Source organism: Pituophis catenifer, unplaced genomic scaffold (genome assembly GCF_029215685.1).
Source record: "Pituophis catenifer annectens isolate HBS135680 unplaced genomic scaffold, rPitCat1.0.hap2 SCAF_2, whole genome shotgun sequence".
Taxonomy (NCBI): Eukaryota; Metazoa; Chordata; class Lepidosauria; order Squamata; family Colubridae; genus Pituophis; species Pituophis catenifer.
In genome coordinates, this window is record NW_027256882.1 from 90760569 (window position 1) to 90904040 (window position 143472).

A 143472-nucleotide genomic window follows, 5' to 3' on the forward strand; every position below is an offset into this window, starting at 1 on the left:
TATAAGAAAAAATACTAAGCCAAGTCTGAACTGCTTGGGTTTCTGCACTGAAAAGGCATGATATATGGTATTAATCAGACACCAGCCGTCTATTGTAAGGGAAGGAAGATGAATCATGGCACTGAAGTTTTGATTATGAGCTGGGTAAATTCACACCTGGGTAGGATCTTTTCATTTCCAAATGAAAGAAAGATAAGTTACTTGTCATGTATCCTTCCCCTTCCTCTTATCTTTAATAAGTAAATGTGACACTTTGTTCCTCTTTTACATACAATATTTGCAGGGGTGCTTATTTCCATTTTAGAAACACCATAAATTGAATGTCCAATGATTTGGTTTGGCTTATTTCAAACAGACTTGCTGAATAGCAACGATGAAGAAGAATTCAGCACAGGAAGTCTGTGTCTGAAGGCAAACCGGAGAGAGGTCCAATATCTTACAAAAACCAATCTTTTTGTTCTTCCTTTGCTGAGAATAGATCTTCAATATATGTCTGACTGGTAGCTACTGTACACAGTGCATTGGTTGAATTCAGCCAATATGATTTGGTTCAGTGCCTTATGTAAACATAAAACACCTGGCTGAATAAACTAAATGTTTACTGCGTCACTTAAGCATCTTCACCTAAGCTGCTTTATCCTGTTATGGAAGAAGAGAACTGGGAAAGGGAATTTTGGAGGCATGACTCAGAAGGCAGTGCATGAGTGTTCCTTCCCGTGCTCTGCCTTCAAGGGAGCAGTGTGATTTCTAGGCAAGATAGGTGGGAATTGTATATCATTAGGGGACTTGGGATGGCACTCTGCCCCTTTTAATAGTAGCTGTGGAAAGAGAGAGGGAGAGGGAGAGGGAGAGAAAGAGAGTCTCTTTTCAAATTATACAGTAAATTTTCACAGCAAAACATGTGCAAACAAGTGTTTGAAGGATATAGAATTTTCCTAAGTTTATGTTTATGTTTGAACCAGAGACTGCACTAGTGCTGGAGGCAAAAACAGTCATAAAGAAGGGAGGGATTAGTGTATGATCCGTCTTTATGTATTTATTCAAATTACAGTATTTTGGTAGCACAATAAGTATTTGATTGCATACAGCATATAATATACCTAGTGAGTTCAGTGAAGCTTTAAGTATAATGAGGCAGGACTACAAAGACTGAAGTTTTGAAAGAACAAAGAAACAATAGTTTCTTTCTAGGGAGTCACTTTGCTTTTGCTTCTCAGTATCTTTTCCAAGCTTATCAGCATTCCATGACCTTGTAAATGTTTTGTGGCTGGGTTGACAGTTTTACTTTCCCTGAGAAAGGGGCTTTTGGCTCAATCCCATACTTCACCTTCAGGAACAAATGAATTAAGGAGGCTATTGGCAATATGGCTTAGCACCATGATGGCGAACCTATGACACGCATGCCACAGGTGGCACACAGAGCCCTCTCTGCTGGCACATGCACCATCGCCCCAGGTCAGATCTCTGTGGTGTTTCTTTCATGAGCTTCTGTATCCCTGCAAATGACGAAACAGAATCTCACGAAAGAAAAAGATCTTACCTCTTGTGGCGCTGCCAGTGTTGGGATGCCCCACCTCCCACTGGCCAGCTGGACTTCAGGTCTCTGCCGCGCATGCGTGCATGTCCGTGCATGCGCATGTGCATGTTTGTGCACATTTGCATGCACTCACCTTTCAGTTTGGGCATGCATGCATGCACAGTTTGGGCACTCGGTGTCTAAAAGGTTCACCATCACTGGCCTAGCACATGACTGGAGAAAAAAAGTATCACTCAAATTGAAACTCTGCTAAATTTAGTGTAGTGTGACTTTTTTTTAAAAAAAGTAATCATTAAATATATAGAATCTCCATGACCTACTGAGGTGTTTTAAAGGTGCAATCTGATGCCCACTTACTTCAGTTTCACAGAATTTCTATTAGATTAAGCATATACAAAATTACAAAGGTTATAACTACTACAGGAGTTTTTAACTAGAGATAATTAATCTGTGTTCCACATTTCCCTGATTATGGACTCTAAGTTAAGGTTAAGGTCCAACTTGCTGAATTGCAGCTTAGTTTGGACAACAGTTTTCATAACTAAAAAATATATTGAGGCATAAGTTTTCATGAACAAAACTCCACTATATCAGGTATGCAAGATAATTCTCTATAGGATCATAGGTACAGTATATTTCACCAGTGAGGTTCATGATACATTACAGAGAACGGACTCATTAAATAGTGTATTCATTGGGACCATATTCAATCATAAGAAGACTTGTTTGTAGTTTAATGCAATGCAGAAACCAAGGCATTTATGATTAATAGTTTGCACACACTATTCTAGGATAATGTAGTGTATGAACCCAGTTAGCATGGTTATAAAGCATGGTTTAATAGCGTGAAAGTTTGCAAAGCATGATTTGGTATACTGTGTGCACATACCATACATACTTGAAGAAAAGCCCATCATTGAATAAGCTGACCCTTGAATTTTTAACCAAAATACCATGAAAAATGCACCACCTTTGGACCTGCAATTTTTGGTTAAAATTTTGATTTTTGGGGGTTAAAAAATCCCTGTTTATCTATGGATGGGCTTATATCTGAGCATATATGCGAAATATGAGTATTTTTAAAAAGTATTACTGAATATACTCGCCCAACCCAATTTTGAAGGAGTATTTTGGGCACCTAAATTGTTTTGGTTTATATGAGAGAATGTACGGTACTGTTATAAACTTGCATATTCATTTTCATTCTTAGCCTTTCCTCTCTGTTGAGGTAAAATAAAAGCCAACCATCCTTCAGCAAGCAGGAGACTATACTACCATGAAATATCTTGCTTGCATTGGTGATCCCCATCATGTCTCGACTCCAGAGTCAACAACACTGACTCACTGAATGGTCTGTCCTGATTTTTCATGTGTACTCCTGATAAAGTTGATTCTGCCAGTTCTACTGTCCCCTACCTCTTTTGCACATGTCTGCTTGGTGGGAAAAACATCCATCCATCAGTCATGGCACTGTAGCAGGATTGGGGTATCTTTGACTGCAGCATCTTGTCATTTCCCTATGCCATAGCTGTGACATCCAATTCTAACCTAAACTGAATATTATTTTTTGTTTTTAAAAATAATAAATTGGAATCATAGAGTTCCATCATAAGCAGTCCCTTTATTTTTATTTTCTCTATCTTTCCTTTACTTTCTAAAGACCACAAATGCCAACTTTTGGATTCCTGTGGGTGCTGATCCAGAGGTGATGAGATGGGATGAAATACTGTTTCACTATTTCAGCCTTGCGCTAAATTGACAAGGACCATAGTGTTAAAACATCCATTGGAATCCAACACTGTTGTACAATTCTGATGGATGATTGGCCAACAGAACTATATTCAGCTCTCTAGAACAGGGCTGTCAAACTCCCGGCCCATGGACCGGATGTCCCACACACTGGCTATGCCCACACCCGGTTTAGCGAAGGAGGGGAAAGTCCCGATACGTCACGTGACACCGCCATGATGATATGAGTTTGACATCCCTGCTCTAGAGAGACAATGATGGTCAGGTCCAAGTGAGACAGTGCTTAACTACTAAATACTGTTTTGATCCCCCTCCCATTGTTTACCTGATTTGGTCAGATGTGTGGATTATTTTAACATACAGTACAGGTAGTCCTCAATTTACAACAGTTCATTTAGTGACCAAAGTTACAATGGCGATGAAAAAAGTAACTTATGACCATTTTTCACAGTTGCAACCATTTTAGCATCCCCATGATCATGTGATCAAAATTCAGACGATTGGCAACTGGTTCATATTTATGACCATTGCTGTGCCCCAAGGTCATGTGATCATCTTTTGCAACCTTCTGACAAGCAAAAAGTCAATGGGAAAGCCAGATTCACTTAACAACTGGATTACTAACTTAACTACTGCAGTGATTCACTTAACAACTGAGGCAAGAAAGGTCGTAAAATGGGGCAACACTCACTTAACAAATGTCTCATTTAACAATAGAAATTTTGGGCTCAATTGTAGTTATAAGTTGAGGACTGCCTGTAGTATTAAGCTGGTTTATTTGTAGGTTAAGGGCTGAATGAAAGCAGCATTATGGGAACATTTTTTGAAAAGGAGGGCATCGCTATATGTGTTGCAAGGAGAGAAGATGCAAGGGGAGAAGTGACAAGGCAAACAAGCAGGTAAGTACAGGTAGTCCTCAATTTACAACCACAACTGAATCCAATGAAAAAGTTATTAAGTGAATTTGTCCCCCCTTTCCTTGCCACGTTTGCTAAGAGAATCACTGCAGTTGTTAAATTAGTAACATCATTGTTAAGTGAATCCAGTTTCCCCGTTGACACTGCTTGTCAGGTCGCAAAACGACTCCTGAACGCTGCAACCCATCATAAATGCGAGTCAGTTGTCAATGGGCATCTGAATGTCCACCGGGATGCTGCCATGGTCATGAGTGTGAAACAACGGTCATAAATCATGATTTTTCAGTGCCCTTGTAACTTCGAACGGTCACTAAATGAACTGTTGTGAGTCGAGGACTACCTGTATAACTTTTCCAGGGGAGGACTTTAAAAAGATTGTGCATTGCTACTTCCTTTTGCTGGCTTGACATCACCAAAGCAGCGACGGGGATTCCGTGCTTTGCAAAGAGCATCTCTCGTGAGGGCCCTTGAATTTTGGGATGCGACATTATTCCCAACAATAGGTTTGGACGCCGTTCTTTCTCCCACGCCACAGCTCCCGGGAGCGGAACTACTCTGCCTTCGGAGCTGATGCTGCCGCTGAGAGAAATCCAGGGCGGCCGCTGCTTCCCTCTAATGGCTCCCGAACGCGCTAGCAGCTCGGCGGGTGAGGTCACCTCCTTTCGCCGCGTCAGTCTCCTCCCGCAGGCGCCGCAGTGACAGCTGAGCCGGCGGTTCCTGGTCGCCCACTGCTTGGCTTGGCCGGCTCCCGGAACTTCTCCCTCGGCCGCCCGACGTTGCGGGCGCTGCTCGTCGTGCCCATCCCGGAGGAAGGCGGGCTTGAGAGCTCTGCGGGAAAAAGGCCGTCATGGCGGATGACTTCGGCTTCTTCTCCTCCTCGGAAAGCGGAGCAGCCGAGGCCGCCGAAGAGGACCCGGCCGCTGCTTTCCTGGCTCAGCAGGAGAACGAGATTGCGGGGATCGAGAACGACGAAGGCATCAGCTGCGCCGAAGGAGCCGCCAGGGGAAGCCAGGAGGCCCTCGGGGAGCCTCGGGGTGAGCGTCCCAGGGGCGAAAGGCGGGGGGTGGTGGGGGAAAGGCGGGCGGCTCCTCCACCGAGGGGACCCGCACGTGGCCTGCCCAGGCACGGCGCTGCGGGACCGAGGGGGGCAGAAGAAAGATTCTTCGGATCGTTCCCCAAGAAGCTGCGGCCATCAGCCATCTCGGTGGCTGCCTAGCCTCAGCCTGCCAGAGAAAGCCAGCAAAAACGGAGGAGCCCTGTGTCGAGAAGCCTCATCCAAGCCACCAAGTCCAGTGATGCTGGTGCTATAGTCTTAAATATATCTTTCCAAACGGGGTGGGGGCACGCTGGTGCATTCTTGCCAGTTCTTTCTAGAAGGCCACTTTTGCTCTTAAATTGCGAAAATAATGCTGTGGCTGGACTTGGGGCCAATCACACTCCCCCTCGGCTCAGTCAACCTCAGAGGGTTGTTGTGAGAAGAAACAAGAGGGAAGGGACACTGTATGCGCTACCCCTGGTTTAAAGGCAGGAGTTCTGAGACTCCACAATAGTTACTCTTCTATGGCTGCATAATAAACCTGTGACTGGGCTTATGCCTTGTGTTAAACCACCTAGTTGCCTGATTTTGTGTTGGCTTCATGTAAAAGCAACTAGGGCTCTTCTGTGAGCTGTTTGAATTAACTATGGCTTAGCACAAAGAGCATACTAGGCGCATATATGAGATTACTCTGAATCTCTGCTCTGTGGAACTAGCTGATTTTTCACCCTTCCCTCTTTGGAGCCAGCTCTGCGTCAGGGACCAGCTATGGGGTTGAGTTTCTCCTTAGAGGCAAACACCTTTGATTCTTCAGTGCAGCCTTAGATAACCACAGAAGGAAAGTGAAACAAGCCTTGTCTGGAATGTAGGCCTTGCAAGAGCCACCAAGGATACTGCAAGATCCATCAGGAGCCCTGTTTTTGTGAGTAATGCTTTTTTTGGCTAGAACAAGAACAGACGGCATTTGGCCCAAGCACTGGGCTGGGGAAGAGAGGCTGCAGAAGGAAGAGATGACAATTAGAAGCTGATGTATCATAGGCCTATTGACTTTCTTGTTTAGCTTTGGGAGGAGGTCTAGTAAAGGTTGCCAAACCAGATCTGGGTGCAGCCCAATATTCAAAATGTGGGTGATATCAGGGAAAAGAAAAAGAATCTGGAATGACAGAAAGATATTACACACACCCCAAATACTGTTTTTCATTTATAGCTGAATTCATCTAAAGCTCTCTTGTTTTTAAACTGTCATACTTTCCTACTAGCTGGGACCCCTGGAAATTTAGCAGGCAGTCTTTTCTGTGTATTGCCAAAACAAAGCTGTACTGGTTAATTTCTGTATGCCCTACTGCTGCTGAAGTGCAGATTCAGAGCAAATAAACAGGTCTGTTCTTGCTTCTCCTATGGCAGCAGTCATGAAATTTATTTGGTTTTCTAGCAAGACGTTTAAGCTGTATTGGTGCAAAGACACCTTTGTTTTTTTCTTGTTCATTTACATTTTCAGAGTGGAGAGCATATAGTTTTGTCTGGGTCTCATGTTAGAGACTTTGGACCTCCCCAATAAATGAGCTGTGGTATATAGCTTTTTCTTGTAAAATTGTTATATTTGCTACTTACTGCTAGGATGTAACTTATTTCATCCTATACAACAAAAAAAAAACCTCTTTAGCCCCAACTCCCATTTTCATATTTCATATTTCTAGTCCTTTCGAACAGATACAGGAGAGGAGCCCAAAATCCCATGAACTGTTTAAACTGTTGATCAAGATTTCTTACCACCATACAGTACAGACCCATGGCTACTATATTAGACTTAATCTGCCAAAATCCAGACAGCTGCTGAATGTAACAGTTAGATTTCTTTATCTCTTTGCTGTCTAGTGGTCAGCCAGATTTTTTTGCAGCCCATATCTGATGGCCACATCCAGGCCATATTCAGTGACTCATGTTAATCAATCTTCTCCTCTGGATTGCTTGTTATTATTTAATCCAATATTACTGCCACATATACATTTATCTTAAAATCTATATTTTTATCTGTGACAGTTTTTATTTGCTAGCGTTTTTCCTGGAAGTGCACAGACCGTTTTTTTTTCAGATTAGTCAAGTGTTGATCCATTAATTGTGACAGAAATTGTCCAACTGGCATGCTGCCCAAGCCCAGTATCACGGGCTGAGAGAGAATGACTGGCTCAAAGTCACCCAGCCAGCTTTCATGCCTAGGGCTGGGTCAAAACTCAGTTTCCTGGTTTCTACCCTAATGACTTAATTACTAGACCAAACTGGATTTTTTAAATCAATAAGATAAGGTGAGAAAAGATTAAAAAAGTTGCTAGGATGCTAGGAATCCATTTGAGCTGAGTAGCTATTAAATTCACATAAACAAGCTTTTTTTTTTTTAAATAAAAAGAGTCAGGATACATGACTGATTTCTGTTTCAGTTGCGCATAGTAAAAAATAAAGCTAAGCAATGGTGTGGTTTTATGGCTTTTTCAGCATGTGAATTAAATCCCTGTGCTTTATGATTTATGGGTTAAATTCTATCCAAACCCAACAACTATTATACTGTATATCCAATAAAGTGTCATTTAAAATGTAGTTTAGTATGATATATAGTCCTAGTCTGGTAAAATGGAGGTTTTGAAATAAAGTTATTTTATAGGTACCAAATGTTACATATTAGAAAAAAATCACTTGAATTTTGGAAATCCAAGGTAAGCTCAAGAACCCTTATAGCATGTGGCAATAGTTCTTATAATTTGCCAACATTAGGACAGGATGAATTTGTGTGCTCTTAAAACTAAAGAAAGGGGGGTGGGGTTTGAGATAAATATTTGCTTTCTCTACAATCCAGGAGTACAATAATTATATCTAGAGCTTGATCACTTTCAGATTTTTAATATTTGTTCCGATATATCAGACTACACAGCTATTTCTTAGGTATGGATTATGGAAATTTTTATCCAAAATAACTAGAGGACACTAAATTATTCTAATGAGCTATATAGTATAGTATATGTCACTGTCTACCCTTTTATCATTTTATGATCCCAACAGAAAAATGTCTCTGTTAGAAAATGGATGAGTGCAAAATAGAATATCCAGTGCATGAATCCAGCTATTAGGGTATATAAATTATGATTTATGGCAGGATTATATTGAATCAAATCAGTACTGCTTATTTAACACAATTGTAAAATAAAGTATGGACTATTAAATGCACAGACAACAATTTTATATACAGAGATATATTTGGTGAATTTTACAAACCGATAACCCCAGATTACTAAACTGCAGATGAACCATTTTTAGTTTGTCAAGCATGATGTCTATAAAATGAAATTATAGCTAAAGTGCTTTAATTGCAATTTGTATTAATTATTTCTGATACATTTATTCATCTCTTATATGGCTAGCTTTCCCTTCTGGATTTTAGACATAGAGGTGGATGGCTATAATATTTATTAATTTATTCCAAATGTTTCTATAACACTTCAGATGTACAATTTTAAGTGGCTTATTGCAAGAAAAACTACAAATCAGAAGTGTTGAATAACCAGTTGAATAATGTAAAGATAACTATAATTGCAACCAAAATGGTAAATAACTTTGGCTTAGTGTTCATAAAAATATATTCATTCTTTTCCTTGACTTGAAAGTCTGAAAATATCTCAGAAAAAGACAATGGGAAAGTACAGCTATATTACCACCAAAAAATATTACATGGATACAACTATGAAGATACCAAAAGTCTCACCTTGCAGGATATTTTTTTCCGTTAACAAGTTATTTCCCTTCTTTTAAAACTCTCCCAGATTTTTGCTCTATTGGAGGCCGATGTCACCTTTTACAGGTCTTATGAATTTCTATTCTTTAGTTCAATATACTTCTTCCCTACCTAGCCAAACAGGAAGGTGCTTTTCAAAATAATGTCTGGTGCTGACCTGTCTTGCAGGTTAAACTTTGCAGGTAACTGATGACTGAATGTTTTATCTTACACTCAGATACTGTAGCATTGAATAATACTTTAATATTTTCCCTTTGTTGCAGTTAATTTTGAAAACACAGGAGGAACTACTGTGAACGGTGATGTGTTTCAGGTGAGAGTCTGAACTGAATGGGGCTCTGAATCATCAACTTTCATAAGTTGATGTAATTTACAGAAGAATAGCTGAACTCAAAACTAAGAGACAAGTCTTTAAGGATTTTATCTGGGGCATTTGGCTTTTCTTACTGGTCACTCAAAGAAAAGGGGAAAGGGAAAGTAGTGCTTACTGTAGTGCTAGTAAGTTTTCTTCAGTTTTTGACTGAAGTTGTTCATAATAGAATTCTTTTACATGTTACTGCTTAAAACAGGAAATCAGCTCCACACTTACTCTACTGATTATGTTACCTAGTCTGGTAATGAAACATCTGCAAACAAACAACTAAGATCAGAGAACACCAAGAACTCTACAGTTCACCTCTGAGCTACAGATATTCTCTTCCATCAGTATCCTCTTACCCTAGATATTGTGGACTACCATTTCCATAGTTCCTTTTCATTGGTTGTGCTGATGTGGGTTGATAAAAATGGTTCTTATCCATGTTCCAATCCATCATCTACAGTAACAGCTTGTAAATATTTCTTCTAAAACCAACCGGAAGCCATTTGAAGGCACTGACATTATTGAGGGAGATAATTATGACTGTAAAGAGAGAATGACTTAGACACCGATTGCTGTGAGGTTGAACATCCAATTAAACATAGACATCATACGGAAGTATAGAAAGGACAGCATTGACATGGATAGCTTTTTTATACTTTCTAGGTGAGTCAGACCTCTGCTTCCTTAATTTTCAACAGATATGGCCAAAGATATAAAGTCTAACTGGTCTGGAAGATGCTAGATTGGAAAAGACAGTAACATTCTACCAGATCCAAAAGCCAAGAAAGGCATTGTTCCTTTTTACTTCTGTTTGTACTGAGGGATCCATGAATCAGTCCAATTATGTGTATGTTTATTTAGCGCTAAATCTGTTTTAATTTTGTGGGACTCCCAGTAAATTGAATTGCTACATTACTCTCCATCCAATACAAAATGTAGCTTTGAAAATTTCAATGCAATAGTTCTGTCTTTCAGCTATATCAAGCCCTTCACAAATATAAACAAGCTAACATTGTTTCTTTATTTTGGATGAAAGACTGTTGACCTGAGAATTGCTGGCATATTCTTATATTATTAATTCCCACATTCACCCGGAAAACATTTTTCTGTGAGGTTTTTATCTACTTTTCCCCTCTATCTTTCAATAATGTAGATATTCGAAAAAGACAATGATTTCTTTGAGGCAATGATCTGACTGTACTAAATAATCTGCATACCAAGATAATAATTATTGAATAGCAACTTTGTGCCTTTTTACATTATAGAGGAACCCTGTTATGCTAGTAGGATTGTACAGTATAGTTTTCATTTTTTTTCAAGCAAAATCCTTTCTCTTCCTCACTTTTCTGTATTATCCTGTACTTGTAGCGCAATGTGTATGGGAACTCATTTAAAAGAGCTACTAAGGAGGATCAGAGGCATAACTGTTCATGGGATACCATTCCACAGCATATAACAGCCTCTTGTCTGCTGAGATCAGTGGGAAAGGCAGTGACTATTACTGGAATTTTTGGCTTCTTCTTGGTGTGATTTAGAGTCACATAATTATAGTTTGATTTATGTGATTATATTGGCAACAGTAGATCACTCCTGAAAAACCTGAAAAACCTTGCCGAGAAAACTGCAGGGGTATGTCCAGGAAGTTTCCAAGAAATGGACATGATTCAACAGAAGAAAAAATTATAGACAATTTAGCTTGCGGAGGGTTGAATTGGGATGTGTTCAACACCATAAGCAGCAGTATTATAGAAACAGAGTTTTCTAAGTGCACACGCCCCCTATTCTCTTCTTCCCATCTCTTAAAACAACCACCTTCCCCATACCTCAGAAATTCCTTTTTTGGACTGAGCAATCTGCCTCCCACTTATTTGCTTCTATTCACCTCCAGAGAAGGCAATTCCAGATGACAATTTATTATTGTAAATGAGCTAGTCCAACTTGAAGCTGTAGGTGAACCTGATCTAACCCAACCTGAAGTAGTAGGTCCAGAATCAGCATTCCTGCCTGCAGTATATAAGTCTCAGTTACTCAGTTATATTGGAGGGTGCAATAAGAGGTACAGAAGAAAACTAGGTAGCCTTTTGGATGCTTATAGGTAAGTTGGAAAAGTTTGTTCATAGGGTCATTTTGTTTATGTAGAAACAAGCTACAGCACAGGTTTCTGAAAATAACTATAGGAACCTGATGCTGGATCCAACATTTTAAAAATTATTATCTATAAACAGAATCCATATTGAGAGTTCCTCTAATTTTGCAGATGGTTTATTTAATTGTTACCATTACTGTCCTTTACATGAAGATGACCACCTTTAGCATTTCCTTTGTGATTTCAGCCCGAGACTGTGAAAATGGTTCTTGCCATGACAACAGTTGACACAAATGGCAGTTTTAAAACTCAACTGAAATCAACACCTAGTTCTGGTCAGAGAAGATTGCAGCAAGACATTGGCCCTTTAAAGATTGTGACATCATAAGAATTGTATCACAACGGCTGACTTACAGCTATTACCCCTTAGAATTTCAGGAATTCACCTGAAGCACAGATATGAAAACCATGTTGGCCGTAAATGACAAGGCAAGTTGATTAAGAGAGGACAGGTACATGGCTGATGAAGATGCTCATTCGTCAGCTTGAATATGTAACTCTGAAAAGCATCTGCTTTCATAAGAATGCATCTAGTTGTGTTATTTCTGCATGAGGGAGCCCTCAGACTGTCCTCATAATTTCAGTTTTCTATATCTTATTCTTTGAATTAATTTTTTGGGGGAGGGGAATACTAGATTATGCTTAAATAAGGCCCCAATCAACTAGGATTAGGATTTGCCTACAATCTTATATACAGTAAGAGTTTTTGGCAAGATTGGAGACTCCTATGTTCTGTTTTTTAACCATTCCTTGTTGGGGGAGATCAATAATTCATCCACAGTTTCTTTTGTCCCAAGGAATCCAATGGACCTACAGATGCCTATGCAGCCATTGCCAGAGCTGACCGATTGACACAGGAGCCTGAGAGCATTCGCAAATGGCGAGAGGAACAGAAAAAGAGACTGCAGGAGCTGGGTAGGGATAAAAAACATTTGCTCAGGAGTTGAAATATAACTATACAGTACTCATGTATATTATATTTTTAAAATTGTATTGTCTATGGGGATTGCCATGTATAAGGATAATTTTTGTATAGCAGCAGAGAAGATGGTGGAAAAGAGATTGAACCAGCAGAAAAACTTTTAAACAATGGAAAAAATGCTACTGGGATTTGTTTAGAAAATAAAATATAAACTGGGCAGCAGAATTGAAAAGGGCTCCCAAATTAGCAGAGTAGAGAATGAATATAAGTATATCAGGAAGGGGAAAGAGAAATAAAAACAATATTGTAGAATAAGAAATAATGAGATATATTATTTTAAGTTTTATTTCTAGCATCAGCTAAATAAATACATCAGTGTGATGATGTAGCTAATAAGCATTTTTCCCTCCTTACGAACAACTGTAGGGTTTGTGGTTTCTGTTCTATAAATTCTGTATAGATGTCAAGCTATACCTTTATCCTTGCCATTCATAGCTTCTAGTGACCTCTCTTCCAATAAATGAAGACTAATATCTTCCTCTTAACCTGAGATATGACTTATGGTTCTTCATGACAACATCTATCCAGGGTACCTCACTTTTTTGCTGGGGATGACGGAGATGTCATTCTATACATCTGGATCGTGCCAGGCTAGATTTAGGCTAGTTAACTTGCTAAGACACTTAAGAATTTCCTTTCATGATATGTTTTTCTTGGTTTTAGATGCAGCTTCGAAGGTATTAGAACAGGAATGGCGCGAAAAGGCTAAGAAAGACTTGGAGGAATGGAACATAAGGCAGAATGAACAAATGGAGAGGAACCAGGCCAATAACAGGTACAGCTAGGAAAAAAGTTTCTTAACTACTTGTTTATATCTGGATCTGCAACAAATGAAAGGGCATCCTACTGGATGTCAATTTTAACTCAGTCGTAACTGAGTTAAACATTCGTTGGTTACTTTAGCTGCATGTAAATAAGGTAACCTTGGGAGGGTTAATTCTAGTTCTTAGAAACTAGCTGTCTCTGCACCAGGTCTGTCACTGTGGGAGCATTATGACAAGCAGTTTACTTCTACAAAAATATTCTCATTTTCTTTCCTATACATTTGATTAATGAACCTCTTAACTCACTGAGCTGCTAATGCTTTCATGTAGCATTTAGTTCTGCCTCTTCTCTTTTTAAGGGTATTACTAATCTGTGTTTCTCTCTTTAACTCTTTGCTTCCATTCTGCTCTGCCCTTTCTCCTGTTACTGGACCTTGCCACAGGATTGCTGACAAAGCCTTTTACCAGCAGCCAGATGCAGATGTGATTGGCTATGTGTATGTCTCTCTTGCTCATTTTTCAGGGGGTGGGGGTAACTTTTCTGAATGGGACCATGCATGGGGAGCTCCAGTGTGTGCTTTTTGCCTAGATGTTTCGTCAAAAGGCCAAAAACAGCCCCAGAATTACCTCATAATTAACTGTGAGAATTATAATTCCCATAATTCACTGTGGTGTGAGAATAATCATTGTAATTATGTAGTTTCCTGACTCCTGATTTTGCTTTAATATTGTTTACTCTCCATTGGTTAGGATAAATTTATATATACTATTTTTGGTTAAGCAGATAAAGGAGAAAGGTCTCTTCTATTTCTATTTCTAAATTAACAGTTTTCTTGCTGGCATAGCAAAAAGGTAAGGCATAAATTGATGAAGCAGTTGGAAATATAGAAGCTTATATATACAGTAGAGGAGTAACAGAGGAGTCTATGAAGTGAAGCCGCAAAATGGCCAAGGTATATTCTATTATGCCACAGATTTCTTATTAAGGAATACCTACTAGTATTTTGAAGAGCCTTAAAGATTTGACTTTTTGCCCAGGTCTTTGGAGAAGACAACTGCTATTCCTTTTCCTTTCTGTTCCCCTCTTGAGTTTACTTTCTTCCATCATTGTTCCTTCATTTTCTACTGTTCTTTGGGGGGGGGGGAGTTGTATTGTTTTTTTTAATGTTTTAACATTGTATACTACTCAGAGTGACTGGGAGTTTGGGAGAGCATTTAACTTTAATAAATTACTATTAGTACTAGATAATTATAAGACTTATGATGATTTATAAGTGCTTCAAAGCATGTCATATAAGTATCCTTTACATAGGCCTACACTGTAATTATTTTTCTATTTGTTTTCATGCAGTGCCAGATACTAGTCTGGTAATGTTCCTCATACTGCAGAATCTAAGAGACGCTGCTTAAATACTGTATATCAAAACAGTTCTTGAATCCTATATTGTATGCTCCTACTGTCCTTCCAATAAGTTGCAGTGCTTCTTTTAAATAATCATTCTAGTCTCAAATAATCATTCTAGTCTTTAGCAATTCGCTTCAGGATTTACCATATTTTTGCTCCTAACCTTGGATTCACGTATAAGGTATATATCTTGGTCATCTTTGTTGTTACTCATACATACATTTATTGTTTTCCCTCTTATTTTTTTTCTTGTTGAAATAGCAGAAAACCTAGAGTACTTTTCAAGCCCGTGATCATGATTATCCATGATTTGAACTATAGCTAATAATAAACTGCATTTAGCTGGTAGTGTATTTTATATCTGTACACCCAGATGATGTGACTCTTAGAATCTATGCCTTTACATGGTGGTCAGTGTGGCAAAGTTTGTTAGTCAGAATGTTCCTTAAAAGAAGGAAAATAAGTTCTGGGAAATTCTTTTTTTTTTTTCCCAGATCTCAATGGCTGTATTCACATAACAGACCAAATCACAAACCAACCAAATTTAATCTTTTGCGTGATACAAGTCAGGCCTATCTAATTAATTTATATTTAGCACACCATGTGAATGCAGAAAGCGTGGTTCGTTAGTTAACCAGTAGTGAATGTTTTGTGCCAATCCAGACCTTGTCTGGAGGCAAACATTCTTGCACTTCTTTTCTGGCCTGACAGTGTCTTACTTGCCTTCTCCAGAGCCTCAGAGGAAGCCTTCCTAAAGGAGTCCAAGGAAGAGACGACTGGCACTGAATGGGAGAAAGTGGCCCAACTCTGCGACTTCAATCCCAAGAGCAGCAAGCAGTCCAAGGATGTCTCACGCATGCGCTCAGTGTTGATCTCCCTCAAACAGATCCCTCTGGCCCGCTAGCCTATCGGAATAGAGGCTGGGGCTGGAGTGAGGGTGCTGGTGGCTCTTTGTGCCAGCCAGTTTAGCAGCAACACCACCACAGGCTTAGAAGGCCACCAAAATGGGGGAACAAACAAAAAGCATCCCACCCCTGCCTCTTTCTCTCTTCTCAGTATGTTCCTGTCACTTAGATTGGGTGGCTGCCTGTATCCCTCAACCCCCCTTGAATTTACTTTGCTTAAAGGGTGCACTGATATCTTTTTACACATATTTATTAATGGTGTGGTCCTTGGGCAACTGCTCTCTTCCCTGCTGCCTTCAGGCAAGGTCACTTTCAGTATTGGGTCGTTCAGTTTCCCACTCCCCCAGTGTTGCCGATAACTACTCCCCTCAAACCTGGCTGGTTTAATTGGTTAAACATCATTCCCCTCTCTAGTCATTTGTATTCGACCGGGTGGGGGTGGGGAGTGCTAAAACTGAGCTTAGAGCTGGGAACAAAATTCTGGTCCCAGTTCTGTTGTTTTTTTTTTTAACCCGAGTGATGAGCATGATTCTCCGGAATGGCCAACAGTTAGAGAGTTGGGATTCAGTTGTGTTTCCCACTTATGCTGGACATCGCAGGCACAGTCCGATTGAAGAGGTCTCTTAAAAAACGAGTCCTTCAAGAGCAAATGTACAGAAGAGAGAGAGAGAGAGAGAACGGACAACTGAAGTAATAATAGATGTGTGTGGTACATTTTTAATGGCAAACCTGAAAATGAGATCTGTATGAACCTGAAAGCTACAATCCAAGCTAAAACCACTGCACAGAGAATTGCTTGCACTAAAGAGAATGTTGTTTCTTTTTGAGATAATCCTTTAGGTTTAGTTGATGTCTAGGAAGAATATATGAGCAGATTTCTTCACTTTCAGTCCTCTCTTCCAAAGTTATTCCATATTTGCTTAAGAATACACTAAATGTATAGCTACAATGTAGAGTTAAACTGGATGTTATTAAAAGGTACCTTCTTTGGATCTTCTCCACTGAGATAGCTGTAGATTTAAACAAACTGAAGCCAATTCTGGTTTCGCTCATATAACTTAATACACACATAGCTAAATACTATGTTTTATGTTCACATTTGTTTGGCATTTAGTGCCGTAACATACAGTGAGACTTACTCCCATGTAAATATGTTTAAGGTTTCAGACATAGATATGTCACTTTTATTCCAGAAGATACTTGCCCGTTCAGTTTTCAGGTCTTTGCATTGGCAACCATGTCCTTGCTACTAAGATGGTTTTCCAATCCAGTTACCTAGAGGAAATTTTGTATCATCAGCAGTGTCAGATGATGAAAGTTTTTCTTAGTCTTTCTTCTTTTCCATACTACTCGTTCAGATCTGCAATCTCTCTTGCTGTAATTAAAGAAGACTCTTCCAATTCTTCCAATTTCCCTTTGGGTGTACATTTTACTAGAAAGGGAAGCTTGGCTCCCTTAGTGAAGATTTTTCATGTGGGCAAATGCACAGATTATAAAATAATTCAGCAGTGTAAAGCTGTAAAATCAGTTTTTGAAAATGTGGCTTTAGAAAAAAAAGACTGGGTATGTTACTTCATTTTAGCTGTTGTGTAGCTGGGCTGAAATACATTCATGAAAACATAGCTGTACATACAGCATTTAACAGGTTGTGTTCACTACATAAGTTAGCATAGGTTTGCGTAAATACTTTACTTGTAAAATGTCCTAATGGGGTAAATTCAATATGTGATTTTTGCATAGTAACACATTTTCAAGAGCCGCAACACATTGAAGCGAAGGCATCTTTTTCTAATATTTTTTCTTAAGCTGATAACTTTCAGTATTTTTCATAGGTGGGTTATATTATACCAGAAAGTGCTATGCTAGAAATCATCCTTTGAAGATCTGAGAATGTTCCCCAAAGGGATTTTTTTTTGGGGGGGAGGTATCATTTGGTGGTAGTACCATCAGAGGTTGCTCCTTTAAATAAGGCTTTGGGAAGTCTTTCTCTTGCATGTCCTTGGCTTGCATCCTGTGGGTCCAAGATATTGACATTTGAAATGAAAAGTTCATAAGAATCCTACAACATACATCCCTTTTGGAACACAAGAGCAAAGAGAAGAAAAATGGAGAAAATGGAATATTCTCATAAGCTTTCTTTTGAGAGGTGTTTACTGAATATCATTTTATCAGAAGCCAAAGACGACTCGTTCAGGTGTATGTGGCAAAGATGGCAAGGCTACCAAGGGGAATGAAGGGACAATTACAGTTCTAAGGATAATGTCTTGCCCCATCATTGACTACTGAGAAATTTATAGCCCAAGAAAATGGCCAAGTGCTCCTAGTAGCAATCACAGTCTTGCTGGCCATTTCGGCTTAACAAAAATTAAAACTCATCTCCCAATGTTCTGTGAGATTTCTAAACCAACTGCTTCTAGAATCAGAGTAAAATCACAGAATGCTTGCTTTTACATTTTTTAAACTGAAAAAGTAATTAAAGTAATAGACATCAAAATGCATTTTTCAAAATTTGTTACATAAGACCATCGTCAGGATTCATGTATGAAGAAGTAATATTGTTTCCTGCAAAGTATTTTGAAGCAAAGATTAAAAAGTTGTGCAATTCAAAACATTTAAAGACAGTTATGCGTGCGAACCCAACTAAGTTTCTTAATTTAAAAAAAATAGATACCTCAAGATCTCCCCATATAAAGCTCGTAGTTTTCTAAACCTCGCAAACCAGTCCTCACACCAGCCAGAATTAAAAAATCAGGATATTTTAGAATTTCTTCCATAATTATGTAAAATTACACAAATGATGCAAATTTATGTAAATTTTATATTTTAATAGATTTAATAGCTATTCCTCAAATAGTTAAAAAGTTTTCATGTGCATAATTTATATATATAGTTGGGCAGTCTTGGGGTAAGAGTTCTGCGCATATAAAAAGAGCCTTTTGACTTCTTATGCACTATGCAGATATGCCTATATAATTTTCTTGGCAGTAGTACAAAATTTTTGCTGTTGCCTTATTTCTGGGATACCTTTCAATTTCCTAGTCTAGATTGGGATGATTTGTGGATCCAAGTACAATCCAGATTAGTTGCTTAGGTTTCTGAGGTTAGCCAAGTTTGGCTAAATACTGCCACATACAGCATTTAAATAAATCCTTAAAACACAGGCATTGTGATAAGATTTTAAAAGAATGGCTGCTGTGCTTCAAATCCTATAAGCTACTTCTGCCTTATAGTTACTAGCACAATTTCCTGCATAATAATACTAAGGTGCTAATAAGAAAGCTAAGATGCAGAACAGCTTCTGCAAAAGAGTGTCATTATCATGCAAATATTGCCAGAAAGGAAGTAAGGAACCCAGTATCTCCTAGCTAGGGTATGAGCCAGAGGTGGTATTCAGCAGGTTCTGACCGGTTCTGGAGAACCGGTAGAAATTTTGAGTAGTTCAGAGAACTACTCCAGCTGATCGGGAGGAAATGGGGATTTTGCAGTAACCTTCCCCTGGATTGGGGTGGGAATGGAGATTTTACAGTATTCATCCCCTGGAGTGGGGTGGGAATGGAGATTTTACAGCATCCTTCCCCTGCCATGCCCACCAGCCACGCCCACACAACCGGTAGTAAAAAAATTTGAAACCCACCACTGGTATGAGCTATTTGGCTTAAATTTTCAAACATTCACGGTTCATGTCTAAACAATCAAGATCAGCGTCATAGCTTTTCCTTCTCTTAGTATTTGCATCAATCATTTTTTTCGATATAACAAGCTACACAGTTGCCTGCTCATTAGTGTATGGATCAAACTACAACCCCATACAGAGCCATAACCTTTACTTCTGAATAGGCATATATTGTAGCTGTAAACAAGTTGAATAAATAAGTTGAGCTGTAAATAAGTTGAATGGGAAGAGCTTTAACATCTTACTATATGTATATATTACAAGGCTTTGCTTCAATGGTGCTCACAGCTTTCCAAGGTAATAAAAAGCCACCATCCAGTCCAGCACAGATTAAGTTACTTTAGTGTAATAATTGCCCAAAATAGGCTACTCATACACAGTGAACAATTATGCTGCTAGTAGAATATTGTGTGACTCAATGAGAGCTAAATTCCTGCAATATAAAATACTGAACTCTTAACTACAGGAACCACCAAAGAATTTAAAGTCATTATAGACACCTATCAATCAATCTTTCTAGTGCTGTTATCTCCCTGGAAGTGTAATCTAGCCATTTAATTCATATAACACCACTCCTTTTAGCCTTGATTTCAGAACCATACCGGATATCTGCTCTATTCTGCATGCTATCATACTTCTGCATTGTTTAAAGCAGCGCATGGGAAGTGCATACAGTAGTTTCAAGCTGTTTTGGTGGCAGAAGCTTTTATGAACTGGCTGTAAGAATTCATCCATAGGCACAATAGAGAAAAGTGATCTGATCGGACAATCAGAATAAACTTTTCTCCTCCATTTAACATATTTGAGTAATAATTATCAGATGTAAACTGTTAACCAAAATTGATTTACAATGCAAGGAAATAGTCAAAGAGGATTTTTTTCTCTGAGAATTACACACAACAATATGATTATGCATCAACATCATTATTTCACCTGACTTAGGCTGCCAGCAAGATGATTAGCACAAAATGCCTGGATTTGTTTTGGTGACAAAAAGCATAATGCACTTTGTTAGGTTTTGGCTTACAATGTTGGGTAAACCAGGCTTAAAATCATAGTAACTTGAGTGCATTGGGCAATTCAGCTGTAGTTTTACTCAATAACCCAAGGTTTGATGTTGCTAGGTCAGCCATTATAATTTAGTCAATAAACCATGGTTTAGCATGATACATAAATTCAGCCAATACAGGTTTTCTTGAAACTCTCAATTCCTACAATAAAGGAATGCCTATGATTTCAAAGAAGAAGCCTTACTATGTAGAATTTTGCATTTATTAAAATACGTCTCACTTGTTCCTACCTAAAATATTTGCTATCTCCTCATTTTTTTGTGTTTTTTTGCAAATTTGAAGATTTGAACTCTGTCCAAACAATTTATAAATATGTTGAATAGAACAGGGCCCTGAGGCATGCCACTTGACTCTTCCTTCTAGATCAGGGGTGTCAAACTTGCATTGTCACAGCATCGTCACATGACGTATCATGACTTTCCCCCTTCGCTAAACCAGGCATGGGTGTGGCCAGCGCGTGATGCATTAGGGCTGTGAGTTTGATACTCCTGTTCTAGATTGATACAAAACTTGTTCAATTCTCCTTTTAGCCTGTATTCCATTATCATCTCTCTCAGAATCTCCGGAACTTTTTGCTAAAGTCAATGTACACTATGACTATAGTGCAATGGACAACTAAGCTGGTCATTCCTGTTAAAGCACATCAAATTGCTTTGGGTTAACTATACTTGCTGACTCCTGCAGGGGGCCAGTGCATTATTTTTTAAATGTTCCCAAATTATTTTCCCAGTATGGATACCAAGACGAAATGATTGGTCATTAACATGGTCAACTTTTTGGTGTTTTGCTGTTCTCTAAACTTTTGGCATTACATCTATTTGTCATTAATTTTTAAAGAAAAGACACTGAAATATATGCAAGCTCATCCATGAGCGTTGCCTGGGATTAGATTTATCCTGGACACAAAGCTATGCTTATAATACTAGTTTAACTGAATTACCACTCCCTTGAGTCGCTTGCTTTAGTTACATTAATTTGAACCTAAAAGCCCTTTGGGGAGACTAATAGAGTAGGAGATTATGACATTACCCCATTGTGGAGTCTTTGGTACATTGTTATCATGTTACCTGGTAACATTCAGGTAATGAAATGTCTGCAAACATTTTAGAGCGCGCCAAGGACTCCATAGTTCAACCCTGAGCTACATACAGTATATTCTCCTCTACTGAAACCTTTTTATTCTTTATTACTATCTTATCATCTTTTTACAATTCATGCTTATCCATTCCACTTACTTCCTTTTGCTAGTCACAGGTTTTCTCTTGCAAATCTAAATTCTTTTCTACTTTAGGATTTCTGGCTATCAAAATATATTTTAACATCTACTTTGTCAAACACAATAGGCATGACCAAACTTTAAGCAGGTTTAATCCTATTTAAAATGTAAAGATATTTAAAGATTTAGTATTCGTAAAGATATTTAAAAATCCTACAAAATGCTAATATACCGGAATGTAAATGTGATTTAAATTCTGGTATATTAGCATAAAATTATATCTGAAAATATATACATATTGTTGAATGATAATTTTCCCCTAGCTCTCCTTTGTAATCTAGCAGTTTGAATGCATAAAGAATTGCTAGAAACTTTTTAAAAAGTGGTATAAATTGTTAGAAAAGCTACGACATGTGGAAGACGCCATTAGTTAGCAAGACCAAGTTAACAGTTCTGTGGCAATCTAGCAAGTTCAAAAATGAACCGACTGGAAAAGAGATGCAATTTATCCTAGCCTTGACATTGTTAGAGAGCTGCAAGATAGCCAAAAAACAGGAATCTGGTAGCACCTTTTCAGACTAGCAAATTTTATTAAAAGATAAACTTTTATGAAATACAACTCCGTTCTTCATATGCCTGAAATGGCTACTCAAATACAAGATTTAAATTGGAATGAAATTGGGTGGAGGGAGGGGACAATAGGCCAGTTTACGTACTAATATATAAGGCTGTTGTGACTCTGGGCAACATACAATAGTAAAATAATTAAAGAATACCAATATATATATATAGACATACAGAAAACCCCCCACAAATTCTCAAGGACCCGTGTGACACTCAAAGGCCTGAATCATTCCAGCCCAAGACCTAGGTGAAAAGCCAGCTTTTAAAAGCATTTTTTCAACAAGGTCTTCATGCGGACAAATAGGATATTGTTCCAGAGGGCAGGTATTGTGACCAAGAAGGCCATCTAATGATACTGTTTAATGGCTAAGAATATGACAAATCTGTTTAATCACAAAGTATGGGCAGAAGCTACGGAAAAGTCTCTATGTCATGAGATGCGTTTATGTAATAACCAGCACAGTGAATTTACTTGGAAGCCTCCCAGTAAACAGTACAACTCACAAAGCAGGGGTGTTGCATGGGCATGCCCATAATTGCTTAAGTTGCTGCTATATTCTGGATCAGTTGAATCTTTTGATGGTCTTCAAGGGAAGCCACATGTAGTGCATAATGCGATAATCCATAAGTGAATAAAGCATGAGTGCTTGTTAGAAAGGCCTCTAGGTCCAGAAAATGGTGCAATCTATATGGATTTCTGCAAAGGCCTTCTTGGCCATAGCTGCCACCTGCTTCAGCTGGAGCTATGAGTCCAAGGAGATCCCCAAATTGTGCAACAGGAGGAAATGGATTCCCATTTGGGCCTAAAGATGGAACATATACCCAGTTCCAACACCCACAGCCACGTGGCTTGTTACAGTTGAATGAGTCTCTTCCTCCACACATACACAGCTTGATAGCCTCCAAATAGAGGTACAAGATTTTGATCTCTGCCAACCTTGGGTTGAGATAAACAACTCAGTATTATCACCAAAGCGATGGTATCTGACCCCAAACCAATTCTCACCCAATGTTCTCAAGCAGATGTTAAAAAGGAGAGGAAGAGTGCTCTAACTTGTGTTGGTTGAATTCACTCTTCATCTTCCTCCAATAGTGCTCTAGGTGGCTCTTCTGGCATTTCATCTCCTAAGTGCCCTGGAAAATCAAAGCACACCTCAGGATTCATGCTCAGCGAAAGGATGCACTGGTGTAATCTGTTTTAGGGCCTTTGCTACATGTCCATTTCAGCCAGCCAGCAAATTCTCAGCCAAATTATTCATCAAATACTTAGGAATAAAGAAAAAAAAACCAACCTCCCTCTACAACTTGTCAGGGTTTATTGGTTGTCTTGGATGGTCTAGTCCAGGGGTGTCAAACTCATGTCATCATGTCGTCATCACGTGACGAATCAGGACTTCCCCCCCCCTTCGCTAAACCGGGTGTGGGCATGGCCAGCATATGACCCATCCAGCCCATGGGCCAGGAGTTTGACAGGCCTGGTCTAGTCTAACAGATTCCAATTCCCATTTTGCAAGGTATGCAAAATGTAAAGCAATCAGAGCATATGTCCCCAGTAATAGACTGATGATAATGTCCACAACTCTCAGTTCAGGTAGTAAGTTCCCTGAAACAAAAAGTAAAGACCTCTGATCTTTGCATCAGGATCTTGATGAGAAAGTCAGCTTGACAATTGCCATGAATTCTAAGACTCCCATGATTTAATGCTACCTGGGGGAAGGTTGAAGCCTTGGCGACTCCACCCCAATCCACCAAAGGAATCCAGTAACTCAGGCAGGGATGTCACTATGCAGCATGAAGGCTGCTACATCAACAAAGTCACTGCTCAATGGCGCCCCTCTTCAACCAAAGGTCTTACTCTAGTTATCTGCAGTTTTACAGAAGTTGTATGTGAGGCAGATTACAAGTACTTTATCAAGTAACAATTGTTTCAGACTAACTCAGTAGGTCTTAACACAATGGTTTTTAATATATCAGTTAGATTCCTCTTGATTTCTGTCCATCCTTGACAGTGACAAAATTTCAGAAAAAATAACATCAAGAATAAAAACTTTGATTCTTTAACACTAACATAATGTGGTTCATCACACCCAATCGCCATAATAAACGTGTTATTTTTGATGCACTTTTAACCATATAACTGCCTAATAGACAATAAAGGCCCTCCATCCAATCTGCTTCATTTGCATCAGGTAATCTTACTGGCTTTATCAGAAAGACAGGCTTAAAACATGGCTATGATACACAATGTTATACATCAGTGGCAAATTTGAATTGATGGGATACATTAATAATGTTATTAAACAAAACTGGGTCTCCTTGGTATCAGGAAAGTCACTTTCTAAGTAGCATTGAAATATCATTCTGCAAAATGTGGTGTGTTGGCAGGCAGGCGGGCTTGTTCTTACCCCGGTTAGTGGACAATATTTTCATATTATTGTACAGTAGCAGCTTGTTCACTTGGATGTCTTCAGGTTTGTAACAGCCATGCCCACTAATAGGGATGCAACAGTTAAGCCCTGGGCTATAACACGGGCCCTCATCATCATCTGGGATTGCTTGGGTTTATTATTTATGAAGCAGATGAGTCCATAAGTCAAAATTCCAGCTGTACCAAGGCAGCCTGGAGGAGAGGGAAGAAAAGGAAACAAAAGGAAGAAATTTTGCTATAAAGGCTTAGGCTATCTCCTGAATATACCATCCCATCTTTTCATTTGAGAGCTCCCAGTTCTGTCAAGAAACTTTGGTTCATTAACCTTTGGTTCTCACATATTAAAAAGGATAACAAAAGATCTAAACACAAATATTTAGGTAGGGCATTCTTTTCCATTCCTTCACATCAGGAAAAACTTAATTTATACCACTTTTATGGCTCATGTTTCTGTTAAGGACAAAGACTGATTTGATTTTTTTGTAATTTAATATTAGTATTTTCCTGATCAGTCTCAAATCTCAAGGACTGGTGGTTATTAAGCCATGCTTACACTTTCCCTTTCTCAATAAGATCTATGCTGTTTGATACAACAAAATCAATCAAATTTGGCAACTGATGTGTGGACTTGGTGTGGACTTCATAAGTCATAAGAAGTTTATTTGTCAAGCATATATAAGATAACAGGTAAAAGTATAAACATAATTTGAATACATGAAAGGAGTAAGTGAAGTAAGAATATTAGGGCAGGGATGGTAGGCACGCTGGTGCACTTATGCACACCCCTTACAGACCTCTTAGGAATGGGAACTAGTTGGGGAATTCTGGGAGTAGAATTCCACACATCTTAGGGATGCCAAGTCTGTAAAGCATTGAACTAAATTAAATGATGAGAAAAAATTAAGGAGGATTTGTTTTCTCAGGAGCTCTTAGGACCGTTTGATTGAGACCAGCAAAAAGGCATTTCTGATGGCTTGAGCTATTGTCCGAAATAATCTTTTTTGTTCATTCTTAGGATGGGCTTCAGTATAAAATCCTTTTTACTGTTTTTCGCATTTTAGGTATATTTGATTTACTAGGTTGTTTTTCCGGCTGTTTATTTCACGGCAATCTCCCCCCCCCCCCCCACCCATTATTCAACACTGCCTTAGAAAGCGGGAATGGACAGGCAGAATGAACATATTTTAAAGAAATAATGCAATATTGAAATAATAACCGCACTGCTTTCCCCAAAAGTCGCGCTCTCCTCTTCGATCCCCCGACCAACTCGCTTGCTATTTAGAGAGGAATCTATCTTATCTAGAGAGGAATGAATATTCGCCCGGGCTCACCAAGGGGCACAAATGGATTCTCGCGGAACTTGCGCACGAACTTGCTTTGGAAGGGTTCGGCACTCCCCCGAAAAGTCGGAGTAAAGCCTTCAATAACCGGGGGTCGGTAGGGATCAAATGGCGGCGGCGGACTCTGAGCCATGGCAGATCTCGCCAGATTCCGACGCGCGAAGGTCACCTCTCGATTCGCTTTAACGAGGTTCGACTCTTCCGCTGTCGCTAAAGGAGGCGTCGACCGCCGCCCCCTATACACACACTCCGCGCTCTGGGAAATGTAGTTCAATTTAACCGCATCTAGGCTACTCTGATTGGACAGGCAGAACTACCGCTCCCATCCTCCATTGCGACCATCGGCCCGACGGATGCTTTGCCTGCGACCGTAGGGCTCGTAGCGGGGAAGCGCGTGCTCCTTTTTCCAAGTTCGGTCTCGAGAAGCCCGCCACGATGCCGAAAGCCAAGCAGAAGCAGCGTCGGAAGAAGTATAATTACAACGTCGACCGCAAAAAACTGAACCGGGCTTTCCGCAAACGGTCGGCGCCTCGGATACAATGGTGAGTAGAGGAAAGTGGCTGTTCAGTGGGTCGTTATTTGGGGGCGAGCTCCGGTTTAGATAGGAGGGCTGGTCCCTGTCCTCGGTCATTTGAGACGTCCGAAAGGCGCCAGGTTTTCCAATGCTGCCTTTGCACCACGTCTGGCCCAGATTTAGGTTGCCTAGGATTTATTTAGCCTATTTTCTGCGTTTGAGATACACCTGGAACCAACCGTAAAGTCTGGGCTGATTTAACACGCTAGCTAGGCTTAAAATGCGGGAGGCTGGTTCGTAATTCGCCTGCCCCGCTTTAGCATCGCTCCCAAAGGCCGTCGAATCCAGCTTTCTCTACTGCACGGGTGGGCAAATGTGGCCCTTTTACAACCTGTGGACTTCAACTCCCAGAATTCCTGAGACAGCCGAGCTGTCTCAGGAATTCTGGGAGTTGAAGTCCACAGGTTGTAAAAGGGCCACATTTGCCCGCCCCTGCTCTACAGTAATAGCAGCGCCGCTTCTGTTCTAACTAAGCGTTGAAATAACGCTTAGTTGAAATAATCATTTTGAAATAATGATTTTTTTAAAATGAAATAATCATTTTTTTAAAATGATGTTGGCTAGAATCTAGATCGTGTTCAAAACCTGTCAACGTGGGATCTGTTCCAAAAGCAACCCCATCGTGCATATTTCTTTATTTGGGTTGTATTATGTTATCAGCTAAAGGGATCTGGGTAGTTTGGAGCGGCTTAAGGGCAGGAAAATAATGCATTACAAAAACTGCAACAACATAAGCCACGTGTCCTCATTCTAAAATTAAAATTCTACATCCCTGTTGTCTCACTTTTCCTTCCCTTTTCCTTAGTTGCACACTTTAAGTAGCTCCTCCTTTATCCCTGAATTTTTTTCCCATTTTCTAAATAACTACTATTTACTCCTTTTTTTTTTAAAAAAAATAGGTTTTATTAAACAGTTTTCTTCATTTTATATCACAATTTAGATCTTTACAGCGCTCTGGTATCAGTATATCTCCTAAGTACATACAAATTATTTTTGTTATTTTTTGTTTCCTTTTGTGTACATATCTATTCTATACAATGCATCAATATTGCAATTATATACCTATATATATTACCGTTTATTATCACATCTTAATTTATTTCTACGTTCTTATTCTTTGCTTCTATTCTCCAGCCAGTTATACCATGTGTCCCAAATCAGATTTTATTCCGTTTCACCTTTCTTTTATTTCCATTGTTAGCCCGTCCATCTCCGCACATTTTAACACTTTTTTTATCACCATTTCATCAGAGGAAGTATTATTGTTTTTCCAGTATTGTGCATAGATGATTCTAGCTGCTGTTATTATGTGTGATATGATATACTGAGTTTTGTTATGTTGTTTAACTCTTCAAAAAACTTCTTCCCTAATTTTATTGGTATGGTTTGGAATAAAAATAGAATTTTTGGTAGTATATTCATTTTAATTGTGGCTTTTCTTCCGATTAGTGATAATTTTAATTTTTTCTTATTGCCCAGGTCCTTTTTTATTTGCTGGAGTAACTTATAATTATCCTCTTTAATTGATGAGCATTTTGCTGTCAACCAAATTCCCAGATAACTTTCTTAGTTATCTGTATTTCTAGTTTCCTCTCTAGTTCTTTTTTCTGGCTGTTAGTAAGATTTTTGGTTATTATTTTTGTCTTTTACTTATTTAATTTAAGCCCCACCACCTTACCAAATTATTCTATTTTCTGTATTAATTTAGTTCCTGTTTCTAGTGGCTCCTCTAAAATAAACACTAGGTCATCTGCAAAGGCTTGTACTTGTATTGTATTGTATTCTTTTTTTATATGTAGACCTTTTATTTCTTGTTCTTGTCAGATATAATCTAATAATACTTATAAAATAAAATAAATAATAGAGGTGATAAGGGGCATCCCTGTCTTACACCTTTGGCTATACTAAATTGTTCTGTTATTTGCCCATTTATTATCACTTTTGCTGTTTGACTAGAGCAGGGGGTCAGCAACCTGCGGCTCTGGAGCCACATATGGCTGTTTCACCTCTCTGTTGCAGCTCCCTGTCAAAATATGCATCACAACCACCAATGTGCGACACCCGCTGGCATGCGATTTATTGAGCTTTTCAACCCCTGGTAGGCCAACCATGAATAAATTCAACAAAATAAAAGTTTCAGAAGAAAACAGAACGTTTAATTCAACTACATATGTTTTGTGGCCGCTCAAGAAATAGTCAGGCAAGGGAAGGGTTTTGTGGCTCCTGGTGTTTTCTTTTCTGTGGGAAATGGATCCAAATGGCTCTTTGAGTGTTTAAGATTGCAGACCCCTGGACTAGAGTATATTACACTTATCATCCCCACAAATTTCTCCCCAAAATTTATAATCTTTAGTTGTTGAATAATAACCTGCCAGCATAGATGGTCTTTTGCTTTTTCTTCTGCCATTAGATGGCACTGCAGGTTAACTTTTCATCTCAGCTCAATACTTTCAGAACTTTCACTTCTTTAAACAAAGTATTATTTAAGCAATCAGTATTGTAACAATCCATTCAAAAAAAAATGTACATTCCATTCAGTCATTCAAAACCTTAGTGTCCAATTGTTTTTACAGTTCCCAAATCGTATTTTCTTTTTCTTCAATAAAAAATTAATAAAAATTTAATAGGCTCTCAGTTGTGCATTCCTTGCTGCCCCAATTTTCTGGATGTGAGTGGGAGTACACACCCGCACCCACTCCTCCTCAGCCACTCTTATTGATCGTCCAGGTATATTAAAGAGAAACTTTCTAGACAATAAAATTAAATTGACCTCACCTTGATGTCATAGGCTGGTTTTTTACTTTTCCTTTTGTTGCGGCTGCCCCAGCTTTTCAGTGATTTCTAGGTCGCTTTCTCTCGCTGTCCAATTTGAGGAGCTTCTTCCGGTCTTTCCAGGGAGTTTGCAATGCTCCTCTTGTTGGTCATCCCTACAGGGCGATTTAGGTCACAGAGGACCCTCGGACAGCGGAGATATCGACGACTCTTTGGGAGCCACCAAAGAGTCCATTGTACTGCCGTGACGCTGGCAACGCCTCCCAATCTTTTTATTCTCTGCTAGCATAGATTGTCAAATGCTTTTTGCGCATCTAGAAATATCAATGCTGCTTGCTTTTCAGGGTGGGCTTTGTAAAATTCAAGGACATTCATGATCATTCTAGTATTATTTCTCAACTATCTTTTTGGCAGGAACCCATTTTGGTCCGGATGGATAAGTTCGTTTAATAGTCTTTTTACTCTTTCTGCAATTATCGCAGTAAATATTTTATAATTGGCATTTAATAATGAGATAGGCCTATAATTTTTAAGCTGCTGGTGATCTGTATCTTCTTTAGATATTAATACAATATATATACCTCTGTCCATGATTTTGGTAATTTAGCTTCTGCTAATACTTCGTTGAATAGTTCCAGTATTAATGTCTCAAATGGTTCTTGTATAGTTTTTTTTTAATTAAAAAAAAACTTTATTAAACATATAAAAGCAAAATACTACACTATGTATACACAAAACACATATATATCAATATAAACAACACTACATAAAAGAAAAGGTGATCTCTACAATCTCTTTGTAGCCGATATTGTGGTTAGGCCCCTGTCTATTAAATATTGTTTGATAATCTCTTCCGGTATGTCTTCTTGCCTATGCAAGTCTTTAAAGAATTTTTGAATTATATTTTTTTTATCTTCCATCCGATGCTGCAGGTTCTCTTTCTCATCTTGCAGTTACTGTATTAATTTCTTCTCTTTCTCTTTTTTTAATTTGTGTCTCCCTGGTTTATTTGCATGTTCAAAAAAATTTTGTTTCGCTTTCATCCAAGTTAACGCTGCTGCCTGGTAACTTGAATGAAGGAATGAATTGTATTGAGAAACACAAGGTTATTGACATTGGAGGGACATGACTTGCAATTAGGTTGGCATGCTTTTTTATGGTATGGGAAAAATAAGATACATGGTTACTTCCAAAGACATTATATAAAAAATGCTTTGTTATTATTATGGGAAAAAATTAGAGAACAACACTACTTGAAGATACCAGTCTTGCTTTCGATGATGGAAGCACTTATACATCCAAATATTATTAATATGGGAAATATTGTTAGATACAAAGTTATTTTGTCAGAAAAGGGGGAACTTAAAATTAAATGTGAATTGGAAAAGCAGAAGATTGATATGGATTGGTACACACAGCTGCAAATACAATCTAGATATGAAAAGGATGCTAAACTTTATGGTTTTTATATGGAACTGACAGAATTGGATATTGACAGGAATAGAAGAGAGAATGATAAAAAGTTGTACAGTTACTTATTGAGTGTTAAATCAGAAGAAGAACAAGTCAAAGAAACAATGATAGTATGGGCAAAAAACTTTGGTCACACGGTAGAGCTAGATAAATGGCAGCAACTATGGAATAGGAATTACAAATTAACATTGTCAAGGAAAACTTATATAAGATGTTTTACAGATGGCACTTAGCACCAGAAAGACTGGCCAAAATGTTTAAAGATAAATCAATTAAATGCTGGAAATGCCAACAGACACCGGGATCGTATTATCATATGTGGTGGACATGTGGGGAAGCAAAAAGATACTGGGCAAAAATTTGTATGTGGCTGGAGAAGGTGAACGCAACAACATATTGATTTAACACTGGAATTGTTCCTGTTGGGGATTTTACCAGGTATTTATAGTAAAGAAACCATATATTTGATTATTCATGTAATAACCGCAGCTAGAATTGTATTTGCACAAAATTGGAAAAGCAAAGAGATACCTGCAGATGAAAAAGTGATTTAAGAAAATATTAGAATGTGCAGAAATGAACAGAGTAACACTTGCAATTCCAGAAAAGGAAAAATCAGATTATTATAATATATGGGAGTTATTTTATCAATAGTTAGAGAAATATGAAAGCAATGTATTATAAAAATAGATAAGTAAAGAAGAGATGTTAGGTTTATGTTATTTTATTAGTATTATTATTTAATATTAATGTAAGAAATGAATATAGTGGTAAGTTTGTTAAAACACAAAGAATTTTATACTCAGATGACACACTGTTTAATGTAAGATGGAATGTTTGTATTAAAAGAATTTAAAAAAAAATTAAAAAATTGTTTCGTGAATTTAACAATCTCCTGTGCACTGCTTGGAGTGTCCAAGCTTGGGTGTTTATCAGTCAGTTATGACGTCACTGAGTTGGAATTTCTTTGGCCACGCCTTCCTCCTTCCAGCTGAGCCTCTCAGTTTTTCCAACTCAGTCAGAGGAAAGACTTGTCAGAGTTGGCTCTTCAATTTAAATTAAATTTTACTCTTTCTTACTAGTTAATTTGGCTAAATTCTTCAAATATTCAAAAAAAACCCACAAAAACCCGAGCCTCTTTAAATTCGGCTTGGGTGGCTGTGTGAGTGAGGTGTGAGTCAGCTGCTGAGCGCTCTGCAAAGCGGCGATTAGATCGCTCCTGTGGCGGCCATTGCTCCATGACCCAGAATTGCAGCAAAAGGCTTGGAAGGGGCTTTGTGAGCCTCAGAGAGGTCCGAGGCTTCGGATTTTGCCGCAGATTGATGCAGGAGTGCCGCGGATCACAGGGGAGAGCGCGCTGACCGCTTGGCCAATAGTCGCCATTGTGTTGGCGGCGGCCATTTTGTTTGGGCTAAAAAATGCAGCAGGCTATTATTTTGAAGCAGCTGGGCAAAAATTGACAAGGATCTGCAATTTGGGAGCCGGACTTTCTTCTGATCACGCAAGCAAACCGTGTTCGTTTGATTCAGCGTTTGTGGCCCTTGGAGACTGTATAACCGGCCCTTTTGTCCCCTTAACTATTGGGGTGCCCTCCTAATTGCTGCTGCTGCCTGTTTTATTGCAAACAAAGCATGTTGCCGGGTTAGCAATTTAAAATAAGCCCTGAACTGCGCAGTGAGTAACTTTTACTTTATTGTCTTAATTGAATCTCTAAATTGTGTCCATTATGGCCAATAGCAATGATTCTGAGGAGTCTTTTACACCCCAACCTCAGCCAGAAGGCTCTAACAGAAGGCCAAGATTGAGATCCAGTAAGCCTTCTGTTAGCACACAGGCAAAACAGTCTAAATCTTCTGTTGCTGCTGATAAGGATGCCTTGAGAAGACAAAAAGCCTTAGAAAAGCATTTTGCAAAAGCTCAACAACAGGCTGCTGCTCCCAAATCCCCTGTGGGTTCAGGGGATCAGGGTGGGGCTTCTCATATTTTTCCCACTGTTATACAAACTCAGGAAATTCAAGAGGAGCAACCTAACTGGCCTCCCCCTATTATTCAGGAACAACATGGGTTTCAGGCTGTTCCCTTTCAGAAAGGATATGTCCGGCCCACTGCTCAAGCCCCTTCTGAGACTTCTCAGGTGCCAGGTAGACAGGGCTCTGTCCCTTCAGCCACCTTTACACCCACAGCAGCAGGACTCCGCCCACCGGAGCCGGTGCACCAAACCTTGTCCTCAGAATTACGTTTGCCATTGTGCAAACCATTACTCAAGGTATTGATGAGGCACTAAACCAAAAAGGTATTTTGGCTCCTTCCCATCCAGGGCCTTCCAGAGCAGCCCGTGTCTCAGCCAGCTAGACATAGGGATTACAGGGAGGAATCCTATCAGGATACTCAATCCCTTCGCAGTGAGGATTCACTGGAAAGTGAAGAGGAATTAGGTGAAGTTGAGATGTCGGGATGAGGGCATTGTTCAGGATAAGCCAGTTTATTCTGGTTTATTCCGACCTCATCTTTTCAGAACCTTATTGCTTAAGGCTAAAATGACTGCTAATATGGGTCAAGTGAAGAAATCTGCTTCAACTTCTAAGGATTCTCAGGATCTGTGTGCCAGCCTGTTTTCTGAACAGGTCACTATTCAGGAGGTTATTCTATCGCCACAGTTTTTTGTAGATACAATTAAAAGGCAGTGGGAACATCCCATTTCTGTTCCTCCCCCTAATGGCATGGATAAAAAGATGTATTCAGTAGAGAAGGAACTTGAGGATCTCCTCCAAATTCCTACAGTGGATTCTCCCTTGACTAATTTGGCTTCTGCTTCTATTCTTCCCTCTGATAACGCAGAAGGATTGAAATCTGAGGATAGAAAGGCGGATTTGGCCACGCGCAAGATTCATCAGGCTGCGGCTTGGGCGCTTAGATCTGCTACAGGGGCTTCCTTTATGGCCAGAACATCGCTCCTATGGTTTAAGCAGCTTCAGACCAGGGGTTCCCCAGAGGATCTTCGCCTACAGCAAGATCTTAGTAAGCTGATTGCTGCAACAGAATACACAGCAGATGCTTCTATTACTGCTGCAAAGTTTGCCTCTAGGGCTCTAGCTTCTAATGTGGCATCTAGACGTTTGTTATGGCTGCGCCAATGACAGGTGGATGCCAGGTCTAAAGGACGTTTGGCAGCTGCACCCTTTAAGGGACAACAGCTCTTTGGAGATGTGTTAGATCCCATCCTGGTGGAAGGGAAAGACAAGAGGAAGGTGCTACCCCAGATGAATAGGAGATATGATAGGACATCAACTCCTTATTATCGTAGGCAGCCCTTTCGGAATACGGAGGCGGGATTCTCCACTCCCAGTCTCAGAGACCTTACTTCCAGGCAGGAGACAGATCTCAGGACAGGTCAGGGTTTTGAGACAGGTCCAGGCGCCCCTACAGGGGTTCAGGGGGATGCCCCTACCACCGTTCCAAGTGACTCTTGGGCCCACATCCCTATTGGCGGCAGGTTAAAGATGTTTGCCGACCAGTGGAGGGATTCCACCACGGACGTGTGGGCTTTACAAACTGTGACTCTCGGACTAACTTTAGAATTTTGTTCTAGACCCCCTCATCATTTCATTCAGTGTCCAGTACCCAGGGAGGCCACCAAGAGGGCCATGATGGAGACCGAAATTCAGCATTTGCTGGGTATCTCAGCCATAGAACCGGTACCGACTGGTCAAAGGGGTTTGGGGTTTTACTCTGTACTCTTTCTGGTACCCAAGAGTTCGGGGGGTTAAAGGGCAATTTTGAACCTGAAAGACCTCAGTATCCATATAAAGTACAAGAGGTTCAAAATGCACTCACTGCATTCGGTCCTGGGAGGCCTCAGACACGCGTATTTCTTGTCATCAATAGATCTCAAAGAGGCCTGCCTCGACATACCCATAAGGTTCTCCCACAGGAGGTTTCTCAGGTTTGCCTTTGCGGGCCGTCACTGGCAAAACAGGGCCCTTCCATTTGGCCTATTGTCAGCACCATGCACCTTCACCAAATTACTAGACGTGGTGGCGGCGCGTTTGCAAGCCCATCCTGTCCGCCTACAGTGCTACCTGGACGATGTGCTGATCCAGTCATCGTCCCCCAGTCAGGCAGAGCAGGACCTACATCTCACCATCCAGACCCTGCAGGATCACGGCTTCTCAGTAAACTGGGAGAAAAGCCATCTGACTCTGTCTTCCAGGCTGGTACATTTGGGGGCGGTAATAGACACCAAATTATCCCAGGTGTTTCTATCACAGGACCGCACGGACAGTATAAGACAGCTGATAAGGCAGGTTCAGACATCAGGCTCAGTGACCTTTCTTCTGCTTTCTCAACTGCTGGGGAAGATGATACCTTGCCTAGCTATAGTTCCTGGGCTCGGTTACACACCAGGGCCTTGCAGTGGTTCCTCCTCCCCAGTCAGAAGTTAGGGCGCAGCAACTCACTGAACAGGATCGGGGTTCCTCCACAGGTGCTTCGCTCCTTGGATTGGTGGCTGTTGAAGGCCTTGGAAAAAGGATGTCTGTTTCGGGATCCTCCCAGACTGATATTGACATCGGACGCCAGCCTTTTCGGCTGGGGGGGCGCATCTGGGGTCCTCGGTGACTCAAGGGTGTTGGTCTCAGGAGGATCTTCGCAACGATATCAACTGGCTGGAGCTGAGGGCGGCACACCTGGCGCTTCAACACTTTCAGGCCAAGCTGTCGGATTAACATGTTCTGCTGTTAACAGACAATGTCACGGCCAAGGCGCATGTCAAACGTCAGGGAGGCGCTGATTCAAAAGACCTCATGCACGAAGCGAGGAAGCTGTGTCTCTGGGCGGAGCGACATCTTTGGTCCTTGAAAGCAGAACACATCGCCGGGACATCCAACTCCACAGCAGATTGGTTGAGCCAAACTATGATAGACCAGGCCGAATGGCGCCTTCACCCGGACTTGTTTCATCTCATCACAGTTCGTTTCGGGGACCCGATACTGGACTTGTTTGCTACCCCACAGAATGCTCAACTGCCACGGTTTTTCACCAGGTTTTGGACTCCGGCGGCCGAAGGGGTCAATGCCCTTTGCTGCCCGTGGCCGACCGGGTTGTGTACGCATTTCCCCTGATTCCCCTACTCCAGAGGGTGATCGGGAAGATTCTGGAGGAGCAGGCAGAGGTATTACTAGTGGCACCGTATTGGCCGAGACGCCCATGGTTCGCAGACCTCATGCCACTGTCGACAGAGCGACCCTGGATATTACCACCGCACTGGGTCTCCCTCAGTTGGCGCCCTTCAACATCCAGATCCTCAATGGCTCAAGTTAGCCGCCTGGCGATTGAGCAGGAAGCTCTCCGGAAGGAGCACTACCCCTCTGAGGTAATTTCCACCATTTTGGTTTCTAGGAAACAGTCTACAGTTCGCATCTATCAAGCCACCTGGGCGGTGTTTTGTTGATGGCGCGCTAAGAACTTTGTGCCGACAGCCACGACGGTTCCACAGGTCCTCACTTTTTGCAGCATGGTCTCAAAAAGAAATTATCCACCAATATGTTGCGTTGTCACATTGCGGCCTTGACAACTCTTTTACCAGGTGAGGGACCTATTTCTCTTTCGCATCATCCCAAGGTTCGCAGTTTTTTGAAAGGTGCTGCCAACTTGTTGCCGCCTGTTGTTCACCGCTACCCAACTTGGGACCTATCACTAGTCTTGCAGGCGCTCACCTCGCCTCCTTTTGAGCCTTTGCGGACTGCCACACTTAGGCTTTTCACATTTAAAGTTGCCTTTTTAGTTGCTATTACTTCTGCACACAGAATTTCTGAACTAGCGGCACTTTCAGTCCGCCAGGATTCGTGCATTTGTCACCCAGACCGTGTCATTCTTCACTTGGACCCTACATTTGTACCAAAAGTTAATTCCTGGTTCCATAGGGCACAGGAACTTATTCTACCGGACTTTTGCCCTAATCCTAGGAATTGACTGAGAAGCGCTGGCATACGCTTGATGTGCGCAGGGCCTTGTGTCATTATGTCAAGCAGACGGCCCCCTTTCGATGGATGGAGGCCCTGTTTATGTCATTTCAGCCCATGTTGATGGGGAAGAAAGTTTCACCATCTACTGTTGATTGTTGGCTCAAGGCATGCATTGCCTTGGCGTATGAACATCAGACTTGTCCAGTGCCATGGCACATCACGGCACACTCTACTCGCAGTGCAGCCACTTCGGCTGCTTGGGCTACGCAAGCATCCATTTTGGACATCTGCAGAGCCGCGACTTGGACTACTCCTTCACCGTTCGTGAGGCACTACAAGCTGGACCAATTCGCATCGGCGGAGGCGGCGTTTGGGAGGCGTGTCTTACAGAGAGTACTGCCGGCCGAGGGGACCCTGGACCGATCTGCTTCCCTCCCATCATCAATTTAGCTTGGGTATATCCCACTCTTGGACACTCCAAGCAGTGCACAGGAGATTGAACATTGGGTTTATCTTGAACGTTCCATCTATGTGCGCTGCTGGAGTGTCCAAATCCCACCCTGGCTTGTGCTGGTCCGGGGTCCAGGAGTGGTCGGTTCTTCTATCAGACGGCGTCTTCCCTGGTTCCGGTTTCGTTGAAAAAACTGAGAGGCTCAGCCAGAAGGAGGAAGGCGTGGCCAAAGAAATTCCAACTCAGTGACATCATAACTGACTGATAAACACCCACACTTGGACACTCCAGCAGTGCACATAGATGGAACGTTCAAGGTAAGCCCAACATTCATTTTGTGCCATCTCTTCTTGTGTCATTAAATTTATTTTATGTTTTATTAAATCTCTTTTTCCTTTTATTTTATTATTTTATATAGTGAGGAATCAGGAGATAAAGAATGAGATGGAAGAGATGAAGGGAGACATTTCTGGAGATATCCAAAAACTGGATGACAAAATGGGGATGATACAACAGGCAATATCCGAGAATGAACAGAAAATGCAATTGGTGGAAATAAAAGCAGAACAAACAGAAAAGAAACTAGAAACGTAGGAACAGAAACTTATTGCAGCAAATAGGGATCTGGAAGAGGCGATAGTCCATTTAGAAATGAAAAAAGCTGCATTCTTCTTGAGATTTCAAAATATAATGGAAAACAAGGAAGAAGACTTACTAAAGATTATGACAGAACTATTAACGGACACCCTACAGAAAACCAAACAGGAGATCCAAGGTGACATCGATGAGATATATAGAATACACACAAATTATGCAAGACGGCATAAATTATCAATGGAGGTATACGTGCGGTTCTCCAGGAAAACAAGAGATTAAATTTACAAGAGGACAAGGGATGAACCAATGGTTTATAAAGGAAGAGAAATTCAAACTCTAACGAGTTCCAAGAAGGGTCAGGGAGCAGAGAAGACACTATCAATTTTTAACTATGCAACTGATCAAGTACAATGTTATGTTTGGGTGGCTCATCCCAGAAGGAATGTTGATTTCGTGGTAGGACAAGAAATTCAAAATTGACACTGTGGATAAAGTGCAGGAATTCTATGAGCATTACTTTACCATGGATGAGGAGCAAGAAAGTAGGCAAGAGATAGAGTGTAAGAGTCAAGAAGAACAGTACCTAGAAAGGAAAGAGGCAGATCAAGATAAAAGAAGACGGATAGAAACAGAATGATATGAACGAGAAGGTGCAAAAAGAAGAGTACAGAGAGAAACAAGAACAACTAGAAAACAGAGACCTACCGTGTTTCCCCGAAACTAGGACATGTCTGGATAATAATCCCAATTGGGCTTTTGAGCGCATGCGCTAAAATAAGTCCCCCCCCCAAAAAATAAGCCGCCCCCAAAATACTTAGACGCATGTGCAGCTTCTGATGTTCTAACCCATTTCTGATGATGTTCTCCTCCTGGGCGGCTCATCCTTGAAGGAATGTTGATTTTGTGGTAGGACAAGAAATTCAAAATTGACACCATGGATAAAGTGCAGGAATTCTATGAGCATTACTTTACCATGAATGAGAAGCAAGAAAGTAGGGAAGAGATAGAGTGTAAGAGTTAAGAACAGCAACTAGAAAGGAAAGAGGCAGATCAAGATAAAAGAAGACAGATGGAAACAGAATGATATGAATGAGAAGGTGCAAAAACAAAGAGTACAGAGAGAAACAAGAACAACTAGAAAACCGAGACCTACTGTGTTTCCCTGAAACTAGGACATTTCCGGATAATAAGCCCAATTGGGCTTCGAGCGCATGTGCTAAAATAAGCCCCCCCCCCAAAAAAAATAAGCCCCTCCAAAATACTTAGACACATGTGCAACTTCTGATGTTCTAACCCATTTCTGATGTTTTTCTCCTCTGTGGTGGTGGCAGTGCGTTCAGCTTCCTTAATCTGGCTTGCTGATCTCAGCCGGCGAGGGGGAGTGGTGGGGCGGCGGCGAAGCGAGATGCATGGAGCAGGACAGAGCTCTCCTTGCCATCTCTTCTTCCTTCTCTTATGGCCAGCCCCCTGCAGGCCAAGCTCAGCCATGGGCGGGGAGCAGTGGCCGGGCTGGCTGAGCTGCATCTGTTGGGGCTGCCCTCTGCGTGGCTGCCTGGCATCTCACTGCCGGGTGCCTGGGAAGAGTAAGCGAGACCTGCAGGAGGAAGGGAAGATGGGCAAGGGTGCCGTGAGGCTCCCCTCCCCAGGAAGAGTCTGGCCCAGTCATTGTCTGGTCCAGTGACTCTCGATGCAGAGTGGCTTCCTGGGCATGCTGGGGGCAAGCCGATGTGCTTGGGTGGAGGGAACGCAGGGCGATCGGAGGGGAGAGGAGCGGGAGGGAAGGGGAGGTCTCCAGCGACTATCACCATAGAGCGGGAAGTGCACTCCCAGAGCGGCCACTTCCCTGGCTGGGGTTTGGAAGCCACAGAGGCAGAGTTTGGGGGAGAGAAAGAAAGACTTCTGCTGCTTCTGCTGCTGGCTGCATGCAAGGAAAGCAGCAGAAGTTGTTCTTTCTCTCCCCCCAAACTCCACCTATGCAGCTTCCAAACTCTGGCTGGAAGTGGAAAAGAGGCCATTCATGCCAGCCGCCTGCTGCCAAGTCTTCTGCCAGTTGGCCTAGAACATTGCACCCTTCTCCATTTTGCGGGCAGCCAGGGCAGAGAGGCAGCAATGGGCAAAGGGAGCCGCAGCCCTGCATGGAGAGTCCGTCCACAATGACGTGGTGAGGCCTGGGAAGCATGCAAGTGAGGGGGGACAGGCACTCGTGCGGCTTGGCGCCTTCCGGCCGCTTGCATTCCACACACCCCTGCAGGAGGGAAGGGGCTTGATGGCGGTGCGCAGGGGGAGCCTCTCTCTGCCAGACTCCCAGGTGTGAGTGCGTAGGCTGCCCAGGGCGAAAATAATAAGACCCCCTGAAAATAAGGCCAAGCCCTTATTTCGGGGTTCAAAAAAATATAAGGTCTTATTTTTGGGGAAACACGGTATATACAAACAATAAGATGGAGGAGGAAATTAAGATGATTTCAATCAATATTAATGGTCTGAACTCACCAGAAAAAGAAAACAAACATTTATAAGATTACAAAAATAGAATATGGATATAGTCTGTTTACAAGAAGTTCATATCAAGAAGCAATATGGCAACATATTAGAATATCGCAAAATTGGGAAGCTCCACATATCTTTAGCACACCAAAAGAAGAAAGGGATAGCCTTATATATTAAAGAGTGGCTAAAACCTAAACAAATTTACGCAGATGAGGAAGGAAGAATAAGAATAGTAAAAAACCAAAAACGAATACTGCTTGCTACGATTTGTGCACCAAACAATAACCAGAAGGAATTCTACCGTAAATTACATAATATAATAACAGAGACAGAATATGAAAACGTGTCTAGCAGGTGACTTTAACGCAGTAGTAGATATCAAGAAAGACTACAAAAGAAAAATAACAAGAAAAAAAGAATTTTACCAAATACATTTTTTGAGATGACACAAGAATTAAATCTACAAGATATATGGAGAGAACTAAATTTAAAGAAAAACCAATATACCTTTTACTCAAGCCCACATAACTCATGGTCAAGAATAGATATGGTATGGATGAACCTAGACATGAGAAGAAACATAGAGGAAGTAGACATTAAAAAACCACAGAATGAAAATGGCTCAATTCAAAAGTTATGGCGAGCACTTCATTATCATTGCTATAACAACTCCTTTTCATGTGTGAAAAAGGTAAAATATTCAAGGTGATGGGTAAATTTTAAAAAAGTAATGAAGTGAACACAAATTATGCTAAAGACTGCCTCTTAATGATATTTGGAATATCTTTAGACAGATATGTTGAAATACATAGATATTTTTTAGACACTAGCCTTGTACAGGATCAATCCTATTATGAGACGAGATAGCTGCCATACACAACCAGTTTTGTATGTCATGAAATACCAGCAGATTGTCATTTAAAGTGATCTTTTACCTTTACAATTGTGGAAAGAGACGGGCACATATATATTTGAGGTTTTCAGCATCAAATCAACTTTCCACTGTTCTGTGCACTTGAATTGGGAAAGAGGGCTGCCATTTGTTGCTTTGTTTTGGGTTCAAAATCTGTCTTGATTATTATTGAAAAGGGAGGAATCTCTTCTAGATTGCATAACATTGATGCATTATTATGATTATTATTATGATTATTATTTAACATTGAAGCAGGGTGCTTTATTTCTCTCTCCCCCTCCCCTTCATTTCTCTTCAGTGCTCAAATCCGACATGCTTGGGATAGCACCAAATCAGCTTCTAAGAATTTGGCAGAAATGGGCCTGGCTGTTGATCCAAACAAGGCAATTCCCATTCCAAAGGTTAGTGCTGTATGAATTCCAAGAACAGTTAATCACTTCAAAGTTGAAGGAAAACACTAAATCAATGTTTATCGTTTAGGAGCTTGTATTACTTATTTGGATGTTGTTCCAGGAAGACAATAATTGGAAAATGAAAATAGTATAACTGATTAGAAAAGTACATTGTGAAAATGTTTGTAAATTTTTCCAGTAAATCTCAGATGGTATTGGTTAAATACAAAGTATGCATGAGAAATAACATTGTAACTAAACTGTCATTAACCCAGTTTTTGGTTTAGAGATAAATTCTTTTGTCCAACTATCTTACTTTTTAGAAATTGAATTTGAAATAGTTGAAGAGCTATTTCCAATTCTTGGCATTTCATTTAGGCAAGTGACAATCACCATCTTGTATTCACTTAATGCCCCCTGGTGCTGACATCCATAGCTATGCTGAGCAATAAATGGTAGAGTGCTACTATAGAGAGTTATAAAATAGCTGTCACCATTTGTATTGTATAATAATTTGAAACTGTGTGATGTAAAACTGCATCCAAGTTTACCATTATAAAATGATAATGATGTGGTAAAAAGAAAATACAAAATAATTCCTAGCAGCCTTTTTGTATAATGTGAATTGCCATGTCTTTTAAATTACAGGATACAAAAATGGAACTTGATGGACAAGAGGCAGGGACAACTGTTAGGAAGCCATATGTAATAAATGGTGGGTATTACTTCATATTGGCATAATTTGATAGACATGTCATTCTTCATAAGAAAATTCTTCATTAGAAGTCTTGCTATTCCAATTAAGTGCAGTTTTCTTTTCTTCATTATTTATTACCAAATGTAGCAGATATTCAATTTTTTTGTGGTTTTAAATACAAACTATTTTACAATCGGTTGGATAATCATTAGAAATTAGGGTGAGAGAACAAATACATTGTGTCTGCTGATATGAAAATAATGCATCTTTTCCAAACAAGCCTGGACATGTCTCCTATTGGAGGGAAAGGATATGACTTCCATGATGTAAAGGTTGGGTAGAGCTATTCTATTTCCACAAAAGGAGGTTTCACAGTGTGCTCACATTTCTTAATACCTTCTTGCTTTCTTTTCTTTATGCCCAGAATTAGAATATGAAGCCAGCTTCCCAGAGGAAAAATCTGAGACCCTCTCCAGAGATCTTATTGACTACGTCAAACACATGATTCAGAATCATGGTGAAAATTATAAGGTAGAGATAATTTTGTTGTTATTTCCAACTGAAGTTATTTTGTTTAGATAAACTGCAATACATCATTAGAAAATGATATGAAAATCAGATTAGAGAATCCCAATTACAATATTTGAAGTGAGGAGGACTGGCTGTTACTACTACATCATGCCAATCCGTTTGCCTCCTGCACTGGTTTCCAGTTATTCCAAGGCCAATTTTAATAGAATTTTAACCTGTAAATCGGGTGAAATCCAGCAGGTTCTGACATGTTCTAGAGAACCGGTAGCGGAAATTTTGAGCAGTTCGGAAAACTGGTAAATACCACCTCTGACTGGCCCCGGAGTGGGGTGGGAATGGAGATTTTGCAATATCCTTCCCTTGGAGTGGGGCAGGAATGGAGATTTTGTAGTATCCTTCCCCTGCCATGCCCAACAAACCACACCATGCCTACCAAGCCACGCCCAAAGAACCAATAGTAAAAAAAATTGCATTTCACCACTGCTGTAAATGCCTTTGAAACAGCTTGGCTGGGCGAGATCTCCTCTCACAGGGAAGTAAGTATTTAAAACAGAAGATCTTCGCAGTACTAACATTTTCTCCAGAGAGACTCTTATAGATTGCATGGTTGGAACTTTATTTTCCCCACACATTTTTAAAAACTCTATTCAGATCTTGGCATGGGTTTTAATATGACTTTCATGATGGTTAAGTCTTGTATTCATTTATAGAATTATTGAAACATTATGCATTATATAGGCAGTTTTAGGAAAGGATTTGTTTCTTCTAGTTTCTCATATTGCTTTGTACAGTGTTTCTTGCTTGACAACATATATGATTGTTTTGAAATGGACATTTGAACTGAAGTTAAGCAATTAGGGCCCTTCAGATGATTTATACTGGAGTGCTTACACTCCTTTGCTGCAGGCAGAATTCATAATATCTGTAGAGCAACTGGTTAAATTGCATCTAGCATCTGAATCTACCTTTTATTTTATTGGAGTTCTGTGGTTGTATTTGCTTTATATATAGGCTGTCCTTGAGACTTGGATGTTTAATGTACTGCTTACTTTCTGGGTGTGGTTTCTAAAACTATGTGTTAATATAAAACCGCTTCTCTATTAATTTATGCTTGTAATTTACTGCCTAGGCTATGGCTCGTGATGAGAAGAACTATTACCAGGATACACCAAAACAAATAAAGAGGAAGATCAATGTGTATAAACGCTTCTATCCCGAGGAGTACCAAATATTCATTGCATCTTTACGGCCAGAAAAAATGGAGCAATAATTATGAGGAGGAAAAGATGCTGAAACATTATTTCATCTGGCATGGATTTAAGTGACTGAGATTGAAAAACTGATATTTGAATTACATAAAATATTGCCTTCTAAAGAGAAATAAGAAAATACAGGTGGAACTTTGATTCTCCAAAATTCTGCAGAAATTTTAAGTCAGCTTTCAGGTTCATTTATTTCACTGAAGGTTCTTCAAGGCAAAATAGCTCTTAGTGACAAAAATATTTTTGCCTTGAAGAGACCTTGGTTGACATATGACTTCTCTAAACCTAGTGTCAATAATAGAGCATATTGAAAAAATATTTTAGTTACAAGAGCAGAGGTTAATTGTACACCGACTTGTCCACTTCTTGTGCATTTTGGAAAGACAGCACAATAGTAGTAGCCTCAAATAGTAGTTTCCTTTCTCAGAAATAAGATGTGGACATCAAGATTAAAGCCTCAAAACTAGTGCATTTGGGCCAGAAAGAGCTATCTCTACTCTCCAATAAGAGACTATCCCAGAGAGATGCTAACTCACTCAATGAGCATTAGTCCATATTTATGAGAGGGAAGAAGCCACCACTCTGCTGATGGCAATGTTGGAATGAGGGTTCCTAATGTGAGGTACATTATGGATTGTCTTGTCAAGCCATCTTTCCTTAGCTATTTTAAAAGTAGAAGCCGCATTGGTTCTTTTTCTCTGAAGACTGAAACTGCAGTTGTACGTTGTCATGCAGCTACTACAGGAATTTGCAGTTGATGAAGTCTGAATTCTGTAGAGGAACTGGTGTAGCTCTACAAGTGTTGAAGCACCTGGAAAACACGGGACTAAAAAGCTGTCTAATCTCATGTAGAGTCTGATGAAAATGACCATTAGCAATAATTGTCCTGATTTGTACGCAGGATTCCTCAAGTGGTGAAGAGCAGAGTCACATCTTACATCACAAGATTTATTGATAAAAAGTACAAAGCATTTGTTAGCAATTGCCTGTGGCATATACGGCTAAGATGTATTATCCAGGTTTCCTATATTTTCAATAGGATAAGGGGGGAGGGGTTGGTTAAAACATAAATTGTGCAAAAGCAGCTTAGTCCAAACAAAAATCCTGATCTGCCAAGAGAAGAGGGAGCAATGGAGAGCAATGTTATATGCATCATTTTCCTATTTAAGAAACAGCATCATTCCTACTTTTAACATCATAAGAGCTGTAGAGAGAAATTGCCTAAAGATGGGATTGGCTTCCTGCACATGTAGAATTATGCTTTAATACAGAGGTAAGACAAATGATTGCTTTTTTTCTTCATTAGAAATTTAGGAGAATGGTATTGGTAGCTCCTATGATGTGGCTTACCTGTATGTTGTAACAGCCATTACTAGTTCACAATAGCTTTTGCATAGATAACATTTTGTTTCTATAATGGAACAGAAATAAAAACTTTTAACAATCTCTGATAGGTTGGGAACAAATAGGGATATTCAAATACATGCTGAAGAACTTTGCCTTATCAGGGACACCTGCAGGTGTTGGCCTGCATCTCAAACTTCCCAGCCAACCCGGGAATTTGACAGTTGAGCTTACTTAGTTTGGAGGATGTCCGTTTTGTGCATCTCTTTGTGGTCTAATCCAGACTTTCCAATTCCCTTGACCAATATCAAATATCTAGTCTTTTAGAGGTTACCTCAGAATCAAGTAATAAATAAGAAGATAGCAGAGTCTTAGTGACTGAAGTAGCTTTGGCATCAGTTCAAGGCACAACTGTTCCAACATGCATAGCCAGAAATAAAAGATATTCCATTAAGGATTCCACAAATCTAGATAAGCCATCAGTTTCAGTACTTACCACTTTCCGTTAACTGCAATCAGGATGAATTTTGCCCTTTATGGGCCAAGACTAACCCCCAGCTTTTGAAATAACGAAGTCATTTCATAGGCAAAGAGCTTATGAAATGACTTTCTTAGCTTCCTCTATATAAAGTCATTGCATTACTTCTTCCTGCTTATTGTAAAGTCAACTATAGTAGATCCAGTAAAGAAGAATGCAAAGTGCACATATTGGTATTACAGTTCTTTAGATTTGTGAAAAGAGCAGTTGTTTTCAATAGTCTCTGAGATTGATGGATGCCCCCCTCAAGCAATGCACTTTGCCTTTTCTTCCCCCTTATCCAGAGCAGTAGAAGTTATCTTCAAGGCTATATTGGCAGGTGGCATTCCTTCTCCAAAAGCATTTGGGTGAATGCCGCGGTGGACTTTCCTGACCATGCAGAAAAAGTTATTGCTGAGAGGTGCAATCACAGGGAGTCCATCTTGTTTGAATGGGCAAGAATTTTGACCAGCAGGTGCTTCAAGTGAAGAACACTGTTTGCAGTGGCCAGACCAGCAGAAGTTGCACTTGTGGGCAAGAGAAAGAATTTCCTCTGACTATCCAGGTTGTGTAAGGCCAACTCCTCTTGCAATTCTGCCACACTCAGGGCATCATTCTTGTCCTAAAATAGATATGCAAACAATCATTTTAAAAAACTTTAGGCCTTTTCTTATAAGAGCTATGCCACAATTTTGTATTTTTCATCATTTGGGTGAGGATTAAGCTTAATATATGCTAGTGTTTCTTTTTTCACTTCTTGAAATTAGTAAGAAATCGTTATTGGTGATCTACTGTTACATTTTGGTTGCGTTCTTGCAAACCTTAGAGATTTTTGAAGTACAGAAAAGTAATCTAGGAATCCAGTCAAAGGAATCTTGGAGTCACGTGCAGTTCTATAATTGTAAGTTGCTCTTCCATCTATATCAGGGGTATCAAATTGGCGGTTCATGGGCCGGATGCATCATGCACAGATCATGCCCATCCCAGCTCCATGAAGGGGAAAAAACAGTGAAATGTCACGTGACTTCAATATGATGCAGCGAGTTTGACACCCATGATCTATAACAAGCTAAAATTTAAGAATATCACATGTGAAAGATAGCAAGGGACTCACCTGTTTGTTAGCTAAGACTATCAAAGGCAGCTGAGGGTCCTCAGCTAGCAGGCAGTGGAGCTCCTGCCGAGCAATGTGAAGGCGTGGGCCATCTGCAGAGTCTACAACGAACACCAAAATGTGGGCTCTGCTCAGATACTGGTTCCAATAGAAGCGTAGATTTTGGCTCCCACCAACTAGTATAACAAAGAGCAAAAATACAAGTTAACTGAATAGCATTCTTTCTCATTCTGATGTCCTCCAGTGTTTAATTGCAGTGCCCACATCTGACAAACAAATCATGAGAAAATAATACTTTACATCATATCATGAGCATCTTTCCCATGCCTGAAATGCAGGTGTGGATTTAAATGAGGGAGAATTTTCTCTATCTATATATATAAAAGCAAAAACCACTCATGCTATAATCATGAAATCTCCAGAACCATAAAGCCTACAAACTTGAAATTTGCCACATATGTTCCTCTTGACTTCTAGGTGCAAACTAAGAAAGGATTTTTTGAAATGACCATCAGAGCATTAGTATTTCCTATATTATTATTAACGCTCTGATGCTAAGGAGTTCTACTTCCCCTCCCCACCTGAAATCTGTTCCATGCTCTGATGCTAAGGAGTTCTACTCTCCCTCCCCACTTCAAAAGAAATCTGTTCCAAATGCAAAACACAAGCAGAGGAGAGGACTTTCAGTTTTACTTTCACAGCAGCAAGCAGGGGATAAGATAGGGGAGGCTTCTGTGGGGCAAGGCTGATGGAGAGGAGTGGGACAGGATAGGAGACATTTCTGTGGGGCAAGGCTGAGGGAGAGAAGGGGAGAGGAGAGGCCGATCGTAACTATTCATTAATATTCAAGCTGCAAGTGTCAATTTATCATGCCCCATCACATAGTTTCATAGCGAAGCATGGGTATCCAGCTAGTTATGTATAAATACCTATCATAGCCTCCCATGCATTGTTCAGGCCAAAAAAATACAAAAATGGACAAGTCATAGGAGATTCCCAGCACAGAAAACATAAATTCAGTTCAGAAGGGGGGTTTCAAGATAGTTTTCCCTTAGTTCGATATGATATTAAATAGAAAACCTATGTTAACATAGGTCAGTTTTTTAAAAAGTTGGCTATTTGTTTGGATATTATTAACCTCAGGCTTTTTGAGACTTAGTTTATGGTGTAAACAAACTGACTTACATAGTTACAAGTTAAATGTGGTTTCTGTGAACAAAGCCAGTGATTGCTATCATAGAGGGGAAGTGTTCTGACGTAGGCTTCCTGATACAGTAAAAGCACACAATGAGGCCCAAAAATCCTCTTTATTTCAATGGCTGTGAATTCTCAGTTCATTCACAGATGAGTCCCAAATAGTTGTAAAGAGTCCGACAGAAGTCTGCCACAGTTCTTCGGGATAAGTCTGATAAACACCCACCTTTGCCTTCCTTGACACGCTGCCAAGACCTAATTAGCAATTAACTTTGCAAGGCCACACGGAACACAGAGTCAACATGGAGTTGAAACCGGCCAGCAAGAACAACAGGTCCCCTGTTCCTCTGCCTCACTGATGTCCGACTCTGGAGGCTCTGGAGTCTGCACATAACTCCCAGATGGTCCTGGCCCCATCTCTGCCTCCAATGCAGAGCCGTCGTCCAAGCCTTCCCCAGACTCCAGGATTGGCCCATGTTCCTCCCCAGCGTCCTCGCTTTTCAACTCTGCTGCCAGCTCCGCAGGCCGCTGGCGGACCACAACAGGAAGACGTTCCAGATCAATCTTTCCTGCACAAGTGCCAGATTACTATCCCTTACCTTGCCACACATGCAGTATGTTGCAGATTGTGCCCTATTTCCAAACAGGGTTTACCTTCTAGAAGATCCATCTGGAGCCCACTGGCCTGCAGCTGCACTGAGTTAAAGCCTTGAGTAGGTGCTATGTGCTTCTTGGCTTCTGGACTACATACATGGTGAAGAATGGTGCTTTTTCCAGCCCCATCCAAACCGAGAATCAAAACTTGGTATTCACAGTAATGTGGCTGCTAGGAGAAAAAGAGTTCAGGTTAGTCCAGGCAGTAATTGATTAAAATAATGGAAAACCACCTAACCCTGGCTTATCCCTGAAAAGATGGCTGTGCTAAAATATTCAAATGAGACAATAAGCAAGCAGGAAAAAATAAATTTAAGTTGTGGGTAGTATTTAGAATAGTCCTGCTTGTCAAGAGCATAGTTGATCTATAAATTTAGCAAATTAATCACTCATTCTTGACAGCTTTAGGGAAAAATAATGACAGCCTAGTCGAATGTGGAGGCTGATGGATTATTAATTTAGGATACCAATCCTGAAAGAAAGGATCATATATCACACATGCTGTATGAGTAATACATAAAAATAATTGCTCCTATTGAGGGCCTTGTACAGGTACCCTGTTTTCCCCCAAATAAGACATCCCCTGATAATAAGCCCAATTGGGCTTTTGCGCGCATGGCAATAAGGCCAAGCGCTTATTTCAGGGTTCAAAAAAATATAAGACAGGGTCTTATTTTTGGGGAAACACAGTAACTGGGGGCCTTGTCCAGGTTATCATTCTGATATTTAGGTTGCATGGGTGTGTTTGTTTTTATTATTTTCTGGATTTTGTAAGCTGCCCAGAATCTGAATGGGTTGTTATATTTAAAAAAAATTTGAATTAAACCACTGATACAGGAGATGTGTTGGCTATTGGTTTCTCCCCAAGTGCAATTCAAGGATTGGTCATCAACCATAATGTCCTAAAGGGCTCAGTGCCCTTTATGAATGGAGAGATGAGACTGGATCTCTCCATTCATTCATTCTGCCTGCCTAATCCAAAGGTCCCCTTCCATCAAAAAATAGGATAGCAGAGAACATACAGAAGCATTCTCAGTCATGTCTACCCTTCTATGGAATATGACTCCTTCTTCACCAGAAGTGTAGGAAGTTGTCTTCTGTCTCACAGAATCCAGAGATTGGAGGCTTTTGGTGACTTAATGATTAAGTGGAGATAGCATAAAAGATAAAAATGTGAGATTAAAGTGTTTGATTAACTGTATTTTCTGTACTCTAAAACTCAATGGAGTAAAGCAGTTTATAAATCTTACAGATAATAAATGGATAACTTTGTTAAACAAAACACGGAAACAGCCAACGCAACCTTTCCTACATAGAAATCCCATCCAGTATTGCTTTTCCTGGTGGAAGAATTCATTAAAAATTTCCTAAAATTATTACAAACTTATGGGTCCTCTACCTAACCCTGTAAGGGTAAGTATTACTGGTAGCACCTTGAATTATGCCAGTGAAAACAAACAGGAAGTCAAGACTGGATTATGAGTAAAACAAAACTCAAGTAAAACATGAGTAAAATAAAAATCAACAAGCAATTTACCTTCCATGTTTTTTATAAGTGAAACGCATTTCAAGAGCAGTTCTATGTATACCAAACTAGAAATGAGTGAGACATGGATCACTGTAGTCAGCTCTAGCCATTAGAATGAATTGGAATTTATTCAGGAAATAAGTTTGTATCAACATATGCTGCCTGGATAAAAGCTCAGGAACTTAATTTAGTCAGGGAAAAGGCATAGCTCTCACTAGCACTGCCTCCTAAGGAATCTTTTATGACAGAGAAACAGTGGCATTATGAGGATTTTAATTATCTACACATAAACAGAATGAAGAAGTCAGCTAAGGAAGTCTGCCTCTTTTCATCTTTACCCAAGGCCCTTGTTTTTGGCTCTCTAAATCTGCTCACTTTGCAAAAACTTTGTTACAAAAAGTTATTTTTCTTCTTGTATTGCTTTTATAAGCTGACACCACCAAAATGGTTTGAGGTTGGCGACTATACAAATTGAATAAATAAAAAACGTAAGCAGAACCCCAATGGAACAGATCAAAAGCTTGTTTGGTCCAGGAGTTGGATCCCATAGAGGCCAAGCATGTGTCTTTGAGAAACCCACAAAAGAGGACAATATAGAGTAGTAAATATAGAGTAGTACCATCCTCCTGTTCATCCATCCCTCCATCCACCAGGAAACAATATTGAGAGTGGTTACATGAGTTAATTGATGTTTAGCCTTCATTTATTTGAATCTAATCCTTGTTTTAAATCCCTCCAACCCAGTGGCGATTCTTACATTTTTCTGGTAACCTAGTCCAGAACCCACATGAGTGTTGCGGTGGCCTAGAGGCGGAGCTCTTGCCTCACTCACGATCAGGAGGCTGTGAGTTCGGTCCTTGGTAGAGGCAGATATTTCTCTCTCTGGGCAGAATGAGAATATGACTGCTGAACAAAACTCTGCATTGGTGACAGGAAGGGCATCCAGCCAGTAAACACTCAGCTCCATTCAGTTGCCTGGACTTCACACCACAAGGGTTTATGTGGTCGTTAAAAGAAGAACATGATGATGATGATAGACCAGAACCCACATAATGAATTGTGTGTATGTCTAACTTTCTCAACACTCAACATTTAAGGGTGATCCTGGAATGCAGCATTAGAAGTGCAAAATCAGCAGCTGCCCAAAAGGGAGATTAGTCCGCAAGAGCTTAACATCTAAGCAATTAATCACAATTCTTTTGCCTTTCCTTCTATATATTTCTATGGTGCCACATGGAATTTAAGACTGAAGCTTGCAATCCTATAGGCAGTTATTGGGCTCAAAGTAACTTCTTTGAAGTATTATTTCTCTTATATGCACGCCCATGTAGTTCTACCATAAGCCTTCTCAGAAACTTAGTGAAAAAGTTTTTCTAAAAAAAGTACTGTAGATAAAGAATAATTTTGGATCCAACCTTTCCTACTTCTTTGTCATTTTACAAGATTCCCCCAAAAGTGGTGCAGGGCTATCTTCTCTAGAAGTCACTTTAATTCCTCTCAGCACGTTTATTTCTTATGGTGTTTATAATTCTATTACCCTTTATGATGTTTTCCACTTCTTCAACTGGGACAACTTATCTATTATTTCCTGATCCTTATTATTGGCCTCCTTTCAATAAATACTATACTGGCAGCTTTCTAGCCGGATAAGCTATCTTAAAAACAAATTATGCAACTTTCTCAGATTAGCAGTTGAATTTCTAGGGCTAGGCCATCATTAGTAAATCAGTAATTTGTCCACTACTTCTAGAAATTGATCCGCTGGTGTCTTACGCCCCAATCCACTCCCTCACTCCGATTTGGTGCCTTTAATCAAAAATACAGGGAGAAGTCCCTACAGTTTTCTCAGAAACATTTCACTGACTGTGTCTAAGAAGGAATGTATCAAACTCAAAAGACACACAATCTTGTGTGTAAAGCAAGAGCAGAACACATGGTATCCCAGTTTCTAGCCTGATGCCTTTTACCCCTAGACTAACACGCTGACTTCTCAAGGTCTTCCTTTGGTCCCATAAACAGATATGGAACTGTATGCCCAAACCACCAAGTTCTAAGCTAATGTGAACATAATAGCGATCTTGTTTCCTGAAAACCGGCTAAGTGCTTTCCTAAATTCGCAGCGTTCTCTCCCACCCCATCTCCAAGACTGAGCCGGATGCAGCTACCAGTTCTCTCGGAAAAAAAGTAACATTTGTTCCAGGCTGCGGAAGAGCCGGCCTCGACGGAGAGAGGCTTCCCTTACCTCCGCTTCCTTTCGCGCGTTGCAAGCTCGTAGCTCCGCTTCCAGCTGCCGCTCCCACCGACTTCTCCAGCCGACGCAGCTGTCATCGGCGTCTCGGAAGTAGACTTTCCATGCAATGAAAAGGAGAGAACCGAGGGCTGCTACCGCGGCGCCCAGCGCCAGGCTCAGGTGTCGGAAAGCGGCAACAGCAGCAGCCATGGGCTTCCAGCGATCTCCTCTCGGCCAGGAGCTCCTCCGCTTTGCTGCTCGGTTTAGCCGGTCCTCTCCTTTATTCGGCCAGGCGTCCTCCTCCTCCAGCGCAACTGAGCTCAGCGGCTCGCCTCCTAGGAAGTCTCCGACAGGAGATTCACTTGACCGACCGCTCCCGTTCAGTCTAAAGCAGCAGCGGGAGAATTTCCCGGCCGGTAGCAAACGGCAATAGCAACAGCAGCAAGCAGTGGGCCGAGTATCGTGACGTCACTCGCCCAGTTAAAGGGGATGGGCTCCCTCTGCGCAATTTCCACCAAGAGCTCCATGGTTCTTGGGAGCCAGCTTTCAAGGTGATGTGCTTCACCTGTTGGGTGATCCCTTCAGAGGAAGGTATTTGTGCTGCTTTGAATGATGGGGACAACACTCGAGAAGCCTGAAACAAAAACTGTCCTGCGTATACATATTTTAATGTTACAATCAGGAACTATGTTTTCCCAATTGTCAGTGTGTGTACATTTTCTGCTTATATCCCTAGCTTTATCCCTAAATACTGGACCATTTTTCTCTGTGGTTGGGATTGCAAAAGATTGCAGGGAGGAATGTTTCTCCACTCTGCTAAGAAATGTCACTGATGAGGGTGGGGGGCATTTGCATGTAAAAGAATGCATTCCTCCCTGATCCAATACTTTATTATCTACTTGATTCAATCTCAGCCTCAGATAGCAAACTTTATTGCTTCCCCTGCCTCCTAATTCTACATGTTGGGTACGCTTAAAGTCTATCAAACATTTGAATTCAGGATTGCGGTCCTGAACACACTCATTAGTAGCTTCAATTTATTTCCAAGTAAATATGAAGTGAATTTGCCTACTCCCAATATTAGGAATGTTGGCTTAGAAATGCGGTTAATTCAGTGGGTGTAACATGAAATGTTTAACTCTAAAGTGACCAGATGCGAAGGAAGTGTAAGGTATTTTTATTACACACAAGTAACTTGAATACCTCTAAACAATAAAAGAAACAGGTCTATTTGAACCAGTACTCTGGCTCAGCCCAGTACAGCACTAGCATTCAGTGTTAATTTTCACCAATTGCATTTAAGCATGATAAAAACTGCCTTACCTAATATCTTTATGCTGCACAGTTCCCATGTTGCTACAGACACAATACAAAGGCTAAGCAGAAGCACATACACACATGCAGATTGAATTAATTAAATTCACAAGAGAAAATAGATTCTTCTATCCATGATGGGTTAAAGAAAAAAGGAAAAAATTCCAGAAACCATGCTCTGTATTATTTCTACCTTGTTTTGTATGTTTTAGATATATCTAGATTTATTTTTTTTCCAAAAGGGAAGTGCTTTGAGTTGAGAAAATAATATAGACTCAGAGAAAATACTGAAACTTTAAAAATAGTTGCCTCCCTTTATTGAGAACTGAATGTACCAAGATCGGTGTGCCCTAATGTGTCCCTGGAAATCTGGGTAGCAGATGCTCTGTTCTGGGTCATATGACCACAAGGGTTTAGAAAGGAACTGCTGCCTACCTGCCTTTCCCACATATAGATATACTGGGGGGATTTTGTCATCCCCCCCTGCGATCCCCTCAGCCAAAACCAGCCCATTTTTAAACTTCATCCTTTTCTTTGGCCGCTCTCTTCCTGCCACAACGAATTTCGTCTCATTGGAGAGTTCTCCTGCTTGCAGTCATCCTATTCTTCCAATTTGCTGAACTGGAAGGAATTAAAAGGGCTGCAGTAAAATGGCCACATTAAATTCTTGGTGACTTGCAAATATACCATCGCTTCTAATCAGCTTTCTATTTTCAAACTTTAAATATACACTTGTTATCTCGACTGAGTAACTATATGCTGTATAAAGGTATGCAATTCACCGCAATTACACAAAACCAAGAACAAAGGGGGGAGGGGCTTGAGCTCCTGAAGGAAAGGGAACCATAAACAAAAGTCAAGTTACACTACCCCTTATTTCGTAGGAAACAAGTTTTAATATTAGTTTCCCCTCCCCCTTTTAATTCTACTGTCTCCGAGTCAGCTTGACTCCTGGCGACTCAGTCCCTGCATTTTTCTTGGCAAGCTTTCCCAAAATGATTTGTCATCGTATCCTTCCTAGGGCTGAGAAAGAATGAATGACCCAAGACAACCCCGTTGGCTTTGTGCCTCAGGCAGGATTTAGCACTCACTTTCCCGGTTTTTGGCCTGATGCCTTAATCCCCACCCCAGGGACTCGATTTTCCGCTAGCCCCATCCAACTCTATGAAGCTTCACACCCCCCCCCCACACCCACCCCCCACGCTCTAAGAAACGCGACCAGCAGAGTTCTCGCAAGACTCTCGGCTTAGGCGCTACGGCGCCCCCTGCTGGGCGGCTCTAAGCCCACGCCTTCGCGGTAGGCGGGCTGGATCTGTCAGCTCATTTCTTCCCAGCTTCAGTTGCATCATGGCGGCTCGGAGCCTGGGCGGCTCAGGCCTGCTTGCGCGGAACCTGTCGTGCCTTCTTCTCCTTCTTTCAACCGACCTGCGGGCCCGGCAGGCCTGTTAGTACCGGGTGGGGGAAACCAGTGCGGGGCTGCAGGCAGCCCAAGGCAGGTACGTCCTCGAAAGGCGGAGGCGAGCGAGGGTGGCTGAGCCTGGCGGCTAGCGAAGGGCGAGTGGGGTGGCCCGTGGCGTGGGGGCTAATTAAGCCATGGAAAAAGCGGGTTGGGGTGGGGTGGACCCGAGGTTTTGCGTGGCCTCGAAAACCCCCTGCCGGGAAACGAAGCGTGGAAGAGAGGCGGAAGATAAGCGTCTGTAGGATGAAACCGGAATCGGCCATCGACTTAGCCGGCTCCTCCTTCGAGGCGCCGTGGCTGCTGTGCAAACACGCCTCTCCCGTGGCGCCCTTCGGCTCAGTGCTTGTTTTCTCGCTGCTGAACATTTCAAGGGCTGGACCCTCGTGGCTCCTCTCTGGGCACACACACAGCCTTGCATGCGTGTTTTCCTTCCGCTCCTCCGCCCATCCCGGAAAATATGTTATCCTCCCTTTTTCTAGCAGCTGCTAAGTCCTGTCCCAAAGTTGCTTTTTTCCCCCTCCAAGAGGCAACTGGAGTTCCTTGTTTTTTTCTTTGAAGACGTTTTGGCTTCTCATCCACCAAGAAGCTTCTTCAGCTCTTGACTTGGATGGTGGGGAATGGAAGGATTTATATTTATACAGCTGGTCATTGGCAAGGAATATAAATCCTTCCATTCCCCACCATCTCTAGTCGGAGCTAAAGAAGCTTCTGGGGTGAGAAGCGGAAAAACGTCTTCAAAGACAAACCGAGGAAGTCCAGTTGCCTCCTGAAAAAGCATCTTTGGGACAAAAGATGACTGAGAATCTCTACACAGATTTTCTGCTAAGTAATGGTTAATAACCTAATCAAAGCTGAATTTAAAATAAATAAATAAATTGCACGGTAATATTAAACGCCACATTTTCTTCCCTGTTCCAAATGCATCAAGAGCTGGACCAGGTCAAAAGACGGATTAGGCAATAGTATTGCAGTTGATGGAGTTCAGCCCGGTAGTCAAGGGGATGCCCTTTGGAAGCTCACAACCCTGGAAAGCTATGGCTCCTTTCCAGTGCTGCTTTCCAGGAGCCAGCATTTAGGACAATGCTTCCTTGGTTCAAGGGATAATAAACAGCCACTGATTGTAGCAGCTTTTGATACTTGGGTCCTCTGTGAACATGCTGAGCTAGTCCCCTCTTAAAACTCTCTAACTTGGCTATTACAATAACAGAGGTGAATTCTCCAGTTGAATAATGCAGCATGTTAGATATGGATAGTGGTGATCCATTGATTGCTTATTTGCAAGTCAGATGGTTTTCGACTCCTAGTGACTAGCTCATTATACTTTTCGGCCTTCATTTACTCGGTGATAAACAGATTGCAATTGTAAAGCTTTCTAGTTACTACAGTATTTAAAGTTGTTTTACATTAGTTGGAGGGTTGCATTAGAATATAGATGCACTTTATGCTCTGGGGCTCACATGTTACTGCCCTGTTCTTTAGAGAAGCTTTGGCAAAATTTCTGTTGGTCATTTTATTGATATTCCTGTTATTTGATTTGTCAATTCATAATGGGCTTGGTTGTGCAGTTTTTTTTAACTGAATGTAAGACAGACAAATTGTTATGAGACTATAAATGACTGCCAGTATTATTTGTATATGTTTTGTACATAATCCAGAAACATGGGTGATGGGTGACTTTACAATCAAATCAAATTCCTTTGCACGTCAGTAACTTTGATCTGTAACTTTGATCAACAATGACAATGGTAGAATAATAGATGATAGACTGTGGTTATTATTACATATCCAGATATTGCTACTTTTATTAAGTGTATCCATATCATTTTAGAACAGTGCTGTGGGGGAATATGTCTCTGTTAAATCTTGGGTTTTGCTCTTAGTAAATCTCTCTTAAAATAGCAATCTATGTATTGAATTATGTGCTTATGTTGGTTTGTGAGGTAGATATTGTTTTAGGTTTTAATTATGTGATAATTCAATAAGTAGATTTCTACTTTAATACCTTTAAATATTTTTTACTTTAAAATAAGTGTAAATGCTGCTTCATGTATCTGATAATCCTTATTTTAATGATTGATCAACAAAATTTACATTCAGTATTAAAGCCATCCTATTGTGCTAGTCGTTAGCTTACTATGTTAACTAAAATTGAAGGTGCTAGAACAAATATAAAAACAATGTGTCATGATGATTGCACATAGCAATAGGATTAGGAAGTCAACTATGATTAAAGTTATATAAAATAGCAAAAGCAATAGCACTTAGACTTATATACCGCTTCATAATGCTTTATAGCCCTCTCTAAGCAGCTTACAGAGTCAGCATATTGCACCCAACAATCTGGGTCCTCATTTTATTGACCTCGGAAGGATGGAAGGCTGAGTCAACCTTCAGCCTGGTGAGATTTGAACTGCCAAATTGCAGGCAGCTGGCAGTCAGCAGAAGTAGTCTGCAGTACTGCATTGTAACCACTGAACCACTATTATACCAAAATAACTAACACAAATAATACTAAAATCTTATATGTATTTCAAATCTGAATATTAATAGTATGGCTGAAAACTATAATGCAAAAATTTGGGTAGAACCTGAAATGGGACACATGTCTTACATATAGTATGCTAGATTCTGATTATGCTGTAATGTGCTGAGTGCTATAATGCTACGCTATTTTTCCAGTACTAATATACTTTTATCATATGGGATTTGCGTTTTTCCAACTGTCTTTTCTCTCCCCCCCAAACCAAGTTGAGGTTTCTTTGATATTACTACCAGTAGCTAGATATTTTAGATATAAAAAGTTGCAGGATCTCCAGATGGAAGCCATTTCATGATTGGAGAATTACCCAGTTAGATGTCTTTAAAGTAGTTAAAGCAACTCTAAGCATACTTAATAACACCTAGGAAACATAAACATCTGCTGCAATATTTCTTACTGCTTTAACTTAAAAAAAAATTCTTGCTTCTTAATTTTTGTTAGTCTTTCTGCATGGAAGCTCCTGGGGATGATTTGATAGTTTCAGCTTCAGCAAGAGAATGCCCTATTTTGACATCTTTCTGTCATCATAACTTGTGGTAAGATATTTTGGCCTTTATTTTTTTTATCATAAACTTTATTAGGATTATACAGTGGTGAGATTCTGCCGGTTCTAGGCAATTGGGCCGAACCATTTGTTAAATTGCTGGCTCGCCCCGCCCCTTGCCCTGCCCCTCCGCACCACTATTTATTGTCCTCGGCCCTCACAGCACACGAACCATTTGTTAAATTGCTGGCTCGCCCCACCCCTTGCCCTGCCCCTCCGCACCACTATTTATTGGCCTTGGCCCTCACAGCACACGAACCATTTGTTAAATTGCTGGCTCGCCCCGCCCCTTGCCCTGCTCCTCCGCACCACTATTTATTGGCCTCGGCCCTCACAGCACACAAACCATTTGTTAAATTGCTGGCTCACCCGCCCTCCCCACCACTATTTATTGTCAATAAATAGTGGTGGGCAGGGAGGGGCGAGGAGCAGGCGAGTCAGCAATTTAACAAACAGTTCGGTGTTTTTTTGTAATTTATTGGCCTCAGAGCACACCGAACCGTCTGTTAAATTGCTGGCTCACTCGCCCCGCCCCGCCCCGCCCCGCCCCACCCACCATTATTTATTGGCCTCGCTTGTAGTGTTGCACAGCTTGCCTGCAGTTATTCTTTGGCTCCTCGACCACGTGGCCCAGCCTGCTTTCCTAACTTTGCCCGCAGCGGCCTCCCACTCTGTTCCCATCTTGGACTGCCCCCGACCGCTCCAGCAGCAGAACAGGCAAGTACACCCGAGTACTGCCCTCGGGGAAGTGGGGCTGGGAAAGGTGGTCGACCTGTGCCCCGCATGGCTGCCAGCTGCAGCCTACCCCGATCCGAACACCTTACTAGTGGCTGGCGGCCGCGTGGCTAGCGAGGCGCTTGGATGGGGTGGCCAGCGGCTGTGAGCCGCTGGCTACCCCATCCAAGCGCCTCGCTAGCCACGCCGCCGCCAGCCACTAGCGAGGTGCTTGGATGGGGATAGACTGCGGTCAGCAGCCACGTGGCTAGCGAGGCGCTTGGATCAGGTGGCCAGCGAGGCGCTTGGATGGTGTAACCAGTAGCTGACGGCCGCTGGCTACCCCATCCAAGCGTCTCAGCCTGCCGCCAACCCAGCAAGACTGTCCTGCGGTCGCCTCCCACCCGCGCGGCGCCAGCCTACCCCACCCCATCCAGTCGCTGGGGGAGATGCGCGACTTCTCTCCGCCCAGGAACACTGGCTGCCCAGGCTGCAACCGATGCTCCGCATCGTAATAGGCTCCAGGAGGAGGAGGGGCACCGTCTGCCCCATTGCGAAGCTCAGTAAGAGGAACCAGAGCCGGCTGCAGGTGCAGCCAGGTGGGCGCATGCGCAGTGGGGCGCAGGCTTAAGGTGCCGCCTCCAGGCCGAGGGGTGACCCGATGGTGCAGTAAGTGCGCTGCCACCGCTGCCGCTGCTCGGGCAGAAGAGAAGGAGAGATGAAGGAGAGAAAGGGGGGGAGAAAGAGAAATGGAGAGAAAGAGATGAAAGAGAGAAAGGGGGAAGAGAAATGGAGAGAAAGAGAGATGAAGGAGAGAAAGGGGGGGGAGAAAGAGAGATGGAGAGATGAAGGAGAGAAAGGGGGGAGAAAGAAAGAGATGAAAGAGACACACAGAGATACCTGTTTAAAAGAAAATACTGGGAGCCACAAAACCTGAGTGGGAGTAAGTGATATGGAGGTGGGGTTTTTTTGTTGTTTTTTTTTTAATTTGATTTATATGCCGCCCTTCTCCGGAGACTCAGGGCGGCTTACAATGTGTTAAGCATTGAGTTGGCAATGCCCACCCAGGTTTAAGGCTGGATTTAAGTGTTTACATGTGTTTAAGGTTGAGTGTTTAAAGTTGCAGACCCCTGACCTACCCCATCCGATCGCTTCACCCTGCAGCCAGCCCTGTAGGCCTGCACCTGCCTCCCACCTGGGCAGCAGCAGCCTACCTACCCCGATTGTATCACCTTGCCCTGCAGCTGGCCCAAACGCCTGCCTCGGACTGCCTCTGACCACTCCAGCAGGTCATTTTTATTTAATTAATTTAATTAAGAATGCTGCAATGGGCATAAATTATGATCGATCAAAAGTGCGAGGACCTGTCAGAAATCACTTTTTTCAGCCCTCTGGGTAGTCCCTATCTGCATATGGACTACTCAGAGGGCTGAAAAAGTTATTTTTGACTGGTCCTCATACTTTTGACCAGTCCTCGCACTTACGACTGTCCTCACATTTTACGTTTTGTGCCCTATCTTGTCACCGTGGTGAAGAGAAGTAGTTGTGAAATGAGTGACATGGTGGTTAAGAATGCTGCAACGGGCATAAATGTGAGGATGGTCATAAGTGCGAGGACCAGTCAAAAGTACGAGGACCTGTCAGAAATCACTTTTTTCAGCCCTCTGGGTAGTCCCTATGTGCATATGGACTACTCAGAGGGCTGAAAAAGTTATTTTTGACAGGTTCTTGCACTTTTGACCACTCCTTGGACTTACGACTGTCCTCACATTTTATGTTTTGCGCCCTATCTTGTCACAGTTGTGAAATGACTGACACGGTTGTTAAGAATGCTGCAACGGGCATAAGTGTGAGGACTGGTCAAAAGTGTGAGGACTGGTCAAAAGTGTGAGGACCAGTCAGAAATGACTTTTTTCAGCCCTCTGAGTAGTCCCTATGCACATAGCCACATCCACCCAGTCACATGACCAGCTAGTCACGCCCACCCGGTCACATGACCAGCTAGCCACGCCCACCAACTAAGCCACGCCCACATAACCGGTTTAAAAAATTGAATCCCACCACTGGGATTATACCTGGATAAATTAATTTATCATGTTGTTTCGTATTGCTGCCTTCAAATTAAATATTAGGCAGCATGCATTCTTAAAAAAAAGATTAGAACTTTCTTGTGATATCCTTGGTTTTATCATAAGCCAAGATATTTTATTCTAGTCTAATTATTACAGACCAAAATATCTTATATTTTTATTAGGTAACAGCAGTCCTGTCCTGGATTTCTAAATAGTGAAGCATCTGGAGTTAAAATCATGACTTCGAGACGAACAGATGTTCCTGGTAAAACTAACTGATACAGAATTCATATATATATTGAAATAGGGTGCACTATTGATTCTAACAAATACTTAGTTTCCAATTAAAGTTTCTGAAGGGTTTTATAAATACTGTTTTAAGGAGAGTTTACCGGTATTTACATCTAGGAGTCTGTATAACTGAGTCAAAGGCTAGAGAAATGGATGACTAGACTCTTGTCCTGAATTTATTCAAGAATAATTGAATATGTTGTGAACTGCTCAGAATTGCTTAGAATGGGGCAGCCATATAATTTTTTAAAAAGAAATAAGCAAAGTAAGCAGGGTTCTGTCTCTGTTTAATTTGGATTCCTCTTTGAATAGGAGGTTGGACTTGATGGTGTAAGGTTTTTTTTTAAAGCTCTATGATTTTAATACTCTGAAATTCTGGCTCTGCTCTTATATATATAGTTACCTCAGTTAGTTTTGAACTAAAATGTTATGCCTGTTAGCTTTCTTTTTTAAGTAGAGATTAATTAAAATTAATTAATACAAAATGAGTAGCTGTTATTAGAAAAACACTATATTTTTATATTTAAAAATAGGTTTTATTTGCTATCTATTGGTTTATGTATTTAGTTATTCTGATGTTCATTTGTATTCTTTTTGAGTCCTGATTAAATTGCTATTGAGCATGTTTGTTTTGATTGGAGAGCTAGTGTGCCTCTGTTCCATGTCCATATGTGGAAAAAAGTTAGCGATTTGGGGGTAGTACATTAGTACTACTCTTTAATCAGGAATAGAAAATATTTCAAAATCCTCATGCATTTATAAGTAAAATGTTCAGCCTTTTCATACTGCCTCTCTTCCCGGTATTTTGAAGAAAGCAAACTGGATGTCTGAACTAATTGTGGAAATTGCTATAAAGAGAAGCTTTATACAAAATTTTCAGGAAGAAATTTAATAAAGGGTTTCAGAGAACTATTAGAAGAGACAAGAGCAGTATTACAATGGCGTCTTTAAAGTCACTGAAGATGGAAACAAACATGGAAAAACAAAGTTTTCCAAAATATTTCTGAATTCAGAAAAAGATTCCAACCTCAAATTGGTGTGCTAATGGACATTAATGGGCAGATAGTAATTGATTCAAAGATCGATCAAAGATAGAAGATGTATATTAAAACACACTACAAATGAACAGAGATATCAACATCCAAGATATCTTTAAAAATATTCCCTACTTAAAAATACCAGAAATAAGTCAAACCACAGAATAAGACTTAAATATCCAGCAAATCTGGAGAATGACACAGTGTTCTTGCCTGGGGACTAAAAATCTATCTCAGGGGTCCCAAGCTCTTCAGCTCATTAATCCCTTCATGAAGTTTCAGATTGTTCATTGACCCCCAAACATTTATTATATTAAAATGATTTAATAAATATTGCTTTAATGCTATTAGGCATAGTAAAAATCACAACAACAATCTCATCAAGCCTTGGAGGTTGATGCTGGCCATTTTCTGGAACCCTGATCTATATTCTAATAGCAGAAAAAAGAGACATAAATGAGTATGCAAACTATTGTGTAATATCCATAATTTCACATACTAAAAATGATGCTTAGACTCATCCAATGCTCAATGGAAAACGAGATGACACATGTTCAAACTGGCTTTAGTAAAGGCCAAGTAACACCAAATGTTATTGCTGATGTATGCTGTATAATTGAGAAAGCCAAAGAATATCATAAAAAGAAGCCAGCCTGTGCTTCCTTGATTACAGAAAGATCAATTGTATCAATCATATTAAGCTAGAGAATGTGGTTAGAAAAACGGGAATCTCAGAACATCTCATTGCTTTAGGGAAAAAGCTATGTTTTTGGATAGAACATAGTGAAATGTACTGGCTCCCTATTGGCTAAGGAGGAAAAACAAGGCCATAGTCTCTCCCCTTATTTATTTAACTTAATGCTGAACATATATTAAAGGAAACTGGACTGGAAGAATATGAACATGGTTTAAAATTGAAGAAAGATCCAAAACCTGTGTTATATTGATGACACTACTTTGATAGCCGAAAATACAAAGGAGCGCCAAGATCTAGTAATACAGGTAGTCTTGCTTACTGATCACTTGTTCAGCAGCTGTTCAAAGTTGTGATGGTTCTGAACAAGTGATACTTACTGACCAGTCCTTGGTCATGTGATTGTCATTTGTGACCTTCACTGTCAGTTTGCCACAGGCAAAGTCAGCAGAATATGCCAGCAAGTAATATCTAAAGTTACTCTGGTAATTCCCTCCCCCGCCCAGCCCTCCTGCATACACATCCCATCGTCACACACACACACACACACACAAACACACATACATACACACACCGGTGTCTTCCCAATTCGTGCCACAGCACACTCTGGCATCTTCTAGCTCATAAGGAGCCTTTGCTGGTCCTGCCACAGCTTTCCCCAGCCTCCCCCTCTATAGCGTTCCTGCCCTCCTCACTTGGGACTCTTGTCACTTTCATTTTAATGACTTGCGTGTCTTGGGGAAATGATGTTAATCAGGATTGCTAGCATTATGTCATTAAGAGTCTGGTCATATGACATTGCTCTCTATGACTGCATCGCTTAGCAATTGCAATCTCAGTTCAATTGCTATCATAACCTAGGGACTATACAGGTAGTCAAGGAGTGCACTGAATGAATAGGACCAAAACTAAATACGAAAAACAAACTAATGGCAAGAGATCCAACAACCAGCCATAAAATTGACAGTGAAGATATAGGAGAGATGGATAGCTTCTGCCTTTTAGGATCAACTCTTAACAATAAAGGTACAATCAAATATAAATCAAGGCCTTGGAAAAGATATTCATAGGCCAGGTTGTATCTATAATTTATTTATTATTTATTCATTCACTTTCTTTAACCACCCATCTCGGTTAATGACTCCGGACAGTTTACACTTCAAAAAATATATTACAATTAGAACACTGAAAGCACTTTAAAACAATAAAAACATTCAGAATAAATAAGCATAGCAGCCGAGATACTTGGTCAGTTAGTAAAACAGCCAGGAAGTGGGATCCTTGATACATTCAAGATCCCAGACTTGGGAACATAGCCAGGTTTATAGGACCTTTCAAAAGGCTAACAGGCCATTCTATCTCCGAAGGGAGGATGTTCCATAAAGGAGGAGTCACTGTGGAAAAAGCACGTGTTGTAACCCCCGCCAGTCAATACTCTTTGGCTGACAGGATCTGCAGCATGCCCATTCTGCTGGATTGGGTTGGACTGGTAGAGATGATCCCTCAGGTAACCCAGTCTCAAGCTATGTAGCCATGACAATTAGCACCTTGAATTGCACCCAGAAATATACTGGTAACCAATGAAGCTCTCGCAGAAGTGGTGTTACATATATCTTTGAAAAAGCAGGATTAAAAGTTTAAAAGAATATTGTCATTTTTTGAACTTTGGTGTTGGAGAAGCCTTCTGAGAATACCGTGGACATCCAGGCAAACAAATAGATTATTGAACAAATCAATCCAGAGTTCTCACTTGAAGCATAATGACCAGGTTCAAATTATCCTACTTTTGGATACATTATGCAAAGACCTAGCTCTCTGGAGAAGGTTAGGAAAAATGGGGGAAAAGAAAAGAGGATGACTAGCAGCAAAGTGGGTGGCTTAAGTGGCAGTGCAGTACACCATTGGAAGATCAGGTTGGGGAAAGATCATCGTGGAGAAAGTCTAGCAATGTAGTTGACACCAGCTTTCTGCCACATAATTAGTCAATCCATTTGCACTTTATTAAAAGGAAATCTGGTTCATACGCTGTCCTAAATATCCTTATATTGAAGGACATCAATTAGTAAGTCAATGGTATATATAAGTTTTTGACATTAAAAATTGTGTTTTAATAATTCAGCCATAACAACATTTCTAAAACATTTGGCTGGAAATTTTGTAGCCATACATTTTTTTACATGTCACATTTGAAATAAACGTATGAAATAGAAGATGTTTAAATCAAGAATGGGCAACCGTGATCCTAGGGCCGTGATGGCAAACCTATGGCACGCATGCCCAAAGTGGCACGCAAAGCCATGTCACCCGGCACGCCACAGCCTTGCCTGTTTGTCTTCTGGGTTTCTGGCGCACATGCGCACGTGACGATCAGCTGTCCTTCGCGCATGTGGCAGTGCAGAAAACTGGTGTGCGTATGCACACCGGCCAGCTGATCGTCATGCGCACTAGAACCTGTAAGTTCAGCTTTTCTGGAGCGCGGCCCCGACGAGCGCGCGCACACTCATGCGATGTTTCCGCACGACTGTAACTGTCGCCATTACAGTGGCGACAGTAATCTTTAGACTAAAGATATTTATCAGAAATATCAGAAGATATTTTGCAAGGGGTCAGGTGAGATTGTTGAATCTGTTTTTTCTCTAGCAGTAACTGCTATGAGTGGGAATATGGGTAAAAAGGTATGCCAAGAAGAAATGCAGATTCAGTTACAATTAGTGTCCTTATCTGCCTCTTGCTTTAGGCTTATCCATCTTTTCTAAGCAGTGCGGACCTCAATAGGAAAGATTGCCATCCTATATTAGGTCATGATATAATGTGTTGCACTTTATTTGGTTGTAAATGCTGTGTTAGTTGCATCAAAGGTGTTTCAAAATTATGGCACTGATCCTAGAAGGCCCTTGATGAAAGAAGGGCTAATATTATCTATTCTGCTTATGAAAAGGTAAAACACTAAAAATCCAAATTATTGTGTGAAATCTCAATCTCTGTCCTTAGCTATAGAACATGGCTCTGGAAGCCTTCTAGGGAAGATATCCCAGCCAATTGGAATGAATCGTCGGGCATTCAATTATGATGATGCCTTGGAGGATACAGCACCAATGACTCCTCCTCCTTCAAACATGACCACCAATATCTTATGGAAAGAACCAGTCATTCCAGATCACAGATATGAAAAGATTTCCCAGGTATGCAGTTTGTTGAGCTAATAAATAGATAGCATAAGATTTCTAATGATACTGTCCTGTTGGAGGGGATGGTCATCTCCCAACTAAAATTAAACATATCGAAGCATTTGATTGGAAGAGGTGATAGATTTTTTTAAAGCCATACATCCATAGAGGTAAACAGCTTTTAAAAATGACATAGTTCTGCACTGATCAGACTTGCTAAAACATTTCTTATAAAATGAATGAGAGACAACAATGGAGAGCAAGTATGATTCTTAGAGTACTTTGAACAAAGGCATGTATTGTAATTAAAACTTTATATGAAAAAGCATACAGGTAGTCCCTTGACTTCCAGCCACAATTGGGATGGGAACTTTTGCCGCTAAGCAATGCAGTCATGAAGTGAGTCATCAAGTGACCGTTTCTTTGACATTTTTTTGCTTAGGTTGTTAAACAGATTAGATTTCCCCCATTGACTTCGCTTGTCAGAAGTCATTTGGGAAGGTTAGACATGGTGATCACATAACCTCAGGATGCTGCAACCATCATAAATACCTGCTGGTTGCCAAGGGCCTGAGTCACGGTCATTTGACTGTGGGGACACTGTAATACAGGTAGTCCTTGACTTACAGCAGTTTGCTTAGTGACCATTCAAAGTTACAACGGCAGTGGAAAAAGTGACTTTTGGGCATTTTTCAGACTTATGACCATTGCAGCTTCCTCATAGTCACATGATTTACATTTGGATGATTGATCAGTGACTCACATTTATGACGGATGCAGTGTTCCTGGGTCATGTGATCCCCTTTTGCAACCTCCTGACAAAGGCAATGGGGAAGCCAGATTCACTTAACAGCCGGGTTACTAATTGAACAACTGCAGTGATTCACTTAACAAATGTGGCAAGAAAAGTTGTAAAATGGGGCAAAACTCACTTAACAAATTTCTCACTTACTGACAAATTTTGGGCTCAATTGTGGTTGTAAGTTGAGGACTATCTGTAGTTGTAAATACAAGGACTGATTACAAGTGACTTTTTCAGTACTATCATAACTAGACGAATAGGTGTAAGTTGAGGATTATATGTCTTCTACACTGAGTATAAACTGTGTACTCTGAATATTTTGCAAATTTTAGGTTAAATTGAAGGAAATGAGATAAAATCTGCAAGCCCAGTTTACTCATTCTTTAAAGTCTTTATTACTGTTTTAATATAGAAGGAATTGATACTTATAGTACAGATTGAGCTATATAAAGATAGGAAAATTATAAATGAGCTGTACTAGGCTTAAATAACAAATAACTTCATGTTACTCAATTTTAACTTTGTATCTTTTATATAACTGAGAGGGGTTTTTTTAATAAGGGAACGAAGCAGTTGTGATTGTTATTCTGATATATGGTCTACTTTTTAGAAATAGTGAATAGTCCAAAAATTGTGCTTGTGTCTTTAAGCAGGAAAATGAATGAGAGAATTATTGCATAAAAAGCCTTTTTAGCTATTTCTGTAGCTAGACTTTTTCTAGTGAAAATAAAAGAAGTTTCTTTAGGTGAATTCTTGTTATCAGTTGGCTACAAGAATGGTTGTTTCAAAATGTTGTACAGTGTTTCATATTGTAGGCAAGAGAGTGGAAATATGTCAGCTCAAGATTATTGTGTTCAATGCAAGTTCCAAAAGTTTTGTCCATGAGATCAGAAGTTGAAATTTTAGCTGAAATTCTCCTAATTTTGTCTCTTTTTCCAAAATTGCATCTGGCTTCCTCTGTATAGGTTGGGGAAGGGGAAACTAGCACACATCCCTCTGCCAAAATCCCCCCATCTTCATCTGAGGGGAACAAGACACCTGTAGTGAAGGCCAAAGCCACCCACATCATCATGAATTCTCTTATAGCAAGTAAGAGCTCTTGCATTCCTTTGGTAGGCAAGTTAATTTCTGCAGAGAATTTTGCAATGTAACTTGTAGCCCGTTTATTTATGAATTATTCCTGACCTTCTTCTGAATTATTTATTTATTAAATTTATATAGATCTCGCCAAAAGTCACTATGGGCGGTGTATAACAAAGCTAAAACAGCGAATAAGTACATAAAGCCACTAACAGATGAAGGGATGGAGCTGTCTTACAATGCCCTGGGATCCTCAGGCTTGCTGGCATAACCAAGTCTTAAGGGACCTTTGAAAGCTCAAAGTGGTGAAACCAGCCTTCTCTCAGTGTAAAGAAGATTCCACAGTGCGGGCATCCGCCCTCTAGAGCCTGCCAAACAAGGTTTCCTAGCAGATGGGTGTTGTAAGATGCCCTCTCTGCTGGATCTTCCATATGTCCCTGCAAAGGGTTCCACAGGCCCCCTTTACCTAAGAGGGCTTGTGTCACGCAAAACAGGACTGTGTGGGGTGGCAGTTTGCAGACTGAGAAGTACTGCTGCTTCACCACTCTTACTGCCACAAAGTAGGCCTTAATAGAGGCTCTAACCTTTGTTCAGTTCAGTTCCTCTCCATTTGAGGTACTCTAGACATCTCTTCACCCATTTCATCTCTCTCAGCTCCTTTGTAAACCATGGGGAGGTGATGAGTTCTGTGAAAGGGGAGAGGTCGCATACTCAGGATCTAATCCAAAACCTCAGTTGCCCCTTTATTCCTAGTGGTAAATAAGGTTTGGAAGGACTGTGCAGGAGACCAATAGGAACAACCCTCAGCTCCCACAGAAATTACACTGGGTCCATCAGTCATCAGGGGTGGATCAATGTAATAGATCCAGCCTCCCTGCAGTGCATATTGCTGCCAAAAAATCCCATGATAATCAAGGCATGATCTGACCATGACAAAGGGGACACCAAAAGCTCCCTCAATTGAGGATTACAGCCACTGCTCCCAACAGGAATTTAAGATCTGGTGTGTGACCACAGTCCCATGTTTGGCTCTTGACCTGGGTTACACCCTTGGCTGTCATGGTAGCTATGAAGTCCTGAGCTTCTTAGACCCTGTTTCCACAGAAGGCAGATGGAAGTCCCCTCCAGGAACATAAGTCAGGGGAAACCCTCTGCCAACCAGGAATGAAATCAGGAACTCAGGCAGGGAAGTTGCCGTGCAGCAGGGAACCTGGTACAATAGCCACACTCCCAACTGAGCCAAGTCAGAATTATGACATAGTTCTATTTGTGCAGAGAAAAATTGCATGCCATACTAGGAGGTAACATCTTTAAATGATAAATAAAATGTCCTAACAACCCTTTGATTCTCGTACCTGTTATACCTTTGTGAAAAATTTAAAAAACATGTTTACAGGGCCTGTAGTACTGTATTGCACTTTTTGTGACAGTATTGATCCTCTGCTGCCATCTACCATTCATTAGTTTCTGGCTAACACATTTCATTTGTCCAACAAATGATGTCCTTAAATAAATGGCTGTGAGAGGCAACTTCTTGCCATTTGTGTAGTAGTAGCTGCTACATCTTTGTGGGAAATAACATACTGACGAATGGAGAATTATGTTGAAAATAATGGTCTGCCAAAAGTTGGCAATAATATACATTCTGTTAATGGGCAGATAATTAGAAAATAGCCTGTGTAACTTCATAATGAGTGCTTGAATTAAGGCTATAAAACAATATAATTTAAAGCTTTCTACCCCTTTCTGTGTTTGGTTTGCCTTAGCTTTAGAAATATCTGTTCTTGAATTTTATTTATTTGATTGATTGAATGATATGCTGCCTTAATTTTTGTGGAACTCCAGGCAGTTCACATAATGCTTCTGTCTCCTATTTTCTCCACAACGATAATGCCGTGAGGTGAGTTGGGCTAAAAGGGAATAGCTGGCCCAAAGTTAGTCAGCTGGCTTTTTTCTGCCTAAGGCAGGACTAGAACTCTTATCATGTTTTCCCGAAAATAAGACATGTCCAGATAATAAGCTCAATCGGGCTTTTCAGCGCATGCGATAAGCCACCTCCACAAAATAAGCCCCCCCACCAACTACTTACACGCATGCGCAGCTGGTCCCGCCATTTCCTCTGGTTGCTTGCCGTGCAACCAAAATGAGTTGAGGTGAGGCCGGGGGGGGGAAGGGGGGACATGCCCTCCCTCCCTGTTCTTCGCGCCAGCCCAGCGGCCCAACACGTCCCACCCCACCCCAGTGGCAACAGCAACCTGGCTGCTTCCCTTCCCCACCGTCTCTTTATCGAGAGGGGTGGCAGGTGGGGTGGGGGAGAGAAGCAAGATGCGTGGAGCAAGACGTGGCTCCCCTTGTCGTCTCTTCTTTCCCGCCCCCTCGCCGGGCATGGCAGGGCTCCTGCCCCTTGCTTAGCCACCTGCCCCCTTTAGGGATGCAATTTGGGGGGGCAGGCGGGGCGGGTGAGAAGTGGGATGCAGGTCTTACCATTCAAACTCCATCGCTTTCCTCGCCATTGTGTCCAGGGAAACACGCTGTAAAAGAAAACCTCCTTGCAAGTTCAAGAAATTTAATTGAACTCGCGAGGTTTTCTTTTATAGCGTGTTTCCCTGGACACAGCGGCAAGGAACGTGACGGAACTGGAAAGGTAAGACGCTTGTCCCGCTTCTCACCGACCCTACCTGCCACCCCCAAATTGCATCCCTAATGGGGTCTGGTGGCTAAGCGAGAGGCAGGAGCCCTGGCATGCCTGGCGAAGGGGAGGAGAAGAGATGGCAAGGGGAGCAACGTCTCGCTCCACACGTCTCACTTCTCCGTCCCACCTGCCAGCCCTCTCGATAAAGAGACAGTGGGGAAGGGAAGCAGCTGTTGCCATTGGGATGGAGTGGGACGTGTTGGGCTACTCGGCCAGCGCGAAGAACAGGGAGGGGAGGTGACGGCAGTGACAGGACATCTAGTCCCACGCTTGCCACCTCCTGCACCCCCAAAATAATAAGACCTCCCCATAATAAGACCAAGCCCTTTTTGGGTGGGGGTCAAAAGAAAATAAGACCCTGTCTTATTTTGGGGGAAACACAGTATTTGTCTAGTAAGCACAACATTGTGAAAAATGAGTTCTACAAACCTCTATCACCCAAGGTTACTTTTCTTTCCCATTGAATTAAAATTCTCTAACAAGGTTTGCTGTAACGTAGAAAATGTTTTCATGTGTATATCAAAATCTTAAGCCATTGATACAGTTTTCTACTTTATCTTGCTGTTACAATCTGCAACACATCCTCATTCCATTTTCTAAAGTTTCCAAGTTCAGAATGTTTTAGAACCCTTGTTATACATGGTTTAAAGAATTTCTACAATCTGCTTTACCACTTAGTGATTGTGGGTGCTTATGACATCACTCTTAGAAAACTGTAGTAGGCAGCAGAGTTTTGAGAAATGTGTGAATGTGTATTGTTGTCCATTCTAGAACAAACCCAGGAGAGCATTCAGCGATTTGAACAGCAGGCAGGGCTAAGAGATGTCGGCTACACTCCACACAAAGGCCTCACTGCAGAAGAAACAAAATACCATCGTGTGGCTGAGTCATTCCATGTAAGGTGTTTGGGGCCTGCTGAGGTTTAGCCAGTTTATTACTCTAGTTGGTAGAGATGGTTAGTTATTACTTTACAGAACCATGTCTGGAGGGAGAGACATCTATTGCTGTGCATCTTTGATACACTGTGATTCATTATTTTTTGTGTTATTGTACTTTTTTGGATGTGTGTTAAAAATGTGCGTGAATGGGGAATGTGCCAAGTTTGTTAATTCAGAACTGGAAAATTCTGGCAAACTGTACTCCATTTTTTTTCCTGGACTATGCCATTACTGTATGGGTGTGGTTTGGCAGTACCCAGAAGTGAATCTTCTGAACCAGAAGTGGCTAATGTACGATAATGGAGCATTTCAAGACATTTCTGGCCTAGATAATTTACTTCTAGAAACCACTTCTCCAGAACTGCATGATCCGTTGGGAAATAGTATTGTGAATTCTTGATTCAGTATCAATGCATTGGCAGTGAAAGTAACACAATAACCTTGTTTCCATGGTATCACAATCTAGCCTTTCTGAGGAAGGGCATTTCAACCTTCTATTACAGGTAGTCCTTGACTTATGACCACAATTGAGCCCCAAATTTATGTTTGCTAAGTGAAACATTTGTTAAGCGAGTTTGCCCCATTTTACGACTTTTCCTGCCACAGTTGTTAAGTGAATCATTGCATTTGTGAAGTGCAACTTAACATGGTTGTTAAATTGACTTTGCTTGTCAGAAGGTCACAAAAGGTGACATGATTCCAGGACACTGCAACCATCATAAATATGAACCCCTTGCCAAGCATCCGAATTTTTATCATGTGACCATTGGGATGCTGCAATAGTCATAAGTATGGAAAACAGTCATAAGTCGCTTTTTGCAGTGCTATTGTAACTTTGAATGGTCACTAAATGAAGTAGTGTAAGTTGAGGACTACCTGGTCTTTTTTCTTAGCAGCCCATTGCAGTTGGGCAGAATAGCTAAGTAGCAATAGAGAAATGTGGCTTCAAAATGGTAGGCTCTGAAATATGTCTACTCATTTCCATAAGAACCTATAATCTTGAACTAAGTTTTTAAAAACATACCACCAAATGCTTTCATAAAGTTGCAGTGAAAAAAATGTGAAATCATTTTTTTTATTATTGGTGGGATCTAGGTTAAATTTAGAAAAGTTTCCAGATGTTTGTATGTTGCTTTTCTAACAGAATTTGAAGATGCAAAGTGGAGAGATGGTAAAAGAAGATAAACAGGCCTCTTCTGCCCAGTCCACACCAAGCAACACTCCTCATTCTTCTCCTAAGCGCTCATACAGGTACATTTCATAAAAGGAAAATAAAATCACAAATTGTCTGAATGTCTTGATGACCCAGATTCCTTTGCATATTTTAAGTGTTCATATTAGGAATCCGTTTTAATTCTCCAGAATCAAAGGTTCTCCGCGGTTCTTACAGTTAAGTATTTTATCAAAGTATTTTATCATATAAAGTTCCTCTAGATTTATGTTCTGTTTTAAATTTACTTGGAGTGAGGGTATCTGTTGAGAAGAGGTGCTTGGGGAAATCTGGTGCACAAAAATCTGGTTCCCCTGTTTTGATTTCTTTTTTTCATTGAAGAAGCTGGTTTAGTCATGGAGCTTATGCTTCGGTCACTGGTCCTGATCGTGGCCCCATGGATTCCAACAGTGGTGACAGTGATAAAGTACCATCTGAAAAATGGAGCATTTTTGGACCTAGAGCTCTTCAGAGATCTGCTACTGAATCAGGTGTAGTATTATTTTGAGAAAACATGGTTTTTATATAGAAAGAATAAATTAAATATACTTTACAAAGGTTCAAAATTTAAAAAGTGGCCCTGTAAGGGAGATGGGCAGTTTCTAAATGAGATAGATAAAGTATAAATTAAGATCAGAAATCCAATTTTAGATTAAAAAATTAAGGCTAGAAAGAAGAAAATATATCAAAAGCCTTAAAAATAAAATATGATTTGAAGCAGTTTTGAATTGGAATTGCAGAACTTCTAGCCTGTTACAAGGATACAGCTTTTTGCAAATGGTAGCACAGGTCTTGGATAGTGCAGTCATGAAACTTATGATGAGTAGCATCAACTCTGTCTTGAATGTTGAATACTATTTCCCTACTTTCTAGGATTATTATTACTATTTCCCTACTTTCTAGGATCTAGTTTATGGTAACGTTTTCTGTACTAAAATTTGATAAACTTTTGTAAATGGATTAGAGTAGAACTGGAATCCTCAATTATTGAAAAGGAGGGTGTAAATCCCAGGAGGTTATTACTGAGATACGATTGTGGGAGAGCAGCAGTGTCGCTATTTCCCAAATTTCCTGATGCCAAGAGGAGGTAGGGTAGTGCTGATTGATAGAATACATGGCTCTGTTGGAACTGGTTATCTGCAGATGCCGAATTCCTGTGTTGGGCTATAGGAACAAGGTATCTTGCTTATATACTACTCACCTTGCTGGGCGGCAAGATCCTTTCTAGTGCTCATCATAGCTTTGGGGATAGAATATCCTTGGCTGCTCGTGTTATGGATCTTGATGTTCTCGAGAGGGTTTAGGAATTCGTGGTCACAATGCAATCTTGTGTTTGTTCCAACTAATCTCAGGTCTGTGACACATTGGCAGCCATATGTGAGATCTTGTTTTTTTGTGCATGGACATCTGATCTCAAATTGAAGAATATGAGAGCTAGTCTTTGCCTTGTCAGATCATACTCTGGTGATTACAATACTCATTTTTCTAAAAACTCCCAGAAAGGTTCTCTTAAAATGACCTGCCCCACGTGTCTGATAGATCTGGATAGATTCCAGGGGCACTCCAGAATGTTCTCAGCAAAGTCATAGGCAATTGTTTTGAACATCTGGTTGATCTCTGGAGTATGGAGGTGAATATGGAGGGCACTCAGTGCAGTGATCATTCATTGAATAGATAAGATCTTATGCATGAGCTTAAATCATGGTAATAAGGATTATGATATGATGAAGCCATCCACTTTTTACTTCTCTACTCTGATTGTGTTCTTGCAGTTCTATTTAAGGTGCCCTGTGCCTGTTTAGGATGCAGGAAGATTTTTCTGAGCATCACTTCAAAATTTTGGGGAAACATTTTGCTAATAAAATCATTACACATCATTGGCTCTGGCTTGGACTGCGCATGGGTTAAGTCAGAGGAGGTGATTGGATTCTGAATGATAGGATTATCTCAGGATGAGCTCTGCGATGTGTGTGCTAGATCCATGTCCTTTTTGGTTCTTTTGGACAGCATTGTGGGGAAGTGAGAGTCTAGATACGGAAGATAGCTAATGTCTCCTGGAGGTAGCAGTTATATCCTCCATCTTGAGGAGGTGGTGTTGCTTTCTCCTGAAGCCTTTTCTGGATCTTGCCAGACTGATAACTAGTGAGCCATGGTGGCGCAGTGGTTAGAATGCAGGGCTAACTCATTGCTCACTTCAGGAGTTTGATTCTGAAGGTTGACTCAACCGTCCATCTTTCCAAGGTCAGTAAAATGAGGACCCAGCTTGTTGGGGGCAATATACTGACTCTGTAAACTGTGTGCACTCTTGTAAATTGTGTGCACTGTGAAGTGGTATTTAAGTCTAAGTGCTATTGCTATTGCTACCTCTTGGTCCCCAGCTTTCCCTTTTTGAGGATGGTTGCAGAGAATAGTGGGGCTCCAAATGGAGGTTGGTTGCCCTGGTGGATGCTGAGATTGTATGAGATCAAGGTGAGAAGGATGGAGCCTGTCCAGAAATATCATAGTGTCATGGCAAGTTATCTTCAAAGAATTGGAAAATTCCTGGTAACTTTGGAACAGCTGTTATCAGACATTGTTAGCAATATTTTCCTTTCCAAATTGGTATCTTTGCTGAAATTCTGGTTATATCTATGGTATATATAGAACTATTGAAGCGTTTATTGTAATCTGTTTCCTATTACTGTACATTGTCTTAGGAGGCTTTACCATTCAGACATATAAGGGTGCTCAGAAGCCATCTCCAATGGAACTGATGCGTATGCAAGCCACCAGGATGTCAGAGGACTCAGCAAATTTCAAGCCTCCCAAGATGGATATTCCACCTATCGAAGAGAAGAGGCAGTCTTCACACTCTCACAATCTTAAACCTCGGGACTTGAATGTGCTTGCTCCCTCTGGCTTTTAGGAGTATTTCTACTTAAGTGACACAAGTATGTTCTTGTCATCTTGCTATCTGATCTCATCTTTAAGTAGATTCCATTCCACTCATGAATCCCTGATTTAAATAGGTGACTCTATGCCTTCTGGTTCAGAATTATAAATGGGGATGAAATGAGATCTGGGCAGCTTTCTTAATTTATTGCCTTTTTCCTCTCAAATGGCTCTCTGGGTACACTATAAATCAAAGTGATCTACCGCTGAAATTCGGACAACAAATTGTGTGCTGCTTTACATAGCTAAACTTTAAAAAGTGTAGCTATAAAATAGTTGAAGCTGTTTTGAATATTTGTGCTCGTGCTCCCACTACTAAATTTGATGCTGCTATTCAGGCCAAATTATAAATAGACAATGTATTATTTTTTAATATCTAAATGATTTTTTTTTAACTTGAAGGGAATCTAGAGAAAAAAAGGATTTTGTTTTGTTTTGTTTTGCTAAAGTGTTGTTCTAGAAAAATTATTCTTCAAATGCATAAAAGTTCCATGTTTAAGGAAATTTAAGAATTAAATTCCCCTTCTAGACCTGTGGCATGGAATAAAATATTGTTTGTGGTGCATTTTGTTGTTGTTGAACTCAAATAATTCAGCATGAAGTGGAATGTAGGGAAATTCCTTCATTCCTAAAGTAGTCAGATTCTATTTTTAATAAAGGGATCCCAGAATTGAGATCCCTTGGAGTTTGAAAATTGTAGCCATGGCTTCTGTGAAAAAGACTGTGAAACAGAGTATCACTGAAACCAGACATTCCTATACATGCTTCCTTGGGAGGCAAAGGAATCCAAAATAAAATTACTTAATAGAACATGAGAAGATTTTTAATTCAGCTGTTCAGTTTGTATTACAATTAATGATTGATTAAATGTCTATTTTTACAGATTTATATTTTAGAATCATTCACTGAAAGATGAAAAATATTTAATGTATGCTTTAAGGCAAATGAGCATATATTATGTTTGATTTCTTAGTCTAATTTTAAATGTGAAGTGAATGGTGTTATTTTACGACAGTGGGATGGAAACTTAGAAACATTCCATTACAATAAAACCTTTTTTTCTTGAACATCAAATTTGTGATTTTCACGAACCCTTTTTATGTCCTAAATTGGTCCTATATCTTATTAAATCCAAATTCCTATAAATGTAGGTGCTGCTATATCTAAGTGACTTAATAATCCATTTTTCTTCACAACAGCTGCAACTTGGACCTGTATTGCTTTGATAGTGCTGTGTCAGCTCATCACTGCTTGTACCCGGAAGACAGTGATCTTGCTTCTTGGTTAATGTTTAATTTATTTGGTAGTGTTTTGTGCTCATGTGTCTATGCCTAATACTTTTGCAGAATAAACAAACATGAATTAATCTGGAGGCATGGCTATATTTTTGCACAGTGTACAAGTACTCCTTGTTTAATGACTTCTTCAGTGACTGTTCAAAGTTGTGATGGCACTGAATGAATCTACTTATGACTGGTCTTCAAGGTTCTGGCCGTCCTAGCACCCATACAAACTTGTGATTTGGGCACTTGGCAGCCGGTTGACATGACGGTTGCAGTGTTCTGTGGTCTTAGAATCACCATTTGTGATATTCCCTGCCAGCTTCCCACAAGAAAAGTCAATGAGGAAGCCACTAGTCGTTCCAATAAGTCGCTCCCATCCTCTCCCATCCAGAGCAGCCATCCCCAGCCCTGCCACATTCACAGGCCACTTGCACACCCTCCCTTGCTTGGCAACAGCCTCTTTATCTGCCTACTGGCTGCTTACAACTGCCTGAAACTTGCTTAATGACCTCGCTTAATGATGGCACGGGGAGTTCTGGGATTGCTGTCGTTAAGCAATGACAATGCAAGTGTAATGCAGTGACATTACACTTTATGATCACATTGATTAGCAACAGAAATTCTGGTCCCAAGTACTATCATTAACTGGGAATTAACTGTAATAGTAAGCTCTCAGCTCTGCATGTTTTATCTGTTACGAAGATTTATCTGGGTGCATGACCTATTATCGGTGGATCGACATCTGTATAAATATAGTCTTGTATATCTATCTAATCTCCTATAACCTGTTATCTTTTTTAAAAAAAGACCAAGCTCATTCCACTTTTCAGTTAATAAAATTTATTATAAAAGTTGTATAAAACACAAAAAGAAATAAAACAAGACAAACTGTTATTAACAAATTTAGAATAAACTTGACAAGTCTTGACTTATCCAGTGACTGAGAATACAGTGCAACTTACTGCAATCAAAGAAAAAAGACTTTAATTTTTTTTAAAGAACTTATTACACTTAGGAAAAGGTCCATCTGTCAGCATCCAACAGTCCTCCAAGAATTAAATATCCATAGCAGTGGAAAGCAATTCTTGGAGTAGTTCAATCTTTTCTTTGATGGGGGAGGGAAGTGGCCCTTCCAGAATTTGGCAGAGCTTTTTCTGGATGCTGTGAATGCTGCGCTTTATATCGCGTTTTTCAATATAATCATTTGACTGTAGTTTGGGTTTAGCAGCTTTGATAATTAAATTAATACGTTCATACACTGAGTTTCTTAAGTGCCCTGTAAAAAAGGGTAGAAGCAATTGTTGAAAGTTAGTTTGTTTTACCATCAGATTGATAGTTTAGGTTGTAATTACCTGTGTAGTTGTAATAGGAAAATCTCCATTTTATCCCATGTTAATTGAAATTAATATGTGAAAAAAATAAAGTTTAAAAAATGCTAAAATACAGCAATTCTGAGGATTGCATCTCCTCAGAGATAGTCTTTCAGCTATAATTGTGTAAATTAAACAAAAATATTTTTTCGTAAGTAATTGATCCTGTTTTGTATTAACAAGTGATGGCAAATCTGTAAGGTTGCACACAAAATAAAAATAGTGTTATACTGAAACGTTAAACAACTCTACTTGAAACACTGAATACATAGATGCAATGAGAACTCAAAATTATTCCTTGCTCAGCCAATGGCCGTATTTTTCAGAGTATGACACACTTCCCCCCCCCCCAAAAAAGTGGGTGGAAATGTCTATGTGTCTTATACTCTGAATATTGGGGGGGGAGGGGGGTTGGTGCAGCGCCTATCAGGTGTTCTAGAATGGGTCGTGGTGGCGAACAGATAGCGGTGAATGGGCCGCAGCAAATGGGCTGTGGTGAACGGGCCGTGGCAGTGGCAAATGGGAGGTGGCAAACAGGCGGCGGCGAATGTGCAGCGGTGCTGAGTGGGTAGCAGCGAACAGGCTGTGCTGAACGGGCAATGGCGAACAGGACAGATAAATACTGGATGGATGCTACGAGGCAGATTTTTTTCCCCCTTGTTTTCCTCCCCAAAAGCTAGGTGCATCTTAAAATCCGGAGCGTTTTATAGTCCGAAAAATATGGTAATTTATTTTTTTAAAACATTGTTTTAAAATTCCAATAATAAAAAGCAACAGTTGCCCTTGGAGTCAGTGTCTGCCTAAACAGCAGTCAAATACCAGCAGTAAATTCATTTAATATAAATAACGTAACTGTAAAAGAATTACAGGATTGAGGCTTCTTCCAAAAAAACACATGCTTGTATAATACACAATCCTTATATTTAATGTTTCTGCAAAAGTTAACAGCATTTGCCTTTGGCAGACTCCACCTCAATTGCAAAGAAAATTATGCAATGGATTGTTTACTTTTGCAGTTGGCTTACTGCCTTAAAGAAAAATATTGAACAAATGGATACCTTTGAACTTTCCAAAAGCAAATACTTTTAAAACGGAAATAAACCTACCAAGCAAGTCATTTTTGCCCTGAATAGTTTTTAATCTCAAACATTTTGACCTAATTTTGACCTAATTTCTCCAATTGCGGTCAGATCACTCCCTGATGAGTGTCCAGGTGTCTGGCACTACCCCACTACACAAGGAGGCTGCGCCTATTAGACTGGCCGTCATTTGACCAAATAATGTAGACAGTTTTCATCCAGTCTTCAACCATTCCTTTTTGGTAAGGTTGTGGAGAAAGTGATGACACAGCTGTTTCAAAGGACTTGGATGAAGAGGATTATCTGGACTCTTAGTCAGGATTCAGGCCTGAGATGGCACTGATCACACTGTTGGATGACCTGGTGAAAATGGGATGTGGTTAGCAGATCCATCCGTGCTTTTCTTGACTTCTCAACTGCCTTTGATACCATCAGTCTTGGTATCCTGGACCAGCTTCAGGAGTTGGGTATGGGCAGCACCGTATTGTTCCTCCTGGGCCAGTTCCAGTTGGCGTTAATTGGGTGAAGTCCAGCCTACAGTCCCTATCCTGTGGGATGCAGGTCAATCATCTCACCTCTCTTATTTAACTTCTGCATGAGGCTGTGGGGTAAAGTGATCTGACCATTTGGTAATGGTCTGCATGAGGCTGCTAGGTAAAGTAATCTTACCATTTTAGATATCAATATACTGATGACACCCAACTTTATATTTCCACCCTAGGCTGCTGGAGTGATGCAATGGACATCCTGTCTCAGTGCCTGGAGGGTATAGGGGACACAATGGGTTTTGGCTCAACCCAAGCAGGAATGAGTGTCTTTGGGTATTTGGGTCTTCCAGTGTCAAAGTTTTTCCCCCTTTGGTCCTGGATGGGGTGCCACTGCTTTGGAGGGACTTGGTGTGCAGTCTGGTGTTCTCTTGCACTAATGGCCCTGATGGAAGAGCAAGTGGCAGCTGTGGCTAAGAGGGCCTTTGCACACATTTGGTTTATACACCAGTTGCCCATTCCTGGACTTGAAGGTTCTGTTCATTGTCACTCATGATGCACTCATGCCCTCGTGATCTGCCATCTAGATTGCTGCAGTGCACCCTACATGGAGCTGCCTTTGAAGAGCATTCAGAAGCTTCAACTTGTGCAGCATGCAATTGTACAGGTAGTAAATGGTATCAGGTACTCGACACATCATTGGAAAAGATTCCCTGATGTTGGGAAAGATTGAAGGAAAAAGGAGAAGGGAACGGCGGAGGCTGAGATGGTTAGATAGTGTCATCAACGCAATGAACATAAGTAAACATCAGGAGACAGTGGAGGATGAGGGGTCTGGTATGCTATGGTCCATGGGGTCACAAGGATTTGGGCAACAAAACAACGCAACATGTGCAAGATCACTATTTTGTGAACTCCAGTGGTTCACAGGTTACCCAAGGGACCATCTTCTTCCAGTGTTTCTACCTGTCCAATACAGTCTGGATGGGCATGCTCTGAGTCCCATCAGTCAAGGAATGTCTGTTGGTGGGTCTACAAGGTGTACCTTTCTGCCATACCACTTGCCCTCTGAAACATTCTCTCTTCATGTATTATGATGGCCTCGAATCTGTTGGCCTTTGACGAACTGGTTATGTGCCCTGGCCTAGGGCCCTGAATGTGTGAAGGAGCCTGTTTCCTGGTTATATGTGTTTATTATACTTTTCTTGACATCTATTTATTTTTTGCATTGAGTATTTAATTGGTTTAAATTAATTTTTGGATTATTCACCATCCAGGGTCATTTGTTTGAGATGGACTACCATGTAGGAAGGTAGGTAGGTAGGTAGAGATAATGATAGATAGATAGATAGATAGATAGATAGATAGATAGATAGATAGATAGATAGATAGATAGATGATAGATAGACAGACAGACAGACAGACAGACAGACAGACAGACAGACAGACACAGATGAGAAAGAGAGAGATAGGGAGAGAGATAGATAATGATAGATAGATTAGATTACTCCAACCAATGGTAGCAGATAAAAAAGATGTGCCTGACATTATTGACTCATGCCTCTCCCAAACTCCATGGTTTGGAAGAATTATGAACAAACAGAAATAAGCAAATTGCAAAGCACTGAAACTCAAAAATGCATGAAAAGAGACACTTTATTTTTATCTAAAGCTAGGGACAACATTTTGAGTATGGCGCATTTTCTTCCAAGCTTGTAATACCTGAAATAATCATTTCATCTTACAGTATTTTAAGTATCTCTGCTAATTCATGCAAGATGTCCTAATAAGTTTAGCTAACAATATTGACTATTATAATCAGATAGTTATAAAGTTATAAAGATAAGTTTATGAGCCATAAGCAAGATACTTACCTAGAATTATTGTACGGTAACTCAGCAATAATAAATTCATTTGATGAAGTATCTCATCCCATCTCTGCCACAATTTTTCCCTGTCCTGTGAACAGAAGGATTTTTATTCAGGATTTCACAAGTGCTGCATACTGATATTTTAAAAGGACTTTGAAATACTAAATTTCAAAGAACTTTCAATAACAACAGATTAAAACATTGTAGGGATGCCCACCACATTTTGGGTTTCAGTTCTATCAATATAAATGAAGGAAGCAAGCGCTAAATTACCTGATATGTTAGCAGCAAGGAAACGTGGTTCAGAAAATACAATATTTTTGTCAAAGACAAAGGCTGTTTGGTTGGTATAGAGCAGCTATGTTGGAAAATGAGCTCCAACACTTTGCATCGTAGAAGGTGACAATCCATGGTGCTCAGGAAGATGTCCCTGCAAGTTGACACATTGGAAAGTGTGAAGTTTTATGTTCTGTACTAGTTTGGGAGCAGAAATTTTAAGGAGGCTCATGTCTAAACCAAAGGAACAATATAACGAAACAAAGATGTCAAATGAAAGAGTCTTCTCTGGGTCTGCATCATTGGATGAAATGAAACGTGTTCGGACAAAGATAAATCAGCAGCTCAGATGGTCTCAATTCTCTGTGGATTAGAGAAAATATCAAGCACTTTCTATGACCCCTGAAGTTTGCCTAAAAGGTTTGAACACTATTTCTTATAAACTTCAATTATTGCAGGCAGAAAACTCAAAACATGCTATCCTGCTGCAGATGTTTACTTTGTGATACCTAGGAAATGTTCAGTCAAGGTTGGAGAAGATTACGTTTTCAGTTTACCTGCTTGATTTTAGTTTGATAAACAGGCATTCAACACTCATAGCCTGAAGACAAGTTATTAATGTGCAATGCTGTACTATCAAAACATAATAATGGCTGATTTTTAAACACTAAAACTGTAGCCATACAATTATTTAATGGAATTTTTACTAAGTGATCTGGGGATGAAACTGAAATGTGCTACTATGTAATTTAGGCTTCTATATTACAACTAGGAAATTTTACAATTTACATCCAGTCCTAAAACTAGCTCACTAGTACTCTTTCCAAGATACTAGGCATACGACATATTTCTACAAAGATACTATTAGCAAAAAATGCATAAGTGATAGAAGTAGATATTAATTGGAAAATTTAAGCCTGAATTTTTAGCATGTTGCCTTTCATTAAGTACATCAACATTTCCCTATATACTATCTTCCATTTTATGTTTAGCTAATTTAAATAGATAAAAGGATCTTAAAGATGCCTTTCTTTAGAACAAGGCCAAATGTCAACTATAGTTTTACAGATGAATTATTGAGCCTGTCATCTGCACCTCTATAACTGTCTGGTTTGGTTCTGCAACCAAACAAGACAGACACAGACTTCAATGGATAATTAGAACTGCAGAAAAAACAATTGCTACCAACCTGCCTTCTATTGAAGACCTGTATATTGCACGAGTCAAAAAGAGGGCTATGAAAATATTTACAGACCCCTCACATCCTGGACATAAATTGTTTCAACTTCTACCCTCCAAATGACGCTATAGGGCACTGCACACTAGAACAACTAGACACAAGGACAGGTTTTTCCCACATGCCATCACTCTGCTAAACAACTAATTCCCACAACACTGTCAAACTATTTACTAAGACTATTACTATTATTATTCTCATCTTTTCTATTTCCTATCTCCTTTTCTACTTATGACTATAACCTTGTTGCCTGTATCTTACAATTTATATTGTTTTATTTAGTTTCCTAGCATGATTTTGATTGCTTATTTAGTATCCTATGACTATCACTAAGTGTTGTATTTTATGATTCATGATGAATGTATTTATGACGACTATGATCATGATTGTATATTTTATGTACACTGAGAGCTTATGCACCGAAGACAAATTCCTTGTGTGTCCAATCACACTTGGCCAATAAAGAATTCTATTTTCTATATTTTCCTTGAGTGCTTTCAAATTAAATTTTAACCAAATTGTTCCTTATTGCCATGGAAGTGGAGCAAACCAGTCTTCTTCACTTGGCCATCCTTTAGGTGTGCTGAACTGCACCCAAGTGTGGCATAGTAGAAGTTGCGGTCAAAATCATCTGGCAGGGAGACTGCAAAAGACCCATCTAGAACCTGTATACTGGATGGATGAGGGAACCAGGTAAATTCTGGCAAATGGATTAGTAGTCTGTTAATTTGTGTTAGCAGAATATATTTTCTAAATTAAAGAGAGATGTTACAGAAGTATGTAAAACTGAGCAAGGGCTGGAGTTAGTGGATTGCTGGAAGGTTATTCTTTTCAGTCATACAATATTAGATTTTGGCATCATTCAATATATCTGAATTATAACAAATTCAGTAAAGCCAGTAAAGGTCAGTAAAACATATACCTTTTCTGTGAAATGTAATTCTGGAATTCATTGCCACACAATATAGCAATTACCGAGAGGAGACATTGATAAATTATGGAAAAAACATCACTGATTAGACATAATCCGTACATGGAGGTAATGCTGGTCAATAGTCTCTCCCTTCATCTTCCATGGACCTTTTTTCCCCCATGGTGGGTGAGAGAAATTCAAAAGTATTCATGGTGGTCGTTTGAGAAAGTATTTAGAATTTACAATTAATTAAGTGATCAGTGACTTTTATTTCTCCTGGCCACTTTTTTATAGACTTTTACAAGCTCAGCTATGATTCTGCTGTATGCTTGGCTGACCAGCCTCTGTGTGTTGTGAAAGGTCTTTTAATTTTTTTTTTACTGGGCAGGGGTGGGAATCCAGGGACTTTCCACACATGGCTTTTCTCTAGTTCTTAGGAACCTTTATTCCTGAGAATGGTGATAGAGATACTGGATATTAGTTTAGCCACATCTGGAGAGCCACAGGTTTCCAAGGAATCCTATATTTACATCATACATAAAATGTATGCATACTGAGAAGATGTAGTTAAAGAGGCAAAGGCATGAAGTTCTTTCTGTATTTAAAAAAGTAATTTGGCATGGCTCTCCTACTCTGTGGTAGATCATTAATCTTCTTCTTTTAAAAAAAGCATAGATTCAATACTTGCTCTTTGTTCAGAAATGCCTGACCGATCTAGGAATATAATAATACGGCTAATGCAGAGTTGCACAATCAATACAGAAAAAGTCCATTTTGAGGAAGAGTGAATTCAATAGTTTATTTATCCCTTACCTTTGGCCCCGCTTGGGAATATTCAACAGAGAAGAAAAAACCATATCTGCAATTTTAGTGGCATTGCAATTTGGAGATTTGTCCACTTCAACTGCTATTGAAAGCATCCTTTGTAGAAGTGCCGCTTCCCTAAATCAGGGAAACAAAATGTTACTCAACTGAGTTCCACCATTTAGTGGAAGTATGAAACCACAGGCTAAGATAATCATCACAACCTTAAGGTCATAGTCATTTCAGAAGACACAGGACACTGATTTCATTTCTTGAATTACACTAGACAATACCATTTAGAATCTGCAATTTAATGAAATTCATGTAACCTTGGGATAGTGAACAAATGAAAGGAGAGCCAAACAATTTGCTCTTGAGGTGGAGTTGCTATCAAAACTACTTTCTCTGGTTGACCTGTCATTTAGCGGGGATGGACTGAATGCTCTTCCCATGAACAGCAGTCAGATCACATACTTCTGTTATATTTTATACCACTCTTGTAATAGGACGGAAAGACTATGGATGTTTTCTCTTGGCACTGGTTGAAACTATATGAGAGGTTTGTGCTGCTTAGTTCCCCAAAATATTGATAAAGGACAACCTTAATTGCCACTGTAATACATACAGTATATACAGTAAATGGATTGCTGTAACATGTTATCCTTGGACTGTCCTTCTGCATTTGGAAGCTGGTGCCAAATATACGGGCAGTTTTGTGCACTCTTGAGCAGCACTTGTTACATTTTTGTTCCATGTGCTTCATTGGTTTCCAGGTGCAGTTCAAGATGCTGGTAATGATCTATAAAACCCTATGTGGAATGAGCAGGGAAATTTGAGGGACTGCCTCTCCCTGGTTACATCTACCATCCCATCAGATCCATCGGGGAAGGCAAGTTAAAGATCTTGTCTACTACTGTAGGAAATGACATCTGATGAGACCCAAGAACAGAGCCTTTTCTGTCATAGTACTTGCCCTCTAGAAGGTCATTCCCCTAGAATGTAGATGTAAGAAGGGCCTGATGACTTAGCTATGCCCTCAAACCTGAGGATACAGCAGTAGAGGTGGGTCTTGCCAATTGTTTTATTAAATGGATGTATTATTTATATTCATCAACCATTATTGTTTTATTAATTTTTTAAACATGATTTTAGGATAGTTATATGTTGTAATGTTTATGTTTTACTGTTTCTGTTGTTTTTAATTATTATGAGCCACCCAGAGTAAAACTTGTGAGATGGGTAAAGATAGATGACTGATAGATATATAGATAGATGATAGATAGATGATAGATACAGTTCCATTTTAAGTCAGTAATAACCAAGTGCATTCCATACAATTAATACTTTCTCAGCGTGTTTAGGCATCCCAGGTTTGGAAAGATTTATTTACTCCATAAAACAAGAGATACTGTTTCATTTAAGATGTAGGAGAATTCAAGGAGAAAAACAGTCATATGAATTTCAAAGAAAGCAAACTTTTGAATCTGCTTACTTTTGAACCTGAAATTGTACAGAGGCATCCTCTTTCTGCATGGTCTCATTTAAGGACAATTCTGGAGTAGAGTTACAGCTTTGCCCTCTGGATTTGCCTATCAATACATTTTTGGTTTCTTGCAGGAATTTTCTGTGCTGAGAAATTCTGGCCCCAGTGACCGCAGCTATTAGCCATTCAATCACTTCCCTGAACAGAAATGGGAATTAGGGACGCACACATGTGATATATAGTCTCAGATATTGCTCATACATTTTTTAAAAATAGTACTTACATTAAAGAATACAATTCACAAGAATAAAAACTAATACAAACTTTAAGAATAAAAGAATAAAAATAAGGATGCACAAAAGAAAAAATAGAAAAGGAAGAAAAAAAATAATATAGTAAAGTAAATGAAGAGAAGTGATTTCCCCCCTTACAAATATAACTAATCATCTCTTAAAAAACAACAAATTATCTCTTATTTCCATATCCCATCTCTTATTTATAAACAAATCCATAAAGCCTTGTCATTTTAGTCCTGTGTCAGCAAAAGTCCATTAGGGATTTCCAGAGATAAAATCTATTTTAACCTTAATCAAATAAACAAATTTTATATTTCTTTCTTTTACTTCTAACGATCTTGATCTTTAGTCCCTTCAAAGATCCTAGAACTTGATTTCTTTTCACTTTTTCTTTGTCCCATTTCACAAAATTCTTCAAAGCTTAAACCAGCCTCTTTTGTAAATCCAATATAGGAAAATTATCCAGCTCACTCTCTTGATTTCTTATTTGTACATTCCTTTTAATTATTAAGACATCAGCTGGTTTCTTTTGTATGCTCAGTTATGACATATTTTTTCATGTCATTCTAAAATGTAGCCTAACACTTTCCACTTTCAAATCTGATTTTATCAGGTAGAACTTGTTCTTCTTCCATATCATTTTTTAAACAAAACCTATAGAGATAGACACAATTAAAATTAACTTTTGGATCAATTGTTCAAAAATATCCTTTGCTATGTCCAATGTTAAAGGTTAATAAGTTTTATGGGTTAGTTTTTAATTGTATTGCTAGGGGTTTTAAATTGGAGCGGCTGTTTAATTTAATTTATTTTTAATTATTTTAACTTTTATATTGTATGGTATTTTAATTCTCGGCTGTTCACCGTCCTGAGTCCCTTCGGGGAGAAGGGTGGGATATAAATTTAATAAATAAATAAATAAATAATTTTGCTTCGTTCTATATTATCATGAGTGAGTGCTCTTTTAATTGTAATCTTTTGTTCCTTTAATTTCATCTAGTGTCTAAATTTTAAATCCTCGTGTTTTTTTAAGAATCTAAAACAAAAGCATTTTCTGACAGGAAATATTCTTTATAATTAATTCCAAAATCTGATTTCAAATTTATCTGGACCCTTAGTCTGTAAAATCTAAAACTTGAATTCTAAACTCAGAGTTTTTTTTTCTGTTTGTTTCAGAAACTTTTTAGAATGTCTTTAAGCTTATATTTAAAACTTTTTTTTTGGCTAAGGTTTGAAGGAAACTCATCTGGCACTGTAAAAGCTGAAAAGTTTCCAGCTCATCTCGCAGAGCTGTAAACACACCAAGTTTAGAGCTTGCAATCTCTGCACGAGAAGCAACTGCCTGAAGCACTTGTGGGTGATCTCAAGCCCTCTCCTTATCTAGAGAGGAATTATGAACAGTTGGTTTACAGACTGACTCTTCACTCTGCCACAATCGTCTTTGTCATTTCTTCTTTGGAAGTCCCACTCATACATGTAGTTGGGTTTTGAGCCAATATTTCGCAATATTTTAATAGTATTCTAAGGTGGGCAGTAAGGCACTTGCAGCCCTCATCCTAAATTCCATAGCCCTTTGCATGAAGGCAAATCAGACCTTGGAAAAGAGCAGCCTGTCTCTTATTTGGCAGGCTGCTATGCACACAGTAAGAAAAAGAGAAGCAGAAAAAGCCATAAAGAGAGAGAAGGAAGTGCCCTACCTGCTATTTGCTTTATCCCCACCCTCCAGCCCCACTGCCTGAGCTGAAGTTCAGGCAAGTTTACTATTGCCAAGTTTGCTATTATTGCAGTGGAGAATATTTGGAAACAGAGATTTTCCCAGAACCCCAGGATCCTTGTCAGTGAGTGAAAATGCAAATTACTTGATATTTCCGAAGCACTTGTCACACGAAAGCACTGCTTTGGCAATGGATCTGTGCAGAAAACCAGTCCTGATCATCTTTTGGAAGTCATCTTCTAAGGTCTGTATCACATACTGTAAGAAGAGGATTCGGCCAGGAATCATCTCTTCCTGTGGATGTCAGACAATTTGAAAGACAGAATAATGAATCACAGTACTATACTACTACAAAGCAACTGATCTGCCCACATAGTGGAAGGCGCACCCAAGTAAACTGGTTACCAACATAATGGACAAACAGATGCAAAACTGGTATTGCATCAGGAAGTAATAAAAACTAGGCATATCTCAATAACTGGCTTTGTGCCATGTTCTACCTGATTGATTCATTTGTGATGGCGTTTGTAGTTTTAGCATTTTATATAAAACAGGTTATCAATCCATTAATATTGTTCGTATGTAGAGTTTTATGTGAGTGCAGTTGAACAGGGGGATCAATCCAGCCAGGGTTTTAAAAAGAACTTGTTGGTACTTGTAGATGTTATGCATGCAGCCAGTACAAAAACAAGAATGAGGGCCTGATTCACAGATGGACTTGGCTGCAAAATGTGATGTGTACCACACACACTGCTTGGTAGTCATAGAGGATTCTGCCAGTTGCATGTGATCCATGCAGTTTCTGCTCTTTCAACAGGGAAAGTGAACAGTAAAACCAGAAAATTTCCTGGATAGAAAGCTTAAATTTTTAATGACATTTGCTAATCTTATGGATGATCCTTTATTCTTAGAATTCAAGATTTAGCTATTTAGGGTATTCTAGAAAACAAAACAAAAAAACCAACCCCACCCCAGAACAGTCACATTATTGGTGCCATCCCACATTTAAGTTAAAGTGCTCCTATTAAACCAACTTCAGGCAGGCAATCAATATTGGGGAAATCTTTCTTCATAACATGAAGGGCATGGTAGAAAAGCAATCCTACACACTCCTAGCCCAGAGTGCTGCAGGTCATTAGGGGGAATAGGAGAATCCTCTACATTTAGCTAGTGCAAGATCTGCTGTGCCTGCTGACATGTTCACCAACTGAGTAAGAGCTGTGGGGCAATTCCCACAGAGAAAGAGAAGGAGGGAGGGTGGGAGAGAGGAGAGAGAGAGAGAGAGAGAGAGAGAGAGAGAGAGAGAGAGAGAGAGAGAGAGGGGAGATATGGATAAGCAAGAGGGGGGAAGGGAGGGAGGGAGAGAGAGAGAGAGTTTCACCAGTTTTGCTACTTCTGTAAATGTATAGGGTCTCCAGGTATTCCAAAGAATTGATGTGCCAGAGCTCAGTTGAAAGTGATTTGTGTATTCCTAATTTATTTCCCAGCTGTTGACTAGGGCTGTGTCTCCTGGCTGCTCTAGTTGCACCTGTTTGGAAATCTTGGGGCTTACAAGATGCATGTGCCCCAACACGCTGTGAGTATGTGAGTGAGTGGCCATAAGTGGAATCTGGGTGCGCATGAAACACTGAGAGATGGTGAAAAATATAACTCAGCGTTGGTTCAGGAAAACCGGAAGTCAGATGGCTTGACTGTGAGCTGCGGATGACAGGGAGGTTACCTTGTGCAGAGATAGCTTTCAAGAACAATTAGGGTTTTCAGGTTGAATACAAGGGCCTCATAGAGATGTCCAAAATATAAGAAGCAGAGCATTTTGCTGCATCAAAACCACATATAATAGGGTTAATTCATTTCAGTTCTTCCTTCAGAGCAGTCATGTGGTTCCAAAATAGATTGCTTAATAAACTCTGGTTTACTAATAATAACCTCAGCGGCTTTTTCTGCTATATCTTCAAAGCAGGCTGGTCTGATTCAAAGTGTCTGCTTTTACATATTAAGGATTTTTCTTCTCATCTAAAAGGGGCTCATCAACATACCTGCATTTCCATGACCTCACAGAGCAGTTGCCAGTCCCAAACCACTGTATCAGCTGTTGCTGGATGAAGTCTAAAAATTAAAATTAAGCTTTTTATACCATCAAATACTTGTCAAAACTTTCTGCTAAACAGTTTAGATGTAGTACATTTCAAATTAAAACTAATCTGTTGTTTCTTTATGGGTTGTATTTGTTTTTTTAAAAAAGATTAATGCTCAAATCCCTTCAGTTTAGGGCAGGGATAGCTAATCCTTTTGAGCTCTGGCACTTATGACATGTAGAAATAATATCAAAGAAAACCTCTGCCATGGGAACAAAGCTTTGCCATATCAGTTATGATCTTAACTGATACCATAACCCAAAGCTAAGAAGGGAGTAATGGCCTGATGCAAAATCCTACCAAATAACTGGAGGAATGGGAGAACACTTACGCCTGGATTTTCATCAACAACATATAAGCATCCTTCTGTATCTCCTGTTGCCCCTCTTGATGCTCTGGGCTCAGCAGAATCTGCCTGACCACATAGGTTGTGACATCTTTTGGTGGGTAGTATTTAGAGGATACATAGTCCATAAGGAAATCCAAGGTTCCCTGGAAAAAATTCTCTTCAATTGTGCTGGACACCATGTTTAATCTCCGGAATGGAATAGGTTGGGTTTTTAATCTTTTGTCCTGTGCATAAAGGAAGATCAACATGCATATAGTATCTGATAGTAATTATATGGGGTGAAAAATTTCAGATAATTTTATTGTTAAGATTGCCCATTTTTAAAAATAATTTTGATTATTACATACAAATTATGGACATTGGTTAGAATATTTCTTTCAGTTTTAGTTGAAAAAGAAAAACGTTCCAATTCAAACCTTGCAAAACATGTGTGTTTGGTCTTACACTGAACCTCTTCACTAAACTGAAAGTTCTGGGATATTAAGCACTATTTTTACCATAAAAGAGATGATTAGAAAATGTTTGCTGTGGTTCAGTGATCCCTAACCTCTTTTAGAGTAGCAGACACACATTATAGGTCACCCCCCACACACATAATATTGGGGGGGTGGAATTGTCCATTTTCAGAAGGTTGCTATAGTGGTATAACCAGTATCATACAATATCCATTAGCTGGCTGGTGATATGATTCCAGGAATGGGCTTCAAAATTTTTAGCAAGGGGTTCTTTGCCTGGTTGTTGGGTGGGCATGGCCATGGTGGGAGTGGCCTAGTCAGCTTCCTGCACCATGCGGGGGGTGTTTTTGCCCTCCCCCCCTGACTCCGGAGGCTTTTCTCGAGCCTCCAGGAGGGCAAAAACAGCCTCCCCAGGCTCTGGAGGCTGGAAACAAACTTCCCGAATTTCCGGTAGGCCCATTTTTCACCCTCCACGAGCCTCCATATGTGCCCTGCACTTACCTGCATCCAAAACAGGCCACGTGGGGACCCCGGGGAGGGGAGGGGCCAGCCAGGAGTGGGATTTGGGGGTTCTCCAAACTGCACAGAATCTTAGCTGGACGTTCTCCCAAACCCGTGAACCCCCAGCAGCCCACCTCTATATGATTCATTGATGCACCCTATAGGTACCTATGGCTGGAAGATAGGGATGGAGAAGAAATGACTGTACCTGCATGATGGTATCATCAAACAAATGACATGACTCTTGTACTTTCTTTAAACATCACGATGTCACTGTATAATCATTCTATTTGCATAATTATGTTATCTCACATGTATTATTTTAATATCATTGTAGCTTGTGCAGATGCTGCTGTCTCCAAGATACTCATTATCACTTTCATTTGATCTTTTTCAGAGTACTAGATATATTTATCAACAAAGCTGTGGATTACAACCATTCACCATTTTTATTTTTTAAGAGGTCTATATGGACTCCAAGGACTCTTAAAAACAGGCTGGTACTTGCTTTTTCAACAGTCTTTATGAAATTAATGAGTGGAGTAGTATAGTGGTTCTGACAAGAACTAAAGGAGATGCCCGCAGGTACCACATTAGACATCTCAGTTCTGGTTTATCATGCCGGGTGCATTAGATTGAACACGCATACAGCCTTATTGGGTTCGAGCCTCATTTGATGTTGGCTATTACAATCAGCTTGGTCTCAGCCTTATCCTCTTTGATGTGATGCCGTCCACCTTTTAGTAACCAAGCCGGAGATTCTGTTTGACAACTCGATTAAGGAAGAAGATTCAGCAAGAAACATACACTGCTAGGATGACATGAATTAGAACATGTTTCTATCTGTACTTTAATATGAATTTTGTGCCTCCCAGAGGAGGTGAGATTGTTATTAAGTTTTTATAACACAATACCAAATAGTTAAACCAGACTGTAACAAGGCACCACCTGATAGTTGAGATTTGATATATTTGCACATTGTGCGAATCCATAAATTATTTCTTTGCAATTTACTGAATTAATACAGTTGGCTGAATTTCCATAACATACTGAGCCAAAACCAAGTAAATCATATTTTGGCTTAGATGATATCTGAACAAGATCAGAGAAGAACTCTGCTTTTATCAGCTGTATTTGGGAGAAGAGGTTTTAATGTTCATAATTGTTATTAACAAAACCTTGAACTATGGAATTATACCATAATGCCCAAATGTCTGGTCTTGTCTGCTGAAAGTCCCAATTTGATCCATTCCATCTGTCATATGGCAAAACTTTATTCTACTGTTTTTGGACTAAAAAGCTTATGCCTTATTAATGAGGTAAATGTAATGCACCTGGAAGAAAAGATTAGCTGTGCAAACAGCTTTGATGCTACCATTGGCTTTGGATAGAAAGGTAGACTAAATATTATGATCTGCAAATTCAGCAGAACAGATCTGTGTGTACATAAAATCACCTACTACATTTACACCCAATAATGTTTATAACAAACAACTTGCCTCCCAAAATGGCTGTTTTTCCTACCATGTCAGTATCTACTTACAGTGGCACTGACTTTTTGATGAAAAAGTATGACTTTTCTCATGTTTTGTTTTATTTGATAGGGAATGTAGTCCTATCAATTCATTTGATCTGGACAACCTGATAGCTTTCTGCAAACAAATTATGCAATCTAAAGCAAGCATATTTGAGTTGTGGAGCCAATGTATCTCGCTGCTATTCTGACTCTAAAATCCAGATTGATGTGGACTTCAAAGTCCTGCTTGGGATATGCTTATCTCCTGCAAATTACCTTTCTTGACTCCTTTTCCACCACATTTTGAAGAAGGGGATGATGTACAGGGATTCCATGACAATACTGTAGTGTTTTCAACCAGACCTTGATATCAGTCCGCTTGGATTGTTCCTGAACATTTGATTCCATGGCATGCCGTGGCTTGTTTGCCTGGTGCAAAGGCCGATCAGCTTCTGCTACAGATCTAGCAGTGTTCAAAGAAGAGTAGCAGAGGCTTGGGGATGGTCTCTGATGCCGGGGATAGAACTGCAAGTTGGGTTTTTTTTCAGATGAGCAAGCCTGGGGAGGCTCTACACTGTCCAAGGGTGTGGGGCGTTCAGTACCGTCGTTGCCTGATGAGAAAGAGAAAATATCAGATTCCAGCTGAGGGCTTCCCAAAGAGCCCAAATCACTGTTGTAAGTGGTGTGACTGCTGCCTTCAGATTCCTCACTGTAGTTGGAATGGCAAAAGAAGCTGTTACTTGGAAGGTAGTCTAGTTTTCCTACACCTACTTTGGGGGAAGATCGCTCACGGTCCTGAACCCACATGGCCACTGGCACAGTACATTTGCTCTCAGCATCAACAACAGTAAGAACATTAGAAGAACAGATGGGCTCAGGACAGACTGAAGTTGACGGCTTCAGGTCCCAGGCAAAGCAGCTATGGTTCTGGAGGGAGTTGATCATGACCTCCTCAGGCTCTGTAAGATCAATTATCTCCAAGTCATTGCACGCTGTTGTTCGCACAACTATGTCTTCTTCAGTGAGATCAATAATTTCCTACAAAGAGAGACAGAGGAGAGGAGATAATTTAAGGTAGTTAAAATGCTGGAATGGATCCAAAGAAGCATATATAATTTCAAGTCTTCACTTGAACACCGAGACTCTTGTTGACTTTGAGCCAGATTAGATGCAGCAACAAGTACGCTCCAGGAAATCTGGAAAATAAAGAAAACCCCTATATATTAATTTCTGGCCAGCTGCTTCCCCTTCTATTAATTTATTGGAGAAACTCAACACCCCAATAATTCCTTCTTATACAGAAGAGGTCTCCAAACTTAGCAACTTTAAGATTTGTGGTCTTAGAATTCTTAGAACTTTAAGACTTGTGGTTAAAGTCCACAAGTCTTAAAGTTGCCAAGTTTGGAGATCCCTGTTATACAGGGATGCTGAGAACCTTAACACATCAGCAGAAGTGATATTATTGCTTCAGGCCAGGTACTGAAGACACTGCTACCTAAGCACAGTCTTTCAGCTTCACATGGGGAAGCTGAAGAAAAAACTTTGTTATTGCCTATGAAATTCAGGCACCCAATTGGCATGGAGCTGGAAAGAACCCAGTCCCTGAATTTGAGAAAGACTCAATACTTTTGCAATGTTGGTTTTTCATCTCCCTCCCAAATACAAATTACTTCAAACAAAGCAAAAGGGGTTTATTAACAGAGGGTTTTCATGCCTTTATATATTATTACATACATTTGATATTTGTGATTGATGCATCATGAAGCAATCAAAAGAAGACATGGATCCTAGATACCCTTCTACAAGTAGCAAATTTATGAGGTAAAATACCTTTCTTTCTCACTCAGATTTGTTTTGTTCTTAACATTTGTAAGTACATATTCAAGGAATTCAGAATAAATTCATATTGGTTAGTCTTTGAAAAGGCTAGGTTTAACTTCAAAGGAACTGACCTTTGGATGAAGGGAAAAATGGTTTCTTGAAGTTAAAAAAAGGCATAGACTCCAATGCTAAACTGCCACTACTTCAGGTTTTTGAACTCTTCTTGCTAGAATCTTGTGGTATTCGAAAGATGCCTCAGAATTAGTGGATCAACGGAATTTCTTTAGGGGAGAAAAGTGACCTGAAATCTTTCATTGACTGCGTAAGAAATTATCCACCACTCTGACCTATTTCCAGCAGGAATTCCCAAATTAAGCTTTCATCTTAACTTACTTTCCCCAATGGGAAAGCATTTCCTAGTCTTTCAAACTTTTGAGAGTTAGTCAGTTTTCTGAATATTAGAATACACTACTGAAGAGAAAAAAACACACTTAAAATCCTGGATAAACTTTAAATATACAGGGAAATATAGAAAATGCAAATGCCAAATTCTGTATTCACCACCTGAGATTGGAAAACCTGATGCTTACATAGATTTTTGGATTGCAATAATAAAATATGATCTGGTCTTATTCAGTATTTTTCAATACTTCTGAAAAGTCACTTTTAGTAGTCTTGCTACTGATTATATTGGCTAGGATAGAGGTGGGTTCTAAAAATTTTTACTGCTGGTTCTGTGGGCGTGGCTTATTTTGTGGGCGTGGTTTGATGGTCATGTGACAATTCTTTAGGATTTAGCAGAGATACTGGTCTACCAGGCTTTTAACTGCTTGCAGAGCTGTACCGGTCTACCCACTTGTTTTTGGAGGCACCGGTCTACCTATTTGTTTTGGAGCGCACCAGTCTACACATTTGTTTTTCAATCGCACTGGTCTACCACCACACTGCCTTTTAACACTGATCAGCTGTAGGGCGGCCCTTTGAAGCCCCGTGGCAAGAGTTTAAACAGTTTTTTTCCTTCAAACTGATCAGCTGGGACTCAGGAGGCAGTAAATAGAAAAGGTAAGAATAACGGGGGGACGGGGGCGGAAGGGCCCAGCTCCCGAACAAAGAGAACTGGTTCGGTGACGTCATATTGTCACTGCTACCGGCTCAGCCGAACTTGGCTGAACCGGGAGGAACCCACCACTGGGCTAGGACCATGATGGAGAACCTATGGCATACGTGCCACAGGTGGCATGTGGAGCCATTTCTGCGGGCACGCGAGCCGTCGCCCTAGGTCAGCTCCACTGTGCATGTGCATGCGCCTCCTGCCAGCCAGCTGATTTTTGGGTCTCTGCCACGCATGCGGAAGACACGCACACATGCCCATTCCGCCCCACCGCTCCCAGGAGTCTCCATGCGGCCCGTTTTGGATGCCAGGTAGGTACAGGGCTCGCTCGGAGGCGCTGGGAGGGCGAAAAACGGGCCTACTGGAAGTCCGGAAAAGGGCCACTTCCGGCCTCCGGAGGCTTCAGGGATGCCTGCTATGCCCAAAACAGGGCGCGGGGTGTGTGTGTCGTGCATGCATTTGCAGGGGGTAGGGGAGTGCTGGGGGGGGTGTCGCATGTACCTGCACAGGGGGGTGGGGAAACATGGGGGAGTTGCACACGCATGTGCAGGGGGCAGGGCGTTTGGGGGGGGCATTGCATTATGGGTGTGGGCACATGCGTATGTGCTATCATGCATGCGTGTGCGCTTTTGGCATCCGAGGAAAAAAAGGTTAGCCATCACTGGGCTAGGAGGTACTAGATTGTTAAATTGGTATCTGTATATAAGATTAACTGAGTCTCTGAATGTGGATCCTTATGTAGTCAAAATAGTCATATCCACACCTGTTATCATTCTTATACAAGAAAGAACCAAGTAGTAGTAAGCCTAAGAAATATCATGGTTTGCTTAAGATGAAAAAGTTTGGGGAGGAAGGAAGTAGGAGGCAAAAAAAGAAAAGGAAGGAAAGAGCAAAACAGCCAAACAAAGACTGAACATGTTTAATTAAAATGCCACCTATTCAAGGGAAAAATTGAGAATTGAGAGATTGGGGAAAGGAAGAAAGTGAATTTGGGATTCTGGAACAGGGTGCCTTCAGAAGTACTCTGCGCTGCTACACTTTGTTGCAAATCTCTATGTTTGCTTAATGAAAGGAGTAATTTGTAACTGAAGCGTGAAAAATTATAGAGGCTGCATTTTAAAGAGTAAAGAAATCAGTATGCTAAACTGGCTTTTCCTTTTTTAAAATAAACATTCCTGATCTCCCTGTTAGTTTTGCTTATGCCAACATTTGCAACATGGCTTACAATTCATTGTATAAAGCAGCAAAAGAGCACTAGACAAGATGGGTTTGCCCTAAATGGTTGTTGATTCCTCCTTAATTTTCTAGCTGCCATTGACAAATGCAGAAAGCACAAGAGTGATGACCTCGCCTGGGAACGGAGGCGAAGTACTGTAGTCAGACTGTTAAATCTCAGGGTCATCAGTGTTATTTACCACCCAATCCTTCATGTCCTTGCTACCTCTAAAAGCATTTAGCTGATTGCAGCAGGCACAAAAAAAAAAAAAAAAAAGGAGGGGAGGATTGTTTTACTAATTCTCAGATGTTCCAGCTGCCTCACTCTTCTTCATACTAAAGCTTACCAAACTCTCAAAGGAAATATATTTCCTATTATAAGCCCCCCTCCAATAGTAACAATGTTATAGTAACATGTTTCAAATAGCCAAAATACCCATGAGTGCCAATTATATTAATCCAATCTGATTTCACAATACCTACTATCTTGAGTGTTGGCACACTATGCAAACCTCCCAGCTGGTGGGATACAAATAACAGTATGTTGGCTTGTAAGGCAGTCTCTAGATATCCTAGCTGGCCTGGAAAACATGAACATACTAAGGGTACAACTAGGTACAAATAAGTGGAACAACTTGCCTGCAGAAGTTGTGAATGCTCCAACACTGGAAATTTTTAAGAAGACATTGGATAACCCTTTGTCTGAAGTGGTGTAGGGTTTCCTGCCTGGGCAGGGGGTTGGACTAGAAGATCTCCAAGCTCCTTTCCAACTCTGTTATTCTATTCTATTCTAGGCTTTGGTTGCACTTGTGTCACTTTGGTCAAATGTGCCAGAACTGACTGGTAAGATTTTTTTACTGTTAATAGGGAATAATGCAAGTAGTGCAGGTGCAACTAAAGCTGATTTTTTAAAAAAAAAATTACTAAGAGGAAATCCTGATGACCAAAGCAATGGTGGGCATCAGAAATCATATCAACGGATCTCTTTGTTGATGATTGTGTTAAATAGAAGATTTGTGACCTAGAATGTAGAAAGAGTAAATGCTAAAGGGCATGCTTAATGACTCAAATGAAACAGAGAAAACAGGTATCTTCTGTGTCCTTAAGAGAGAGACACGGAGGCAACAGATTTACCATAGATGAAGGCGATTCATCTTGTGGAATAGAGTTAAGTGAAGGAATAGTTTAGTTATGAACAAAGGAACTAAAATGTATGTCAGAATATATGAACTGACATTATCTAAATTGTTATGGTTGTGTAGGAAAGCAGGAATCTGTTGTTTGTTAATAGCTGCATGATACATGTCAGGGACTGGTGAAAATGGAAAATGTTTTGAGAAAAATGAAACAACTTTTAGAATAAGTGTAATTCAGGGGAAAACCTATTTTGCTAGGCGAAACAAATCGGTAGTGGGAATGAGATTAGAAAGCACCAAAAAAGAGACTGGATCCTTCAAAGACCCAAGACAAGATAAAAATGCAATAGTGATAATTCATACAGTATTTACTTAGAAGGAAGTCTGTCTTAAGTATGTGTTTCAAACATGCAGCTTATTCATGCATACATGAAGGAATATAATTTAAGAGCATGGTTGATACAATTGCTTACCACAAAAGACTGAGATAATTAGTAAAGGATACAAGAATGATAAGAGGATCTGTATATGAGATTAAAAATTTGGAGGAGGGGCTGGATTGGTTAAGAGTGGATCTTGAGAAAAAAATGGGCATGAACGAAAACTAATGAAAAAGAATAAAAGTGTGAATAGAATAGAATAGAATAGAATAGAATAGAATAGAATAGAATAGAATAGAATAGAATAGAATAGAATAACAACAGAGTTGGAAGGGACCTTGTAGTCTTCCAGTTCAACCTCTGGTCAGGAAGTGAAAGTATGAGATCAGAATGTAAAGATATTAGAAAGATAAAGTCTACTAATTGAATGGAAAGTAGATTATGACAGATGTCCTGGAAGCTAGAATCAAGTAAAAATGATGATTTTTGCAAATGGCACAGGTGGCTGCAGAGTTCCATGAACAGGAAGTATGAAACAGTGGAATGAAGTGAGAGAGACTGTCAACAAGGGGAAAAAAATCACACAGGAAATGACTGCATCAAACATTGAAGTTGAGAGAAAGATATTGAAAAATGTGTCAATAAACAAGATAGCTGTAAAGAATGTTGTCAAAGAAAGCAAGGAATTGCTAAGATTTACAGAGGCTGAGAAAATGTTGAAAATTTTGATGGCAATAAAAAAATTTTGTGAAGCAAGTGAAAAAAGCTAAATGGGCGTAAAGAGGGACTAGATTTAAACACAAAAGTGATGAAATTATATGGGATTAAATTGAATTAATGGCATTCTGGAAAGTGTACTTTGGAAATCTATATGGAAATAAAATGTTAAAAAGTGGAGCTGAAATAAATACTATTAAAAATTAGTGTCCAAGAAAATAATTTATGAAAAGGAAATAAATACTTTGTAAATGTTAAAAATGATAAACTTGGACATATTTATAGAATATAAATATAAATACAGATGTGACACTGGATAAACACCAGAATCTGGACATGATTCTGTACAACTTGTTTAATGTATGGCTACATCTATGCCTGATGATTGGAAGTGCGATGTTATTACACAAGAAAAAACATAACAAATATGAACACAAAACTACTGAGGAATTATTCCTTTAAATGTGCCTAGGAAAGTGTTTGGCAGAATTCTGATTGAAAGGGTTCAACAAATGAAATGCAATGTGCCTTCAGTATATAAGGAAAGGAGGTGCGGAACACATCTTTGTTCTCTAGTACATCACTGAGAAATACCACATATGAGTATCAGAAAGAAAGAAAAATTAAATTTTATTGCATGATTTAGAGAAAATACATAGTAGTTAGCAGGCTTAAGTTATGGAATATATTGTGCAAGTATGGACCTGAACCAGGAGTGGGTTCTAAAATTTTTTACTACCGGTTCTGTGGGCATGGCTTATTTTGTGGGCGTGGCTTGATGGTCATGTAACAATTCTTTAGGATATAGCAGATGTACTGGTCTACCAGGCTTTTAACTGCTTGCAGAGCTGTACTGGTCTACCCATTTCTTTTTGCAGGCACCAATCTACTCATTTGTTTTTGGAGGCACCGGTCTACTACCAAACTGCCTTTTACCACTGATCAGCTGTAAGGCGGCCCTTTGAAGCCCCACTGCAAGAGTTTAAACAGTTTTTCCTTATAGCCCATCAGCTGGGACTCAGGAGGCAGCAATAGATTGGGGGTGGGGCCAAATAAAAGGTAAGAATAACATGGGGGGTGGAGGGGGACAGGGGGGGGCAGAACCGGTTCAGTGACGTAATATTGTCACTGCTACTGGCTCGGCAGAACCGGGAGGAACCGGGAGGAACCCACCACTGACCAGAACGTTGGTTGTCGAATGCAAAGATTTTGATGGGAATAAATTGCATCTTTAGCAGTGGTTTAACATTGAACAGTGAGACAAGGATGGTTGATATTCCCTTAGTTGTTTTATTACATTTATTATGCATAAAGTCACTTTTTGTGAGATGGGTGGCCATATAAATTTGATAAATAATTGGTAGACAGATGATAGACAGACAGCTAGAAGGTTTGTAGTGTTGTTAGAAATAATAATAATGAGAGTATGAATCTGAACTGAAAGCTAAAATAGTTCTGTTTGACAGGGAAAATGGAGAGAACAATTGCAAAAAATAGAGCAATAAAAATGAATTTGTTGTATCCTGTTGGTAAATTCCTCTCAGATGTCGTTTCCAATGGCTGCCTCCCACCAGAATTCAAAAAAGCTAAAATAATATAACTTCTAAAACCTGTCAAACCTCAAGACAGTGTTGAAAGCTACTACCCAATCGCACTTTTGAGCTCTTGCTGCAAACTCCTGGAAAAATTAATTATAAACAGGACAGATCCCATAATAGATGAACATCTGCCCGTGGAACAAGTTGGCATCTGACAAGATGGAGCTATGTAGACCAGGTGTTAACAGGCTCTATTGAAACAGGATTCCAAGATCTCAAAACCAGAGCTGTGTTTGTAGACGACACAAGAAGGATGGGTTGTTATATAAACTGTGCCATATTATCCCCTGCAAAAATCTCTATCAACTAATTAATAACATGCTGAGTAATAGGTTATTTCAGATAATAATGCAGGACAATATAAATAAGGTAAGAAGATTAAACAACTGTCTCACACAAGGATCTGTAGTGGTACCTACACTATTCATCTTTTAATATATCAGATATGCTAGCGATAAGGGAGCACAAATTTGGATATGCTGATGATTTGACCGAGTACAAGAAAAGCACATGGAGGTGGCTGACAGCCTCCTGTCCAAAGATCTTAAAATCTTGGGAAAATTCTTCACTGATTGGAGGCTCACTCCTAGCATCAGCAAAATAGTAATCATGTGCTTCCACCTTAATAATAAACTAGCATATGAAGCTCCGAAGGTCTACTTAAACAACAACTTACTCCCCTATGATCCCCATCCAAAGTACCTTGGAGTAATGGACTCTCTCCTACAAGATACACGTAGGGAATACAGTGGTAAAAACCAATACTTGGAACAACATACTCCAGAAATTATGTGGAATTAATGGGAGCTTCAGCTGCCGCCCTGAGGTCATCAGTATTAGGATTTGTCATACTGTGCCCCTATGTGGTTTAATAGCTGCCATACTAATAAGTTAGATGCCAGACTCAACACTATGAGGATTATCAGCGGATGTATTAAAACCACTCTGACTAGCTGGCTTCCTGTTGTGAGCCAAATAGCACTGCCAGCTTTACAAAGGCAAAATGCACTTGTGAGAGAACCAGAAAAATTATGAACAACTCACTCTTACCAATGCATGCTGACCTTCCTCATTTATCAACCAGAAGACTCAAATCCAGGAAGCCCCTACAGGCACTGGCACAACATCTGTCGGAGAACTTTAACATCGATTCCCAATGAAAAGCCAAATGGGTCACTGAACGCCCACATAGGAAGACATATAAATGACCCCACAAAAAAGGTGCCAAGCTATGAAATACCATGTCAGCAGTGCACAATCCTGAACAGGATTTACACCTCACACCTCTGCTGGGACTCACTATATAAATGGGGCATAGTATCTTCCCCTCACTGTGACTGCAGGGTCCCATGTCAAACTGTAGATCACATTGTAACTGGCTGTAAGCAACTGGCTGAGGGCATATACCAGTCTAGTATTTGATTTTTTAAAAAATATAAACAATGCTGCACTTCAATGGTTAAATGGCCTAAGTATTGGTATTTGAACTTAGATCTTTTTAACATTTATATTTTATTGTGTTTATTAATCTAGGTGAAATGTTAATATATATTGCTAATCCATGTATGACATGCCATAAGTTAAATAAAATAGATAAGTTGAATAATTTTAAGATATGCAAATATTCACAGAAAGTTAAAATAAACTGTTTAAAGAAACAAAGACAGCATAAATGCATGCATCTCTACCTTGTTATACGACAATAAGAGCTTGGTATATCAAGAGAAACAAAAAAGACTATAGTGGGAAGTAATTATTTGTGTTGTGTGTATGGCAAAACAAGAAGGAAGAGGGCCAACAATGAATGGGTGATATGTCCTGAATACAAAAGTGAGTGATCAGCTGAAAGAGGATCATACAGAGGGAATAAATGAGGACTGCAGCAAGGGTGAATGGGTTGACAGCTTTGGCTCATTTTCCTCTATAATTAAATGGAAAAATGTATTCTTGCCTTCTCTTTATCTAGTTTTAGGACTTATGTGGAGAGCAGATGTTTTAAGTTATATTGATGTAGAAATATTGAAAATTCAAAATTCACAAACTTTTAAGTACTACTGTACTTAAGATTGCTTAGTAAGCAGCACAATGCTAAATTAGCTGCATTAGCTTGGAGAAGGTAGCAAATGAAGGCTTTCTGCAGAGAATTATAAACACTCATCTTTATGCCAGATAATTTTAATTTTTTTAATTTTAACTTCTGAAAAGTCTAATTCCAACATGGTAGTTACTATTTATTTCAAAGATACTTATTTCTATCCCTGTTTTCTTAAACAGTACTTTCAAGATATTTTAAAACATGTTCATAGTTCAAGTGAAACAAACGTTCAATGTAAAATAAAACAAAACAAAACAATTAGCATCACCACTAAAACTATACACATTCAGAATTACCTTTGTCTGGAGCCACTCCTTTTGTAGACCATACTAAAATTTGAACTGAACGGAAGTGAACTGGCAAACAATTTAATTCCTTTTTAATACTGGTATGTCATGTTTCAGCAATCAGCCTCAGTAATAACCTGTTCCACCTGTTCCAAAGCAGCTTAAACTCCCACCACTTTCAAAGAACTGCCAATTTTAGCAAGATCTTATTAGAGAATTAATAACTGTGGTCAATGTAGTACTATTAAATCATCTTACATAGAACTTTGGCCATTATATTTTTCATTTTGTGTCAATACTCTGCTGCAAAAATTGTTGCAGAAATTTCTATAGAACCCACCCACCCCTTTCCCCCCCTTCTCATAGTGATGTACTTTTCTTTTCTTTTTATAACAAATCATACACGTACAATCATTTGTTTAGTGAACATTCAAAGTTATAAGAGCATTGAAAAAGTGACTTATGGCTGTTTTTCACACTTATGACCATTGCAGCATCCCCATGGGCACATGATCAAACTGGGGATCCTTGGCGACTAGCATGTATTTATGACAAGGATCATGTCATCACCTTTTGTAACCTTCCCAGCTGGCTGGTTAAGCAAAGTCAATGGGGGGAGCCATATTTGCTGAATGACCATATGATTCACTTAACAATTGCAGTGTTTTGCAACTGTGGCAAAAAAGGTCATTAAATGGACCAAAACAACAATTGCCTTGCTTAGAAACAAACATTTGGGGCTCTATTGTGGTAATAAGCCAAGGACTACCTGTATAGGCTTGGGAAATCTTATGAACTTATTTCTAGATATCTGCATATAGCATTTTTATATGTTTTAATATGGACATTTCATGAATTTGCATGTAATCAACATCCATTTCTTCTTCTGTTTCTTAAGATAGTTTCTGGTTTTTGCTACCCTGTGATTGTAAATCAGTGACATTACATCATGATAACTTAACACACAGATTTATAAACTTCCCTATCCCAAGAGGGGGGAAAAGGTAAGGTTCAGCGAGAGTCATGTTACTTTCACCAATTTTCCTTCCTGTCTCCAACAAGACAGAAATAAAGCAATATATTTATTATTTATATAGCAATAGCTTCATAAAACAACGAAATTGGCAAGGATTTCCTCTAAACTGAAAACCATCACATTTCAGTCTCAAGCAATAGCGTCAAGAGGATAGCTTGGATTGTATGAACCATACGGTGAGCGCAGGTTGAGACAGATATTTAATCTGTCAACAGCCCTTGGACTATTTTAAGGAATGTACCGTTATGTCATTTAAATTGTAACTATCTTTTTAAGCCGACGTTAGGGCATTTTACCATAATAATAACGCGAGGGAGCAAATATTTTACAAGCAGAAAACCCAGGGTTCAATCCCTGATCAACTAGACGGATCTGGCGACAGGGAAAGGGGTCTCTGAGACCCCGGCGTCCTGTTGCCAGTGGGAGTGGGTGAGGTGGACAAACGAGTGGCAGTTTCCAATGGCTCGGGGGTGTTGGAGAGAAGCCGGCTCGGGGCTAAAACGAGGGACAAGTGGACAGCGCAACGTGATCAAGCGCCGAGACGGGCTTCAGAAGGAAAACGCAGAGCAGGGAGCCTCTTCCAATAAACCCCATCCCGAGAGCCGAGGGGTAACGTTTAGGGGGACCCCTGAATAAAGAAAACGCAAAAAGCAATTCGGTCCAGGAGAGTCCATACTAGATTTCCGAAGGTTCGCTTTTATAGGGCGAGAGAAACCCAAGCATTAAAAGGCACTTGGGGCAACTTCAGCGCTTCAGAAGCGCCTTTCCTCTCGCCCCGAATCCCCGCATGCTTTTCCACTCGTGTTTTCATCCAAAAGACAGATCTTTTCCCCGCTCGTCAAAAACTCTGCGCTGGTCTGGGGGAAAACCCGAGCTGGGCTTTTGCAAGCATCACCGCACAACGCGCCGGGAAAAGAAGAAGCGGCTCGGGGAAGGAAGAGACCGGAGGGCTCCGGCAGACGCGGCAATGAGGGAGAATCGGGACAGCCAGAAGCCGCCGGGCAAAGAGCGACCAGAATCGAGGGAATCCCTTTCCCGCAACAGCGAAAACAGGAAACACCACCATCTTTACTGCGGGCAAAAGACGCCCTGACCTGCCCTGCCCGACTCACCAGGGGCTGCGAGAAACTGCCGTTCAGTTGCCTTCGCTTCCATTTCCTCCTCTGGACTAAGCGCCCGCGACGGAGCCGCGAGGGATTCGCAGAGTCTTCCTCTCCCGAATGCGCTTCTCGGGGGAGCAGCGCCCCTTCATCCATCGCGCCCCTTTCCGCGGTCCGCCTCCAGGGGGCGTGGCCCGAGAAGGGGGCGTGGCCGGTCAACCTGAACTCCCCCCCCCCTCCGCCCACGCAGCGGTTGGCTTCTGTTACTTCGCCTCAGCTAATAACATCTGACCCGTTCTAGATTTCCTAACTTAAAAGCATTCTTTGCAGCTAGGACATTCTCCCTCAAAGAGAGAGCGGTAGCTGTGAAGCTGAAATCTTCACTTATTCCAAAGGGGAAAAGGAACTGACTTGGCTTGAATGCCAAAATATTGTCAGGAAGCTTAACAATGCAGTGACAAACAGATGAGAGATGTCAGACCGCAAAATTAATGGGAACATTTTAATGGAAACATTTTGTGTATTTGTGCCTTCGAGTCAGTTTTAACTCCGAGCCTAGACAAGTCTCTGCAGTTTTCTTGGCAAGGTTCCCAAAGTGGTTTGCCCTTGTCTTCTTTCTGGGGCTGAGGGAGAGAGTCTGGCTCAAAGCTGCCCAGCTGGCTGGGATCAGAACTTGCAGTCTCCCAGCCCAATGCCTTAACCATACCAGACTGGCTCTTCCAACATGGCGCTAATACAGGATTAAGACTGGAAGACTGGTTGCATGAAGGAACCAGAGGGAGGATGGGATCATTGTGCTGGAGGTGTTCAAGCAGAGATTCTGTACCTGTTTATCAGGGATATTTTAATTTGGATTAATGGACTAAATAATGGAGTTGAATAGGGGACGCGGGTGGCTCAGTGGCTAAGACGCTGAGCTTGTCGATCAAAAGGTTGGCAGTTCAGTGGTTCGAATACCTAGTGCTGCGTAATGGGGTGAGCTCCCATTATTTGTCCCAGCTTCTGCCAACCTAAAGCACGTAAAAAATGCAAGTAGAAAAATAGGGACCACCTTTGGTGGGAAGGTAACAGCATTCCATGCGCCTTTGGCGTTTAGTCATGCCGGTCACATGATCACGGAGACATCTTCGAACAGTGCTGGCTCTTCGGCTTTGAATCAGAGATGAGCACTGCCCCTAGAGTTGGGAACAACTAGCATATATGTGCAAGGGGAACCTTACCTTAATGGAGTTGGACACATGGCTAAGTTCACATGACATACTTTAATTCTTTTGGTTCTTAAATTATTTTTCTGGATTTGCTAAATCATAAACCATAACTAGGATTAAATTAACCAAGCTTAGTAAGTTTTGCAGTTTCAGCCTCTAGATCTTGAACTAATAAGATTGTGTTACGTGAAATCAGACAGATGCTCTCATTTAAACCAGATATGAGCTACAAAAATTGAGATGACTACTAGATGATAGCAACACTATACTTTAACCATGGAATTATTACTGATTTAATGGCTTAAGTCTTTGAAATATTCACTTTAAGCAGTTGTTGGGAGACTGACATTGTAGTCAGTCTCTGTTGGTTTACATAAATGTCTTGGTTCCAAACTGGATCCTTGACTCACAAGCAATTACATTTTTTTTTCATTACCTCCAGGTTATGTCCAAATTGTTCACTTGGGCAATTATCCAAGTTTAAGAACTACTGTGCCACATAGTCCCTCCCTACAGTACACTGCAAAGGTTTTATACTTTTTTTTGATACATCGATAAACTTTAAATCAATAGGACAATACACAAAGGAGAAGAACTCATAGAAACAATGATTGAAAGACCTTTCTGGTTAATATTCAAGAGGCTGTGCTATGGACGGTGATTAAAAACAGAATTGGGTAGTACTTCTTGAGATATAAGTACTGAACAAAAGTCTTAAGGAGTATAGATAAGCATATTAAACAATATATACTTGCAATTAGGAAACGGTCAATTTTAGATGAGTTCCATCTGAGAAACTTAATCTCTTCAGCGTAGGCAGGGGAAAGATCCAGTAACATTGCAGATACTTTTGAATAACAATGGAATAGCAGGGAGGAAAATTCAAGGATATAGGAATAGGAAGTAAGAAAATATGAAAGTAGATTTCTTCTTTTCTAAAACCCAATTTGGTCACAAATAAAAGAAAATGAGAAGAAACTTTTCATTCTAAAGCTAAAATAAAAGTTTTTAAAAACCAGAAAAATATATAAAATTATAATCTATCCATAATTCCATACAAATTACAGTAAAATCCATGGAATGCATATAAAATATTCAAACATTAACACAATTATATATAAGCAGTCATGAAACAAAGAATCACACAATTAATGGTGACAACTCATCCTCTCAAAGGCTCTCCAAAATAAATTTTCAATAACTTAAATAAATCCAATAATGTGGGAGGTGATATGTTATATGAACCCAGTTGATTATGGTTTATTCTGTTAAACCATAGTTAACATGAATTGACACAATGTGTGAATCTAGTTGCAGTGTACACTAGACTCTATAACAAACATCCCTAATTTCAGTAAGTTATGCTCACTTAACTAATGAGCTTAATTTGCAATATTATTTTGCCTCCAATCACTAAACTTGTATTAGTGTTAAGAGCTCTGATGGCGCAGTGGTGTGATGGCGAGTGCAGTACTGCAGGCTACCTCTGCTGCTCACCGGCTGCCAGCAGTGGCAGATCAAATCTCACCAAGCTTAAGGTTGACTCAGCCTTCCATTCTTCTGAGGTGGATAAAATGAGGATCCAGATTGTTGGGGGCAATATGCTGACTCTGTAAACCGCTTAGAGAGGGCTGCAAAGCACTGTGAAGCGGTATATAAATCTAAGTGCTACTGCTATTGCTATTAGGGTTTTAGAAACCTGTTTTATCGTCATTGGTTATAAGGGAGGTAGCCTTTGATTTAAATAAAATTACAGGCTTCCTTAATCTGATGCTCTCAAGATGTTGCCCATGCAGATTGAGGCTGAAAGGAACTGTCTCACATCAGGTTGGGAGACAAAATACTTCCTCTTTATAGGAGAAGGGCATACATAAATCTAGGCTTTGTAGGCAATTTAAGAAAAAATTATATTGTAAATCCAAAAATATTATCAGATATACAATAGCGGCAATATAGGAATATCCATATTTTATACCAATACCAAATCATTTTAATTGTCAGCTGTACAATATAATCAAGAGCTACTTGATTTTGCAGAAAAAGTGTATAGTTGAACTTGGAAGATTGTATAACCCTTGCATTTTGAGGAACTGTTTGCCAGACTTTGGAAATGCGTATAAGAAGTATTTTCTTTCATTTTCTTTCATATATTCCTACTTTATTCCTTTTTGGCTTCTGAGGCAAAATATTACAAAAAGAGGTTGCTCTGAAAACCACACTGTGATTGGGTTTATTCAATGCTCTTTAACCATAGTTGAGTAACTCACAATTGACTGGTTCACAAATAACAAAAGACATGAACAAAAGACTTATAAATTATAATTCTTAGATTAATTTCTATTTCACAAAATGTTATGTTTACATGTCATGTAAATGATATGTGGAACCATATCATCTTGACATAAGAATATATTTTAACAGAAGAAAATTATTTTCCATTTATTTTCCTAAATAGTCAAAAAAGATTCAAACTGTATTTTGCACTGTTTTTCCTACCCAAAGAGCACTGTTGCTTTTTTATACTCCTTTGTTGGTTGTTGCAGAACTGCACAAACAGATGGGTGAACCATAACACAATTCTCTTTCCAATTTGTCACATAACCTTATCTTCACATATAACTTGTATATACTTCCTGTTATCTCCGCAGACACATCTGTTTTTGTTCATGCAGACATCACTATCATACTCAGAATTCTTTGGGGAAAGTTTAGTCTTGCTTTGTCCTTGGGGAAAATGAGGTGAAGGAAAATTATCCTATTATCAAGATTTTGTTAACAATTCTGCCTACAGCAATAGGGAAACAATTATCTTCCCAGTACTGAGCTTGCTGCAAAAGTAGAGAATCGGGCTTCTTAATTAGGATCACTAGGATCAGGAGGAGGTTAATTCAGATGTGGTCCATCCATGAGATGAGATGGGTTTTAAGTAAGATACTAAAGAACTGGGCGATACAATCAAATAAAAATTTTTGTGGGTCTGAGGGACTGATTTCATAGTTTGCCTAGGCACCAATTCCTGTGGCTAGTCTACTAGTCTAGGGACTTCACTGCTTTAACTTCATTCTACCTTCCTTCCATAGCCTGGCAAACTAAAGACATACTGAGAAAGATAGAGAATAAAAGAATGATTCTTGTATGCCTTCTCTTCCAGCAAAACTGAACAGGAGCATTTCCAAAGAATGACACTGAGGTTGGGGTAATCCAGAAAGAGGGGAAATAAGAGATCTTCAAGTAGTTCAAAGAGAGAAACTGGAAGGTAAACAAGAAAAGCAAAAATGTACTGTGATCACTGAGACACCACAGGCAGTCCATCCACAACTGCTGGCTGTACGGTATAAAAGCAAGGAAGAAACAGGAAGCCTCAGGGTTACACGTGGCTTCCAAATCTTGTTTTTCCAAAAATCCCATTTCTTCTAATCATAATTACAGAAAATCAAAGGCAGGTGAGAGGAAATACATTAAAATGTAATGTAAACCTTTAAATAGGTTGAGATGGTTTTATTCTCTATCTGAAACATAGGAACATAACCCAAGATCAAGGTCTAGCTAGTTAACTCACACCCTTAACTAATCTGCCTCAATGCTGTGTCCATTGCAGTCTTCCAGCTCTTCCAGAATGTAAAATGAGGTTTCCCCTTCAATTATAGAGGAAAGGAAATTTTAATTACTGTGGATGTTTTGCCACAAGATTGCTGAACTGAGATATTCAAAATGACAGGAGCAGTTTTTGTTTTCTCAATTTTACTCAGGCTGTTAAAGGCTTATTTACTGTATTTTTTGGAGTATAAGACGCTCCGGACTATAAAACACACTTACCTTTTTTGGGGAGGAAAACAAGAAAACAAAATCTGCCTCTGCCTCCCAGCAATTTGCCTCCTTGCAGCAAACAGAAAACAACCTGTTTCATTTTCATTTTCATCACAGCCTGATTAGCACCAAATAATAATAATAATAAAAAAAAATCTGCCTCTGCCTCCCAGCAATTTGCCTCCTTGCAGCAAACAGCCTGGTTCAATTTCAGCTTCAGCACAGCCTGATTAGTACAAGCAGCTGATTGTTGGTTGGATTGGCCTCCCAAAGATCATCTGTTTCAGGCTGCAGGGATTGCCATAGCCTATTGCCGCCTCTGCACGCCCCATTTTCCAGGGGTGGTGATGGTGGCGGAGGGGCGGGGCATCCACAGTAATTAAAATTTCCTTTCCTCTATAATTGAAGGGGAAACCTCATTTTACATTCTGGAAGAGCTGGAAGACTGCAATGGACACAGCACTGAGGCAGAATAGTTAAGGGTGTGAGTGTATAAGATGCACCTAAATTTTCACCCTCTTTTTATGGGGGAAAAAAGTGTGTCTTATACTCTGAAAAATACGGTATTTGTATAAAAGCAGCTTTCACTCAAAATATGTAGAATCATTCTTTTAAGCATAGGCATACCTGAGCAACAAATAGGGAGATTTATGTGGGAAAGTCAGAAGGATGAGGCTACACAGTTCCTCTCTGGAGTCAGGGCCAGTAACTCTGCAGATCTGTAAACAATACCTATAGTTTTATTTAGAGGTAAGATTAACCTATGATGGAGTAAAATAGTGTATGAATGATTTAAGAATGCAGTAATAAGTTAAACAGAGATCAGCAAAGAGATGTAGGGGCATACAATTATCTTTTCACCCAATTGCAAAGAAATGTTTTTCCATAAAGCTGCATAGAATAAAGGAAGCCATTAATGAAGTTAGAACATTAACATGGCTATTGGATTGATACTGTAAAAGAATTTAAACCCAGTTTAATATTAATAAATGTTTTAAGTAAATAGTTAGCAAGCACTAGAAACAAGTAGTTACAAAAGAAAAGTTTCTATATGGTTACATGTGGTTAAGTTTCAAGAGGAAGTTGATCAAAGTAGCTAGAGCCAGATGCAAGCTGTGGTTTGACATTTAGCAGATAATCTAGTGGGTTATAATAGTAATATCATTAAATAATTAAATTTATAGCCCAGGCAACTCACTCTGGCTGAGATAAAATAGCAACACTAATCTGTCTTAAGCTTTATCTTTGTTTTTTGTAATAAATTTGTACCCTATTAATTCTGTTGGACTTCTAGGGAAGAAATGGCAGACTGCTGAAAGATGAAGAATGGAGCCAACGACTGCAGTGGATTGAAGAGCTGGTGGATAGACTACCTTTTTGATAATTTCTCTCTAGACAAGGAAAGGACTTGAGATCACCCACAAATGTTCCAGACAGCAACTCCTTGTGACGAGTCTGTCAAAGTATAGTCTTCACTAGGTTTAAAGGTCTGGGAAACATGGAGACAGCCATCTTGCTAAAACTTCAGCAACACCTTTGAAATGACACTTCCTTTTCTAATTACATAAAAACTGCTTGTTAATTGCTATTTTGCTACTAGGAACCTTGGGATAGAAAGGTTTTACAGCATCAGGTGAGTTTCCTTCAATCGTTAGCAAAAGAAATTTTAACTATAAATTTAATTATATTTTTTTTTAAAAAAAGGAATAAACGTAAGCTTTGATGTTAGAAAATTACAAACAAACCAAGGAGCCAGATAAATTTGAAATATGATTTTGGAATTATAAAAAAAATCCTTCCTGTAATTATATATTATAATTTATAAAAAAAAATCCTTCCTGTAAGAAAATGCTTTTTTGATTAAAAAAAAAAGAATACAATAACTCTTTAAAAATTGGACACTAGAGAGAATTAGAGGTAAGGATTATAATTAAAGGAAAACAACATTCAAACTCAATTTAGAGTACAATTACAGAATGAAGCAAAATATTTTAATATTGGACATACTAAAGGATATTTTTGAACAATGGACCCGGAAGTTAATTTTAATAGTTTCTGCCTTTATAGATAATTAGTGTTGAAATGACATGGAAGAGGAACAAGTTCTATCTGATAAAATTAAGACTGATTTGAAAGTGTGTTTCAAAATGACAAACTACAAGAATAACATAGAAAAAGAAGTTCTACTGGACATATAAAAGAAACCAACTGATGTCTTAATAATTAAAAGGGATATAAAAATAATACACTAAGAGAGTGTTCTATATGATTCCCTACGTTAGATTTATAAAAGAGACTTTAATAAGTCTCTGAAGACTTATTAAACTCTCTTTAATAAATTTTGAAGAATTTTCTGAAGAAATTTTCTGAAGAAAATTCTGAAGAATTTTCTGAAGATTATAAATGGAGAAGGAATATATAGTAAATTGATTTAATCAAAGTTAAAATAGATATGTATTTTATCTCTGGTAATCCTTAATGGACTTTTGCTAACATCAGGACTAAATTGATGGGGCTTTATAGATTTGTTTACAGATAAGAGATGGGATATAGGAATAAGGGATTGTTTGTTGCATTTTAAGAGAAGGTGATATGTACTAAAATTATTTATACTTGTGATGAAGGGAGAAGACACCCCTTGATATATTTTTTCTTTTTTTTATTTACTATATTCCTATTTCTGTTTTATACTCTATTTGTCAGTCCCAAGCCCAAAGATGACATATAAAACCAATCTAGTCCAATCCTTTATTGTTTGCACATAATGGACAGAATCTTGTCAAACTAAGCTATAACCTTCTAACCTACTAAATATATCTTGAGAAATTCTAGGGTGTGGATACCCTGAATCTCCTCCCACATACTCCATCTGGCTCAGGACTGCTGCAGTTTCTTAATGTAGGTCTCTTTCTGATGAGGTTTACTGCCTGCCTTGGAAAAATCTGTGTTGTCAAAACTCCTATCCACTGATTCTCCAGATACACATTCTACCACACTATTTGTTTTTATTTATTTATTTATTTATTTATTTATTTATTTATTTATTTATTTATTTATTTATTTATTTTGTATACCGCCCTTCTCCCGGAAGGGACTCAGGGCGGTGAACAGCCAAAATTAAAAAACATACAAATGCAAAAGTTAAGATAATTAAAAGAATTAAATCACTGGCTACCCAATTTAAAACCCCAAATCCATAAAATTTAAAATCCCAATTAAAACCATTTAGGCTAGGCCGGCTTGATGAAATAAAAACGTCTTCAGGGCTTTACGGAAGGTCCGGAGGTCCGGGATCAATTGTATTCCAGGAGGCAGCTCATTCCACAGGGCGGGTGCCCCCACAGAGAAGGCTCGCCCCCTGGGGGCCGCCAGCCGACATTGCCTGACCGATGGCACCCCGAGGAGGCCCTCTCTGTGAGAGCGTATTGGCCGGTGGGAGGTTATCGGTAGCAGCAGGCGGTCTCGCAAATACCCTGGCCCTAAGCCATGGAGCGCTTTAAAGATGAGAACCAACATCTTAAAGCGCACCCGGAAGACCACCGGGAGCCAATGCAGCTCGCGCAGGAGAGGTGTTACGTGGGAGCGCCACGTCGCTCCCATAATCACCCGCGCGGCCGCATTCTGCACCAGCTGGAGCCTCCGGGTGCTCCTCAGGGGGAGCCCCATGTAGAGAGCGTTACAGTAGTCCAGGCGTGACGTAACCAAGGCATGAGTGACTGTGCACAAGGAGTCCCGATCCAGAAAGGGGCGCAACTGGCATATCAGGCGAACCTGATAAAAAGCCCCCCTGGCCACGGCCGTCATATGCTCTTCTAAAGACAGCCGTGTGTCCAGGAGGACGCCCAAGTTGCGGGGGGTCAGTGACTCGCCCCCAATAGCCAGCGATGGCACCAGCTGGCTATACCGGGACGCCGGCATCCACAGCCACTCGGTCTTGGAATGATTGAGCCGAAGCCTGTTCCTCCCCATCCAGACCCGCACGGCCTCCAGACACTGGGACATCACTTCGAGGGCATCATTGAGGTGGTCTGGGGTGGAAATGTACAGCTGAGTGTCATCAGCGTACAGATGGCATCGCACCCCAAAACCACGGATGATCTCACCCAGCGGCTTCACATAAATGTTGAACAGGAGCGGCGAGAGGACCGACCCTTGCGGCACCCCGCAAGCAAGGCGCCTCGAGGTTGACCTCTGCCCCCCTGCCAACACAGACTGCGACCGGTCAGAGAGATAGGAGGAGAACCACCGCAGCACGGTGCCTCCCACCCCCAATCCCTCCAGCCGGCGCAGCATGATACCATGGTCGATGGTATCAAAAGCCGCTGAGAGGTCTAACAGGACCAGAACAGAGGAACAACCCCTGTCCCGGGCCCTCCAGAGATCATCCACCAATGCGACCAATGCCGTCTCCGTGCTGTACCCAGGCCTGAAGCCGGACTGGCACGGATCTAGATAGACGGTTTCATCCAGGAACTGTGGGAGTTGTCGCGCAACCACACTCTCCACAACCTTCGCAACAAAGCGAAGGTTGGAGACCGGACGGTAGTTTGCTAAAACGGCCGGGTCCAGAGAAGGCTTCTTGAGGAGGGGCCTCACCACCGCCTCTTTCAAGGCGGGAGGCAAGAAACCCTCTCTCAGAGAAGCATTTATAATCCTCTGGAGCCAGCCTCGTGTTACCTCCCGGGTGGCCAGTACCAGCCAGGAGGGGCACGGGTCCAATAAACATGTGGTTGCGTTTAACCTCCCCAGGATCCTGTCCACGTCCTCAGGAATCACAGGGTCGAACTCATCCCAGATAACATTCTCAAAACCAGCCTCAGTCACCCCGCCAGGGTCTACCCAGTCAGAGTCCAAGCCTTCCCGAATCTGAGCGATTTTATCGTGCAGATACTGTGCAAAATCCTCAGCCTGCCCTTGCAAGGGGTCTTCCCGCGCTCCCTGATGTAGGAGGGAGCGAGTCACCCTAAACAAGGCGGCTGGGCGGTTATCTGCCGATGCAATAAGAGCGGAAAAGTGGTTACGCTTTGCCGCTTTTATCGCCACTAGATAGGTCTTAATATGAGACCTAACTAGTGTTCGGTCGGATTCGGAGCGACTAGCCCTCCAACCACTCTCTAGGCGTCTTTTCCGGCGCTTCATCTCCCTCAGCTCCTCGGAAAACCAAGGGGCTGGGCAGGTTCGGCGTCGGGTCAGAGGCCTCAAAGGCACGACTCGGTCCAGAGCACCGGCGGCCGTCCTATCCCAGGCAGCCACCAGATCTTCAGCCGAGTCATGAGCCAGAGTTTCAGGAACTGGCCCAAGCTCCCTCTGGAACCTATCAGGATCCATCAGGCGCCTGGGGCGGAACCACCTGGTCGGTTCCGCCTCCCTGCAGTGGGGTGCAGCGGTCAAAAGGTCCAGTCTCAGGAGAGAATGGTCTGACCATGACAGGGGTTCAATAACTATATCCCCTATATCCAGACCACTCAGCCACTGACCAGAGATAAAAACCAAGTCCAGAGTGTGTCCTCCCACGTGAGTGGGGCCATGAATTAATTGTGTCAGGTCCATGGCTGTCATGGAAGCCATAAACTCCCGAGCCATCCCAGACGCCTCACCGGTAGACGGCAGGTTGAAATCCCCCATGACCAAAAGTCTGGGGGTATCAACCGCCACCCCGGCAATAACGTTGAGAAGCTCGGGCAGGGCCGCTGTCACGTGGCAGGGAGCCAGGTACGCGATCAGCAGGCCCACCTGCATTTATATTTTTCTATTTCTTTTTTTCCCCTTCTATTTTTATTTTTATTCTTTTTAAAGTTTTTATTAGTTTTTACTATTATAGTTGCAATCTTTAATAAAATTAAAATTCTGTTATTTTTCTTGTTGAGGGTCAATTTGGTGTAACGATTAAAGCGCCATGTTAGAAACTAGAAGACCAGGAGTTCTAGTCCTCCTTTCAGCATGACAGCTTGCTGGGGGACCTTGTGGCAATCATATTCTCTCAATCCCAAGAAGCAGGCAGTGGCAAGTCACTTCTGAAAAACTCTTGCTAAGAAAATGGCATAGAACATAGTTCAGCAGTCACCAGGAGTCAATGACAATTTTTGACTCAAAGACAAAAAAGACCCCGTTTTGTTGAATTCTTATTCCAGAAAATTGGTCCTGCCCAATGTACAATACCCAATGAAAATGCACACTGAGGTGGAGATTACAAAAGACTTTGTTCTGAGCAGGACAAGGGGATCACTCCCACTAGGCCTGTGTAAAGACCACACCTTAAACAATACATTTTAATAAGTTTACTCACTCATAAGATCCATAAACTATCCCTTAAGACCACCCAAAAGACCAACCCACCTTCATTCCCTATACATATATGTATATATGTATATATACTTGCATATATCATGTATATATGCACATATATAATAATGCATCCTTTGCGCGCGCGCACACACACACACACACACACACACACACACACACACACACACACATCCTTGACCGGCTCAAGGTTGACTCAACCTGAGTTGAGGATTGGAAGGTTGATTCAACCTTCCATGCTTCTGAGATCAGTAAAATGAGGGCCCAGATTATTGGAGACTATATGTTGATATTGTAAACTGCCCAGAGAATACTGTAAAGCATTATGAGGCAGTATATAAGTCTATTGCTATTTCTACACACATGCATACACATGCACACACATACATATGATGTATATATGTATATATACACACACGTTTGTGTGTGTACATGCATGTGAGTATATGTATATCAGTGGTGGGATTCAATTTTTTTTACTACCGTTTCCGTGGGCATGGCTTGGTGGGCATGGCTTGGTGGGCATGGCAGGGGAAGGATACTGTAAAATCTCCATTCCCTCCTCATTCCAGGGGAAGGATAGTGCAAAATCCCCATTTCCTCCTGATCATCTGGGACTCAGGAGGCAGCGAATAGATGGGGGCGGGGCCAGTCAGAGGTGGTATTTACCGGTTCTCTGAACTACTCAAAATTTCCGCTACCGGTTCTCCAGAACTGGTCAGAACCTGCTGAATACCACCTCTGATGTACACACACACACACACACACACACACACACACACACACACACACACAAACACACACACAATTCCAGCATTTGCTAATCACAGGTTCCCTTTTTCTATGCAGCGGCACTTTCTCTTGACTTCATTTGAGGTTTCATCAGAGCAAGCATTCCTGACGATTTTACTGACTAAGATATTTTCATTAACCCACTGATCGCAAAATGTCTCCAAAGCTAAAATAGAGATTCCTGAGAGATACTATTTTTTTAGGGGAAGGTGTCTTTTGACCTTTCCTTCACCTGTGTATTGGTGTTTTGCCCATGGAATGTTGCTTGACATTTCCATGTGTACTTCACATGGCTTTGCAAACTATAATACTGTGTTTGGAGATTTAAATGCTCTGGTATCTTGCTTGAGTAGCACGAGAATTTATCAGTAAACAAAATGAATCAACATATTGAATCATCTTTCACAGACAAAATCTCTCTTAGGGTTAGGAGCAAAAAAAAAAAACACCCTCACAAAACAAAAACAAAAAAAGCCTTCTAAATCAAGAAGGCAGCAGAAACCAGCAGTTCATGTTTTTAAAAACTTTTTAAAACAGAGTCCCTTGGGAGTGGGGCAGCATAGAAATGCAACTAAATAAATAAATAAATAAATAAATAAATAAATAAATAAATAAATAAATAAATAAATAAATGCTGCAAAGGTTGATTCCATGTTCAATTCAACTTAACTGGAACTTCATTTTTGACGTGCCAGGTTAAAAGTGCATGCTTTTACTTCTCATTTATACGCAATATTCTCCAAACACAATCAAATAAAAAGAAATTGCCATAAAGAATCAAAAGTCTTTCTCTTGGGCTTCCATTTTAATTAGGGCTCTGAGGGGGAAAACCATTCTCCCTCCTGTCTGGCCACTCCTTCTGAATTACTTGTGTCTATTGCAGGGATGGGTTCTAAATTTTTTTACTAACGGTTCTGTGGGCATGGCTTATTTTGTGGGTGTGGCTTGGAGGTCATGTGACCGGGTAGGCGTGGTTAGCTGGTCATGTGACCGGGTGACCATGGCTAAGTGTATAGGGACTACTCAGAGGGCTGAAAAAAGTCATTTCTGACAGGTCCTCACATTTTTGAAGGGTCCTCACACTTATGACCATCCTCACATTTATGCCCGTGCAGCATTCTTAACAACCATGTCACTCATTTCACAACGGCTTCTCTTCATCATGGTGATAAGATAGGGCAAAAAACGTAAAATGTGAGGACAGTCGTAAGTTTGAGGACTGGTCAAAAGTGCGAGGACCAGTCAAAAATAACTTTTTCAGCCCTCTGAGTAATCCATATGCACAAAAGGACTACCCAGAGGGCTGAAAAAAGTGATTTCTGACAGGTCCTCGCACTTTTGACCGGTCTTCGCACTTATGACTGGTCATCATTTATGCCCATTGTAGCATTCTTAACAACTGTGTCACTCATTTCACAACTGCTTCTCTTCACCATGGTGACAAGATAGGGCAAAAATGTAAAATGTGAGGATAGTCGTAAGTTCGAGGACTGATCAAAAGTGCGAAGACCAGTCAAAAATAACTTTTTCAGCCCTCTGAATAGTCCATATGCATAAAAGGATACAGCAATAGAGAGGGATAAAGGAAGGGAAGAGAAATTAGAGTAGGAGTGAGGGTAAGAGAGGGAGGAAGAGAGGAGGAGAAGGAGAAAGGAAGAGGAAGTAGGGAGGAGAAGAAGGGGGGGAATAGAAGGTAAGAAGGAAAGAAAAGAGAGGTGGTAGGTTTGAGGAGAAAGATTGCTGTACAATAACAAAGATGAAAGGGAAGAAAGCCAACCCCAAACAAATATAAAGATATTAAGATAAAGAATGAATTGTTAAACTTTAAAGAATAAAAGAGAACAAATATGAATAAATAGCAATAATTAGAAACACACATACAAAAATACAATGTATTTTCTTTGAACAGAGTATTTGGCTGGTTCACAAATTTAAACAGTGTTTAGTCATTTCAATTAAATTTACAATTTCTATATTTCCTTTTTGCCATATTTATTCCTCATTATTTTTTTAAAAAACCAATATTACCCTTCATCCTCATCTCTAATCTTAAATCAAATTCAATTTTTCCCTTCTATTCTATATTATACCCCTTCCCATTGTCATCTATTTTTATATCCATCCTCACATTGGTTAATTATGTAATTATGTAATTATGTAATACAGTTGTTTAATACAAATTCAACATTTTAATATAAATCAATTAGTTATATAGCTATCTTTTTTGTATATTAATCAATATGAACATGAATATTCCAATTATTTCCATGCAATCCAATTTCTTACAAATCAATTAATTATATTTACCAATAATAATAAACCAAATAATTTCCCCCATATATTCCTCCAAACCACAACCATTTCTGCTTTCAACATAATATACAATTAATAGTATCTCAATTATTACAATTCCCTAGTTAAATAGAGCTTTTTTCTTTTGTGTTTTAAAATCTTGAACTCTCCTCTTTTGCCCTAAATTTCCCATTGTTTGCAGTTTTGCACCTACCTTTTTTGGTGAGGAAAAAGAAAAAGAAAAAAAATCTCTCTCTGCCTCATTTTGTCACGATGCAGCAAAGACCCTGCTTTACTTTCAGTTTTGTTTTTTCAGCATAGCTGGGGGAAAAAATATCTGCTCCAGTACTCTGCAGCTAGCAACAACAGAGCTCTGCGCAAAACAGCTGAGAGCAAATCAGCTGAGAGTTGGGAGGCCGATCTAATCAACTTATGCTAATTAACCTATGTTGAAGCTGTAAGGGGCTGTTTTTTCTATTTTTGCAGGCACCAGTCTAATCATTTGTTTTCTTTTAACACTGATCAGCTGTAGAGTGGTCCTTTGAAGCCCCTCGGCAAGAGTTTAAACAGTTTTTTTCCCTCTAGCCATCAGCTGGGACTCAGGAGGCAGCAATAGATTGGGAGTGGGCGGGGTAAGTGAACGGCGACCGGGCCGGGAACCGGTTCAGAGGCTGGCCAGCCAATCTTATTACCGGTTCTCTGAACTACTGGTTCTTGCGATCCAGTGCGAACCGGGAGCAATCCACCACTGGTCTATTGCCATTAATAGGGATTTTCTTTTCCTTAAAAAACATTTGGAACTTTCTCCCTGTCCTTTTTGTCCCATTTTAGCATTTTAATGGCGTCTCTCAGATCAACGCAACATGTAGAGGCGCCTGTAACATGTTTTCTCTTCTAAATATATGTTTTCATTTCATTTTACTCAGTCCCATGGAAAACAAGTTATTAAAAAAATAGCCTAAAAATCTGTGCCATTGAAAAATGGTACTCTCAATCTTGCATGCTTTCCACCCTGAACATGTAGAGATATTTAATGAAACCTTGCTGCAAATGCAAAGGATTGAATTTGTTCTGTGTATTAAAAAAAAGCTTGAAAAGGGTTTATGGGTGGGACAGCTCCCAATGGTTTTCTCTGGAATTGTACTGTGTCCCATCTTTTTCCACCTCCTCCTTGTGACCTTCAATTAATATATCACAAGAGACAGACATGATAGTACAAATCTTACAAAATCTGGAGGAAGGAAAGGAGGAAATAGACAGGAGCAAGAAAATACATGCACTTCAAACAATGAAAAATAAATAGTAGACGAGGAATAGAAATCTCTCAACTTCCTTGATTTCTCACAAAATTCATACAAAACTCACAAAGACCAGAGTAAATGGTGAATGCGATGATGGCCAACGCCTGTATCACTAAAAAGTCCAGCTTTTTAAAGAGACAACATATAATTCCCAAACTTTTTCTGTTTATTCAATAGGTTCTCACACTGATTTTGCTTTATCACTTTGCACACACATTTATACAGATAAATACACAAACAAACAGCAAACCAACCAATGCCTTAGCATTGGCAATGTAACAAAAACATTTCAACGCTTGTGTTTGCATGGAATCTATCACAATTACAAAAATTCTTCCTCCCTACTTCGCAACTGGGACAAAAAATTGTTCATGTGGAATCCAATTGACAGGGAGACAAATAAACAAAACATGATGTTTTATTAATTATATATGTAACGTGGCATAGTAGTATTTACTTCATATTAGTTTTGATGGCTTTCAATTGCAGACTTGCAATACTGCAACAAAAAACTGCTATAACTTAAAAAAAACATTTAAGCTGTACACGTTTCAAAGTTCTTTCAATATGTGGTATAAAATGCATCATGAGTTTCGTTAGAGCTCTGAACAAAGGTGCTTCTTTGAAGACTCTTAATAGGATTAATTTTGATCCTTGACCAAATTAGAAGGAAAAGGTCTGGAGACAATGATATAATTGATTGCTGCATTGAAGGAGCATGTTTCATTCAAAAGTTGTGGCCAGAAATTAAAGTAGCCCAATTTTATGTTGTATACTATCTCTCTCTCTCTCTCTCTCCCCCTCCTTGCCCTCCCTCTCCCTCTCTCTCTCCCTCCCCCCTCCTTCAGAAGTTTCAGTTGACAACAATTAAAATTAATTAAACAATTCTCCATTTTGTCCAATTTATTATAATCATTGAAAAGCCTGTGCCAATTTTTCTTTAAGTAAGGTTATCTTTTGATTTTGAAAAAGAACAGTGCAGCTGCTTCTGTGGGAGTGTTGGCTGCTTTCAGTTGTGCTAGCTTTTCATGTTTTTGTGTGTGTGATTTCATTATCTGCAGTCTAGTTGATTTTTTTTTACAAAGTGGAAAACTTCTGAGGCTTTATCCCATGTGCTCATACATTCCTTCTTGACTTGATCTGCTGTCAGTGATGAATATAGCTCCTTCTCCAACTGGCTTTCACCCCTTGTTTTGCAGGTGGAAGCGCCTGCATAATTGCAGGTTCTGCACTCCCACTCTATTCTCCTCTGACATATTCCTGGAGGCCAAAGATTGGAGCCAGGTCACCCTGATCTCTTCACGCAGATGGGGCTAGTAGATCAAGGGAAGGGGTGAAGGGCATAGTTTTTTAAACATCTCAGTTTGCACTCAGGCTGCCCCCAGCAGTCTTGAGTCAAAAGGAGTCCCACTGCCACCACCTCTCCTCCCAGGAAAGACATCCAATGTATTTGTAAATTTCCCTGTGCACAGTATGTCAGCTCAGTTTTACTATTTCCATTGCTCCATGTATTTAACCATTCCCACTGAAAAGCAGTGTTTCATAAACTTTGGAGCCTCCTGCACAATGCCCGAGACTGCAAATTTCTCATTTGCATTCCTCCCAGAGATTCTTACATTTCCCCTTCAGATTATTTATCTGTATAATCTCTATCCACATCGGGATTTGGAGAGTATTCTTGGCTGGCCTTCCCTTTTCCTTTCCTGTGTTGATTATTATGGTCCTTGTATTCATGTCTTAGCTTGTTTCTGACCAGGGAGGAACAAGACTTGGGGAAAGTCTTTGTTCGACACAGAAAGCTCATACTCACCCACCCAAAGCCAAATTCCCCTTTCCTTTCCAATGACCTTCCGTCATTGCTCAGTTGAGCTCATAGCAGAGCAGGGGCAGCTGAGAACTGGAATGGAAGGGGCCATATTCAACAAATCTCTCTAGCTAAAATAGACTTTTAGACCCAGACTGCTGCCTTACACACACACACTTCTAAACAGTGTCCTTATGTGGCAGTGGAAACGGACATGGACTCAATCTCACAAAACTCACCCTATGTGGTGCCGCAGCTGTTACTTCTGGTTGCAGTTCAAAGACTGTGAATCCCATTCTAACACCAGGTTCTGTGGAATCAAACATAGGAAACCCCGCCCCCTGCAAATAATTAAGGCTCACTGCAGTTATTTATTCAGTGCACACTGGAGGAATTTCTCTCCAGAAAATAGTGGGAGGTATTCCTACAGACAAAAGGATGCACTCATAAATACATTTCAGGAAAAGAGGAAAAATTACAGTCATACATATACATAGATAATATAAGCATAAATATTCATAATCAGTAAGCCTAAATTACTTCTCTGTTCATTTTCTGTTATTATCGTCAAGAAAGAGTTACAGGTAATCCTCGATTTACAGCAGTTCATTTAGTGACTATTCAAAATTACGTCACTGAAAAAAGTGACTTATGACTGGCCCCTTTGCGAATCGGTAGTAAAGGTAAGTAGAACCCACCCCTGAATTTACCAGCTGAAGCGGTTCACTTAAAATCTATGGCAAGAAAAGTGATAAAATGAGGCAAAACTCACTAACAAATGTTTCACTTAGCAACAGAAATTTTGGGCTCAATTGTGGTTGTAAGTGGAGGGCTACCTGTATAAAAGAAAAACAGTTAATAAAAAGAAAGTATCAGTTGCATTCCCACAGCAGTTTCCATAACTATACTGAGAAGTGAGAACTTCAAGGCCCGAATTAGCATACATTCCTTCTACCTTTCTGCCTTGCTAACACACTCCTACTCCTCCAGGAATTGTTTTCCTCCCACTCCTTCAGGAATTGTTTTCCTTACAGTAGACAAAGAAAAGCTCATCTTGACGATAGAAAGTTTGTAAGTCAGAAATGGGATGGAATAGCAGTTCATTTGTACAGATTTTTCTCCAAAAATATACTGTACATAATATATCAATCTTTGTGTGTATTCTTGATGAAATAAGATTTTCAAACACTAACATTCTTACAAAAATAAATCATTGCCATAAGCACACAGTGTGGATTATTAATTTATAGCATCTTGTATGACAGGTCCGTCAAACTGGATTTCTTCAAGGGCCGGATCAGCATTGTAGTTCTCCGTGGGCCGGCTGGGGGAGGGGACAAGATGGGACAGATGCCTCCTGCAGCACTTTGCCTGCCAAAATGGGGCACCCTGTTCTGGCTGACAGAGGCACCGTGGGCCGGTCCTTTGCTATTTCCAGGCTGGCCCCGTGGGCCAGATTTAAGCATCCCTTAAAGCAGGCCTTGAGTTTGAAACCCCTGTTTGTATGTTAGCAAGTTATTAGATGTGCTTTTGGTTACCACTAAGATAAATTCAGATTATATGCCAATAAACCCTTGAAATCCCACTTTTGCAAAATTTTGATTGCATTCTATTGTAGTACCATGAAACAGAACAATACTGATGAACCTTAATACAGTATGTTAAGCAGCAGCACACTATTTCACTGAGGTTATAAATATATTACATGTATATCCAATTTAAACAAAATAGCAGCACCAAATATTTATAACTGCTAGTCTTAAAGCAAAATTTGGGAAATTTAGAGTGGCTTTGGGGTCGCTTTGGAGTAGAAAATCAGATATTACTGATTCCACCATACTGTTTTCTTAGCGACCATATATAACAGTAAGTGACAAAGGGGAGAGCTTTTGTCTACATTACAAAAATTGCACAACAAACAGAGTTTGAACAAATATAGCGCTTGCCTCAGAATGTTGGGGAAAACTGCAGTTTGAGAACAAGAAAACCTTTCAAAAGCATGGATTTTCCTAAAAGGATACCCTGGCCACATCCAAGATTGCTATTTCAATAATCTCAAACTTCTGCAACCTAACTTTTTTCGTTTGGCAGGGTGCAGGTATCAGACTTATATATACATCAACACTTGGAAGTTAAGTCCAATGAACTGCTCACTTCCACGTATGCGTAGATGTTTCTTGAAAATATTGCAATATTTTTCATTTATTTCCGTTTTGACTTTCCTGCACAGGCACAGATTTTTGAGGTTTCCATGGCTTTGAAACCAACATTTCAATTTCATTTTGATTGCAGAAAATACGACTTCAGCAATAGAGTAGTAAATGTCTGGAACACTCTAACTGATCCTGTTGTTAAGTTCTCTAACCCCCATACCTTTTACCTTAAACTGTCTACCGTGGACCTTTCACGTTTCTTAAGAGGTCCCTAAGGGGACGTGCATAAGCGCGCTAGGATGCCTATCATCCCTGCCCTAATGTCCTCATTTATATGTCCTCATTTTATGTTTGTGGCTATGTTTTGCTTATTTATATCCATTTATTTGTGCCAATTTTTCATGTGTCAGCGTCTATGTCTATACTGATACTTGTTTCCTTGTACTTGTTGACAAATAAATAAACAATCAAACAAATACAGTTTCAGTTAAAGAGGATTTATTTTTGGTGAATGGACCCGACTTCCCACTTTCTCTTTTTCTCATACTGTGTGATAGGAAAAAGGGCAAATAAACTTTCTCTATAGTGTATGTCATAAGCTGGGCGGCATTAATTAGGTTGAGTAGCAGGTATAAATAAAACGCTTTTTCTTCCACAGAATCTCTCGCTGTGGATTTTAAATTTTATCGTAAAATACGGCATTCTATTTTTTCCCCCCAGTTAAACGAGTTTGACGTTTTTCCTTTTAGAAGCCGCAGCTCGCTTTCCCGAGAATCAACGAAGAGAAAGTTTCACCACTCGGATAAAAGAACGCCTCAAAGAGATGCCAAGCGATACTAATCAAAGCGCGTTTCGATCGTAAAGAACGCCTCTGCACTTTTATATCTCTACGGCGCTCAGAAACCCGATCCTCAAGAGACTCTTTTCCTCCCCCCCACCCCTTGTCCACATGAATAACGTACCGGAAGTAGAACCTTTGCAACTCGGAAGGAAAGTGGTTCGGCGGGGAGGGGTTGGTGGTTCTGCTGGCTCGAGCCAGGCTGGGCTACCATGGCTGTTTCTCCTTACGTGAAGGACATGCAGGAGAAGTTCCGGGCTAACACGCGGAGCCGCGAATTCCCTGCGCACGGGGCCAAGGTCCACTCGGTGGCCTGGAGCTGCTGCGGTCACCGTTTGGCCTCCGGCTCTTTCGACAAGACCGCCAGCGTCTTCGTGCTGGATAAAGACCGGCTGGTGAGTGCAGGGACGGAGGAGGGGAAAGAGGCGCCAGCAGCGGCTGGAGAGCTTTATTGGACTCTCGACGGCCGATGTGGGAATCGGAGCCCCCCCCTTTTTTTTTTTGAAAGGGGGACAATAACGGATTGAAAACCAACCTGCCTTGAATTCGGTGGGACTCGGGCTTTGGGTTCCATTGGTTGGTGGCTTCCGGAGGTTGGTAACGGATGCAGATCATTTTGCCCGGCTTATGAATATCGACCAAGTCTCCTCTTGAGTTCATAAAACTCCTTGCTTGGGTCATCGGTGATGGTTGCTTGACTAGGTGGCGACACTGAGCTTGTCGATCAAAAAGGTCGGCGGTTCGAATCCCTAGTACAGGTCTCCTCCTGAGCAGGGGGTTGGACTAGATGACCTCCAAGGTCCCTTCCAACTCTGTTACTGTTTAATACCAGTAAACTAAATTAACTGTTATCTTTAAACCATAGGAGAAAAGTTGTTTACAGAGGAAGACTGTAGGGCAAAGTAGTGGAGTACCTTCTACTTTCTTATTTAGTCAATGGTTCCTCTATAATTCTGTCAAAGTGCATATAGGGAATTCTTGAATCAAATCCTGCACAGTCGACTATATATAGTGGCATTTAGATTATGATGAAGTGTATGTGATAAAATGATTGTGAAGGGCAGAAGGATTTGTTGAAGATTTTTGTACTTTTTGCCCTTCAGGTCAAGGAAAACAATTACCGTGGTCATGGAGATAGTGTGGATCAGTTGTGTTGGCATCCTAGTAACCCAGATCTATTTGTTACAGCATCTGGTGATAAAACCATTCGTATATGGGATGTTCGAACCACTAAGTGCATTGACACAGTGAATACAAAAGGTATTTTTCTTCTTAATTAAATAAGAGCTCTTGGGGGCAAAATTACTCCATATTTAATTCTAACTGTTTTTTTTTTTAATTTGATTTATATGCTGCCCTTCTCCGGAGACTCAGGGCGGCTTACAATGCGTTAAGCAATAGCCTTCATACTTTTGTATATTTATACAAAGTCAGCTTATTGCCCCCACAAACTGGGTCCTCATTTAACCTACCTTAGAAAGGATGGAAGGCTGAGTCAACCTTGAGCCTGGTGAGATTTGAACTTGCAGTAATTGCAGACAGCTGGTGTTAATCACAATGCTATCAGTCTGCTGAGCCACCAGGCTCGCTATGTTGCTTCCTGATCATCATATAAAGTGACCAATATATCAAGGAGCACATGATTTTAATATACGTTGCTTTTATTGGAGAAACAATTTGTTTTTCGTGATATTTGACCAAATCGTTCTCTTTCATTTCTCTTCAGATAAATAGGCATGGCCAAATCTGAAATGCACTCTTACAATAGTTAGTTAATAATTGTTGTATTATAAAGTTATATTTTCTATCATCTTTGCTTTACAAATACAAAAGCCTGTGTAAATTGTTCTTGCTGCAATTAGTAAATCAGAAGGTTTGTTTTTCCCTTTTCTCCTTTACAGGAGAAAACATTAACATCTGCTGGAGTCCTGATGGCCAGACTATTGCAGTAGGGAATAAAGATGATGTTGTCACATTCATTGATGCTAAGACACATCGGTCCAAAGCTGAAGAGCAATTCAAGTTTGAGGTGAATGAGATATCTTGGAACAATGACAACAACATGTTTTTCCTCACCAATGGCAACGGATGCATCAACATCCTCAGGTACCTTCTCCGTGGCCTTTACTAGGAAGGACAGCCAGTGAGTTGGCTGTCCTGTCTTTTGATCTAAGTGATGGTGGAAAAGTGTATTTGCCTTTTACATAGATGCAGCCTTGTTTATAGATATTTTTTCTTTGTTCTGCCTTCCATTTTTGCTTCTAATTGGAACTTATATCAGGATTTCAGTGATATTATTAGCATCTGTAAAGATTTTTGCAGTATCTTCTTATTTCAGGATCGTAAAATGTAAAGCAAATAGAAGAGAACATATATAGCATAGGTTCAACTGTTGAGTTGTTGGTGCTCTCTGAGTTTGGCTGTTTCCTTGCACGCTGGCTTGGTAGAAAACAATCAAGCTGAGAGAGTACCAAGAACCCAACAGTAATATTAATACTATTCTATTTTCATGGGTATCTCTGAATAGTGTTTCCTCATAAGAGTTCTTTCTGTCCCATTTATTGTTCCTGATGTACTAATATTAAGATCCAATGTATCATGAATTTAATTCTTCACTTCTTAATGGTGGCCACTGCCACAGTTTTCTTTCTTCAGCTTAGATCATTTATTTTTAATTGCTCTTCAAGGAATGTGAAATGGCACACATGGAGATATCTCCTTGTTTTCTCAAAAATATTCTGAGAGGCTCTGGAGTTAAAGTCACCTTGTGAGCTGTGTAGTCAAATAGGGATTTTTATTTCAATTCTGTGCTCCATTTTGACACTAATGAAAGGTATTCCAATGAAGGACTACTAGGCAAGTATTTTAAAAATTAAATAAAAAGTGTCATATCCTATTTTCTTCTTTTTAATCAGTTTATCACTTAACCAGGTGAGGAATATTAGCATATGATCTCAGATCCAGATTCAGGCACCAGATTTGCTAGCAGAAGAGGAATTTCACTATTAGGATCTGCTTAGATCTTTATTATGCTAAAACAAATTTCCTTCTTGTATTTGAACTGACTTAAATAAGGGTGATTATTGTCCTGTGTGTTCTCATTTCCTTATGTGTGCAAACCATAAAGCAACCTCCCTTCTTTTCAACATATCTCAATTTTCTTTGCCTTTTAGCAGTCTTTCCAGATTAGGATAGACATACTTTTTGCAGCAAAAGGAACAGACTCTTGTGGTATCTTAAAGATCCTTATATTGATGTAGCATAAACCTTTATGAACTACAAACTTTTCTGCTTTTGTTTAATTTTTAAAAAATGTATTAAAAGGGACCACACTCTCTCTCTTATATTTGCTTATAGCTCTTCGGTGCTAAAATAAAGTAAGATGTGCTATTCAACTATTCAGCTTGTGGCTCCTGGTATATAATAAGGAGCCTGCCTTACATTTAGAGATTGCTAAAGAAGATTTCAGGGTATATCCTAGTTAGTGAATTGTATGTGCATTTAATAAACTGTTTTTATTTCTTTTCTACAGTTACCCAGAGCTGAAACCCATTCAGTCAATTAATGCCCACCCCTCAAATTGCATTTGTATCAAGTTTGATCCAACAGGCAAGTATTTTGCTACTGGAAGTGCTGATGCATTGGTTAGCCTCTGGGATGTGGATGAGCTGGTATGTGTACGATGCTTTTCGAGGTGAGTTGTATTAAAAGCATTAAAAAGTACTTTCCCAGATGTCAGGCTGGTAGATAAATAAATGGTACTTTTCTGAGATTAATGCAATGAAACATATTTATAATTAAAAAACTGCTAAGTGCAAAGTAATTGGAAGGATGTACTATAGAAATGCAATAGTGCAATGTGTGAGCTATGCCATATAGCCTAATGATATATAACGGAAGCATATCCTAGGGCTGGGATGGCACGCATGCCAGAGGTGGCACACAAAGCCCTCCCTGCTGGCACATGCGCCATCGCCTCACATCAGATCTCCGTGGTGTTTCTTTCGTGAGCTTCTGTTTCCCTGCAAACTAGGAAACAAGCTCACAAAAGAAAAAGATCTTACCTCTTGCTGCGCTGCCGGTATTGGGATGCCTCGCCTCCCCCCAGCCAGCTGGTTTTCGGGTCTCTGCTGCACATGTGCGCATGTCCGTGTGCATACATATGTGTGCATTCCATGCATGCGCACATGCATGTCGGCTCATGTGCGCATTCATGTATGGATGCACATCTTTCAGTTTGGGCATGCGCACGTGCAATTTGGGCACTTGGTGTCTAAAAGGTTCACCATCATTGTCCTAGGGTCTGTGATGATATACTTATCCTGAAAAACTGGAAAACAAGAGATTCAATGTAAAATTTATCACAGTTTTTAAATTCCATTCTTGTTCTTTCACTGCTGCTGTGATATATTGTATGGCTCATATCTGTAGTAAGTTGATTAAAAAGTAAATCCTGCTTTGTCTTTAAGAAAGACAGTCTGTTGGATATTTCAAACAATTTAAAATCTAAATTGAGAATCTATTTAAAACAATTTGAAAACAAATTCTGAAAGAATTATTAAAAATAAATAGGAATGTCCCATCTTAGTGCTCAAGTAGTCCTCAACTTACGATCAAAATTGAGCCCAAAATTTCTGTTGTTAAGTGAGACATTTGTGAAATGAGTTTTGCCCCATTTTATGACTTTTCTTGCCACAATTATTAAGTGAATCATTGCAGTTCTTAAGTTAGTAACATGGTTGTTACGTGAATCTGCCTTCCCCATTGATTTTGCTTCTCAAAAGTCACAAATGGTGATCACATGTTCCCAGGACACTGCCACCGTCATAAATATGAGTCAGCTGCCAAGCATCTGAATTTCAATCACATGACCATGGGGATGTTGCCATGGTTCTAAGCGTGAAAATTAGTCATAAGTTACTTTTTTCAGTGCTGTTGTAACTTGAATGGTCACTAAATGAATTGTAAATTGAGCACCACCTGTATTGAGGTGTAATTACATTTGCAGTATGCAGTCAAGTAACAGATTTTCTCTTAGGAAAAAAATAGAATCTAAGATGCAAACTATTATTTTATACCTAATATAAATTAGGTAGTATAGTTACTAACTAGCAGGAGTTACCTAGAAGCAAACAAAGTAATAACCAAAAGCCAACATAGGTTTGTCAAAAACAGATAATGTCAGACAAATCTTATTGCATTCTTTGACAAAGTGACAAAATTAGTGCACTAGAGGAATGCCGTCAATATAATTTACTTGGACTTCAGTAAGGCATTTGACAAAGTAGACCATAAATGTGGGTTAGACAGCATCACCACCAGATGGAGTCTCTAACTGGCTGACCAACTGCACTCAACGTGTAGTCCTCCATGGATTTGCATCTACATGGAGGGAAATATGCAGTGGGGTACCCCAAGACTCTGTTTTAGCCTCAGTACTCTTCAATATTTTCATCAATGATTTGGACGAGGGGATAGATTTATTTTTTATTTTTTATTTTACTTCAAATTTATATACCGCCATTCTCCCTAGGGATTCAGGGCGGTGTACAGCCAAGTAAAAACACATAAATACATAATACATAGATTAAGAACAGATTAAAAGGAAATATCTCAATTTGGCCCAAAATTTAAAAAAGACAAACGAATTTAAAATCATTTAAAATCATTTAAAAGGATTTGTTAGGCCAGCCCGGCTTGTTGAAAAAGGAAAGTTTTAAGGGAACGGCGGAAGGCACGAAGGTTTTGGATTCTCCTTATCTCTGGGGGCAGTTGATTCCAGAGGGTGGGAGCCCCCACAGAGAAGGCCCTCCCCCTGGGGGTCACCAGCCTGCATTGCTTGGCTGATGGCACCCCGAGGCGGCCCTCTCTGTGGGAGCACACGGGTCGATGGGAAGTCGTCGGTGGCAGAAGGCGGTCTTGAAGATAACTAGGTCCTATGCCATGGAGCGCTTTAAAGGTGGTAACCAACACCTTGAAGTGCACCCGGAAGACCACTGGGAGCCAGTGCAGTTCGCGCAGGAGCGGTGTTATGCGGGAGCGCCATGCAGCTCCTGTAATTACCCGTGCAGCCGCATTCTGGACCAGTTGGAGCCTCCGGGTGCTCCTCAAGGGGAGCCCCATGTAGAGAGCGTTGCAGTAGTCCAGGCGAGAGGTGACGAGGGCATGAGTGACTGTGCACACAGAATCCCGATCAAGAAAGGGGTGCAACTGGCGAATCAGGCGAACCTGACAAAAGGTCCCCCTGGCAACAGCGTCAGATGTTCCTCCAAGGACAGCTGTATATCCAGGAGGACACCCAGATTGTGCGCCCTCTCCACGGGGGCCAAGGACTTGCCCCCGATAGTCAGCGATGGAGTCAGCTGACTATATCGGGATGCCGGGAACCACAGCCACTCGGTCTTGGAAGGGTTAAGCTTGAGCCTGTTCCTCCCCATCCAGATCCGTACAGCCTCCAGGCACTGGGCCATCACTTCAAGGGCATCGCTGGGGTGGCCTGGGGTGGAGATGTACAGCTGGGTGTCATCAGCGTACTGGTGGTATCTCACCCCAAAGCCACGGATGATCTCGCCCAGCTGCTTCACATAAATGTTGAACAGAAGGGGCGAGAGGACCGACCCTTGCGGCACTCCACAGATGAGAGGCCTCAAGGTCGACCTCTGCCCCCCTGTCAACACAAACTGCGACCGGTCGGAGAGAAAGGAGGAGAACCACCATAACACGGTGCCCTCCATCCCCAACTCTTCCAGCCGGTGGAGCATGATACCATGGTCGATGGTATCAAAAGCCGCTGAGAGATCTAATAGGACCAGAACAGAGGAGCAACCCCTGTCCCGAGCCCTCCAGAGATCATCAACCAACGCAACCAATGCCGTTTCCGTGCTGTGCCCAGGCCTGAAACCCGACTGGAACGGATCTAGATAGGATGTTTCCTCCAGGAATTGTGGAAACTGTCGTGCGACCACACACTCAACAACCTTCGCCATGAAGCGAAGGTTGGAGACAGGACGGTAGTTAGCCAATACTGTCGGGTCCAGGGAGGGCTTCTTGAGGAGAGGCCTCACCACCGCCTCTTTCAAGGCAGCGGGGAAGTGACCCTCACTCAACGAAGCGTTGATAATTCCCTGGAGCCAGCCTCGTGTGACCTCCCGGGAAGCCAGTACTAACCAGGAGGGACACGGGTCCAGTAAACATGTGGTCGCATTAAGTCTCCCCAAAATCCTGTCCATGTCATCCGGAGTCACAGAGTCAAACTCTTCCCAGATAACATTCTCAAGACTATTCCTCGCCATCCTGCCCGGATCTACCCAGTCAGAGTCCAAATCCCGCCGGATCTGAGTGATTTTGTCATACAGATATCGTCCGAAATCCTCAGCCCTGCCCTCCAAGGGGTCCTCCCGCATTCCCGGTTGAAGCAGGGAGCGGGTCACTCTGAACAGGGCCACCGGACGATTCTCTGATGACGCAATAAGAGCGGAAAAATAATTAGACTTCGCCGCTTTTATCGCCACTAGGTAGATCTTAATATGCGACCTTACCAGTGTTCGATCAAATTCGGTGAGATTGGCCCTCCAACCGCTCTCCAGGCGTCTTTTCCGGTGCTTCATCTCCCTCAGCTCCTCAGTGAACCAAGGAGCCGCGAGGGATCGACACCGGGTCAGAGGCCGCAAAGGCACGACTCGATCTAAGGCTCCGCTAGTGGCCTTAGATCGAGTTGTGCCTTTGCGGCCTCTGACCTGGTGTCGAAATTTGATGGGGAACTCATCAAATTTGCAGACGACACCAAGCTAGCAGGAATAGCCAACACTCTAGAAGATAGGCTTAAGATACAAAAGGATCTTTACAGACTTGAACATTGGGCGCTATCTAACAAAATGAAATTCAATGGTGAAAAAAGTAAGGTTCTACATTTAGGCAAGAAAAACAAAATGCACAGGTACAGGTGGTACCTTGCCCAATAGTAGTAACTGTGAGAGGGATATTGGAGTCCTAGTGGACAATCATTTAAATATGAGCCAGAAGTGTGCTGCAACTGCCAAAAAAGCCAACACTGTTTCTGCATAAACAGAGGGATAGAATCAAGATCACATGAAGTGTTAATACCACTTTATAATGCCTTGGTAAGGCCACATTTGGAATACTGCATCCAGTTTTGGTTGCCACAATGTAAAAAAGATGTTGAGACTCTAGAAAGAGTGCAGAGAAGAGCAACAAAGATGATTAGGGGACTAGAGGCTAAAACATATAAAGAACGGTTGCAGGAATTGGGTATATCTAGTTTGATGAAAAGAAGGACTAGGGGTGACATGATAGCAGTGTTCCAATATCTCAGGGGCTGCCACAAAGAAGAGTGAGTCAAGCTATTCTTCAAAGCACCTGAGGGCAGGACAAGAAGCAATGAGTGGAAACTAATCAAGGAGAGAAGCAACATAGAACTAAGGAGAAATTTCCTGACAGAACAATTAATCAGTGGAACAAGTTGCCTCCAGAAGTTGTAAATTTTCCAACACTGGAAGTTTTTAAGAAGATACAGTACTGGATAACCATTTGTCTGAAATGGTATAGGGTTTTCTGCCTAAGCAGGGAGTTGGGCTAGAAGACTTCCAAGGTCCCTTCCAACTCTGTTAATCTATATTTTTAAGACTTGTCCTTTCCTGTCTAATAATATGAGAAATAAGAGTAATCCGACAAAACCAGTTGGCAGTAGATTAAGAACAAAAAACATACAGCACAAAATGTGTTACTACAAGATATTGTGGTCTCTGTCTTAGAGAACTTTAAAAGAATATTAATAACCGAGATACAAATTAGTTATTGTGTTTAAATGACATCTCCATGCTCAAATGCAATATTTCTATTTTTGAAAGATTCTACGAATGACAAAGTAGACTGTTTAGTGATGCCCAAAGGCACTTATCTCCCCTCTTGTAATCAGTCTATTTCTGTTATTTCCTTCTCTGCTTCCTGATCTTAAGACTTGATTGGCCTGTGAGGACTTTGAGCTTTAGCTGTGATGGCAAGATGCTGGCTTCAGCCTCTGAAGATCACTTCATTGATATTGCTGAAGTAGAAACTGGTGAGTATTTCTTGCTGCCTAGCTGGAAGGTAATTGAACCTTTATTAGGAGAAGAGATCAACTGAATGAAGACATCTTTTAAAGAACGGCTAGTAAAATATATGCACACATTGATGTATCTTAATTTTTTTCCTATCTTCTGCTTTCTATGATTTTTGGTCTCAGTTTAAATACTGTAAATCTGCAGAGTTTTATGCTTAAGCGAGCATAATATCTAGGCATAATATCTATGAATGAAATATATGAAAATTCCTGTATGCCTTAAGCTGTTTTGAAAATCTTGCTGCTTTCTTGTTGAGAGAGGCTTTTTTTTTTGAACTGCACTTATAATTCTGAATAAAAGAAACACTTATTCAATAGTACTTCCTAGCTTGCATTCTTGTCTATAATGAGCTAAGGATAACAGGGTCTGAACTATGTTAGTTTGTCCCAAAGGCAGTATCTAATTGTGTCTTTGTTTTTTAGGGGAGAAGCTCTGGGAAGTACAGTGCGAGTCCCCAACCTTCACAGTTGCTTGGCATCCAAAACACCCACTATTAGCCTATGCTTGTGATGATAAAGACGGCAAATATGATAGCAGTAGAGAAGCGGGCACTGTGAAGCTCTTTGGTCACGCCAATGACTCTTGAAAGAAATCTGCTAGAGACTTTATTTATGATTTAGGATTCTAAGCCAGTGTAGAACATTCAGAAGACACACAACTCCTCTGGGTTTGTTTTTCTTTGTGGCAGAGAATAGTGCCATGAATTTTAATTCCCTTGTCTGGGAATTTGGTTTTAAAAAAGTTTTTGTGCATTGTTAACTGTCCTAGAAGGCAGAGAAGTTGAAATGACGTGGACTTCTTTGGAGTGCATAGATTAATTCAGTATTTTGATTGCAGAATTACAGGGGAGCTATCAGTATTCTGGCTGCCAATGCATTTGTGTCCTCCATCATAACAGTCTCTGTCTTCTGTTTAATTGAGATATCAGAGAAAAAAACTTCAAACATGGATTATACATCACTGTCATTTTCCTATGTCTTGAGAATGGAAATTCTGGTTGAGAATTATGCTGATTCCTTCTAGCCATCTTTGAAACTCTCCTTTTCATAGTTAACTTTTGAGAAAATGTATATATGTATGTGTCTAATTCTTTTTGTACTGTATGATAATGAAAGGAGCAAGGCTGGAAAATGATATTAATTTTTGTATGATCCCATTTTTGTATCTTGGATAAAGATATTTGCTAAAACGTTGTGTATTGTGGTTTAAAGGGCAATTTACTGAACTTCTAGGGGGAAAAATCATACAGTCTTGGAATATTGATCCTCCCATTTCTATCTTCTGGGGAATGATAACAGCAGCACTCGAAGGCAAAGAAAGCTAGATTAAGGGATGTTGTTGCCTTGATTGAAAGCTTTCTGGAAGCAACTTGTTGAGTGAGAATCAGGACATTGACTGGATCAAGCTTTTGTTTGACATAGCTGGCTGTTGTTATGGATGAGTAAATATGGCTCATCTAGGTGTTCTGCAATTTTTTATTTTCAATCAAAAGAGTTATGCTGTTGGAAAACTGTTTTCAGAAAAGGAAATGTAGCAGTATTAATATTTTCAGTCTTGCCATTATTGCTCCAATTCTGGTGTCTCAGCTCCATTTTCCTAATGTGGAAAGCCTTTTCCTTCATTATTCATAGAAAATCCAGACAGTGAGTGGTTATGGAAGAACTTGATGTCATGATATGATTTATCCAATTTGGTTTTATGAAGTGCTAATGTTAGTGAAGATGACTGAAATCAATTCAGAATGTTTCCTGCATAAGAGAAAATAGTGGAGGCAATTACTGAGGAAAAAGTTAAAAATAAGTTAGGGTAGTACTTTTTAACTACAGTAGGTGTACTTTTATTCAGGTTTAATAATTTATTCTGTGAGTAAAAATACTAGACCATACGGGAAGAGACATCAGCCTTGCAATAGCTACTTTGTTTTTCAGTAGCTACAACCAAATCCTCAAAAAGAATGCCTCTGAACAGATATTCAACTCAGAATTTGCATTTACTTAATTCAGAACTTCCTTTTTTAAGAGGAAGCGATTTGTGACTGGTGCCAGATACTAAATTCATTTACACAAAAATACACACTTAACTCTCCCAGTATTCTTTTTCATCTAAAATTAAAAACAAAAAGTTGTTACTGTTATTAGACACCTTGAGCTAGAAACAATTGGCTCCTGAGGCCCTTGCATGCAGTCATTTATGCCCTACGTACCTCTCAATTGGATTACTGCAACGTACTCTACATGGGGCTATCTTTGAAAAGTATTTGGAAGCTACAGCTGGTGCAGAATGCAGCAGCGTGCACAATTCTGGGGGCCCCTCAGGTGGCACATACAACCACTGTTGCGTGAACTGCATTGTTTACCAGTCTGCTTCCGGGTCCAATTCAAGGTGGTTGGCGGAGTCATTTTGCAAACATCTTTGTGCATGGCTGCGTTTGTAGATGTGCTTTAAATATCACGAGTTGGATTTAGGTTTAGATTGATTTATTATGACAAAGTGGAAATATTGTTCAATTTATAATTAGCATGAGCATCAATTTGATGGGGGTTTTGGGGGGATTTTGTATAAAGAACATGCAAATACACAAGGGACCATTTTTAACTTACAGTTACAATACACAAGGGACTATTTTTAATTTACAGAGGCAGGCTTTTGTGCTGTTCCCTTTTTTATGTTGCAAGTTTTCCTGAGCTATTAAGATTACCTTTCTAATTAGGCCCTTGAGCCTCACTCAAAATCCAACATACTGCTCCATACATACAGAAATTACAGAATGAATACAATGTAAACATCTTAGGGTAATAAACTTTCTTCTGTAGCATTAAATTAACCTGGATTTTTTTTTTTAATTGAGCAATACAGTAGATGCAGTACCTATTCCTACCTAGGATAGGTAGGCAAGCATGTGTTGACCTGAATACTGAAAAGGAAACCTACCAGTGGTGTGATTCAAATTTTTTTACTACCGGTTCTGTGATCTCGGCTTGATGGGTGTGGCTTGATGGGCGTGGCAGGGGAAGGCTACTGTAAAATCTTCATTCCCTCCCCACTCCAGGGGAAGGTTACTGCAAAATCCCCATTTCCTCCCAATCAGCTGGGACTCGGGAGGCAGAGAATAGATGGGGGCGGGGCCAGTCAGAGGTGGTATTTATCGGTTGTCTGAACTACTCAAAATTTCCACTACCAGTTCTCCAGAACTGGTCAGAACCTACTGAATACCACCTCCGAAACCCACCAGTTTAAATTGGGCTGTTTCCATTCCATACTTTCCTTCACAGATGGATTTCTAACAGGGGTGAAATGCTACCGGTTCAGGCCGATTTGCCTGAACCGGTAATAAAAAATGCTACTGTTTTGCTGAACTGGTAGTAAAAAATGTAAAAAAAAAGTTCAGACGATCAGCTGAGCGACACGTGATCTTCGGAACTTTTTTTTTTGCTTTTTAAGCATTTTTTTTACTGCCGATTCTCCGGAACTGGTAGTTAAAAATGCTTTATAAAAAGTAAAAAAAAAAAGTTCCGACGATTGTTCACCGCTCAGTTGATCATCGGAACTTTTTTAAAAAACTTTTTAAGCATTCTTTTTTACTACCGCTTCGGGCGAATAGGTAGTAAAAAAATGCTTTAAAAAAGTAAAAAAAAAGCTTGGATGATCGCGCAGCACAGCTGTGATCGTTGGAACCTTTTTTTAAAAAACTTTTTTAAAAACATTTTTTACTACCTATTTGCCTGAACCGGTAGTAAAAAATGCTTTAAAAAAGTTTTTAAAAAGATTCCCAAGATTGTGCGCCACAGCTTATTCCCTCCCCACCCCCGGCTGTTCTACTTACCTTCCGAAGCCTTCTTTTAGTGTGTAGTATGCATGCGCGTGCAGTGCACATTTGGTGCAAACCATTTCAGATTTCACCACTGATTTCTAAGCAGATTTCTTCTATTGGCCTTTTGTCTTCCTGATGGGAATTAGTTATTAATGCCATTGGGGGGCAGTGTAACACTTAAGTTGGAGTCTAGAATAACAATTTGGCTGTTATTCTTCTAATAGGTTCAGCTTGAAACCTCTGTGTTTGTGGTGGCTTTTTGTATTTTTCTTCCTATCAAATCACATAGTAATTTTCTAAAAAGTGTCAGTTTATTGGAAATAAGCCTAGGACTGCAGCCTGTGACAATTACAAGCTCCAATTATTGGCCTTTGTGTTGTGCATGCACAAGGAGCTGTTAGGTTTTTAAACTGGAAGGCATTAATGCACTGTTCAGTGTTATTAATGTCCAAGTGCCTTCAGCCATACAAAGTGAATGGCATTTATCACTTTGTGTTCCCTTGACCTCTCTGCAAGTTCTTTTTGAAAAACCTTGAAAACAATGAGCTTAACTTCATTCACTATAAGAAATAAATGTATCTTCCATGATTCCTGCACGAAGCGGTCCAGCTCTTACTCTCCATTTTGAAACTTGAATTGGATCTTTGTCTTAGTTTGCCACCCCATTATTCCTCTTTCTGTCTAAAGTTCCTTTGGACCAGCTGGCGTGGCTAAAAGCAAGGGATTGTGAATTTAATCCAACCTGCCTGAAGTTGTCTTTCCCTTAGCATAGCAAGTGGCATATGGAGTAAACGAGACAAGTACTGCTGTCCTCACACTTGCGGTGGGATATATTTTCTTACTTGAGCTCATCTCTGCCGTACCAGAGTGCCCTTGTATGACATCGAAAGCACACAAAGACATTTAACTGTGAGATTGCCATAATTGCAATTATAAATGTTCCATACAGTTGCCTTTGCAGAGTTTTGCAAGTGTTGTATCAATTTTAGTTCACTTTCCATTTCTGCAATGTTTATTCTCTGCCAGGAAATATTAGTGACATTTTTTGACGAATTCCCCAAAGTGATTAGTTCAAATGCAGTCCAGGATTTATGGGAATGCTGACCTTGTAGCCTCTCCAGAAATGCGGGAATCTGCTAGACACTTTCGGCTTTTTCCCTATTCATCATGAAGACTCTTACTCTAAATTATCCAAGGGGATCATGGATTATAACTATCCGTGACAAATCAGTTAATAGTTAGCCTTAATAGTTCAGGCTTTCAGGTAGGATCAAAGAGAGATAAACTGATATTGGTGTTCCTTCTGCTCATTATTCCATATGTTAAAGACACAATGCTGGTCAGGTGATCTGTAAGCGGCTCTTGACCAAGCTGAAGACAATATTTTAGGCATCTTTGAATTAATCTTTATTATCATTTTTACAACTTGTGATGCAGAAATATGAAAGCTAAAAATAAAATAAATGACACTGTGAATCATGGGTCGCTAGTATAAATTAAATATCTTTGGGAAAGTATAAAAATGATTGACAGTATTAACTTTTGGGACCTTTCATATACAATGTGGCTATATGAAATTGTAGAAAGTTAGCACCCACCCCTCTCCTAGAAGAATGAAATATTTTGAGAAATATTAAAAAAGCCAGAATATTATAATTCCCTGGATGATAAAAGAAGAAACATGTTTTAAAGACAGAAAGTAGCTTCCTGCCCCCAGCAGATATTTGGTGCCCATTAAATAAGATTGGGCCAGCCTATCTACAAGACAAAAGACCTCCAACTCCGGGGTGATGGGATTAAGACACAACCCTCCAGGACATAATAGGATTACCTCATCTAGCAGCAGAGCTCACCACATGGCACAATCTAAAGACATAGCATCACCGAGCAAACTTCAACCAAGCCTGGCAGCTCAGACAAACATGACCCCATAGGAATCTGACAGTAGCCAATAGAATTATATTATTTACAGGAGGACTTCCAGTTTACGTCGTGGTGGTACAGACACAGAGGAACGGGTCTCCGTGTTCCCTGTGCTGAATTCTTCCTGTTTTTGGGCCTCGGAGGGAGCCAGAGCTGCCCTGTAGGGGTGATGAAGCAAAGAGGGGCACCCTGTGAGGTCGGGGAAAGTCGCAGCTCTCCTGACCAGCCCGGGGTTTTTCTCCCTCTCAGCCACCGCAAGAAGAAGAAGCAGCCTAAAGATGGCTGCTACAAAGGTAGGACAACTGAAGAACAGCTAAGACTGGTGCTGAAGAGAAGAAGGTGAGCCGTGTTGGAACTGGGGGAAAGGATTTTTCTTTCACTTTAAACCTAACCCCAAGAAACAATTCAGAATCAATTTGCTCAGAATATGTGTTAAAGCAGCGTTTAAGCATTTTAGGGGCACTTTGAAGAAATACGTAACCGGAAATGATTTATTTACAAAAACCTATTCTGCTCTCACAATTGTTTTATAACCAAAATGATGATGGACTAGTAAAGTGAAATCTAAGTGAAGATTGCCATCTGCTGACAAAAAGGAAAATTACAAGCCTTCTACATATATGAAAGGCAGTGAAAGTAAAAATTCCATTGGATAATTTTTAGCTATCCTATGAATACTGGAGATCCAAATATGAGAATGAGGAAGTGATTCAATTAAAGAGACATTGGAATATCACATCAGAGGATTGAACTTGTAAAGAAGACATAAAAGTGCTTTTGATAACCTCTGGGACTACTGAAATGGAACTGATTGTTAACTTATGAATCATAAAGAACTGGGACAAGTGTATTCCTTGAAGGGTAATCCAAAGATTGAATAAATAGCTCTTGGACTGATGGATAAAAATCAATTAAAAAAAATAAGATACTTCAAAAGGAAGAATGAGTGGAATTGTACAGGAGATGGATTTACTCTTTCAAAATACAAAAGACATTATGGATAACGGATTTAAGGAGATAATGGAAAAAATGGAAAATACCATACAAGGGATGATGAGTACAGACCAAGATGCCCAGGAAAGGGAGGAGCCACAAGAAGAAAGGAAGAAAGAAGAAGACAAAGAGGAGATAATAATGAAAACAATAGTGATTGATGAATTAAATCAGGGGGGAAACATATTAAAAGAGTTGAAAGATATGTTTGAAATGGAGGCTGGGGCCTGGGTAGAAATTTTAGAAACTAGGCAGTGGAAGAGGGTAGAGATGGGGGAAACATCTAGATTGGATATTCAAGAAATAGACATAGACGGATATTTAAGAGAAGAATTTGGGAGGCAAGTCAGAAAAAAAACCCATAGCAATTAAAGTATTGAAGTGGGCAAGAGACAATGGATAGATGATTTTTTTGTTTATTGTTGTTCTGATTCGCTTTTCCTTCTTCCCCTCTTTCTTTTAAAGCATAGCAATTAAAGTATGAAGCAGGCAAGAGATGATGGATGGATGATTCCTTTTTTTGTTGTTGCTGTTCTGAGTTGCTTCTACCTCCCCCCCCCCATTCTTTTTTCTTTTTTTTCTTAGGCAGGTGACATGATTAGAGGTTAGACAGGAAAGAAAGAAAAAAGTTTTGTAATAAAGGGTGACATGATTAAAAGCTAGAATAAGTGATAGAAATAAGGGGAATATTAATGTATACATTTTTATTTTATAAAATGAAAGTAATAGTGAGAAAATGTGGAATAATTGAATA

The 143472-nt window shown here is 40.3% G+C and overlaps 7 protein-coding genes across 11 annotated transcripts; 4 read left to right on the forward strand and 3 right to left on the reverse strand.

Annotated features, from left to right (window-relative positions):
- The first annotated feature begins 4906 nt into the window (after positions 1-4906).
- On the forward strand, positions 4907-16986 carry CLTB (clathrin light chain B). Of its 2 annotated transcripts, XM_070937168.1 has the most exons (6): positions 4907-5237; positions 9284-9333; positions 12325-12442; positions 13173-13284; positions 13717-13770; positions 15411-16986. In XM_070937168.1, the coding sequence occupies exons 1-6, from the start codon at positions 5051-5053 to the stop codon at positions 15580-15582; spliced, it is 693 nt and encodes a 230-aa protein (XP_070793269.1). In that variant the 5' UTR covers positions 4907-5050; the 3' UTR covers positions 15583-16986. The 2 variants fall into 2 exon arrangements, with proteins under 2 accessions (XP_070793269.1, XP_070793270.1); XM_070937169.1 differs by lacking the exon at positions 13717-13770.
- Positions 16987-22126: 5140 nt separating this feature from the next.
- On the reverse strand, positions 22127-26132 carry HIGD2A (HIG1 hypoxia inducible domain family member 2A). 2 transcript variants are annotated; one of them, XM_070937171.1, is made up of 3 exons: positions 25926-26132; positions 24572-24786; positions 22127-23300 (listed from the first exon to the last, which is right to left on the reverse strand). In XM_070937171.1, exons 1-2 carry the CDS (start codon positions 26065-26067, stop codon positions 24620-24622), a joined length of 309 nt encoding a protein of 102 aa, XP_070793272.1. In that variant the 5' UTR covers positions 26068-26132; the 3' UTR covers positions 22127-23300; positions 24572-24619. The 2 variants fall into 2 exon arrangements, with proteins under 2 accessions (XP_070793272.1, XP_070793271.1); XM_070937170.1 differs by lacking the exon at positions 22127-23300 and having other exon boundaries at positions 24346-24786.
- Positions 26133-26286: 154 nt separating this feature from the next.
- Positions 26287-45022, forward strand: NOP16 (NOP16 nucleolar protein). The gene is made up of 5 exons (XM_070937174.1): positions 26287-26476; positions 41463-41565; positions 42205-42271; positions 42678-42784; positions 43914-45022. Exons 1-5 carry the CDS (start codon positions 26370-26372, stop codon positions 44052-44054), a joined length of 525 nt encoding a protein of 174 aa, XP_070793275.1. The 5' UTR covers positions 26287-26369; the 3' UTR covers positions 44055-45022.
- Positions 44981-53051, reverse strand: ARL10 (ARF like GTPase 10). Of its 2 annotated transcripts, none has more exons than XM_070937173.1 (4): positions 52640-53051; positions 48870-49038; positions 47022-47197; positions 44981-46529 (listed from the first exon to the last, which is right to left on the reverse strand). In XM_070937173.1, the coding sequence occupies exons 1-4, from the start codon at positions 52835-52837 to the stop codon at positions 46335-46337; spliced, it is 738 nt and encodes a 245-aa protein (XP_070793274.1). In that variant the 5' UTR covers positions 52838-53051; the 3' UTR covers positions 44981-46334. The 2 variants fall into 2 exon arrangements, with proteins under 2 accessions (XP_070793274.1, XP_070793273.1); XM_070937172.1 differs by having other exon boundaries at positions 48870-49041.
- A 2296-nt stretch (positions 53052-55347) lies between these two features.
- Positions 55348-77477, forward strand: KIAA1191 (KIAA1191 ortholog). Of its 2 annotated transcripts, none has more exons than XM_070937176.1 (10): positions 55348-55437; positions 58381-58475; positions 61452-61534; positions 66283-66473; positions 68226-68349; positions 71804-71928; positions 73115-73221; positions 73523-73671; positions 75877-76110; positions 77311-77477. In XM_070937176.1, exons 3-9 carry the CDS (start codon positions 61507-61509, stop codon positions 76083-76085), a joined length of 933 nt encoding a protein of 310 aa, XP_070793277.1. In that variant the 5' UTR covers positions 55348-55437; positions 58381-58475; positions 61452-61506; the 3' UTR covers positions 76086-76110; positions 77311-77477. The 2 variants fall into 2 exon arrangements, with proteins under 2 accessions (XP_070793277.1, XP_070793278.1); XM_070937177.1 differs by having other exon boundaries at positions 73526-73671.
- A 734-nt stretch (positions 77478-78211) lies between these two features.
- On the reverse strand, positions 78212-106491 carry SIMC1 (SUMO interacting motifs containing 1). Its single transcript, XM_070937175.1, has 10 exons — positions 106387-106491; positions 94155-94916; positions 91389-91630; positions 90959-91028; positions 89068-89216; positions 86922-87110; positions 85439-85567; positions 82473-82629; positions 82203-82287; positions 78212-78670 (listed from the first exon to the last, which is right to left on the reverse strand). The coding sequence occupies exons 2-10, from the start codon at positions 94821-94823 to the stop codon at positions 78450-78452; spliced, it is 1911 nt and encodes a 636-aa protein (XP_070793276.1). The 5' UTR covers positions 94824-94916; positions 106387-106491; the 3' UTR covers positions 78212-78449.
- Positions 106492-127036: 20545 nt separating this feature from the next.
- On the forward strand, positions 127037-137180 carry THOC3 (THO complex subunit 3). Its single transcript, XM_070933806.1, has 6 exons — positions 127037-127267; positions 127976-128132; positions 128774-128978; positions 130405-130566; positions 135848-135948; positions 136414-137180. The coding sequence occupies exons 1-6, from the start codon at positions 127085-127087 to the stop codon at positions 136575-136577; spliced, it is 972 nt and encodes a 323-aa protein (XP_070789907.1). The 5' UTR covers positions 127037-127084; the 3' UTR covers positions 136578-137180.
- Positions 137181-143472: the final 6292 nt, after the last annotated feature.

What these genes read in the sequence shown, in the direction of transcription:
- CLTB (XM_070937168.1), top strand. Translation starts at nt 5,051, where the DNA reads ATGGCGGATGACTTCGGCTTCTTCTCCTCCTCGGAAAGCGGAGCAGCC. An exon ending in AAAGAGACTGCAGGAGCTGG is followed by an intron (nt 12,443 to 13,172) that starts GTAGGGATAAAA and finishes TCTTGGTTTTAG; the next exon opens with ATGCAGCTTCGAAGGTATTA. An exon ending in GCAGATGTGATTGGCTATGT is followed by an intron (nt 13,771 to 15,410) that starts GTATGTCTCTCT and finishes TGCCTTCTCCAG; the next exon opens with AGCCTCAGAGGAAGCCTTCC.
- HIGD2A (XM_070937171.1), bottom strand. Translation starts at nt 26,067, where the DNA reads ATGGCTCAGAGTCCGCCGCCGCCATTTGATCCCTACCGACCCCCGGTT. An exon ending in GAATCCATTTGTGCCCCTTG is followed by an intron (nt 24,787 to 25,925) that starts GTGAGCCCGGGC and finishes CCTCTCCTCCAG; the next exon opens with GCTGCCTTGGTACAGCTGGA.
- NOP16 (XM_070937174.1), top strand. Translation starts at nt 26,370, where the DNA reads ATGCCGAAAGCCAAGCAGAAGCAGCGTCGGAAGAAGTATAATTACAAC. An exon ending in TCGGCGCCTCGGATACAATG is followed by an intron (nt 26,477 to 41,462) that starts GTGAGTAGAGGA and finishes ATTTCTCTTCAG; the next exon opens with TGCTCAAATCCGACATGCTT. An exon ending in AGGCAATTCCCATTCCAAAG is followed by an intron (nt 41,566 to 42,204) that starts GTTAGTGCTGTA and finishes TTTAAATTACAG; the next exon opens with GATACAAAAATGGAACTTGA.
- ARL10 (XM_070937172.1), bottom strand. Translation starts at nt 52,837, where the DNA reads ATGGCTGCTGCTGTTGCCGCTTTCCGACACCTGAGCCTGGCGCTGGGC. An exon ending in ACGCGCGAAAGGAAGCGGAG is followed by an intron (nt 49,042 to 52,639) that starts GTAAGGGAAGCC and finishes TTTTTCTCCTAG; the next exon opens with CAGCCACATTACTGTGAATA. An exon ending in TAGTCTTAGCTAACAAACAG is followed by an intron (nt 46,530 to 47,021) that starts GTGAGTCCCTTG and finishes TATCTATTTTAG; the next exon opens with GACAAGAATGATGCCCTGAG.
- KIAA1191 (XM_070937176.1), top strand. Translation starts at nt 61,507, where the DNA reads ATGACTTCGAGACGAACAGATGTTCCTG. An exon ending in GATATGAAAAGATTTCCCAG is followed by an intron (nt 66,474 to 68,225) that starts GTATGCAGTTTG and finishes TCCTCTGTATAG; the next exon opens with GTTGGGGAAGGGGAAACTAG. An exon ending in TCTCCTAAGCGCTCATACAG is followed by an intron (nt 73,222 to 73,522) that starts GTACATTTCATA and finishes TTTTCATTGAAG; the next exon opens with AAGCTGGTTTAGTCATGGAG.
- SIMC1 (XM_070937175.1), bottom strand. Translation starts at nt 94,823, where the DNA reads ATGATCAACTCCCTCCAGAACCATAGCTGCTTTGCCTGGGACCTGAAG. An exon ending in GTGAGGTCATGGAAATGCAG is followed by an intron (nt 89,217 to 90,958) that starts GTATGTTGATGA and finishes TGACATCCACAG; the next exon opens with GAAGAGATGATTCCTGGCCG. An exon ending in ATTCCCAAGCGGGGCCAAAG is followed by an intron (nt 82,630 to 85,438) that starts GTAAGGGATAAA and finishes GTCAACTTGCAG; the next exon opens with GGACATCTTCCTGAGCACCA.
- THOC3 (XM_070933806.1), top strand. Translation starts at nt 127,085, where the DNA reads ATGGCTGTTTCTCCTTACGTGAAGGACATGCAGGAGAAGTTCCGGGCT. An exon ending in TGACACAGTGAATACAAAAG is followed by an intron (nt 128,133 to 128,773) that starts GTATTTTTCTTC and finishes TCTCCTTTACAG; the next exon opens with GAGAAAACATTAACATCTGC. An exon ending in TGTGTACGATGCTTTTCGAG is followed by an intron (nt 130,567 to 135,847) that starts GTGAGTTGTATT and finishes CCTGATCTTAAG; the next exon opens with ACTTGATTGGCCTGTGAGGA.